The 144,179-nt window shown below is 40.7% G+C and overlaps 1 protein-coding gene and 1 long non-coding RNA gene across 3 annotated transcripts; both read right to left on the bottom strand.

The window, feature by feature from the left end:
• Positions 1-28,094: 28,094 nt before the first annotated feature.
• Positions 28,095-100,403, bottom strand: LOC126165396 (SPRY domain-containing SOCS box protein 3). 2 transcript variants are annotated; one of them, XM_049920315.1, is made up of 9 exons: positions 99,880-100,403; positions 90,429-90,619; positions 73,372-73,474; positions 73,156-73,281; positions 72,690-72,938; positions 44,674-44,748; positions 43,782-43,871; positions 41,908-41,939; positions 28,095-29,346 (listed from the first exon to the last, which is right to left on the bottom strand). In XM_049920315.1, the coding sequence occupies exons 1-8, from the start codon at positions 99,998-100,000 to the stop codon at positions 41,917-41,919; spliced, it is 978 nt and encodes a 325-aa protein (XP_049776272.1). In that variant the 5' UTR covers positions 100,001-100,403; the 3' UTR covers positions 28,095-29,346; positions 41,908-41,916. The 2 variants fall into 2 exon arrangements, with proteins under 2 accessions (XP_049776272.1, XP_049776273.1); XM_049920316.1 differs by having other exon boundaries at positions 72,699-72,938.
• A 5,174-nt stretch (positions 100,404-105,577) lies between these two features.
• LOC126165438 (uncharacterized) lies at positions 105,578-106,942 on the bottom strand. Its single transcript, XR_007535440.1, has 3 exons — positions 106,468-106,942; positions 106,222-106,359; positions 105,578-106,115 (listed from the first exon to the last, which is right to left on the bottom strand). It is a non-coding gene; the product is annotated as an uncharacterized LOC126165438 (long non-coding RNA).
• Positions 106,943-144,179: the final 37,237 nt, after the last annotated feature.

Genomic DNA, 144,179 nt, shown 5'->3' with positions numbered 1-144,179 from the left:
TAAACAAACACACAGCATGGCCATGAGCAACTATGTGGCACCCTCCTGTACTAACTTGTTTATGGGCCATCTACAAGAAGCCTATCTAGCCATTCAAAATTTGAAACCCCTTGTCTGGGTCAGGTTCACTGATGATATCTCAATGGCCTCATTCCTTCACAACACCATAATGTGATCTCCCATCCAGTTCACCTGATCCTCTTCAACCCAGCATACCTCAGGATACTGACTTTCACATTTCTTGTGGCTCCATACAAACATCTGACCATATCAAACCCAAGGCTACAGTAACTGCTTTTTGATACTTGCTATGCCTTACACACTAAAAAATATCTCCCATATGATCTTCCCATCCGTGTCTGCAAATCTGAAGTTTGAAATGTTGCGAAGTGGAATTACTCCACTTTCTACAATTCTACTCCTTAGATAACTTTTTCTTCTTTCTTATAATATAGTGGTACTTAACATATCAAATTTACAGAAAATATTGAAATCTGTGTTTAGGTAATATTTTATTAAGGCTTATCATCTAGTAATTTATTTAAGCTAAGCTGATTCAAAAGGTACATTTAGTATTACATGAATTTTTTTCTTTGAAGAGAAATCAGTACCATAATTTACTATATCCACAGGCCATGTGGCAGTAAAAATGTTGTGAGCTAATAACAGTTTGTTTATAAAAAGACATAGTTCATTCTAAATCTCTAATTTCACTCTTTACAACAAGAAATATACTTTTTCTAACTATCAAATTAGTCACAACTAATGTTTTGATTCACATAAAAATACTTTTATTATCTGAACATTTAAGCTTGTTTAATTCCCAGATTGGATGTCATACTTTTGTTGCCCAAATTTTTTTAACCCACAATGCACATTTTGATATTCAAATAAGGCGCTGACTAAGAAATTAAAATCAGGAAAATAGAGGTTCTGAGAACTAGTATCAGTCAAATAGTACATTGAACTTTGTTACTTTTACAGTTGTCTAACACACAGTTAAACAAAATTATTATTTGGTTCAGTGGAATAACATCACTAATAAATTTAATCTTTGTATAATTATTCAGTAAAATTAATTGCTGATTCCACTAATTATTCTTACATGTGTCTATATAAACACCACCACCAGACCGAAAGTCTGCAGGTAACATTTACTAAAAGGACATCTTGTAATGCTGTGACCTTTAAATTACCCATCTCTGGTTACAACCTCTCCTTCCACAATGACCTCTATCTATTCAAATTCTGCCAGTCCAACAGCCCTCACGAACCTAGTCCTGCAAAACATATAAATCACATCCATACCACCTAGCAATAACTTCTCTCCTTCCATAAAATTCTCCTGATTTGCAGTTCCAAATATCTGCATCTCATCTCTCAAACTGAAACACTTGTACTCCAGGAGCTAGAGCAGCAAGCACAACAGCATCTCACAAAACTAGCCAACTTGTTCACACCATACTCCCACCTCGGACTACCACTATCCACCACCACTACAAAAGCCTTCATCAAATCTTTCTCACATTCCCTAATGGTGCATGCATGCTGCAGCCTTGTTTCTGGCACATCACACCTCAGTGCATACTGGGAGCCTTGTTACATTTACACTGCAGTCTCCCAGTGCATCAGGAGTAATTGCCCTGCAGCTACTCACATAGCTAACAGACTCAAACATGGCACTGCTGGAAGTGACCTGGAAACAACCAATCATGGCTTGAATTTCAGGACATACAACAGTGGAATACAGCTCGGAAGACAAACCAACTGGATATCATAATGTGGTGAGAAGAATTGTGAGCAGTGATGGTGCGAGTTAAATGGGCTGATAAGACTCACTGCGCTTGTTTCATCACTGCCGGGCCCTGCTGGCAACCAGTGAGGTGGCTGCATAAATGCACCATTATATCTACGTCTACATCTGTTCCATGCAAACCATTGAGGGCTCATGGCAGAGGGTACATCACATTGTACCAGTTATTAGGGTTTTTTTCCGTTCCATTTACATATGGAGGGTGGGAAGAATGACTGTTTGACTGTCTCTGTGCATGCAGTAATTATTCTAATCTTTTTGTCATGATCCCTATAAGAGCGATACATAGGGGATTGTAGTATATTCCTAGAATCATCATCTAAAGCCAATTCTTGCAACTGTGTTAATGGACTTTCTCGGGATGGTTTACATCTATACTCAAAAGTCTTCCAGATCAGTTTCTCAGTATCTCTGTGACACTCTCCCACCAATCAAACAAACCTGTGAACATTTGTGCTGCCCTTCTCTGTAAATGTTCAATATCCCCTGTTAGTCCTATTTGGTATGGGTTCTACACACTTTAGCAATATTCTACAACAAATCACACAAGTGATTTGCAAGCAATTTCCTTTGTAGACTTTATAGCACAAACTTTAGCAAAGAAAATTTGCTAACATTTAGTGAGGGGCTAAAAGAGCAAACATGGTGTTTTGATCACTGTAACTCACGTGATGAAAACTCTGAGAAAATCCGAAATAGTTTTCCTGGTGTTTTTAATGAAACATTTCCACCTAGACTCTGCAGCAATAAAATAACAAATTAAAGTGGATTACCCAGGGGATAAAAATTTCCAGTGTAAGGAAAAGGCAACTGCACAGAGCACTAAAATATAGTAAAGATGTTTATTTCATGAAATATGTTACTACTCTATAAAACCATATTTAAAAAAGTTGTCAAGTGAACAAAACAACTGGCAAATGAGAGGCTAATTTTAAATCATAAAAATAAGACAAAGGCTGTGTGGTTAGTCATTAAATCTGAATTAGGTGTTAAGGCCTGTAACCAAGAAATTTCAAAAATTGACATTGTAGGAAATACTATTGTAAGTCCAAGTGCTTTAATGAATTCTTCATAAATGTAGAAAAGTCTGATGTAGATGTAACAGATTACCACAACAAAGTAAATCACTTTTGTAGTAACACTGTTCACGTTACGTCGCACTTCACTTAGCGTAGACCGGGACTGTGTCCTAGGCATGCCCAATGTTGACTGACTGCGCACGGCCTGTCCTGCCGGAGTTGTTGTTGTTGTTCTTGTTGTTACGCCGGCAGAGGTCGCGTCCGAATTCTCGCGTGCCCTCTGGTGAACGGGACTCTACTGGCGGCAAATACCGTCCGTGACGCGCCGTGCCAATGTGCGCCTCCCGCGATCTTTCTGGTGGCTACTACACTCCTCCTCCTTCGGGGGGTGAAGCCACTGTGATCCACTGCGTCGGAAGGTGGAGCGTCGGGCAGGAGCGATGACCTCCACATCCATTGGATGGCCGGAGTCGAGGGGATCTGCCAACCCTCGAGCTGGAACCTTCGAATACGGCTGGAAGTGACCCACACGAAGAGGCCCCCGTCGTCCCACAACCGGAGCCCGGGACAGCACGGGCGACAAGCTGTCGAAGTCTGGATCCTGTTCCACCTCAGGAGGGGCAAGACCCAGTGGCGGGGACGAAGGGGAAGGGACGACCACAGGGGAACTAGCCCCCTGCGAAACCGGGCCGGCTCTCGCTGGGGCATCTCGAATGATGGCGATGCCGGTGCTGGAGCCACTGGAGGCTGCCAAGGCTGAGAACCATCGCAGTGTGGCAGAGTCACAGCGGGGAGAGGAGGTAACGTCCCCTGTGAAACCAATACAGGTGCCGGCAATGGGGAAGCCGGTGTCCGAGAGGTCGGAGGGTGGGTGCCCGAACGTGGACGGAGCTGATTTTGGTGACGACGTACCACCCGGTCCCCCGCCTGCAAGGTATAGAGTCGGCGGCCATGGCGGTGCAGGACCACCGCCGGTATCCAATGTGGATTGCGACCAAACCCACGGGCCCAGACTGACATACCCAGTGGAAAGCCAGGTACTCCGTTTTGTGAAGACTGGCGAGGACCAGGCTGGAGGAGGTGCAGCAGAGTCCTAGGTTGACGCCCATGGAGGAGTTCTGCGGGGCTGCGGTCTCCCATTGGTGTGGTCCGGTATGCCGTCAAGAAAAACGTCAATGCTTCCTCTGCAGGAAATTCGTGCACATACTTTTTCATCTGCGTGCGCACCATGCGCTCAGCTTCCCCATTCGATTGTGGATGGAAGGGGGGAGAGCAAACGTGCCGAATACCAAAGCGCCTACAAAAATCCTGGAAGGTCTGCGAAAGAAACTGCGGTCCATTGTCCGAGACCAGGGTGATTGGCAGACCTTCCACAGAAAAGATTTTTGCTAGTGCCTGGATTGCAACTTCTGAAGTGGTTGAGGAGCAGCGAACCACATATGGGAATCGGGAATAAGCATCAATGACAATGAGCCAAAAGGCATTGAGAAACGGGCCCGCAAAATCGATGTGAACACGTTCCCACGCCTGGGTTGCCGGCGGCCATGAAGAGAACGCTGCCCTGGGAGATGCTTGTTGGCTCGCACACTGGGAACAGGCGGCCACCAAGTGCTCAATTTCTCTGTCAATACCGGGCCAGTACACATGTCTGCGAGCCAAGGTTTTAGTACGGGAAACACCCCAGTGCCCCGCATGTAATAACTTGAGGACCTCCCTTCGTAAACTTGCAGGAACAACCACGCGAGGAGCTTTATCATCGGTAGCCAGAAGGAGAACTCCTTCCAAGACCGAGAGACGGTCTCGTAGAAGAAAATAATTACGAAGAGGGTCCGAGGCCCGGACCGGAGGGCGGGACGACCACCCCTGCTGAATGAGGCGAACTACTTGCCGGAGAACCGGGTCAGCTGCCGTTGCCCTGGCGACTCGAGAACTAGTGATCGGGAAGCCATCAACCGCTTGGCGGGACGCCACATCCAAATGAAAACACATAATCTCCTCTCGATCAAATGTAGGGTCCGGGCCCACCGGAAGATGGGAAAGAGGGTCGGCGTTGGCATGCTGGCCTGTAGGGCGAAAACGAATGTCATAATGGTACTTACAGAGGAACAAGGCCCAGCGCTGTAGTCTGTGGGCTACCCTATCCAGAATCTGAGAGGCGGGGCCAAATAACGATATTAACGGCTTATGGTCAGTGATTAACTGAAACTTCGTGCCATACAAGAAAGGGTGAAACTTGGTAACAGCGTAGACAATGGCCAAAGCCTCTTTTTCCACCTGGGAGTAATGGGCCTGCGCGGGACTAAGCGTTTTCGACGCAAACGCCAGTGGTTGCTCGGAACCATCTGCGTTGCGATGGGCCAGGACCGCCCCCACCCCATACTGTGAAGCATCCGTAGCCAGGACCAACGGCTTATGGGGATCAAAAGTAGCCAAACAAGGGGCTGACATGAGGAGGCCCTTCAACGAGGTGAACGCTCGCTCGCACGCAGGCGACCAATCAAAAGGAACACCCTTGTGCAGAAGGCAGTACAGGAGGTGGGTTATAGTGGAAGCCCTGGGAATGAACCGGTGGTAATAGGCTATCTTGCCTAAAAAAGCTTGTAACTCCTTCAGCGAAGTGGGCCGAGGAAGGTTGACGATACCTTGGACCAAACTTCCTAGTGGCTAGATGCCGTGCCGAGATATGGTGTAGCCCACATACTCAATGGACGGTTGGAAGAAGGTTGACTTATGCAGGTTGCAACGCAAGCCCACAGACCTGAATTTGAGAAAGAGGGTGCGAAGGTTGCGCAAGTGGTCCGTCGTGCTGCGGCCCGTGACAATGATGTCATCCAGGTAATTAATACAATGAGGGATTGTCGACGTGACATGCTCAAGATAACGCTGGAATATCGCCGGGGCACTGGATATCCCAAAAGCCAACCGCTGGTATTGGTAAAGGCCACACGGGGTGTTGACGACTGCCAGCCGTTTGGAGTCCTCATCAAGTGGTATCTGATGATAAGCCTCTGACAGATCGATTTTCGAAAAATAGTGGCCTCCCGCCACGGCGGAGAACAATTCATCAGCACGAGGCAAAGGATAGGTGTCCACCACCAATTGGGAATTAATGGTGGCCTTAAAATCGCCACAAAGACGTAATTTTCCCGAGGGCTTCTTGACAATAACGAGGGGCGAAGCCTACTCACTGGAAGAAATGGGAAGAACGACCCCTAGGGCTGTCAGCTGGTCGAGCTCTTCCTTTACCTGAGGGCGGAGAGCCAAGGGGATCTGCCTCGCGCGTAGAAAACGCGGGCGAGCAGACGCCTTCAACGTTAAGTGAGCTTCAAAATCTGAAACACGCCCCAGGCCCTCCTCAAAAATATCTGGAAAGTCTGAGAACAAAGATTCCAATGAGTGATAGGGAACGTCTTTGGAGACCAACTGTATGGTGTCAGCGATAGAAAAACCGAAAGCTTGAAAGGCATCCAGGCCAAAAAGGTTAGCGGAGCCCTCATCACTGACAACAATAAAAGTAATAGGCAGAGTGACTGATTTGTAAGTCACGTCGGTAGTGAATTGACCCAGGAGGGGAACGAACTGTTTACCATAACCGCGTAGACGCCGGTAAACTGGCGCCAATGGGGGCGATCCAAGGTCGGAATACGTTTGTGCATTCAACAACGAAACTGCCGCGCCCGTATCTACCTGCAGTTGTAACCGGCGCGACCGAACCGACACCTCGATAAAGAGTTTGCGTGCCGATGCGTCGGGAGCCTGGCCCGATGAAACTTCCTGAATGTCAACGTCCATGTCCTCTGTACTTGCTTCCTTCGATTCCTTTGAGGCTGAGCGGCAAACTTTAGCAATGTGACCGTTTTTATGACATTTGCGACAAACGGCTCAACGCTGGGGGCACTTTGACCGATCGTGATGTATATAGCACGACGCACAGGACGGCAACAGGGGCCTGCGGCCGGAATTCTGTTTACGCGCCGCGCGGGAGCGGCCGGATTGTACCGCTCGCACGTCGTCCACCCCGGACACAGTGGACGCGGCCGCGCCGCCCTGAACCTCCGCGACGTCGCACCACGCCTCCAGCTGTTGACCTGCTGCGTGAGAGACTTCATACGATTGAGCAATGGACAGTACTTCCTCGAGGGAAGGGTCTTCTAACTGCAGGGCCCGTTGCCGGACCTCCCGATCAGGGGCCGAACGAACAATGACGTCGCGGACCATAACATGGGCATACGACTCCCGCGACTGCTCCGTGACAAAATGACATTTGCGACTAAGACCGTGCAGGGTAGCGGCCCACGCCCGGTAAGACTGATGAGGCTGTTTCTTGCATTGATAGAACTCGACCCTAGCCGCCACAACATGCGTGCGGCGGCGATAATATGAAGACAGCAATGAACACAATGCGTCAAACGACAAGGACGAGGGTTCCTGCAACGGCGCTAGCTGCCGCAAAACTTGATACAGCGAGGGAGATATCCAAGACAAGAAGAGAGCACGACATACCTCCGCATCGGCAACATGAAACGCCTGGAAATGCTGCCGAAGGCGATGTTCATATGCGTCCCAATCCTCTGCCGTCTCGTCATACGGGGGAAAGGGAGGAGGGAACTGCGCCGGAGCAGACGGCGTGGAGAGCAACGCCGGAAGCACTTGTTTCATGGTGGCCATGAGCTCCGTCTGCTGCGCAACCAAAACCCACACCAAATCCTCCACGCCGTGGAGAAACTGCGAAACCGGAACAACGACGCAACACGCGAAAGAACGACCCTACTCGTCGCCAATTGTGTAGTAACACTGTTCACGTTACGTCGCACTTCACTTAGCGTAGACCGGGACTGTGTCCTAGGCATGCCCGATGTTGACTGACTGCGCATGGCCTGTCCTGCCGGAGTTGTTGTTGTTGTTGTTACGCCGGCAGAGGTCGCGTCCGAATTCTCGCGTGCCCTCTGGTGGACGGGACTCTACTGGCGGCAACTACCGTCCGTGACGCGCCGTGCCAATGTGCGCCTCCCGCGATCTTTCTGGTGGCTACTACAACTTTGGTCTAGGTGAGAACCCTGAAAACTGTATAAAATTCTTGAAAGTTTCTGTGGAGGATGTAGAAAATGCTATTCCAACACTAAGAAACAAAAAATCTGCAGGTTGGGATGGAAGACCCACCAAAATTATTAAAGTGGTACACAAAAGAATTGCAAACCCACTAGCTCAAATAATAAATAAATGTTTTGAAGAGGGCTGTTTCCCATAGGTACTGAAATATGCTGAAGTCAAACCACTCTTCAAGAAGTGATCAAGAGAGATCATGGGTAATTATTACCGAATCTTGATCCTCCCAGATCTATCTCAAATATTTAAAAAACTTGCTGTTGAACAAATCCAAAACTTCATTGCAAAATATTCTGTTTTTCTAAACAATCAATTTGGTTTTCAGCAGGGGGAAAATGCAACAGATGCAATAAAGAGTTTCATTGAGAAAATAAGGTGGCAGGAATTTTCTGCTACCTCACAGAGGCGTTTGATTCTGTAAACCATGCATTGCTTGTTTACAAACTTGAAAAGTATGGCATTATTGGCAGTGCCCCACAATGGCTTAAATCCTACTTATCAGACAGAAAAAGCAAAGAGTTAGCATCTCTTCAAATGGCGCATATTATTTTTCTGACTGGGAAAAAAAAAAAATCTCAGACAATTCCACAAGGCTCCATATTAGGCCCAGTCCTATTTCTCTTCTTGTTAATGATTACCATCAAATATCAGCTCCCCATCAGTTCTGTTCACAGATGATACTTCTGTCTTAGTTGAAGATCAGGATTCAGAAAAAAATCCCATATCTGTGATCAGTACCCCAGTACCATAGAAACTTGGTTTGAGCCAAAGGGTTGAATCTAAACATCTAAGACTCACATGATGCAGTTCAAAACCAAACAGTCAAAATGTGACCAGATAAAGATTGTACACAACAACCAAGGTATAGACTAAGTCAAATTCTTAGGTTTAAATGTAGATAAAAATTTGAGCTGAGAGGCATACATTGAATACCTAGCAAATAAACTGAGCAGCTTTGCATTTGCAGTGCAAATATTATCAACTGCAACTGACATGGACACACGAAAAGAAACATGTACAAGCTACTTTGTACCCATTATTAGGTATGGTATTGTTTTTTGGGGTAACTCAACAAACAGTGCGGATACTAAAAATACAGAAAAAAATCATTCGAAATATGTGCAATGCAAATCACAAAGAACCATCTCGAGCATTATTTAGAAAACTTAAAATATTAACTCTCCTATCCTTATACATATATGAGATTATTATGTTTTTGTACACCAGACATGAATTATTTGAGGGAAACCATTTTGTCCATTCACATGATACTGCTTCCCACCCACCGCCTCAGACTGTAAGCCCAGGGGGAATGAAAATTTGTAATTAATAAAAAGGGAACAAGTTGATGCAGATTAATTTAGGTTCACTTAAAAGAAAGCTACATGAGATACTGACAGTGATGTGCTATTACTCAGTGAATAAATTCATGCAGGACAAACTGGAAATTTGAGCTGGATACAATGTGTTACATATTCTGAGAAATATTCTTATAGTGTTATTAATTATTGTAGTGCTATTATTTATTAATGTAAAAGTCATTGTAACTATTATAAAATTTTGACATGTCTCCCGAATGCAAACCAAATTGATTGCAAATGTACATCATGAGACGAATAAAACACATTTCACACTGATTGCACTTCCTCAGAATTCTACCAATAAACTGAAGACCACCACCTGCTTTGTCCACGACTTAGCCTATGTGACAATTCCATTTCATGTCCCTATAAAGTGTTACATCCAGATACTTGTATGAGCAGGACAATTCCAAAAGTAACTCACTGCTATCATAGTCACAGGATACTACATTTTTGTTGTTTTGTTAAGTGCACAGTCTTACATTTCTGAACATTTAAAACAAGTTTCCAATCGTTGTATGGTTTTGAAATCTTATCAAGATCTGACTGAATATTTATGTAGCTTCTTTCAGAATGTACTTCATTGTAGATAACTGAATCATCTGCAAAAAGCCTGAGGTCATTAATATACAATATGAATAACAAGAGTCCCAACACACCTCCATGGGGCACACCTGAAGTTACTTCTGCATCTGATGACGATTCCATCCAAGATAACGTGCTGTGTACTCCCTACCAAAAAGTCCTCAATCCGGAAACAACTTTCACTTGATACCTCATATGATCATACTTTTGACAATAAGCGTATGTGTGGCACTGAGTCAAATGCTTTTTGGAAATAAAAAACTACTGTATCTACTTGACTGTTTTAATCCACAGCTTTCAGTATGTCATGTGAGAAAAGTGTGAGCTGGATTTCACATGATTGATGTTTTCGGAATTCGTGCTGGTTGGCATTGAGGTTATTCTTTTCAGGATACCTCATTGTGTTTGAGAACAAGATATGTTTTAAGATTCTGCAACAAATCACTATCAAGGATATTGGATGGTAGTTTTGTGGATCACTTCTGCTACCCTTACTGTAGACAAGTGTGACCAGTGCTCGAACTGGGCACCGTTTTTTGCTCAAGAGATTATAGTTAGAAGAAGGGCTAATTATGCCACAAATTCAGTATAGAATCTGACAGTGATTCCATCAGGTCCTGGAGTTTTGTTCAATTTAACAATTAGCTGCTTCTCAACACTACTGACACTAATACTTATTTTATTCATTTTTTCAGTCGTATGAGGATTAAATTGGGGCCACTCTCCTTGGTTTTCCTTCATAAATGAACATTTCAAAAGAGATTTAAGCATTTCAGATTTTGCTTTTCTGTCCACAATTTCAGTTTCCGTCTCATTTACTAGGAACTGGACACTAGCTTTGATGCCATTAACAGTCTTTACATATGAACAGATTTTATATGGGTTTTGCGAAACATCATTTGACAATATTCTGCTACAGTAATCATTGAAAGCATCACAGTTTGCTTTCTTGACAGCCAAACACGTTTAATTCAGCATCTCTATTTACACTTTGTTTTATGTCTATGATGTAGTAATCTCTATTTTTTTAGAAGTTTCTTTACAGTGACTGTATACAGTGAAGGCTCCCTCTAACGATGAACTATTCTACTGGGTATTTATCTATCCAGTACATGGTCAACCATTCTTTTAAACTTGAGCCATAGTTCCTCTACGTGCTCCTGCCCTGTGCTGAAAGTTCATATTTCTCATGGACATATAACAAAACTGGTTTTACCTTGTTTACTCAACATATATTGTTTAGTTGTCCTTTGTTCTTTGGTAATCACTATTGCCCCAACTGTGTCATGGTCACTGATATTGTCAAAGAGGTCAGGTTTATTTTTTGTCATTAGATCCAATATATTTTCATCATGAGCAAGATTCCTAATTATCTATTCTAGGTAGTTTTCAAAGAAGGCACCTAGTAATGATTCACAGGATGTCTTGTCACACTCACCACTAGCAAAACTGTAATTTTCCGTACTAATTGTTGGATGATTAAAGTCTCCACTGATGATTATAGTTTGATTTGGGAACTTACCTACAAGTAAACAGGTTTTTCCTAATGTTTTCGGCTACATCATGAGATGAGTCTGTTGGGCAATAGAAGGATCCAATTATCATTTTATGCCCATCCCTGATACTCACTCTTGCCCAAACAATCTCACATACAGTATCAATTTCTAACTCGGTGGATTTGAGTTTTCTGTCTACTGCAACAAATACACCATCTGCATTTGCCTATCCTTTCGATATACACTCAAATTTTCTCCAAAAATCTCACTGCTGTCAATTTCAGGTTTTAACCAGTTTCTTGTACCTATTATTATGTGAACACTGCTTTTCATGAGTGCTTCAAATTCTGGCACTTTGTTGCGAATGCTTCGACAGTTAACCATTATGGTTTTAATACTCTCACTTGTGGAAGGCATTCCTTTCGATCTTACACTGGTACTTCTGGGTTTCCTGTAGCTATTATTATTTGGATCGAATGGAGAGTCACCTAATCTAAAAAGCCCTTGAGTGCACCCCACACACAGTCAGACATCTGAGTAGCAGCCACTGTACATGTGACTCATTTAGGGCCACCCTACAGTTCTCAGCCCTACTACCCAAGTCCAGGAAGTTGCAGCAGCCTAGCTCATTACAGAACCTTTGAAGTCTCTGGTTCAGTCCTTCCACTCGACACAGAACCAAGGGCCCACAATCAGTTCTGGGACTAATGCTGCAAATTGTGATCCTCACCGAAACTCCATGCAGCCTAGCCTGTCACATAACCTTCAAAGTTTCTGGCTCAGTCCTTCCGCTGTCAACACTCCGTGCACAAGGCTGATCTTCTCAACCTTCTCGGCGAGTCGCTGGAATGACTCGACTACGACATCGAGCTAAGATGAGAGACATCATTTGTTGCAACATGTGCCACAGTTTGCAGCTGGTTTCATCCTGTTCCCTCAATGGCTGCCAGAATAGTCTCTTTGACATATTGAATGAGGCCCCGAGGTATACACACTGAGTGCACCTGGTGTTCTATCCTGTCCCTTGCTGCCAATTTCCCTAAGGAGTACCCTCGTTTGACGTACATTTGAATGCCAATGATCAACAGACACTTACCCTTTTGTGTTTGCCTCCTCATGACACCAGACAAAACTGAGTCCCACTGGTTCAGTTCCAGTTTCAGTGAAAGATAACACCTCAAACTTGTTGGGTAGGGGGATCGTCACAACACCCCAAGTTCTCCCAGGTCCCCATCCACCCTGTATGGAACACCTAGATCTACCACTGAAACACCACTCACAGTCAAGTGTATGAGTAATGGCAGATCGTGTACTTTCTGCAGAGGAGATAGGATCCACAGTAGAGGAAGGTGCTTGAGGTGCCTCTGGTTCTGGTGTCGAGAGTAAATGACTGTTAGAAGCTCTTCCAACACATTGATTTGCAGCAGCTGCCAATTATTTGACAGTAGTCAGGGTGATTTCCAACTGCTTATGAATGTAAACCAACTCTTCATCTTTTGAAAACATCATTCACAGGGCAATTCTGCTCTTCGCAATGTATTACAAGGCTGTGAGAAAATAACTTTAAATTAAGCCTGCTATTTATCTCTTAATCTGTTGAGCTAAAAAGTTGCTAATTCTCTATAGGAACTGAAGCAAACAGTACACAAAATGAGACTTCTGTTAAGGCAACACAAAACTTGTGATAAAAATTACTAGTTTCCTAAAATGTTTTGAGGTTAATTATACATGTTAGCAAACTCAAAAACAGAGTTAATCTATAACAAATGCAGACAATATTTATGACTGCTCCTCTTTCAGGGAAAACTAGATATAACATAATATGTTAGGTAGAATATCTGCTACAGAAACTATATCATGAATGCTGATTTACTGCAGATCGCTAATAAATTATGCAAAGGGCAATGGTAGCTTCCAAAAATTCTCAAAAATGCGTACTTATTTGCATTGATATACACGAAATTCAGAGGCAATTTATTCTTTGGCAGAACTGTGAACCACAACACTACAACCTTGATTTGCTACAAAATGAGTTACATATTCAGAACACTCATACCAGTAACTGTTGAAAATATAGTTTTGTAAGCATCTGAAAATTCTGAAAAGTAACCTATGTCTCACATAAATGTACAGAGAAATTAGAGAATGGTTGTTCTGTATGAGAATAGGTCTACTTTTCTCAAAAATTTTAAAAGAGCATAATTACATTTAAGCCTGCAATTGACAATAACAGTATGAGTTTATTGTGGTAATGTTCGAAATTTCACAGTACAAATGGGCATTGATACAGTCAATGAAAGATTATGTAGAAAATAAAATATGTGAAGCAAGAACTTAAAATTGGCAAACTTGCACATACAGTCTCACAAAACGGAAAATAATTGTCAAAACCTGCCCTGCAGGCATACTACATTTACTAAACCCTCAGAAACTCCCACCCACCATCCTACTGAACCCAAAGCCTAAGCAGACCCACATCACGCTCATGAACCTATCCTTCAAATGACTCAGTCCCACAGAAGTACATTTTTTCCATTACCTTTTGCCCCACTCCTAAATTCAATTATACTGGACTTGCTGAAGGCCTTCTCTGCTCCACCCAATGTCCACAGTGAACGCAACTTCTTGTCAGTAATCATACTAACCAGATGTTATCCAAAACCAATATTAAACCCTGCCCTGGTCTCCACTTATTTGTCCACCTAACTGTGATCCTCCCGCACTGTGCTCAAATCCACACCTATTAAATTTACAGAATTTCTTACCCTCAAACCTTGCCTCTGCCATCATCCCCCAGATCCCACAACATGGAAATCAACATCACACCCACAGTAAGAAACACAACCCACTAAATAAAAGCTGACCCCAACCTTATAATCCTCTCTGCAGACAATGGCTCCACTGATGTCCTTATGAACTGCAGGGATTCTGCCAGCTGTCAGAGACGTCCACATACAAGCCTTGCTGTAGTGACCCCTTTCCAGAGATCCAGCAGAACCTCCAGTACCTCAAAATCAAACCACTCTGGATGGCCAATTGTGGACTGTTACAGGGCCTTACATAAGACCCATCCCCCATCGCTCCTGTTTCTTTACCACCCAGTAACCTGGGTCGATGTCACCACCCTTTTTGCTAACATCCCCAACGCTCATGGCCTTACCATTATTGAACATTACTTTTCCCAATGCCCAACTGATTCTAACCCTACAAACTCCATCCAACTGTATCTTCACCCACAATTATTTCTCCTTTGAAGGTATCATCTGCACACAAATCCCTGGTACAGAAATGGGTACCTCCAGCATGACAGCACCCTTTGCTACCTTATTCATGGACCATCTACAGGAATTCCTCTGAACCACATAAAATCGCATAGCTCTCACCTGGTTGAGATTCATTGATGACATCTTCATGATCTGGACTGAAGGTTCCTCCAGAACCTCAACACCTTCCCCATTCACTACACCAGATCCTCACCAGCTCAACAATCTACCTTTCTCGTTGTTGACCATCACCTCAAGGATAGCTATATCATTACTGCAGTGTCATCAGTCATTGTTAATGTCACATCAGCAGTCAACCATCACAAAGAAGCTGCATGTCCATGCAGCGTCACTGACGATGCCACTCCAGACGAGGCTTGAGCCACACCTTTCGGGGCTACAGAGTGTTGCCACTGCCCAACCGTTATGAAATACAGACACAAAGGACAAGCAAAGCAGTTTTGTCTTAAGTATTCTACTGTTTTGAGTTAACAATCATCACTCTGCCCATCTTATGTCGGACTTTTGTATTCAGTGTTTAGTTGCGTCTAACACACAGTGTTTGTAGTAATGGCACCTAGAACGTTTAGAATGTGAGAGTTACAGACTTGCCATATTATGCAGTTCATTGTCTTTGGCTGCTTCTTTGTGTACCTTTAAAATCAAGAGTTCTATTTGTATAAATAATTCCATGAGTGTCCCCGTCAAGTCCCAGCAATGGACAGCTGTAAAGATAAGTGTATTTAAGCATTAAATAAAAAATTGTGGTATTTGACTATATGTGTTAATTCAGTAGACGGTTATTTTTGTCCATGGAAGGAGAACACACCACCTCCCCACCCACATCAAACCTACCAAGCACCAACAATACCTCCACTTCAACAGCTGCTACCCATGCCACACTAAGAAGTGTTTTCCATATAGCCTAGCCACTTGTGGCTGTAACATACCTCTGTAGTGCCAGACATTCCCTCTCCAAATAACCAAGGTTCTCACCAAGACCTTCACACAACTTCACTTCCATCTGAAATCCCCTTTGCTCCCACTCCAGAACTACACATGCCTTTTATCCTGCAAATGCATGTATACAGTGAAAGAGAAAAATACCAATGTCACATATAATAATAATTATTAGAGATTATCTTCTTGACAAACTGAAATATGGAAAGCCTGAGTGTGAGCTGGTCATCACCAAAGTGTTTTAATATAAAAGGATCTCAGACTTAAATCAATGGTTTTGTGTCTGTTATTGAACTGTGAGGCCATAAATTTGAACAATTCAAGAGCAGGAGGCTTCAGTTCAACATGTGCCACTGAGGACTTGCAGTGACACAACCAGGTTAGCACCATCATAAGTTAAGGGTAATCCATTACCTGGAATGTTGCAGGTCTTTAAGGCCTTCACCCCATAGTCCATACACAGATTTTCCGAGTAATATCTACGGGTTCCTTTAATCCTCCAACCACCTACAAGGAACACCCTCTCAATATGCAGTATCACTCTGGAATGACAAATTATTCCAGGCATTTAACTACTTATCATAGTGCTAGGACATGAAACATCCTACCCACAATCCTTCCCAAAGTGATATTCAGCTGCCCAATCCATCTACATAATATTCTAGTCCATCCTTATGTAACAATTACTTTCAGTCCCTTGCCATGTGGATCATACTCCTGTGGAAGACCCACATGCAGGACATGTCTGATAAACCCAGCAAAGCCCATCCTGTTTGTGAGGTCACCACTGGTGCCCTCTGTTGATAGCAGAATAAATATACGTCTGCGAGTTGCAGAAACACATGGCTAAACCTCTCTGATTACAAAAACCAGATATGAAGTTGATCATTTTGGATGTGCACTGCAGCAGAAGTGGAAGTTGTCCAGTCATTAAGAGACATTGGTAAAGTGGTGCTATAGTGTGTGTTCAGCTGTATGTGTGAAGAACATTTAATCTTAGTGTGAGTATAGGGAATGTATCCTCAGAATGAATCATTTCTGAATGTAAGATGTTGTTAATATCTCGTGGCATATTTCATTATTCTGATTTCTAATGACATTGGAGTTAATACGTCAATGGTAGCTTCTTAGTCTGTTGTGCTGATTTCTAATGACATTGGAGTTAATACGTCAATGGTAGCTTCTTAGTCTGTTGTGCTTTCTTATCGTCCACCAGTAATTAAGAATTATTTATTAATCATTCACTGCCCAAAAACACTCAACTGAGACAAGCCTGTCACAGGCTTATTCTATTACAGACAGGCTAGCTGTGAAAACAGTCTTATCATGCACCATCTCTGCTAAAACTTAAGCACAGCATTATATTTTGGCATGATCACCAACCACCAAAATGAATGTCCACTGCCAGACTGTGGCCAAGAACAGAGTTGAGCACTCAGTGGTGGAACATGCTGCTTTGTAACTTGTGCCATGTGGACTCTTCCCCCTCAATATTATATTCTACGAATCACGAGATGGTAACTGTCATTGCAATACCTCCTCTGTTCCCATAATTAACTTATTCATTTGCAGTCCATATAACAATCAGTTTTCAGACAGTCACATACAACACATACAAAGCTTTAGTTCACACACACACAAACACACACTATATATATATAATAGAGGGAAACATTCTACGTGGGAAAAATATATCTAAAATGAAAGATGATGAGACTTACCAAACAAAAGTGCTGGCAGGTCGATAGACACACAAACAAACACACAAAATTCTAGCTTTGGCAACCAACGGTTGCCTCGTCAGGAAAGAGGGAAGGAGAGGGAAAGACGAAAGGATTTGGGTTTTAAGGGAGAGGGTAAGGAGTCATTCCAATCCCGGGAGCGGAAAGACTTACCTTAGGGGGGAAAAAAGGACAGGTATACACTAGCACACACACACATATCCATCCGCATATACACAGGCACTGCTTGTGTCTGTATATACACTCCTGGAAATGGAAAAAAGAACACATTGACACCGGTGTGTCAGACCCACCATACTTGCTCCGGACACTGCGAGAGGGCTGTACAAGCAATGATCACACGCACGGCACAGCGGACACACCAGGAACCGCGGTGTTGGCCGTCGAATGGCGCTAGCTGCGCAGCATTTGTGCACCGCCGCCGTCAGTGTCAGCCAGTTTGCCGTGGCATACGGAGCTCCATCGCAGTCTTTAACACTGGTAGCATGCCGCGACAGCGTGGACGTGAACCGTATGTGCAGTTGACGGATTTTGAGCGAGGGCGTATAGTGGGCATGCGGGAGGCCGGGTGGACGTACCGCCGAATTGCTCAACACGTGGGGCGTGAGGTCTCCACAGTACATCGATGTTGTCGCCAGTGGTCGGCGGAAGGTGCACGTGCCCGTCGACCTGGGACCGGACCGCAGCGACGCACGGATGCACGCCAAGACCGTAGGATCCTACGCAGTGCCGTAGGGGACCGCACCGCCACTTCCCAGCAAATTAGGGACACTGTTGCTCCTGGGGTATCGGCGAGGACCATTCGCAACCGTCTCCATGAAGCTGGGCTACGGTCCCGCACACCGTTAGGCCGTCTTCCGCTCACGCCCCAACATCGTGCAGCCCGCCTCCAGTGGTATCGCGACAGGCGTGAATGGAGGGACGAATGGAGACGTGTCGTCTTCAGCGATGAGAGTCGCTTCTGCCTTGGTGCCAATGATGGTCGTATGCGTGTTTGGCGCCGTGCAGGTGAGCGCCACAATCAGGACTGCATACGACCGAGGCACACGGGGCCAACACCCGGCATCATGGTGTGGGGAGCGATCTCCTACACTGGCCGTACACCACTGGTGATCGTCGAGGGGACACTGAATAGTGCACGGTACATCCAAACCGTCATCGAACCCATCGTTCTACCATTCCTAGACCGGCAAGGAAACTTGCTGTTCCAACAGGACAATGTACGTCCGCATGTATCCCGTGCCACCCAACGTGCTCTAGAAGGTGTAAGTCAACTACCCTGGCCAGCAAGATCTCCGGATCTGTCCCCCATTGAGCATGTTTGGGACTGGATGAAGCGTCGTCTCACGCGGTCTGCACGTCCAGCACGAACGCTGGTCCAACTGAGGCGCCAGGTGGAAATGGCATGGCAAGCCGTTCCACAGGACTACATCCAGCATCTCTACGATCGTCTCCATGGGAGAATAGCAGCCTGCATTGCTGCGAAAGGTGGACATACACTGTACTAGTGCCGACATTGTGCATGCTCTGTTGCCTGTGTCTATGTGCCTGTGGTTCTGTCAGTGTGATCATGTGATGTATCTGACCCCAGGAATGTGTCAATAAAGTTTCCCCTTCCTGGGACAATGAATTCACGGTGTTCTTATTTCAATTTCCAGGAGTATATATATATATATATATATATATATATATATATAAAAAGCGCTGGCAGGTCGATAGACACACAAACAGACACAAACACACACACAAAATTCAAGTCTGTTTGTGTGTCTATCGACCTGCCAGCGCTTTTGTTTGGTAAGTCTCATCATCTTTGTTTTTAGATATATTTTTCCCACGTGGAATGTTTCCCTCTCTCTCTCTCTCTCTCTCTCTCTCTCTCTCTCTCTCTCTCTCTATATATATATATAAAAAACAAAGATGATGTGACTTACCAAATGAAAGTGCTGGCAGGTCGACAGACACACAAACGAACACAAACATACACACAAAATTCAAGCTTTCGCAACAAACTGTTGCCTCATCAGGAAAGAGGGAAGGAGAGGGAAAGACGAAAGGATGTGGGTTTTAAGGGAGAGGGTAAGGAGTCATTCCAATCCCGGGAGCGGAAAGACTTACCTTAGGGGGAAAAAAGGACGGGTATACACTCGAAACACACACACATATCCATCCACACATATACAGACACAAGAAGACATATTTAAAGACAAAGAGTTTGGGCAGAGATGTCAGTCGAGGCAGAAGTGCAGAGGCAAAGATGTTGTTGAATGACAGGTGAGGTATGAGTGGCGGCAACTTGAAATTAGCAGAGATTGAGGCCTGGTGGATAACGGGAAGAGAGGATATATTGAAGAGCAAGTTCCCATCTCCGGAGTTCGGATAGGTTGGTGTTAGTAGGAAGTATCCAGATAACCCGGACAGTGTAACACTGCGCCAAGATGTGCTGGTCGTGCACCAAGGCATGTTTAGCCACAGGGTGATCCTCATTACCAACAAACACTGTCTGCCTGTGTCCATTCATGCGAATGGACAGTTTGTTGCTGGTCATTCCCACATAGAATGCATCACAGTGTAGGCAGGTCAGTTGGTAGATTACGTGGGTGCTTTCACACGTGGCTCTGCCTTTGATTGTGTACACCTTCCGGGTTACAGGACTGGAGTGGGTGGTGGTGGGAGGGTGTATGGGACAGGTTTTACACCGGGGGCGGTTACAAGGGTAGGAGCCAGAGGGTAGGGAAGGTGGTTTGGGGATTTCATAGGGATGAACTAAGAGGTTACGGAGGTTAGGTGGACGGCGGAAAGACACTCTTGGTGGAGTGGGGAGGATTTCATGAAGGATGGATCTCATTTCAGGGCAGGATTTGAGGAAGTCGTATCCCTGCTGGAGAGCCACATTCAGAATCTGATCCAGTCCCGGAAAGTATCTTGTCACAAGTGGGGCACTTTTATGGTTCTTCTGTGGGAGGTTCTAGGTTTGAGAGGATGAGGAAGTGGCTCTGGTTATTTGCTTCTGTACCAGGTCGGGAGGGTAGTTGCGGGATGTGAAAGCTGTTGTCAGGTTGTTGGTGTAATGCTTCAGGGATTCCGGACTGGAGCAGATTCGTTTGCCACGAAGACCTAGGCTGTAGGGAAGGAACCGTTTGATGTGGAATGGGTGGCAGCTGTCGTAACGGAGGTACTGTTGCTTGTTGGTGGGTTTGATGTGGACGGACGTGTGAAGCTGGCCATTGGACAGGTGAAGGTCAACATCAAGGAGTTGAGGTTGGAGAGGAAATTCTGGAGTTCTTCTTCACTGTGAGTCCAGATCATGAAGATGTCATCAATAAATCTGTACAAAACTTTGGGTTGGCAGGCCTGGGTAACCAAGAAGGCTTCCTCTAAGCGACCCATGAATAGGTTGGCGTACGAGGGGGCCATCCTGGTACCCATGGCTGTTCCCTTTAATTGTTGGTATGTCTGGTTTTCAAAAGTGAAGAAGTTGTGGGTCAGGATGAAGCTGGCTAAGGTAATGAGGAAAGAGGTTTTAGGTAGGGTGGCAGGTGATCGGCGTGAAAGGAAGTGCTCCATCGCAGCGAGGCCCTGGACGTGCGGGATATTTGTGTATAAGGAAGTGGCATCAATGGTTACAAGGATGGTTTCCGGGAGTAACAGACTGGGTAAGGATTCCAGGCATTCGAGAAAGTGGTTGGTGTCTTTGATAAAGGATGGGAGACTGCATGTAATGGGTTGAAGGTGTTGATCTACGTATGCAGAGATACGTTCTGTGGGGGCTTGGTAACCAGCTACAATGGGGCGGCCGGGATGATTGGGTTTGTGAATTTTAGGAAGAAGGTAGAAGGTAGGGGTGCGGGGTGTCGGTGGGGTCAGGAGGTTGATGGAGTCAGGTGAAAGGTTTTGTAGGGGGCCTAAGGTTCTGAGGATTCCTTGAAGCTCTGCCTGGACATCAGGAATGGGATTACCTTGGCAAACTTTGTATGTGGTGTTGTCTGAAAGCTGACGCAGTCCCTCAGCCACATACTCCCGACGATCAAGTACCACGGTCGTGGAATCCTTGTCCGCCGGAAGAATGACGATGGACCGGTCAGCCTTCAGATCACGGATAGCCTGGGCTTCAGCAGTGGTGATGTTGGGAGTAGGATTAAGGTTTTTTACGAAGGATTGAGAGGCAAGGCTGGAAGTCAGAAATTCCTGGAAGGTTTGGAGAGGGTGATTTTGAGGAAGAGGAGGTGGGTCCCGCTGTGACGGAGGACGGAACTGTTCCAGGCAGGGTTCAATTTGGATAGTGTCTTGGGGAGTTGGATCATTAGGGGTAGGATTAGGATCATTTTTCTTCGTGGCAAAGTGATACTTCCAGCAGAGAGTACGAGTGTAGGACAGTAAATCTTTGACGAGGGCTGTTTGGTTGAATCTGGGAGTGGGGCTGAAGGTGAGGCCTTTGGATAGGACAGAGGTTTCGGATTGGGAGAGAGGTTTGGAGGAAAGGTTAACTACTGAATTAGGGTGTTGTGGTGCCAGATTGTGTTGATCGGAATTCTGAGGATTTGGAGGGAGTGGAGCTGGAAGTGGGAGATTGAGTAGATGGGAGAGACTGGGTTTGTGTGCAATGAGAGGTGGTTGAGGTTTGCTGGAAAGGTTGTGAAGGGTGAGTGAGTTGCCTTTCCGGAGGTGGGAAACCAGGAGATTGGATAGTTTTTTGAGGTGAAGGGTGGCATGCTGTTCTAATTGGCGGTTGGCCTGTAGGAGAATGCTCTGAATAGCTGGTGTGGATGTGGGAGAGGAAAGATTGAGGACTTTAATTAAGGATAGGAGTTGACGGGTGTGTTCATTGGCTGAGTTGATGTGTAGGTGAAGGATTAGGTGGGTGAGGGCAATGGATTGTTCAGTTTGGAACTGGTATAGGGACTGATGGAAAGAAGGGTTGCAGCCATAGATGGGAACTTAAAGTGTGAGGCCTTTGGAGGTTATGCCAAATGTCAGACAAGCCTGAGAAAATAAAATATGCGAGCGTAATCTGGCTAGGGTGAAGGCATGTTTGCGGAGGGAATGTAAATAAAACTTAATGGGGTCGTTGTGGGGGTGTTGTGAGGGTGACATGGTATTAGAAGGTGGAAAGTTTAACATGAGGTTGAAATGAAAATGAAAGATAGAAATATATGGGGAGAGATAAAGGTGAACTAGAAAGCAACTGGAGATCTGGTATGAAAAAAGGCGAAAAAGTGTTGGTTAAGTTGATCCTGTGGTGAACTTGGGTTGGTAGACAGCGATGTGCATAAAGGTTAGGTGGTTGTGTTGCCGCTAAATCACGTTAAAGGACGGAGAAATTCGGGAAAATTTCGAAAAAACGTATTAAAAGGAGTGGTGTTGTGGTGAAAGATTACGAAAATGGGGCTAACAATTGTCTGACGAAGAAATAAGGACGTTAAAACCTGTGGGGAGTGGCTAAAATGATCAGTGATGTGTGAAAAACGGAAGTGGAACTAAAGTGAAAGTTATTAGAACTAGCCGAAATGGTTGTTTAAAACGTGAAAGCAGCTGTTATTGAACTAGAAACGGTGGATTTTATAGTAGCGGTAGTGTTGAAAGCGGAAAATAATTTTTTTTTTTTTTTTTGTTATGGTTTGGAAGTGGGTTACGTATTGTTGAGCATATATAGGCGAGATAAAATTGTATAGTATATTACGGTAAAAGGGGAAGGTGAATACAAAGTGAGACTACTGGTAAAAACAGAAGGTACCAGGATGGCCCCTTCGTACGCCAACCTATTCATGGGTCGCTTAGAGGAAGCCTTCTTGGTTACCTAGGCCTGCCAACCCAAAGTTTGGTACAGATTTATTGATGACATCTTCATGATCTGGACTCACAGTGAAGAAGAACTCCAGAATTTCCTCTCCAACCTCACCTCCTTTGGTTCCATCAGATTCACCTGGTCCTACTCCAAATCCCATGCCACTTTCCTTGATGTTGACCTTCACCTGTCCAATGGCCAGCTTCACACGTCCATCCACATCAAACCCACCAACAAGCAACAGTACCTCCATTACGACAGCTGCCACCCATTCCACATCAAACGATCCCTTCCCTACAGCCTAGGTCTTCGTGGCAAATGAATCTGCTCCAGTCCGGAATCCCTGAAGCATTACACCAACAACCTGACAACAGCTTTCGCATCCCGCAACTACCCTCCCGACCTGGTACAGAAGCAAATAACCAGAGCCACTTCCTCATCCTCTCAAACTCAGAACCTCCCACAGAAGAACCACAAAAGTGCCCCACTTGTGACAAGATACTTTCCGGGACTGGATCAGATTCTGAATGTGGCTCTCCAGCAGGGATACGACTTCCTCAAATCCTGCCCTGAAATGAGATCCATCCTTCATGAAATCCTCCCCACTCCACCAAGAGTGTCTTTCCGCCGTCCACCTAACCTCCGTAACCTCTTAGTTCATCCCTATGAAATCCCCAAACCACCTTCCCTACCCTCTGGCTCCTACCCTTGTAACCGACCCGGTGTAAAACCTTGTCCCATGCACCCTCCCACCACCACCTACTCCAGTCCTGTAACCCGGAAGGTGTACACAATCAAAGGCAGAGCCACGTGTGAAAGCACCCACATGATCTACCAACTGACCTGCCTACACTGTGATGCATTCTATGTGGGAATGACCAGCAACAAACTGTCCATTCGCATGAATGGGCACAGGCAGACAGTGTTTGTTGGTAATGAGGAATATCCTGTGGCTAAACATGCCTTGGTGCACGGCCAGCACATCTTGGCGCAGTGTTACACCGTCCGGGTCATCTGGATACTTCCCACCAACACCAACCTATCCGAACTCCAGAGATGGGAACTTGTTCTTCAATATATCCTCTCTTCCCGTTATCCACCAGGCCTCAATCTCCGCTAATTTCAAGTTGCCGCCACTCATACCTCACCTGTCTTTCAACATCTTTGCCTCTGCACTTCTGCCTCGACTGACATCTCTGCCCAAACTCTTTGTCTTTAAATATGTCTGCTTGTGTCTGTATATGTGTGGATGGATATGTGTGTGTGTGCGCGAGTGTATACCCGTCCCTTTTTCCCCCTAAGGTAAGTCTTTCCGCTCCCGGGACTGGAATGACTCCTTACCCTCTCCCTTAAAACCCACATCCTTTCGTCTTTCGCTCTCCTTCCCTCTTTCCTGATGAGGCATCAGTTTGTTGCGAAAGCTTGAATTTTGGGAGCGGAAAGACTTACCTTAGGGGGAAAAAGGGACGGATATACACACACACACACACACACACACACACACACACACACACACACACACACACACACACATCCATCCACACATATACAGACACAAGCAGACATATTTAAAGACAAAGAGTTTGGGCAGAGATGTCAGTCGAGGCAGAAGTGCAGAGGCAAAGATGTTGTTGAATGACAGGTGAGGTATGAGTGGCGGCAACTTGAAATTAGCGGAGATTGAGGCCTGGTGGATAACGGGAAGAGAGGATATATTGAAGAGCAAGTTCCCATCTCCGAAGTTCGGTAAGGTTGGTGTTGGTGGGAAGTATCCAGATGACCCGGACGGTGTAGCACTGCGCCAAGATGTGCTGGCCGTGCACCAACGCATGTTTAGCCACAGGGTGATCCTCATTACCAACAAACACTGTCTGCCTGTGCCCATTCATGTGAATGGACAGTTTCTTGCTGGTCATTCCCACATAGAAGGCTTCACACATCGTCCGAGTTATCTGGATACTCCCCACTAACACCAACCTGTCAGAACTCCGGAGATGGGAACTTGCCCTTCAGCATATCCTCTCTTCTCGCTATCCGCCAGGCCTCAATCTCCGCTAATTTCAATTTGCCGCCGCTCATACCTCACCTGTCTTTCAACAACATCTTTGCCTCTGTACTTCTGACTCGACTGACGTCTCTGCCCAAACTCTTTGCCTTTACAAATGTCTGCTTGTGTCTGTGTATATGCGGATGGATGTGTGTGTGTGTGTGTGTGTGTGTGTGTGTGTGTGTGCGCGCGCGCGCGAGTGTATACCTGTCCTTTTTTCCCCCCTAAGGTAAGTCTTTCCGCTCCCGGGATTGGAATGACTCCTTACCCTCTCCCTTAAAACCCACATCCTTTCATCTTTCCTTCTCCTTCCCTCTTTCCTAATGAAGCAACCTTGTGTTGCGAAAGCTTGAAATTTGTGTGTGTGTGTTTGTGTGTTTTTTATTGTGTCTATCTACCTGCACTTTCTTGTTTGGTAAGTTACAGCATCAGAGTGAGATCTTAAATTATCCGTTCTGTTGTTGCAAAACAAACTTAAGACTATGTACACTGTTTTACGAAGAGACATTACAACTTGAAATAGAATCGCATACATTGATATAAAGAATGACAATAAAAAATCATCAAATTTTTCTTGGAAACACGAACTAATGGCCATACACATGGTTTTACAAAGAGACCTTATAACTTGATATCTTCTACTGAGTAACAACTTTCCTCTATTAATAAATTCTTCAGTTTATTAAGGTGTTTAAATTAGCTGTTTTCAGTTCAGTTTTCCCTTTCCCATGTATTATAATTATGTGCATTACTGTTTGTTAAATAATGTTCTGGATTTAGTTTCACAAACATGATTGCCTGCAAGACGTGCTCACAATATATGGTAAATATTTTCTGAAAATCTCCTACAAGACTCTTGTTTACTTCGGCTACCACTCTTACTGCCTTTTTTTCTAGTCTAAAAATTCTGTCTGTATAGGCTGATGATGCCCCACTCCATATCTCAGAAGTATACTGAAGAGATGGTTGTATAAGCCTGAAATATATTTGCCTTAAGCTACCATTGCTCAAGAAGGCTGAGACCATTTCAATAAATACACATTTGTACTGATTTCCTTACAAATGTGATCTACAAGCTCTTTCCACCACAGGCTTTCATCAACAATAATGCCAAAAATTTGTGTTGTTTGTATGGCTAAGTGCAAATGGTGGTGTAAATTGAGAACATTTATGTTCTGATTATAGTTAAGCATGAACTACATTGTCACTGTCTTCTCTTTATTTCCAAGTACCGTATTTGCAGTAAGGTAAGCTGATAGAAAATTTTAATCCATTTCACTACTGTTGGCAACAGTTTTATACATGGCTGAGCTGAAAAAAGATGTCTCAGGAGCACAGCTTACAACCTTTCAGTTTTGTGGTTCAGTTAAATTGTTAACATACACAAGGAACAGAAAAGGCCCTAATACAGCTCCTGAAGGCACACCACATTGAAGTATCATGTAGGTTAATTTATTTAGCTGGTAACAACTGTTCATTTCTCTTAGAAGTTGGCTTGGCACACTGTTCCCTGTCTTTTAAATAGAAGATAAGTAGTTGTAAGGCTGTTCCTTTTCTAATTTAAACAACAGATATATATGATTGACACTATCAAAAGCTTTACTCATATCCAGGAAAGTGCCTGTTACATTGTCTCCATTATCCAGTTTTAAAATTTCATGTATACCTTTCCTAAAACAATGTTTTAGAGTGTCGAATAGATTATGTTTGATGAAATACCCCTCAAGTTGATTTAATATTACTTTCTATGGTAATTTGCCAAGTTCTGAAGTTAAAGACATTGGCCTGTAGTGTATGTTAAGTTTTTATTCCCTTCTTATACACCCGTATGAATGATTTTCAAGAAGTCGTAAAATTCTTTATGCAGAGAGAGGTATTTGTTAGGCATGGTAGAGGCTTCACTAGTTCTCGTCTGCATTCGTTTAGCAGCTTAGATGAAATGTCACCCACCTGTAAGACGTTTTAGGTTGAAGTTTTGAAATGATTGCTAGTAGGTCCCTCTCAGAAATGCCACAGACAGAAAAAGATTGGTTTGTGTTTCTAACATTACAATTTGGTTGCCCAGTCTTGTACTTCCTTTTTGCTAATTGTAGTAAACTTCTGTATGAATTTTTCACACACTTATTTTAGATAATTTATTATTTCTTCATTTTCTTTAATTTAAAGCTTTTGTGGTTACAAGACTGCTGTTTTCCACAATCTTTATATATTATTTTCCAGGTTGTTTTACCAACACAACTGAAGCTGCCTACTTGCCAGGCATAGTTCTGAGATTTAAGGTTAGTCAAGGAATCTGTAATTTTGCTGAGGAGTTTATATTTTGTTAAAAAATATTGTAATTTAGTCTGTCTAAAGAGTATATAGTAGCCTTTCATGGTCTCTCTCAGGTCACTGATCTCAGGAGGGAAAATCTCAGCTTTCTGATTTATAGCTTTGTTTACTTCTTTTACTAAAGAATGTGTTTCATTTGAAGTTTTATTGAATAGTTTGTGGAAATTTTCCGATTTATTACTGACATCAGTTGCATTGTTTCCTGGTTCCCATAATCCTTCTGGTCTCAAAGTTACACTTTCCCACATCTCACAGCCTCTTCCATGATGGATTGGGGATGGGGAACATAGGTAAGTACTTTCTGTGCAACAGAAGCATCATTCTCCTGGAATGAAACTCGAAAATTAGAGGACGATTGCTTTTATGAATTTTTGAAGTCATTGTTTCTATAGCAGAGTCAGCAAAAGGAGATTCCTGGCAGCTGGCAGCCAGTTGCTGGCAGCCAGTTGCTGGCTTTCAACGGAACTGTAAATGGCTGCAGGCAAAGCAATAGTCATCTACAGAGCTCTGAGAACACAGGCATTGTATAGAGACATACAAAACTGTGTTAAGTGATTGAGGTAGACACATGAGGCAACTACACTACACCCACTGCAAGTAGCAGGGATCATCTTTTATTGTTTCTACTACAGAACTTCACATGATCTCGAATCAGGCAAAGCAGTTTGATTTCTATACTCCCACAGACAATATGACGATGTAACAAATTGATATCAAACCAACATATAAATGTACTTTGCTATTATACAATGCACAATAAATTGATTAGCTTGAATCAACATAGAATAATTAAAAACCAATAGGTAAATTTTTTATTTGCCTGGACATGGTGTTGATTGATTCTGGTAATATATAATTACCTAAAGTATTTTAAAAATTGTTCACACAGCATATTTATTATACATAAGTATTTCCTTTCATTGGGTTAAAACATTATCAGTGGTCTGGAATCAAATATACCATATTTACAATTTTGGGTTAGTTGCTGATTTTAAAAATTTTCATAAACAATAGTAATGTAACATTTAGTCACATTTGACATCATATTTCCTGAAGTGCTGCAAGTGAATGTGAAAATAAGCAAGAGAGATTAGTATCAAAGACAGTAATATGTGAAAAATGTTTTTGCAAAGTGGTACTTCTGAATGTATACACACCACAGAAGGGGGAGGGGAGGGGAGGGATCACACTTCAGGTCTGTTTTTAGGTCTTTAAGCAAATGAAAATTATAAAGATGTCTGCACAATAATGTTACAACCTGTCAAAAATGGTGAACTGTGTGAATTTCTTTCAATGAATACATCTGCTGCATTTTCTTTTTTTGCAATATGTTTCTCACAAGATAAATTTTCTGCTACTTAAGTTCATATACAGGTACTTTCTTTTTATAAAATCGTTTACTAGCTAAAAGTGACATTGAAGTTTGAGTTCTTATACTACATCTATAGTCACGTACATTTAAAAGTATTTTACTTATAATACATAAATACATGAAAACTTCATGCTAATGCCATCTTTGCTATGACTGTTTAATGTCCGTCACAATTAACATTCTCATTATTAACCCAATTAATATTCTCATTATCATCAAATTTCCTTTCTGTTGAGGAAGCTCATACTTGGTAATTACATTCTGGATACAGGAACAGTTCAACATAACTTTTACCACGACACAGAAATAAAACAGTATGTGTAAAATCTGTCCCATGCCGTTTTGGTACTCATCATAATTTACAACAAAAGAACAATGTAACATCACTTTCACTGGTACAAAGACCGGTCCTTCAGCAAATCCCAGTAAAATTACACCTTTGTCCAAAACATGGGAAGTCTTATTTCTGAAAATAAATACATTGTTAAGCACTGCAGCAATTGCTAATATTAAAAATGAGAAAATACTAGGATACAATGGCAAACGAATACGGAAACGTTGTTACTATAAGAAATAGCAAACAAAAAACCTTCCATATTTACAAACAGCCTGTGAGCCTCCAAAAAAACAAAGAATTCTCTCAATGTAAAGGTATTTAAAGATGCTAATGACTTTCAAGAAGCTTTGTGATGATGGGAAGTAACCAAGGTATATACTCAACATACATCAAGTTGTTCAAAAATAGAATACTCAAGAAACATTTTCTGTGCTTTGTATGTTTACTTTCCAGATACACGAGTATGACAACAGCTTCATTTATCTTTGCTTAATCTTTAAATAGCACTTTCTTGCCATATTGATCAATTGTGTGTACCTACACCTCTCTCTTATCCACTTCCTCCCAACCATAATACCTGGTACTACTTCCAGTAAGAAAACTGGAACTCAAGTAAAAGCTGATGAAGAAGAACCCAAGTGCTGGATTTTAGAAAATGTAGGAAGTGAGCCTTAGGAGGAAATGCTGGTAAATGGTTTGAAAGTTGTGTGTTTTACTTAAGTAATATTCTCTTTTTACAGATCTATAGAGTTAGTTTGTGTGCTTAATTTCCTTAGTAATGTATTTTTCTTTTACCCACTGTCAAATGAATCTTATATCCTCAGTTTCCAAATTACAAATTTTTCATTACCATGTTGTTGTTATAATGAGAAGCTTTGAGTACAGTATAACAGAGATGACAGTTCACCACTTACATTTAAGATAAGATGCTGAAAGGGGTACCAGGCAAGTAAAGAAAATAGTGATAACTGTTAGGCAGCCATTCATACCATCATTTTAAATAAGATTCCTCACAAGATGTGCTAATGGTAAAAGTAACCAAAACCATTGCTTATGAATACACAGTATGAAGGTAGTCATGGATGATACAATCTATGCATATTATAAATTAAAGTCTCTGCCACATTTTTCTGTCTGTACGTAAAGGCTAATCTCATGAACAATGGTAGGGATTTTTTATAACATGGCAGCAAGTGTAAAAGTATGAAGTGGGAAAAAAATTGATGATAAAAAGAAAGCCTGTCTAAAAAGTAAGGAGAAAATTACTAAACTGGGGAGACACACATCAAATTTGCAGTTTGTAAGGATTTCGAGTCAATGCCGCAGCAAAGCACATCGAAACTAGTGCAAGAAAATGAGAATTCTGTAGACAAATGGCCTAAAGCTATGAACAAAAACAATATTCATAAAGTGGTAAATAGTGTGAAAGTTGCAGATCCAGTACAAAAAAAAAAAAAAAAAAAAAAAAATACTTTTGCATGAGAACTGTGATCATGCAGTTAAGAGCTCTGAAAGAAAAGTTGAAAGAAACAGAATGTGAAACAGAATTGGGCAGACACTATTCCTGTACCAAAAAGTACCAGATGCAGAAAGATGACAGGTTTAAACATAAACAAGGAAATCTGAATTCAAAATGGGTACAGTGTTTTGCGTAATGTGTGTGGTGATTCAGAAAACTGTGGAAAGAGACACTTGCTACACAATATTCCAAAGAAATTAACCATGAAAAATAGAAAAATATCTAACATGACAATGACACTAAAAATTAGTTTTCACAATGTGGTTTCATATACATGACAATAATTACAGAAAAGCTGCATAACACATCTACAGAGTATAGAGCATGGTAAAACCTGGTGCGAAATTTAGATATGTTGTTGAAAACAGAAAACCTGTGTGGGGACCTACAAGAAAGTGACTGCATACTAATTATGGGTGATGAGAGTGATGTGTACAGAATGAAGCACTGGAAGCAGGAAGAACACAGACATGGACAAATTAAGACATGGAAATGTGATTCTATCATTTCACACAGAAATGACTAATGGAAAAAATGTGTGTGAATGAAGAAATCATGAAAACGAATGGTTTGTTTCATAAATTTACTAAATTCTATCCAAATGTGTCACTCAAATAAATTGCTCTTTATGATATTTTTCACAACATGGACTTCATTTTAATAATGCAAGAAAAGTTAACTTTAGTGTTCAGTTTATGAAAAAAAAATAAAATAAACAAACTTCACATTAAGCATAAGCTACCTGCTTATGTCACCTGTCAGAGTTGTATCTAGATGTATCACGAGTCCCATATCACTCCAACTGCACACACCCCATAATATTACAGAACCTCCACCAGCTTGAACAGTCCCCTGCTGAGATCCAGGATCCATGGTTTCATAAGATTGTCTCCATATCTGTACACATCCATCTGCTCGATGCAATTTGAAATGAGACTCGTCCGACCAGGCATCATATTTCCAGCCATCAACAGTCCAATGTCGGATTTGACAGGCGCAAAGCTTTGTGAGGCGTAAAGTTTCGTGTGGTGCTGTCTCAAAGGTACACAAGTGGGCCTTCAAAAGCCCATATCGATGATGTTTCGTTGAATGGTTCACACAATGACACTTGCTGCTGGCCCAGCATTGAAATCTGCAGCAATCTGCAGAAGGGTTTGACTTCTGTCACACTGGACCATTCTCTTCAGTTGTTGTGGGTATCATTCTTGCAGGATCTTTTTCTGATCACAGCGATGCTGGAGATTTGATGACTTACCAGATTTGTGATATTCACAGTCCACTCGTGAAATGGTCATACAGGAAAATCCCCACTTCATCGCTACCTCTGAGATGTTGTGTCCCATCGGTCATGCGCTGACTACAACACCACGTTCAAACTCACTTAAATCTTGATAACCTGCCATTGTAGTAGCAGTAACCAATCTAACAACTGCGCCAGACACTTCTTATTTTATATAGGCACTGCAGACTACAGTTTTTTAGGCACTTCAGTGTAAAATGGAGTGTAGAAAGGAATAGCTACTGTGAATAAATGCTGAGATGGAAGGAATTAGCATAAATTAAGGCCAAGTATGTGCTGAGAAGCAAGGATATGTTGTATTGCTATTCCCCAAATGCGGAGTTATCAGAAACTAGTGCCTGGGGGAAGAATCTTTATGGTAAATGTGGTGAAACAGGCACCGAGGTCGTGACTGTCATGTTGTACAGCATGCTCTGCAGTAGGACATTGTGTGTTGCTTGTACACTCCCTCTGCCTATGCCCATACATCCTGGCAGGATGAACGGGCATAGGCAGAGGGTGTATGCGGGCAACACACAATATCCTCTTCCTTCCCCTTCAACTCTTATGCCAGAAGAACAACAGAAGAACAAGACACTGGCAGTGAAAGCTTGTAAAAGTTAAATCCTTATGTGTGTGTGTGTGTGTGTGTGTGTGTGTGTGTGTGTGTGTGTGTTTGTTTTACCTTGTCGCCACTTTGTAAGTAGATATTTAATTTATCCATTTATATTATATTATCAATAAAACAAATTTTCAGTATTATTCAATAACCTTTGATGTGCTGAAGACATAACAAAATTTTGTCTGGTACAAACTGTTGGCGTATGGACAGATGTAGACAATTTTGCAGCTTTTCATCATTCAGGTTTGCCATGTAATCTTAACTTATTTAGTTCCATAATTGAGAAAAGTCTTTCATGCATATATACTGACGGAAATATTGTTTCACATTTGCAACCTCATTATGGAGATGTGAAAACTGTTCCCAACAGAAAGAATGTAAAACTCCTGGACAGTTTTAAGATCGAGGGGGGGGGGGGGGGGGTTAGTTCCAACTGCATTTGCTCAAAAACAAAAACACAGGTGTAAGATTTGTAGTATCCTCAATATGTCTGGAAAAGTATCCTTGTAATTCTTTGAATACCACGATGAATTCTTCAAAATTTGCATTTTGCTTAATGCTGGCTCTTAGAGAAATGAATGGAATTTTTTTCCAGAATTTGTCCCTTACACAATGTAATTTTCTTTTTAAATGAATCCTGATCACATCAGAAATAAGTTGTTTCTCACCTTGAAACATGTTACTGTGGGCAGTCAAGTCCACTAAAAATGCGACGTCTGCACTCCATTCCGGACCTTCTAAATCTTCATTCCTGGTTTGCTTTTTTTGTTCATAAATTCAACAATAGCAGGATTTAAATGGAAAAATCCTTCAAGCCAAGCTCCTGGACTTAGCGAACACACTTTGCAGTAATATGCAAGACATTTTCAGAAAGAAAGTGTACTGTGATCACAACAGGCTGTGGCTTTTTGTTTTTTTGAGGGTTTCCAACACCAAGTGGTAGAGGGAGATCCCCTGACCAGAGGAAGTGTCACAGGAACACGGTAGCACATAAACTCATGTAATAGTGTCCAGTTGCATGAAAGATGTTGGTCAGAAATCCCGTGAAGTGCAAGTCATGTGGTGTGATTTGATTCCTACTCAAAGGAGGAATAACAACTACTCAGGTCTTTCATTATTTTTTTTTTTTTACGGATAAAAGTAGTTTACAGTGAAGATGTTATTAACAGACTGAGAGCATTTAAGTGGTGTAGTGAGTCTAGTGGAGGCAGAACAAATGTTCATGATGTACAGAGGAGGGGAAGACCATCCATTTTGACCGATGTGTTGGTGCAAAAAATTAAGTGAACTGTGTATGAAGACTGCCAATCAAAAGTAGATGAAATTTCTGTGATGTTTCCACAACTCTCCAAAATTCTCTTATATGAGACACTCACAGAAACACTAGGGTACTGGAGGAGTCCCAAAACAGCTGATAGTGCAGCACAAGAAAAACGGGGACAGTAGCAAAGAAAAGTTTCTTGAGCGGCTTGAATTGGAAGATGAGGATTTTCTGAAGTCTATTATGACGAGATCAAACATGGGTGGCTCATTACCAGCCTGAGACAAAAAGGTAGTAGTCACATCAATTCTCCATCTGCCAAAATAATTCAAATCCACAATTTCAGGAAAAAAAAATCATGATCTCTGTGTTCTGGGACCAAAAAGGCATAATTTTGGTTGAATTTCTGCCTCATTGGCAGACCATCAATGTACAATGATGTTGTAAGAGCCTACAAACATTGAAAAGGAGCATTAAAACAAAAGGAGGGGAATGTTGATGAGAGGAATGTGCTTTTTGCATCACAAAGCCAGTCCTCACAGCCTTAGTCGCCAAGGCGCTCTTGCACTCATTTGGTTGGGAAGTTTTGAACACCCTCCCCCCCCCCCCCCCTCCCATGCCCAGTCCACTGCAACTGTCAGGGATCTTCTGATCCCAACTCTACTATAGTTCCAATGAATCTTGCTTACTTTCCTTAGACACACGAACAACTAGGTATTACATATGGTGACTTATGTTCTGTTCCCTTTCCAGAATAGAAAAAGACTGCTTAGAGCAGTACTCTGAAATCACAAACAGAAATTAAGACATGAACATTGCTCACAATACGAAACACGAGAATGGCCTACTCACTTTACCAGATATTGTGTACACATAAGGAGGCATTTCCCAGTCAACACAGATGTGTAACAAGTAAAGGATTGCAAAGGGTGTGTACACAATTTGTCCCTTTCACTTTCATCTGGAAGGTATGAATCTCTTCTGTCAGTATCTTCTATTTGTGGCCTTGGATTTCTAAATAAAATATCCAAAATCTAGGAATCTGTCAGCTTGCTGCATGCCATTTCTATCTTTATAAACACCTATGAGCAAACTACAAGGGGTTCACGCCTTTCACTTCCATCTGCAACAAAACAAGAATACCTGCACATTACATGACAAAAGTTTTTCCGCGACACACTAAGTGACCTTCAGGCGGCAGGTACATGTTTGCCCGCTGGAAATACAGGTATCGTCATGAATGCTAGTGTGAGCAGGTGCAGATGCTTTAAGTGTTTAAGTTTACCATTCACCTGACAATGGTCCTAAGGCAATTTTGAAAATACTACGCAGTGTGTAAATCAAGATTAGGTGGCTGTGGCTGTTGTGCAGGTAGAGCATTTGACTTCAGGCCTGTAGGTCCCACGTTCAATTCTGTGTACGGATGGTGATTCATCCTCATTCTAGTCTTTCCAGGAAGGTCCCAAATCAATTCATCCTGTTACAAATGAGCATTGGGTTTCTTTCCTGGGAATAAAAGGTGGCTGGGTGATGGGGTTGCCAGCTTCTCCCTCCTAGTGCCGTAACAAAAAGAAGGGCTGCATTCTACCTGCAGTCAGGCCAACAGGCCAGTCATGGGTTTGCACCACTGACTAAGGTTAGCAGTTGCAAAATTCACAACTAATCCTACATAATTTGTATAATAGAATCAACAGCTGTACTAGAACTTTTCTAAACAGTGCTACTGCTATAGATTATATTGTCACCAATCTACAGGCAGGTAGCTACACAGTACCAGTAACTGAAAATTATTTGTGCAATCATAGAGAGCAAGTGATCTCCATGGAATAAAATTTGAAACCTAGGAAGAACTGTATTAAATTCCAATGAATTTATGATAAATAACAAGTACCTTCAACCACAATCTGGCTAACGAAGGCTAGATATAAATCCAATGTGGCAAAAGCAGTGTAACCAGTTTTTGCTTCTTCATAACCAGGTAGTGTATACACATAAGGAGGCATTCCCCGCACAACACAATGTTTTGAGTGAAAGGCTTACAGAACCAGTAAAATTAAAACTAATTGCTTACATTATAAATAGTTCTACAAATAATATAAAAATATCTTCAACAAAGGCATAAAATGCGCAAAGAAAATTGCTATCGAGCTGGTCATTATCAACCCAGTGAACAATGCATAAACATTGTGCATGATAGTAAATTCAGAAACATGACCAGCAACATTAAAAAACAATAGCCTTGAAGAAATCAATGGAACAATTTATCATAAAAGAACTCAGAAACCATAGTCAAAACACTTTATTTCCTTACAAACATATGCAAAAATCTAACGCAGGATAAGTCAACTCTAACATGTGCTATAAATATTTTATTAGAGAAAAGACGTCCACTATGAAATTTTATATTATGCCTATTTTCAACAAGTGAGGAAGAAGTGACAAGAATCATAGATAACTTGAAGAAACCAATACCCAGGACATCCATGGTATCTCAATTGGCATTATCAAGTTGTCATCTAAGTTTAGATTAATAAAGCCATCACAGAAGGACCATATAATGAGGGTTTAAAAACTACCTGGGTGCAGCTACTGTACAAAACAGGTAACTCTATAGAACAAGAAAACATCAGCCCTATCAAGTACTGTATCAGTAATATAAAAGTATCTTTGAACATATTCTGTATAATAGACTAATAAATGTCTTTACATCATAGAATGCCCAACCTGAACCCCCCCCCCCCCCCCCCCACAAAGAAAAAATAATTGGACTACTTAGGCAAAACACAAACTTGTTGACTTGTACAAACAATTGACAGGGAAGACTTAACAACTAGTGTATTCTGTGCACTATCAAATGATTTTTGATTTAGTTAACTTCTTCCATAAAAGTCAAAAAGTAGAAATATTACACGAGGAGAGTAATAAATACTCCTCAGACATGAGAAGATCCTAAATGGTGTGCTGTATGGACGTGTTCTAGGCCCATTTTACTTTTCTTAGTGCATATTAATGCCCTTCCTGATGAAAGCTATCCTATTTGCAGAGGATACCAATATTTTAATTAAGGGGCTAGATCTGAAAGAAGCTACAAAGGAAGCTGAAGAGATTAAATAATTGGTTTAAAAACAATAAACCAATATTAAATTTAGAACAAAATTAAGTTACTGCTAAAAACCAATGAGAACAAACTTCAGCAACTACCACATGTAAAATTTCTGGGTCTCTAAATTAACATGATCAGAGCACACGTCAGTAGCACAGGTAGTAAATTAAACTCAGTCTGCTATGCTTTACAGAAGTTAACCAGGAGATACTTCAATAAGAAAAAAGAAACTGTTGGAAACAGAACATTTCAACACATGACAAGTCATCATGTAGCATACAGGTGGACGTCTCTCTTTAACTGCCACTTACACAATATCAGCCATAGAAAGAACATTAATGACTGTACAGCACAAACATTGGAGAAAAAGGCACTTCACTCTGTAAATCAATTTTCTGGTCACTGGAAGGTAAAACAAAAGGTATAATAAATGCAAAACCAAGAAAACAGAAGGAACTGTTAGTGGGCTCTGATAAACAATGTGTAATCAAATACAAGAGAAACAGTTATAAACTGTAACGAAATGTTCATTCACTATGCTGTAATCTATTTTATACAAACACAGCTTACACTGTGTACATGTCAGGGTATGACCAAAATGTTAATGCCTATGTGCTGTGATGCAATAGATCAAATGGATCAACATATGGGGTGGCAGGAAAGTCATTGGACAGTTGGTTAAAAGAAAACAAAAGTAACAGCAAGACATAGTACAGTAGGAAGTTTAAACCCATTAAGTTGTTATTACCAAATGGTCATAAGTACACTTTGTCAAATTGGTATACAGTACAATGACAAACAAAACAATCAAAATAATGAATTGTTTACAACGTAATTTCTGAATTGTCATAATTTTAACAAAAGGCGAAAGGATTTTCGCTACAAACATTTTACAAAAGGGTGCCTGCAGTTTGTTAATGAATGGGGAAGACACTTGAGATCAAAACCACCACCTACACAAACAGTGTACGACAATGGAGATAGATTTGAAGAACATGGATTTGTTATGGATGCACCAAAATCTGGTCACCCAACAACTGTCATAACTGAGGAAAATGAATTGTGGGTATGTTTCGCTGTGACCCAAAGTTCGCAAAATCAACCAGACGATTAGCAACTGAGCTGGATTTATCATGAAGGTCAGTGCAAAGAATGTTACACAAACAGAAGTGTAAGGTTTACAACATGGGTTACTTGAAGATGATCCAAATCATCATCTTCAGTTTTGTGAATTGATGCTTGACCAACAGAAATATGATCTTAAACTGTTTATTAAAATTGTGTGGTCCGATGAGGACAATTTTAAGTTAAGCAAACAAGTTAACAGACATAACTGCACTCACTAGTATACTGACAATCAAAATCTTTTGTTAGAACAACCGCTAAATCAACCTGGTATGAGTGTTTGGGGGGGCAATATCATTATCTGGCATACATGGACCATATTTTTTTTGAAGGAACAGAGACAGCAGATAACTATTTGTATATGCTTCAGAATTACATAGTACCAGAATTTATGAGGTGTGCAAAAACTTTCAAGAAATTTATTTTCAACACAGTGGTGCTCCATCACATTATGCCATTGCCACCCATGATTAATTAAACGAAACTTTCCAAATAAAAGTCATTGGTTGAAGGGCAAATATTGACATGCCTCCATGTTCACCAGATACCATGCCCATGGATTTTTTCCTAGGAGGAAAGGACTCTGTGTATTCTTAAAGGCCTCAAACCATTGCTGAACTAAAAGACTACATACAGGACGCACTTCATGATTTGGACAGTGATACCACACTATGCAATAGAGTATGTAACAGTGTTTCAAAAAGACTTCAAAAATTTATCAGTAAAGATGGAAAACAGGTTGAACATAAAAAATAATTGTAAGTATTCACTGTATTTGTAATGAAACATAAATTCAATCTTTCGTTTAAGTCAGTGCCCAGTGACTTTTGCGTCAACCTGTATTAAAAAAATAAAAATATGTGAACAGTTTCTTTTCCTGCCATTTTGAACATTTTTCTTTCATATTATAGATGCAGATTATATTTGATGCATTTCAAATTGTAAAAAGTTTATTTTTTTAAACATTTGTATATTTCATTTTATACTCTCAGTTATGCACTTAAAGTAATGTAACAGCTATGGTTCTATTTTATTGTATTTAAATTGGGCAATGGCATACTGCTGGCTTTTTTTAAATGCATTTGCAATTACTAATGATCAATTATAAATGTTAACTTTCTAATATCCCATAAATGTCAGATGTCCCTCTCATCATTAATGTCCTGCTCCCTATATTTACAAATCTGGTGAAAAACACAAAAAAAATGTTTGTTTCATAAACAACTTACCTTACTTCTCAAAATAGCGTCCTTTGAGAGATGTACACTTGGTCCAGTGATTCTCCAGCTTTTTCATCCCATCACAAAAATACATTTTGAGAAACCTACAAACAGTTATCGATTGCAACTAGCACTTCCTCTTTTAATGCAAGTTTCTTTCTGGCAACCAAAACTTTCAACTCAGGGAACAAGAAAAAGTCACTTGGGGCTAAATCTGATGTACAGGCTGCATGAGGAACCAAACTCAAAGCCCAATTCATGCACTTTTGCCACTGTTATCACTTATGTGAGGGATGTTGGATTATACCCATAAAGGAGCACTTCTTTTTGTGCCAACCTTGGTCTCCCTCCAGCCACTGCAAGTTTTCAATGATCTGACAGTAAAGCATAACAGAGCCCAGTTAAGGTTCTGCCTTTTCCAAGTAATCTATGAGGATTATTTCTTGGGAATCCTAAAAAACAGGGGCCATCTCTTTACCAACTGACAACTGGTCTCTGGCTTCTTCAGTTCACTTTCGCCATCCTTTTGTCCATTGTTTTGATTGCTGTTCTAGATCTGGTGAGTAATACCAGATCCAGGTTTCATCAACAGTCACAAATCAGAACAAAAAGTCTTGCAGATTACCACTGAACATTGCACTGAAATGTTGTGCTGCATGTGCTTCTGGCCGACTGAAAGCAATTATGGCACCCACCTCGCATGCGGCTTCTTCACAGCCAATGCTCCATGAAGGATATTATGCACCCCCTCAGGTGAGATGCCTACAGTCTCAGCAATCTCACAAATTCTTGTATTAGCATATTGTGGATTTTATCAGTGGTTTCCTTTGTGGTGAAGACAACTGAACAGCTGGAGTGTGCTTTGTCTTTGGTGCTTGTACGGCCATGTTTAAACTCATCAATTCAAAAGTAAATCATGTTCAATGATGGTGCAGAGTCCATGTGAACATCTAATTCTGTTTTGATTTGTGCAGCAGTCCAATCCATCAAATGAAGATGTCTCATAACAGCACAAAACTCTGTTTCCTCCATTTTCAATTACAATCAACACGCTGACCAATTCAAACAGCTTTACATATTTACATAATCCTTTGAATAATCAAGAAGGCACAACAAAAATGTTCCATTTTTTCATGGAAATTTACCAGACTTATCAAATCACACTCTTCTTGATTTTGCTACAACACATACATTAAATATTTTGGTGGCAATTTACATACTGAGCTATTTTCAGATGTGCCTCTTTCCTATGTTCAAATTCCAGTAGCTTGTGATTGCAGTTATGGTCTTGTTGGCACAAATTTGACCCTTTTTTTAACCATCATTTGTTCATATATGGACTCTAAATTTGAATACTTAGTTTTTGATAAGTATCTGTAATATAATGATTATTCCCGATATCATAGGCATCAATTTAACACCAAATATCAATGAAATTGTTTTCCTGGCACAGTGCTGGATTGCCAGTATCAGTTGGCCAAGCAAATGACAAGATACCCAGTATAGACTTCCACAGTTATGTGCTTCCTTGTTGAAATTCAATCATTCTAAAATCCTGTATTTTATCCTACATTTCAGTGACACAGATCACAAGTGAAGTTAAATAAAATTATTTTAGCAATAGGCAAGTATTTTACCATTTAGAGCCAATAATGTATGTTGTGTTGAATATGGGGGGGGGGGGGGGGATAGTTGTCCTCCTGAATTCTATTATTTCTCCTAGTTCCTGGTGCTGTGTGAAAGACTTCCTGAATGTGTCCCTTCTTCTAGTAGCCTTTTCTTCCATATAATTCACTATCAAATTGTTTGCATGTGTGCCTTTTTGTTAAAATATGCCCAAAATGGAGATTAATTAGATGTGACAGGCATTTCAAAAACAGTCAGTCAAGTTTTACTAATCCTTCTGTGCTGAAACCTTTTAAGAAGGAAGGTGCATTCATCACTGCTGGGTATCTTGAAAGACAGTGACATGAAACACTATTTCAGTTAAGTTTTGCATATAACGCAACTGGTCCTTAAATATTTTAGAATTGTATCATCCACAGGTACTTTCGCATCATGTAAGCAATGGTTATGATTACTTTTACCATTGCATACCCAATTTGGTTGCAAATTTTCTTATAAGTTTCTTGTTTAAAGTGATAACATAACATTTATCACTATTTTATTTTTATGCCTACCGGCAATTCGACACACTATCTTAAATGTGAGTGATGATGTGTCATATATCTGAAATGTGAGTATGATCTGTCATCTCAGTTACACTGCACTCAAAACATCTCATTAGCACAAAAACTAAACATGGAAGTTAACTCCATAGACAAGTAAACAAGAAAACATTCCTTCAGTCAAACATATGACACTCATGCCAATTACCAGCACCCCGTCCTAATGCTCACTTCCCATATTCTCGACATTCCAGCACTGATGTTTCTGTTCCCCACCTTCTGCTTGAGTTCCGTTTTTAAATTAGGAGTAGATCCAATCACCTATTTAACAATATACAACCAGAGTAGATCTATGATTAAGGACGCAATAAAGTAATAGTGCGCATTGCTTACCTCTCATATTTAACTGTGTGCACTGACTAAGCCTGCAAAAGAAAAGATTATATTAATCTGTTGGCATTAACAGAGCACTTGTAGCATAATTTGGAAATATGCCCACTAATGCTTGGGTGCATATGAGAACTGGTCAGTGGTAATTTTATCTACAGTAGAAAGTATGTATTGATTTGTCCTGAAGGTGTGAAAAAGGAAGCAGCAACTCATACTCTACTATATGTTTTTATTTATTTATCTTTTTTTTTTTACAAACTAGGAGGGGCGTACAAAAAGAAACAAGTAGGAAGCATAATTACAGAAACCAGTACCTGTATGTTAGAAGTATTGACCCTGGTTGTTGAGACACTTGTCTCATTGTGACACAAGGCGGTGAATGGCTGTCTCTTAAAATTCCCGGGGCTGCGACTGTTAACCAGTTCCGCAGGTACAGTTCCACACGAGTGTAGGAAAGGTTATGCTGATGTTGTTCTTTGACCAAGATGGCCCCCTTCTGATTCACTTCCTGCAGCACGGGACAACAGTAAATGCCCAGCATTACTCACAAACCTTGACCCTTAACATTACAGCCCCGGGAATTTTATGAGACACCCATTCACTGTCTTGTGTCACAGTGGGACAAGTGACTCAACAGCCAGGCTTAATACTTCTAACATACAGGTACTGGTTTCTGTAATTATGCCTACAGCTCGTTTCTTTTTGAAAGCCCCTTATATAATTCAGACTATAGATTTATATCTAAAAACAAAGATGATGTGACTTACCAAACGAAAGCACTGGCATGTCGATAGACACACAAACAAACACAAACATAGACACAAAATTCAAGCTTTCGCAACCAGCGGTTGCTTCGTCCGGAAAGAGGGAAGGAGAGGGAAAGACAAAATGATGTGGGTTTTAAGGGAGAGGGTAAGGAGTCATTCCAATCCCGGGAGCGGAAAGACTTACCTTAGGGGGGAAAAAAGGACAGGTATACACTCGTGCGCGCGCGCACACACACACACACACACACACACACACACACACACACACACACACACACATATCCATCCGCACATACACAGACACAACTGAAAGCTTGAATTTTGTGTGTATGTTTGTGTTTGTTTTGTGTGTCTATCGACATGCCAGTGCTTTCGTTTGGTAAGTCACATCATCTTTGTTTTTAGATATATTTTTCCCTCGTGGAATGTTTCCCTCTGTTATATTCAGACTATAGATTCAGTTTTTTTACACAATCTTCTTCAGGTCTAGAAAGGTTAACAGAGAAAATTCCTGCTCATAACCTATCTTAGATATGCAGTATATATAGAACACCAAATTGAACGTAAACAACCACACTTAGTTGTAGGGGATAATGCATCATAAAAAGCACAGCGTATACACATGCTACATTACTACAACTGGTGTGTACGTCTCTGCATTATCTATAAAAGAATGCAATCTCACATCTACTTACGGGCACACAGGCTAGCAAAGTTAAATGACTGAATTAGTCATAAATTTATGCTTGTGGCAGAGGAACAAAATGATAAAAAGAGGAACAGAATGATAAAAATCAAACTGAAAGAACCACCACCTGCATAATTAAAAATTAAGGTACCAGGAAATGTGGACTGGTTACAAGACAAGCCAAATGAGCAAGCTGTGTGTACATTGATTAAAACATGTTACCTACTGTAACCACGATTTTTATGGTATGTCCAGTTTAAATTTTTCATAGCTATATTACTAAGTGACTATTCTGGTCTCTCTCTCTCTCTCTCTCTCTCTCTCTCTCTCTCTCTCTCTCTCTCTCTCTCTCTCTCTGTGTGTGTGTGTGTGTGTGTGTGTGTGTGTGTGTGTGTGTGGTGGGGGAAGTGGTAGGGGCTTACCTGCATTACTATTTTCGAGCAACGATGTCTCTAGGTCACTGTCCACATCACTGTCCAAAATCACATGTGACACACAGCCAGTTACGGCGGCTGTAATAGAATAATTGAACACTTTCGCTTAACGATTTTAATTGGAACATCAGATAAAACTGTCAGAGGTTCAAAAAGTGGTAGCAGCAATGAAGTAAGTGACAGCTGATGAAGGGAATAGCCAGTGTATTTAAGTTCTTCCAATGAAATAAGTTGGAGGGGTAGGGGGGGGGGGGGGGGCAGCAGACACAGTGTACAGCCCAAGATCAAATGCAATGGAAATGACTGTCAGAAGGCAGTAAATTATAATCCCTCTTAAATATTATAATCTTCAGGTATGCTTTGTTTTCTTTTGCCACCATGAAAGGTATTTAGAGGGCTTAAAATGTTAAGTGAAATTTTTCAGTCTTATAAATATTTATTTCTTAACTATAGTCTTTTAAAACACACTAACACTTCATGTTTATAAAGGCAATTGTAACAATTTTCTAGACATTTAAGGTCAAATGGTTTTAAATATACCACATTCTTTTTTTTTTTAAGCTGGTTTTAAGTATACACACTGCAACTTGTGAAACCACATTGAACAACTGGAAGTATTAAAAAAGCTGATGAATTTATGTTAGCATGGAGTACATGACCATGTTATTACACCATAAATGTAAGACTTATTGCTTCATTTGAAAGCAACAGAAACTATCAATTTGTGAATTCAGCTATTTCTAGAAATTGTATCCACCCTACATTTGTTCTCTTCTTTATTGAATGTTTTACCAGTATTCCACAATGCATGTGTTAACTAATGAAAATTAATTTACTAATGTATCATGTATGTTTATTCTGACAACCTATTGACACTTACTTGTATCATGTTCAGTGTCTTCCTGCTGTGTTGTACGGCTTTCTGTGCTGTCTTTAACATTCATGGTTCCAGATGCTGAAGGGGAAAAAAAAAGAGTAGCATATTCATGTAAGAAATGTCATTCAAAAAGTTTTCTGCAGTACTTAATTCACAATAATCAAATTGTTTGTAACCTGAAATCATATCAAGAGATGCAGATTGAGCATATATGATGAAACAGCTAAGCAGGCCCACAGGGGGGAGGGGGGAAGGGGGTGTTTTGGGGAAGGAGACCAGACAGCGAGGTCATCGGTCTCATCGGATTAGGGAAGGAGGGGGAAGGAAGGCGGCCGTGCCCTTTGAAAGGAACCATCCTGGCATTTGCCTGGAGCGATTTAGGGAAATCACGGAAAACCTAAATCAGGATGGCCGGACGCGGGATGGAACCGTCATCCTCCCGAACGCGAGTCCAGTGTTTAACCACTGCGCCACCTCGCTCGGTGCTAAGCAGGCCACCCAAAATATAAACAGAGCAAGTAATTATTTCTTGGTGCAGCCTTCATCAAGTTTGATGGCAAATTTTCAAATGTACCCAAGTAATTTTTGACATAAATGGACCTTTAACTTTTCTCTGTGCCATTGGAAAGAACATACAAAGAGAATTTCAACAACATAACACGGTAAAGATCACGGGACAAATGACCACTACTAGTTGGCGAGGGCCAACTCCGTGTGTGTTAAAGTGGGCTCAATACCAACTTGTGGCAGTCTGGGTTCTTTTTGGTGGTTTCAGAGATGGGTGTGATGTGGGAAGCTGCAGACAAACAATTGGTGAACATAAACAGTTCATTATTAACCCATTAATATTAAGCAGCAATTGTAATGTGTCCTTGACTCTGGTGCAGTTTGGTGTTCTGATATTTCCAATTGGCACAGTGTGTACCACAGACATAGCGTTTAGCTAGTGCGGTACAAGTGCTGCATGGGAGGTGACACCGAGTTGCCGGTGGTGGCCATCAGCAAAATGCTGCTTAGCTCTGGGCACGGGGCAGCCAGTGATGCCTTCTCATTTGTGGCAGGTTGCGACGTTGCCTAGACTCTAACCCTGGACTGAAGGCTGGAGAACTGCTGTGGGCACCTGGTGGGAGATACAATGGTTAGTGGTCTCATAAAGGTAGCGGCAGAGTGTTGGCTATCAGGGCCTGGGCAGTAAGACAGTGGTCCTCATATCGCGGCCTGGCGACAGCAGTGACATTGTTATGGCGTTAACTCCACGGATGCACCAGTAGAACTCCTGGTGACGGCTGACATGACAGGTGCCAGGTGCAGCCTGGTAGTACTAATCATAACCTACTTGACCAGGCTAGGGTTTAAATGCAGCTCTTTGACACTGAAAAAGATGGAAGGAGTATCACTGCCACATTCTTTTGTGGTGTTTAACCCCCTGGCTAGCACAGAAGCTTCCCAAAAGTCAGTCAGTATCTCAGACCCAGCTATTGCTGGATGGCAGTACTTTGAATCACAGAAATGGTTGGTGTCTTGCCAAGGGTGCAACATCAGCAGATAAATGATGGTGCTCTGGATACACCTCTGGCTCCTGCTGTGTTCTATGCTGCTACAACATGTAAAGAACTTGATTAAATTGTAACAAGATAACAATGCCACAAACCAGTACCCGCCATCAGTAGAAGAGGTCCCATAAACATGTGTCCTAATGTAACAAATGTAAGCAAAACCAAAACTAGGGTATGATTTTTGTTTTTAATATCATGATTGGCATATCAAGTGCTCATAATGTTGACATTGGGCATCACTACAGATGCTACAAAGCAATTCCATACAAATAGCACTGCACGTTGAATTTCATTAGGACCTATCACAGCACAGGACAGAGTTATATGCCATTTCGTACCTGTTGGAGTCAGCCTTTTTTTTGGATCTTATTCAATTTTCTTCATAGAGAAAAAAGGCATCAGTCAGGTGAGTGTGCAGGCCGTTTTGTATGTCTCGGACAACTGATCCAACAACCTCCAAATGTTCTGCTACGAAGGCCTGTAATTTACTGCACAAAACTGGTGGGACATCGAACACAGTGGAACCACATGGACTGCCTTATTTGCTGTGGGATACCTTCCAGTAACTGTGGCAGCATATATGTTAGGAATTGCAAATACTTGTGACTATTTCTAGTCCTCTCACTAACACAGGAACCATTGGTGCAGTTGCTAAAAAGCCCGTACCACACATTGATAGACCAAGCCACTATGGATTTTCGATTGACCAGTAGAGCATATTGTAAAGATTGATTTGCTCATGGGTCATAAACAATGTTTCATGCATAAATGTAATTTTGCATAGAAATGCCAAATCCCCCTTCAGTTTTTGTAGACACCATTCTGAGAACTGCAATCTGTTCTGAAAGCTAGTGTCACGAAGTTGCTGGCGGAGTGAAATGTGGGAAGGATAAACTAGGGTGGAATGCTGTATTCTCAGAATACTCTTTTGACAGATGCCACTCGCACTTTCAAGGTGGATTATAGTGACATGTGGATTGTACATTACTGCTGCTAAAATGCTACGTCTATTTCTCTCATTAGTTCCTGATCTTTTTGTTTGTGGATGATCTATAGTCTTCACATTTACAGTTTTTTAAATTTATTTTTATAATGTTTGCAGGACCACATACTTTTTAACATAGAATTGCACCATTGCTCTTGGCAACATTCACTATGGCCTAAAACCACATTAACTATTTTGATTGTCGTATACATAGTGGAAGTCTGAATATCTTAATGAGCAAGCTGTCTGATCAATACAATGGCAGAAAATAAACCAGTGGGCTTCAAACAAAGAAGGTAAACATACAAAAAGTACCTCAGTTCCTTGATTGTTCATATTTGTATTCATATTTGTAGGACCTCCTCCCTTGGACCAGGGCAGTCATTTGTGGCACTATTACATCACTGAAGTCCTCTTTCAAGGCTCTTTGCCAAGTCACAGGCAAAGAGTGTACAGCTAAATAAAAGGTCTGTGCCAACCACACTCAATGGTATTTAATTTTAGAAATCATTGTGTGTGAAAAGTAGTACTACACAGTAAAGTGTTGTAAACTTGGCATGGTAGCAAGAACGAAGATTGGTTCGTCGGGGGTTAAGGGGCTACACAGCAAAGTAATCAGTCCCTCAGTTCAGGGGTAGTTCTCATCTGGTGTAAATGATGTCCTCCAGAAACATGTTCTGACGACATAAGTAAGTAGGAGCGAAACCACCATTCAACAGAGTGCTAGCCCTAAAATGAAAAATAGGGTGCATCAGAAAAGGAGGCAAACCACATCTAATAGCAATTAAAACAGAATAAAAGAAGGATTAAAGTTTGAGCTGGTCAAGGAGGTAGGGGTTGAGTGTCCAGATTCAGCATGGTGCAGGAGAGGCCCCAACCCCAACCACCCTGTCCCCACCCTGGAAGTAGTTTAAAACCTTCTACATGAAAAAAAAAAAAAAAACCACTTTACCAGAAAAAAATGGAGAACCTATACAACTAGACGTGAATTGTCCACCAATGTGCAAGAAGTCAACAAAGGAATACTGTTGACCTGTATTCAAGTCTGCTTGATTTTATTGTTTCCATAAGAAAACAATTAGTTGCATAATTTCACAAAAAACAGTAATTTGAAATATTATTAATTACAAACTATCTTCCTTAATAGGATTTTTACATATACCGTTTTGCTGTCATAAGGATTCATAGCAGTATGGAAGGAACAAAACTACTGCCTTTACTCTATCCTAAACTTTATTTTGTGAGTGCTGTCACAAAAGTGTAGATCTGGCTACTTGTCTCAAACACACCTGAAATAAACTCTTTCAGTACCTGAATCCCTGTTACCTCCATAAACCACTTAGATTAACAAACACTATTTTGAAACATATTACTATCTATGTTGTTTTGGGAATAAATAAAAGCAAGGTACGTCACAGAGGCCTGAAGCTATTAAATTTATAATAAATCTATTTTACTCAGAATGATCTACAATTTCTGTCACCATACATAACTCCACACGGCAATGTTTCGCTCAAATCCTAGAGTGTTCTGAAATTGTCAGTCAGTTAGCTAAAACATTGTTTACATGATAGTGTTGTGGTGTTGTTGGAGATGAGCAATTCTGCAAGAAATGTGGCCTGAAAGTTTTCTGCACCACATGTAAATGTCGCTGAATGAGGAGAGGCAGGCTACAAATCTTCAATACACAAGGTGACTGTAGTGCTGGCTATGTAGCATATGGGTGAATTGCCAAAAACTTGGACCATAAGTACTGCGAAAAAAGAAGGTGCTATAGGAGTGCCGTTTTCACAGAATGGATTGGTAGTCGGGGCCTCATATTGTTAGCCAATCAACAGGTTGTAATAATAATTAGATAGTGTATTTTTTTTGTGCAAACACACTTTTTTAAGTGGAACACTGCCTATTGACATAAACTAAAAGTATGGTAAATTACAATGTCAACGGTGTTTGTTGCAGGATTCTAATGTGAGTTGTTTACGAGATGTCGAATTTTGAAAGTTTCCACACTGAAACTTATACAATACCTTGGACAGCACACATTAAATAACAACACTTCTATCTACGCTCGTTATACTGTATGTGAATTCTGACCAGTAACAAGATAACTGGACATCACAGGTTGTATTCAAAATGACCAGCAGCAGTGGCAATACACACTTCCAATATAGTACAGAATGGCTGCTGTACACATCCTAGCATTTTGGCACAGATGTCCGAGCATAATGCATTAATTCGTTGTTGCATATCATCAGGTGTACTTGGTATGTCCTTGTAGACAGTGTCTTTCAGCTTTCCCCAAGGAAAATGTCTACAGGTGTCGAATCTGGGGAACAAGCCAGCCAAGGTGCACATCCTCTGGGTCCAATCCAGTGACTTGGAAACAATTTGTGAAGACATGCAGTAGTACTTCATGCACTAGTGGCTGGGCAGCCATCATGTTGGTATCACATGTTCCTCTTAGTCTGAAGAGGACTGTCTTCTACCATTCATGAAAGGTGGTCTGTTAGGAGGCTGACACTTGTGCATCTACGAAACATGGGCCTACGAGCTGCTGGTTCACAATCCCCACACCACATGTTTACATTCCTTGGACACTGACATTCCACCTGAAGAGGCCAACGTGAGGATTGTCAACAGACCAATAGTGCATGTTTTGGCAGTTTACCTGTAAGTGACTGGTAAACGAGGCTTCATCACTACACAAGATATATAATACATCTGGAGAATCCTGCCTTAATGCCATGTACAGAAGTTAACACGTTTCTCATAATTGTTTCTGTGCACCTCTTGATGAAGAGAGAAGTGATAGGGATGGGCCTATGTCAATGGAGAATGCATTAGACATTTGCCTGACTCATGCCACTTCCTCCTAATATACTGTTCAGCTGCAACACCAGCAAGAACATTAATTTCCCTCTTCTTCTGTCATCACTTGTTTCCTGCTGTTATAGGTGTTGCACAGGTACTTTCACATAACTGGTTGAAGAGGTCGATAAAAAATAGCCGAGATGGTTGGCATCTATTGGGATATCTTGCCCCATATACCACAAAAGAACAAACTCCATTCTGCCTACACTCTCCAACGAGATGAGCATGTTGGCTTTTTCTGCATTGGTAAATCCCATTGACCACTCACAACCTACTGATTGGACTGTCACACACTAACTGCCTAGCAAGTCGCAGTGCACTCAAGGAGCACACAAGCACACTGCAAGTGAACATAACATCATACTTAGCAACTACTCTGGTTGAAAGGCACAAACAAGTGTCAGTGTAGAAACTTTTCAAAATACAATATCTCGTAAACGACTTGCACTAGAATCCTGCAACAAACACCACTGAAATTCTCATCTACCCTACCTTTAGGTTGTTAATGTCAATAGGCATTGTTCCATTTTGGAAAGTGTGTGTTTGCACAAAACTACACTTTCTAAGTATTATTAAAATCTGATGACTAGCTAACAATATGAGACCCTGACTACCAATACATTATGTGAAAACCGCATATCGATATCACTTTCCATATACGCAATATTTGTGGTGCAAGTTTTAGGTGGTTCATCCTGTATACGGCCAGTCTTTTTCTCTTAAGGGCAGAAATGATGAATGGTCACAAGTTTGAGCCACAGGAGATTTTTTGTGCAAATGCTGAAAAGACAAAGGCTTGAATATAGACAGCAACTACCTGTGGTAAGCCTATAATTACAAAGATTCAAGAACTGCTGATAAGTGAGAAATCTTGGGATATAATATAGCCTCCTATGTATTCCCCCATGAAGACAAGATTAGTCTAATTATAGTACACACAGACACATACACGCAGTCATTTATTACACACTCTGAATGTGAGTGGAACATGAAAAAACCTAACTGGAAGTACACTCTACCACACACTTCACAATGTAGAAATAAAGAACAAAAATAATATTTAGGACAGAAGAGGAGCACCTACTTACCAGCTACTGAAATACAAATCATCCGTTCAGCACTGGGGGGTTCCTAATTTATAAAAATTAGGAATCAGAACACACATATGCAAAACAAAAAAATTAAGGATACAATATGGAGATCTACAATGGCAGGATCCATGATCTAAACACAGAACTGAGCGATTTGCCATATCTTTTATTTATCTTTGTAAAGTGTATGGAGTGACTTTTGCCCTCCTTTAATACCCAAGTGACTCATGTTTTATTGTTTACCAGGTTTTCCCAATTGAAGACCTTGAAGAAGGTAATAAATATTATTTGAGTCAGTTCTAACTGCTTCTTCATGTTCTTCAAGGATTGAGTTTTACTGCGGCATCAGAAGAAATGATCTTTACTTATAATAGAAAAGCTATTTACATGTGAAACATGGGTGCAAAAACAACTAGGGTCATATGTGACCATGTCAAAACTGTAGAACGTGAAGACAAAGAAGAGTTAAAAATGACTACATGTCAATTTCAATCGACAGAAGACAGCTAAAATCGGGGACGTGGAAAAAGATCTATAAAATATGCCATAAAGAAACAGAGGAGCATAACTAAAAATTAAATGGCCATCGCCATATTGCTACGATGCATAAAAAGTAAAATGCAGGCAACACCCCGCGCGAAGTTTGCTAAAATAGCCGATAACTCAGATGGCAAACACAAATAAGAACGTAAGCGGTTATAAAAAGGGCATTCCGTCAGGAAATGGCAGACCATCAAAAGTTGAGTGCAATGTGCACAAAGTGATGGGGGAGCACCACTTAACAAATGGCGATGGCTAAAAAGACAATACCCCATACTCAACCTAGTTAATATGATCTCCTTGTGGTGAGAGAACTGAGAAGAGGTTGTCCAAGCTGCTGGGAGAGGCTTAATAACTTGGAGCTTGTTCCCGTGAAGGGAGGACCAGTGGTGATGCCAAAGTGACACCGCCTGCTAACAGATGGCACCACAGAGATCATTGGAAGGAAAATAAGAACTAGCAGCTTCAGTGGCCTCTTTTCCTGTCAGACTGACATGACCCGGAACTCACATGAACATCACAAGTAGCCCCATCAAGAGTGAGCAAGTGACAGCATTCCTGGACCCGTTTCACTAATGGATGGTTGGTGTACAGCACACGAAGGCTTTGACGGGCACTGAGAGAGTCTGCGCATATGACGCAATTGAAAAGCCTGTGTCGCCGGATGTACTACGTGGCCTAATACAGGGTGAAGAGCTCTACTTTAAATACTGAGCAGTGTTCCGGAAGCCGATACCAAAAAACGTCAGCAGCAATGACAAAGGCACACCTGACACCATGCTCAGCCCGAGAGCTATCAGTGTACACAAAGGTACCATCATGAAGTTCCGTGCGAACATCGTGAAACTGAAAGTGATACAGTGAGGCTGGAGTAGTGTCCTTAGGAAGCGAATGAAGGTCAAGGTGAACATGGGTTACCACACGAAACCAAGATGGCAAAGGGTTCACTTCCATTGGGAGAGTTGCAAGTAGTGTGAAGCTAAGCTGCCGGAGCAAGAGCCAAAAGTGAACTCCAGGAGGTAACACAGAAGAGGGACATGCCCCATACTGGTAATCAAAGGAGTCATCAAAGGAGGAGGCATAGGATGGGTGGCCACGCATGGCAGGCAAACGGCATGCATATCTGCTGAGTAGAAAGTCATGGTGGTAGGACAGCAGTAGTTCGGCAGCTTCTGCATACAGACTCTCAACTGGGCTAAAGTAAAAGGTGCCAGTGACCAAATGGATGCCACTATGGTGGATAGTATACGGACAGCGTAAGAGGGATAGACATGCAGATGCATAAACAAAACACCCATAGTGTAGTTTCGAACAGACAAGGCAGTGCCGCAGACAATTATTTTCAATATATATAGTGCTATTCCTTACTTATACCACATGCAATCACATATATCCTGTTGAACAGGAACTAGCATGAGGGTTTTAAAATGTTTTCGCAGAATGTCTATGGCAAGTCTACAGAAATATATTTATTGACTTTTACGCTACTACTAATACCAATCTTCTTCATAAAATTACTGAATTAACATTAAAGCATTAAGGAAATTAAGTAAAACAGTAAACTGATTCATTTGTTGAAGGCTATTCTGCAAAGAAATAATATCATTGTGTTTCAGGCAAACTACAGTTTTATATAGGGCTACTATAAATGGTTCATTCATTTGAAAGCTCTATATTTTCCAAAGTATTACATGTACGAACATGACTCATGCATTAATAGAACTGTAAACTCTCCAAGTTCGAATTTTTACTATACAAATGTTCTACGAGTACCTCTCCGGTGACACTACACATGTCCAAGTTTATTCAGTATCTTATGTAGCAATATCCGTCAGTGGTCATCACACCAGCACTGATGTGTTCTCTGAGCTGGTCAAGTGTCCTTGGCAGTGGGGGTATGTAAACATGGTCCTTAATGAACCCCCAAAGATGAAGTCACAAGGCAGTACGTCAGGTGACCTGTGGTGTCGTGGGAACATATTCACCACTGCATCCAATTTAGCAATTTGGAAGTTCACACATATAACTGATGACTTGTGGCAGTGCCTGGTACTGAAGTAATCGTTGGGCATGATAATTATTACACACAATAGCGTCACTACCTAGCCTTAAGTAGTAAGAAACCTCCATGGAGCATTGTGGTAGCTACTGCCGGCCAGTAAGTGTATTGTGCAGCATGTATGTTACAGCAATAATAGCCAGAGCGGGCAGGATGGTATCACCACACCAGGGCTTGAATCACTTTCTGTGCTGTGTGGGGCAATAGTGCAACAAATGTGCCACGGAGCAGTATAAATAACTGAGAATTTTGAGACAGATTCATTCACAGCCCAGCAATACTACCACAATGCCAGGACTACACCAGACAATGGGATGACTGGGCACCACCAGCTGCCGCCACGGGTTCGAGACTGGGTCAGGGAAACTACCTCCCGAACAAAGTCCACCCTGTAGGACTGATGCCACAATGCCAGCCGACACCAGACTCCTGCCAGGAGGCATCATGTCATGTGCTGTGCACGAGCGTCTTCCCTCATCACTGTGGAAGATTCAAGCTGTGGTTGAATCGCTTGGGCACAGGTGCTCAACAGCAGAAGGCAGAGGCAGAAGAAGAAGAAGAAGAAGAAGAAACATGCTGCTGATGTTAGGGCCTTGGCCTACTGACAGACTGCCAACTTCCTGCCTGCCCTGATGTCAGCACCGCAGGGTGCCGATGCATGTACTATCCCGTTGGGCGGAGGCCAGCCGCCGATTGACCATCGCCACTTAGTCTGCTGTGCCTGAGTAGGGCTTTTCTGCCTCACTCTGACGACGGAGAAACGAGTAATCGAAAACTTATAAAGTATTTTTCTCGACCATTAGTCTATCACTGGCTCCCACTGGCCCATCACTCACAGCCCAATCCCCGCCCTGCCCCGCCACCCCCTCCCGCCACGAGAAGCAACAGAGCAATGCCACAGGGTGCCACCCTCAACAATACCAATTACAGTGAACAGCTCAGATACCTCCCCCCCCCTCTCCCTCTGTGTGTGTGTGTTTTACTGGGTCTGTGATGACACAACAATATAAGAAAACAAGATATGATGATAAAGTGTATTCTCTACATAGTGGTAATTATTAAAATAAATTTGTAGCAGTCTTTGAAAAAGTTACAAAAATAAATAAGATAACCGACTCGCTATTAGCCCAAAAATGCATGCAAGGGTGTAACCATCTCATTGCTCTGTCCCCTGCTTTTGTTTGATGGAGCACATTTGTTCTCCCATCATGGAGATGGAATGAACAGTAACACAACCATTTCGTTTGCACTGGATATACTTTTTTGTTTTTAGTCTGAAGCATAAACTACGGCAGCAAACTTTTTCCAGGCTTCATTCTTCCTCTTGTGTAGCACATTTGCAATTGTCTACACAGCATTATTGAGTTTTTGTATTACTCTCTCCAAAGTCACACAAAACATAGCACGGTTAGAGATCATCTGATCCCAAGATTATGTCATTTTCACCACATCAGTGTTAATTTACAGCAGCAAGATCCTGCTAACAAGAAGCATAATCCCTGGTTGGGATCAATTTTTTTAAACCATCTACATGGTTTTTTTGTGTTGTTTAAGGGCACGAAAACAACTAGGGTCATATACACCCACATCAAAATCGTACAACACGAAGACAAAGAGAGGAGTTCAAAACGACTACATGTAAATCCCAATCAATGGAAGAGAAGACAGCTAAAAACAGGGACGTGGTGAAAGGTCTATAAAATATGCCATAGAGAAATGGAGGACTAGAATCAAAGATTAAATATCCTACGCCATATTGCTACGATGGATAAAACTTAAAGTGTGGTCGACAGTCTGCACATTGTTTGCTAAAATGGCTGGTGATTCAGATGACAAACACAAATGAGAACGTAGGTGGCTAAAAAAAGGGCATTGCATCAGAAAATGGTGGACAATCGCAGGTAGCGAGCAATGAGCACAAAGTGGTGGGGGAGCACCATTTAACAAATGGCGATGGCTAAAAAGACAGTGCCTGATACACAACCTAGATAAATGATCTCGTTGTGGCGAGACGGCCAAGAGCAGGTTGTCCAAGCCACTGGGAGAGGCTTCATAACCCTGAGCTTGTTCCCATGACAGGAAGACCTGTGGTGATGATAAAGTGACACGACCTGCTGACAGACAGCAACACAGAGATCATTGGAGGGAATGTAAGAACTAGCAGGCTGAGGGACGAGGACTGCAGCTTTGGCAGCAGCCTTGTTTCCTGTCACACTGATGTGACCAAGAACCCACATAATCATCACAGTGGCTCCATCCAGAGTGAGCAAGTGGCAGCTCTCTTGCACCTGTTGCACTAAGGGATGGATGCTGTATGGCACACACAAGCTTTGATGGGCACTGAGAGAGTCTGGATAGATGACACAATTGAAACGCATGTGTCACTGGAGGTACTGTGTGACCTGACACAGGGCAAAGAGCTCAGCTGTAAATGCTGAGCAACGTTCCAGAAGCTGACGCAGAAAATTGTTGGTGCCAATGATGAAGGCATACCCGACACCGTGGTCAGTCCGAGAGTCATCAGTATACACACGGGTACTATTACAAAGTTTCGTATGAAGATCGTGAAATTGAAGGCGATAGAGCAAGGATGGAGTAGTGTCCTTACAAAACAAATGAAGACCAAGGTGGACACAGGCCGCCGCATGAAGCAAATGTGGTGAAGGGTTCACAACCATCGGGAAAGTGGTAGTTAGTATCAAATTAAGCTGCCAGAGCAAGAGCCGAAAGCAAACTCCACAAGGCAGCACAGAAGAGGGACACTCCCCATACAGGTGATCAAAGCAGTCATCGAAGAAGGAGGTATAGGGCGGGTGGACAAATGGCTTGCATATCTACTGAGGAGAAATAACGGCACTAGGACAGTATAGTTCAATTCTTTTATCTTGGTGGCTCGCGCATGCCCGCCCAGACGCGGGAGATTGCTGCGTTGCCAGTTGCACACGATGCACGCGCCAATAGAAGCAGCGCCATAGTATAGCATAGTTCGCAAGCTTACGTTTACGGGGGAGCGCGCAGTTCATGAAGTTAAGCCACCACGGCCGCATTAACCCTTTCGCTGCTACAAAGACGTGCTCCCTGCATTCCGCGCTGTACGCGATTTTGTCACTGCACTGCTCGCCTGTGCAGACACATTGTGTTCCGACTGCTTTGACACTCTCATCATTCGATTCCACAAAAACTATTTGGCCCAAAAATTAGATTTTTGCATGTCTTCTTGACTGATACCTCCCCCCCATAAATGACTTAATTTTGTTTCGATGTTCAACGCAGTTATTATGCAGCATTAAATATAGTAAACCATTGCACGAAATTTTGAAGAGTTTGCAGAGGTAAAAGTCCATAGAGTATACTTTCCGAATGGTCGATTTTAGTTGCCACAATGTTGAGAATGAAATGTGGACAAGATACCTAAATTTCATATAAAATTACTACATGTAATGCTGCATAATAACTGCATTGAACATCCATTCCCTGCACCATGCGTCAATTCGCTGCAGATCCTCCTGCATTTCAGTACAATTTTCCATTGTTACAACCTCTCGATACACCACAGCATCATCTGCGAAAAGCCTCAGTGAAATTCCGATGTCATCCACCAGGTCATTTATGTATATTGTGAATAGCAACGGATCTATGACTCTCCCCTGCAGCACACCTGAAATCACTCTTACTTCGGAAGACTTCTCTCCATTGAGAATGACATGCTGCGTCCTGTTATCTAGGAACTCCTCAATCCAATCACACAATTGGTCTGACAGTCCATATGCTCTTACTTTGTTCATTAAACGACTGTCGGGAACTGTATCGAACGCCTTGCGGAAGTCAAGAAACACGGCATCTACCTGGGAACCCGTGTCTATGGCCCTCTGAGTCTCGTGGACGAATAGCGCGAGCTGCGTTTCACATGACCGTCTTTTTCGAAACCCATGCTGATTCCTACAGAGTAGATTTCTAGTCTCCAGAAAAGTCATTATACTCAAACACAATACGTATTCCCAAATTCTACAACTGATCGACGTTAGAGATATAGGTCTATAGTTCTGCACATCTGTTCGACGTCCCTTCTTGAAAACGGGGATGACCTGTGCCCTTTTCCAATCCTTTGGAACGCTACGCTCTTCTAGAGACCTACGGTACACCGCTGCAAGAAGGGGGGCAAGTTCATTCGCGTACTCTGTGTAAAATTGAACTGGTATCCCATCAAGTCCAGAGGCCTTTCCTCTTTTGAGCAATTTTAATTGTTTCTCTATCCCTCTGTCGTCTATTTCGATATCTACTATTTTGTCATCTGTGCGACAATCTAGAGAAGGAACTACAGTGCAATCTTCCTCTGTGAAACAACTTTGGAAAAAGACATTTAGTATTTCGGCCTTTAGTCTGTCATCCTCTGTTTCAGTACCATTTTGGTCACAGAGTGTCTGGACATTTTGTTTTGATCCACCTACCGCTTTGACATAAGACCAAAATTTCTTAGGATTTTCTGCCAAGTCAGTACATAGAACTTTACTTTCGAATTCATCGAACGCCTCTCGCATAGCCCTCCTCACACTACATTTCGCTTCGCGTAATTTTTGTTTGTCTGCAAGGCTTTGGCTATGTTTATGTTTGCTGTGAAGTTCCCTTTGTTTCCTCAGCAGCTTTCTAACTCTGTTGTTGTACCACGGTGGCTCTTTTCCATCTCTTACGATCTTGCTTGGCACATACTCATCTAACGCATAATGTACGATGGTTTTGAACTTTGTCCACTGATCCTCAACACTATCTGTACTTGAGACAAAACTTTTGTGTTGAGCCAACAGGTACTCTGAAATCTGCTTTTTGTCACTTTTTCTAAACAGAAATTCTTCCTACCCTTTTTAATATTCCTATTTACAGCTGAAATCATCGATGCAGTAACTGCTTTATGATTGCTGATTCCCTGTTCTGCGTTAACTTTTTCAAATAGTTCGGGTCTGTTTGTCACCAGAAGGTCTAATATGTTATCACCACGAGTTGGTTCTCTGTTTAACTGCTCAAGGTAGTTTTCAGATAAAGCACTTAAAAAATTTCACTGGATTCTTTGTCCCTGCCACCCGCTATGAACGTTTGAGTCTCCCAGTCTATATCCGGCAAATTAAAATCTCCACCCAGAACTGTAAAATGGTGGGGAAATCTACTCGAAATATTTTCCAAATTATCCTTCAGGTGCTCAGCCACAACAGCTGCTGAGCCAGGGGGCCTATAGAGACATCCAATTACCATGTCTGAGCCTGCTTTAACTGTGACCTTCACCCAAATCATTTCACATTTCGGATCTCCGTCAATTTCCTTCGATACTATTGCACTTCTTATCGCTATAAACACGCCTCCCCCTTCACTGTCCAGCCTGTCTCTGCGGTATACATTCCAATCTGAGTTTAGGATTTCATTACTGTTTACGTCTGGTTTCAGCCAACTTTCTGTCCCTAGTACTATATGGGCGTTGTGACCGTTTATTAATGAGAGCAGTTCTGGGACCTTTCTATAGACGCTCCTGCAGTTTACTATTAGCACATTAATATTGTTATTCCCTGTTGCATTTTGCCTACTCCTACCTTGCCGCGTCTCAGGAGGCGTCTTGTCGGGCCTAGGGAGGGGATTCTCTAACCTAAAAAACCCCCATGTGCACTCCACACATACTCTGCTACCCTTGTAGCCGCTTCCGGTGTGTAGTGCACGCCTGACCTATTCAGGGGGACCCTACATTTCTCCACCCGATAGCGGAGGTCGAGAAATTTGCACCCCAGATCTCCGCAGAATCGTCTGAGTCTCTGGTTTAAGCCTTCCACTCGGCTCCAAACCAGAGGACCGCAATCGGTTCTGGGAACGATACCCCCAGAAATTCATAGGAACAGTTTTGTTAGTGGAAAAATGAAAGCCACTAGCGATGCTCTGTAAGTAAAGATGATTAAGACATTGCTGAAGATTTTTTAAGGGGCGCACAACTACAGTGGTCATTAGCGTGCGCAGACTAAATTATGAATGCACTGCAAGGCACAATGTTAAAACAGCAACTAAAAGGGACAACACTATAAAAGGCACGTTAACAGGCAAGGGATTAAAAGAAAACAGCATAATCAAATGTCCTTAGACAGGTTCGTCAAGTGGATAAAACGAAGAATGCAAGCAGCTGCTCCTGAGTCATCCACTAAAATTTCATCCAGAGTACATGGCACGCCAATACCAATGCGCTGTGTATTAAAATTCAGACAGGACGTTAAAATGTGGCGTACCGTCAGCAATTGCCCACATGGGCAGAACGGTGCCAGTGCAGCCGTCAGCAGATGGCGGTGGCTGAACTGGCAGTGTCCAATCCATAACCGGCTCAAAACAACCTCATCCCATCGAGAAGGGCGTGAAGAGGTCGTCCAAGCCGTGGGGAGAGGTTTCAAGGCCCAAAGCTTGTTTTCAGTAAGTGTAGACCAATCTGCATGCCACAGCGATAAAATGCGCTGACAAATGACCCTGCTAAAATCAGATGAAGGCACACAACAAGAAGCTGTCCAAGGCTGGAGGACCACAGCCTTGGCGGTGGCATCTGCAGCTTCTTTCCCAGGGATACAGACATGACCAGGAACCCACATAAAGGTAACCGGAGAACCGTCGTCCGCCAGTTGCTGAAGAGAGCGTTGGATCCGGTGCATGAAAGGGTGAACCGGACACGGATCACTGAGGCTCTGGATGGCACTCAGGGAATCAGAGCAGATGACATAAGCAAAATGTCGGTGGCGGCGGATGTAAAGAACAGCCTGATAGAGGGCAAATATCTCAGCTGTGAAGACCGAACAATGGCCATGGAGCCAGTATTTGAAACTGTATGCCCTGACAATAAAAGAACACCCGACACCGTCATTGGTCTTAGAGCCGTCTGTATAAATGAAGATCATATTAATGAACTTCGAACAAAGTTTGACAAACCACAAGCAGTATACCGAAGCTGGGTTAACCTCCTTTGGGAGCGAGCTGAGGTCAAGGTGAAAGCGAACCTGAGCCTGGAGCCAAGGTGTCGTTTGGCTCTCACCCACTCTAAAGGTTGCAGGGAGTGGAAAATAAAGTTGCTGAAGGAGGTGACGAAAGCAAACGCCAAGGGGAATCAGGGCAGATACATACAACCCATATTGACGCTCGAGAGAGTCGTCAAAAAAGGAACAATAAGACGGGTGGCCGGGCATTGATAATAGCTGACAGGCATGCCAACAAAGCAGTATATCGCGCCGGTAGGTTAGCGGCAATTCACTGGCTTCAGCATGAAGACTCTCAACAGGACTAGTATAGAATGCTCCGATCGCAAGACGTAACCCCCGATGTTGTATAGAGTTGAGGCGGCGTAAGATGGACGGCCGTGCAGAGGAGTATACAAAGCTCCCATAATCCAATTGCTGAAGATGCTGCTCAATGAGACATGTCCATGCTGAACTGCAATAGATGGCAAAATTGTCAACAAAATGGGAGCCAGAAATGCGCAGCAGGAGACAGGCCATTATAGGGTTAATGGTGATAGCAAGGACGACGACACTCAGGACAAAACCCTGAGGCAAACTTGTTTTCCTGCATAAAGGTGTCCAACAAGGCAAAACACACACAACTTGAAAACTCTGCCTTTTAAAAATTCCTGAAGGAAACGGGTCATGTGTAAAGAGAATGGAGGATACCAGTCCTCCAGCAGGTGTTGTAGGCTTTCTCCAAATCTAAGAACACAGCCACAGTCTGTGATTTCCACAAAAAAGCACTCATGACATGGGTGGGCAAAGTGAAGAGATTTTCAACTTCAGAATGGTGCATTCAAAATCCACACTATGCAGTGGTTAGTAAATTGCTTGACTCGAGCCACCATACCAGCCAGGCATGAATCATAAGTTCCATCACCTTGCAAACACAGCTGGTGGGAGAAATGGGGCAGGATTAGGTATGGGTATGGCAGCGGCTTCATGCCAGCATGCGGGAAACATGCCCACTGCCCAGATGTGGTTGTACATATTAAGCAGAAAGTGCTTGCCTGCAAGAGAAAGGTGCTGCAACATCTGAATGTTAACAGCATCTGGCTGTAAGGCAGAGGGTCTGGATGAAGTGAGAGCATGATCTAGCTCTCTCATAGTAAAGACGGCATTTTAGCACTGATGATTCGGAGAAGAGAAGGGTATCACCCGAGCCGCCTCCACTCGTTTCTGATGAAGGAAGGCAGGGTGATAGTGGGAGGAGTTCGAAATCTCCGCAAAAGGTGGCCCAAGGTGTTGGAGATAGCAATAATGTCCACGAGAACGTTGTCAGATACTGTCAGGCCAGAAATTGGGAAATGAATTTTGGTCCCAGGAACCGTCAGAGGTTGGCCCACACAACAGAAGAGGGAATGGAACTGTTAAAAGAACGACTGAATTAAATCCAGCAAGCTTTTTTGCTATCCCAAAGAACAGGACGACACTGTGCATGCATCTGTTTATAATGAACGGAGTTTGCCATGGTAGAATGATGGTCAAAAATGTGGACAGCACATCTCTGTGTGCAAATTGCACTGCAGCATGCCTCAGTCCACCAAGGGAACGGGACACGGCATGATAAAGAGGAAGTGCGAGGAATGAAACATCCTGCTGCAGTAAGGATAACTTTTGTAAGGTATTCCATCTGGTCATCACAACTGGGGAAATGGTGTTCATTGAAGTTTGCCAGGGAGGAATGAAGCCTCCAATCGGCCATAGCAAGCTGCCATTTGGGTGTGCACAGAGGTGGAGTAGGAACCAGCAAACGGGTAGCACACTGGAAATAGTCGCTCGAGTATGTGTCAGACAGAACAGACCACTCAGGACGATTGGCAAGCTGGGCAGTGCAGAAGGATAGGTCCAAATGGGAATAGGTGTGCATGGAGTCCGAAAGGAATGTGGGTAATCCTGCGTAAGGCATAAGGGGTTAAGTTAACTAAGAAGGTCAGCCAAGAGGGCACCTCTCAGACAGGTTTGAGAGAACCCAAAGGTGATGGTGTGCATTGAAGTCACCGAGCAGCAGAAAGGGGTGAGGGAATTGCCCAATAAGCTGGAGGAGGTCCAGCCTTGTGATGGACGGATGTAAATGGTACAAAGGGAAAAGGTCAAGTGAGCAAGGAAAATGCAGACTGCAACAGCTTGGAGCTGGGTATCAGGGAGATGGGTTGACTATAATCATCATCCCGGACCAGCAGCATGACTCTCCCATGAGATGGAATGGTGTCCTCAGGAGGAAGATCAAAGCAAACCAGGAAAAAATGTGAAGGCTCAAAGCAGTCATGAGGATGCTATTTTGTTTCCTGGAGGCAGCATACAAGCAGATGCTGCAATTTTAAGAGCAGTCGTAAGTTCTCTTTGGTGGACTGTAGGCCACAAATGTTCCACTGGAGAAGAGTCATAACGAGGAAAAAATGACGGGGTGTCACCTTGGTGGCTGCCGAGTGTCAGCCTCCAAAGACTCGCTGCTACAGCGCACAGAGGCAGGACGATCCTGCTCCATGAGGTCTAGAGACGTCGGCATTCTCCTTCTGTTGGTCTGTGGAGTCCAGGGCAGAAAAACAGTTGGCGGTGCGCACCGACAATGCAAAGATCAGCCGGGAGAGGGTATTGTCTGGTGACACCATCGAAGAGGATCTCCGAGTCAGCAAAGCAGAAGACTGTTTCCATTTGTTTGACTTCTTGGAGCCTTTCCGGTTGGCAGAGGAAGACTCGGATGTTTGTTGGCTGGAGGGACATAGGAAGTCTTCATGGCAGTATTCCTTTCGTCCTTTCCAGCCTTCCAGTTGTGTAGCAGGTGATGTTGCCCCATGCAGCTAAAGCCTGGTGGCTTGTTGTGCAGCTGGAGAAGCAAACAGGCACACAACCATCTACACTGTTGTGTACATTGGGTTCCAGGTAATGCACCCTGCAGCCATTTACCCTGGTGGACCCTTATAAGAGTAATCAACGAAAAATAAATTATGCTCCCTATAGCCTCTAACTGTAACATGCATAGCGAAAGCGAAAGCATAAGTGTAGCAGTTAAGATACGTGGTTGATGTGCAAAGGTCATGCGTTCAAACCATATTAATTGCTTTATTAGTTTTATTTTTAAATCTTTATCAAAATGACTCATTTTTTGTCCATTAATTGCTTTAAATATATATTTTTTTTAAATTTCTAACCATTGATAGAGTGATTTTAATCATTGTATTAACTTTTTCACTTGCCTTCATATGAAATCTTTGTGCATTTGATGTTAGTTATTGTTATTTATCTATTATAATATTTGAACATTCGAAAATGCCAATCTGTTGATTAAAAAAAGACCAACGATGAAATAATCTATTTGCATTTGCTATGCAATGGGGTCAAAAATTTATCTTTCCTTACAAGCTGCACAGTTTTTTTGGACAATAAGCACCACACAAACATTTAAAACAAATTCTTGTTACAGTAAGCACAGGGTATCACAGATACAGATTTAAGCATCTAAGGTATTATAAAAAAACAAAATTCAAGCAAACTGAGGAACAGAAATAATGAAAAATCACGTGGATGAAAATATAAAATGATCAAATGGTAGAAATGAAACAGAAGTTAATACATAAAAATAATTAAAGTCACATGGCCAAAGACTCCAAATGAAAAAGAATGACAGCGAGAAAGAGTGAAAGCAAATGAAAAAGTTAATATGATGATTAAAATCACATAACATATTGTTTGAAATAAAAAATTACATTAAAACCTATTAATTAAATAAGAATAATAATCAAAGCCACCTAAATGAAGATTTAAAAACAAAAATTTCAAAGCACCTGATGAGGTTCCCACAATGTTTTGCACATCAATCCTGCATCTAAACCAATAAGATATGATTTCACTCTGCACAGTGCACTTAAAAAAATTAGACAGTGCAGACCATCACATGAAATTCTTTTCTGTTGATTAGTCGCGAAGTAGGGCTCACCAGGGTGAACAGTTTCAGGGTGCAATATATGGAACACTACCCTATACCACTGTACAGATATTTTCAAGAAGCTGATCCCACCACCTAGGGAGCACTCCTTGTAAGTTACAATTAGCCTCATATTCCTGCACGCTTTAGTAAGAGGGAACAAGGCAGCAAGTAGGAAGCAACTGCAGCACCACTGTTCTCAGCTTTGTCTTACTTGTAGAACTCCATCTGGAAGGATGGAAGGAAGTAAACCAGTATAACACCGATGTAAAAGTGCACTCAGATTTCCAATGTATGTACCGTATTTACTCAAATCTAAGCCGCACTTTTTTATCCGCTTTTTGTACTAAAAAAAAAAAAAAAAAAAAAGAAAAGCCTGCGGCTTAGAATCGAATGCAGAGTAAGCGGAAGTTCTGAAAAATGTTGGTAGGTGCCGCCACAACTAACTTCTGCCGTCGAATATATGTAGCGCTACACTGGCATGCTTGTGCAGACTCAAAGATAAATACTGGCGCCAAAACATCTTCGCCAATAAATAAATTAAAAGAAAAGGCAGAAGAATGTAAACATTATGCCATGTATTCTTTCATATTTGCTGCTATCTCATTTAAATCCTGTCTGCCTAATAAACTAGGAAACTAGAGTGAGACACCAGCAAGCACGGAAGAATATATGTATCATGTCATTATTATATTCGTATTATTCTTATGCTGGATAGTGATACAGTCAGAAATGAAGCACGGCAATTGACTAGATTTTTAAATCTAAGATGACTAATTTCTATGCAGAATGTTATGTACTGCGTCTGCAAGGATTTTCAAACGGAGAAAATTTTTCGCTAAACTCTCGTTCAGAACATCTTTCATATGCAGTCTATTATTTGTTTCTTGTTGATCATTATCAAAGAAAGCAGCAGTGTAAGTAATAACAAATAACAGTCTCTTGTCATTCTTTCACTTATGTGACAATTCCTCTCTTCTTTATATTGTAAGTGGCGGTAGCGTGCACAAAAGTAAGCCATGCCTCGAGCGGCGACCGGTCGTAATCACTCATTATCAGAATGCAACAAACAATGCATGACACAGTACAATAATGCATTTTCAGCTTAGAGTGACGTAAACACCCATAACAAAGAGAACAGCACTGATATGATTAAAGCAAAATAAGCCATCAATTCAAACCAGACAAAACATTTGAAAAAGGAAGGGTACCCTTATAAATACGGACTGAGCGCCTGATACATAACAATGGCTACTTGATAAAGCTTAAATGTTGAGCTTATGACTCGAACCAAACTACTGTAGCTGCATCTTCATCCATTTGACCTAAATTGTGTCTCGTGATACAATGGACCAACTTTGTTTCAACTTGCAGGTGCGGTCTAAAACTTTGCTTTCCCCCTTTAATTTCACGTCTCAAATTTCAGGTGCGGCTTAGATTTGGGAAAAGTTTTTTCCCTTGCTTTCGAGTCTCATTTTTCAGGTGCGGCTTAGATTCGAGTGCGGCTTAGATTCGAGTAAATACGGTAACTCTCAATATAAGACATGTACTCACTTATTTCTGATCTATAGTAAAAGGATGTAAATGCATCTAAACATTATGGTAGACTTTTGCTCTGAACGGTGCACTATTTCTGGTCTCTAGTAAAAACTTGTCAATGGAAACAGCAGGACAGAAGATTACGGTTTAACCCATTAGAATTGATACAAGGTGAATACAAACTGTATTTAGGAAAAAATGAGCAAGGAAATTGGCTATAGTTTTGTTGGAGTAACCATTCCTACATTTGCATGAAGTGATGTTGTTGTTGTGGTGGTATTCAGTCTGAAGACAGGTTTGACATAGTTCTCCACACTAGGCTATTCTGTGCAAGCCTATTCATGTCTGAATAACTATAGCAACCTACATTCACTTGAACCTGCTTACTGTAATGACACTTTGGTCTCCCCAATAGTTTTTACTCCCACTCGTGCCTTCAATGACAAATTAACTTTTCCTTGATGCCGCAGGAAGTTTCCTATGAACCTATACCCTCTTTTTGTCAAGTTGTGCCACAAAGATCCTTTTCTCCCCTATTTGATTTGACACTTCACTATATGTTATCTGAGCTACCCATCTACTCTTCAACATTCTTCTCTATCATTATAATTTAAAAGATTCTATTCTCTTCTAGTTGGTATTCTTTATGATCCACATCTCACTTCCTGATAACAATTCACTCCCAACAAAAATGACCATACAAGACTTCCCAACACTTAAATTTATATCTGAAGTTAAGTTGTTTATAATTTTTAAAAAATCTTTCTTTGATACTACCAGGCTGAGTTTTACATTCTCTTTAATTCAGTCATCATCAGTTATCTTGCTTCGCAAATAGCGAGTCATTTATTGCCTTTAGTGTGTAATTTTCTCATCTAATCCACCAGTATTACCCAATGTTATTCGACTACACTCCATCACCTCTCTTTCACTATTATTTATATTTACCTTGTAACTTCTTTACAGGACAATATCGATTCTATTAAAATGATCTTCCAAGTTCTTTGCCGTCTCTGTGTGACTTACAATGTCATCAACAAACCTCAATCTTCTCCTTGGTCTTTGATTGAAGAGCATACGGATAGGCTACAGCCCTGTCTCACTCCCAACTCAATTACTGCCATCCTTTCATGTCCTGCAACTCTTAAGAACTGCAGTCTGGTTTCTGCGTCAAATCTTAGATAACAGTTTGTCACTTGTACTTTATCATCTGTTAACTTCAGGACTTGAAACACTGTATTCAAGTCAGCATTGTCAAACCCTTTTTCTACATCTAAAAATAGATGCTTGCCTTTTTTCAATGTATCTTCTAAAGTAGATCACAGTGTCAGTATTTCCCCATGTGTCCCTACATTTCTCCAGAAATCAAACTGACCATCTCTACGATCATCTTCTACTCGTCCTGCCGTTGTTCTATAAATAATTTGTATAAGTATCTTGTATTTATGAGAAATTAAACTCATGGTTAAATAAATCTCACACTTGTTAGCACTTGCCCTCTTTGGTTTTGGCATTATAAATTATTCTTTCATGCTCAACCCATTTCATGTATCTATTACAGCAGGTGTTTTGGTGATACACCCTCAGATTTAATGAGACCCATGGGACAACATACCCATTCCAGGTGCCTTCTTTTTTACTTTAGTCTTTCAGTGCTCTATCAAATTCTTCTCATAGTATTGCATCATCATCATCATCATCATCATCATCATCGTCATCACCTTGCCTTCATTCATGTTGCCCTATTTTTATATTATCATCTTCATGTTACTTTAATTTATACAGCCTATCTATATATTCCTTACACCTCTCACCTTTCAATTCCTTCTTTAGTATTGCCTTCCCAACCAAAGTTCTTGGTGTTCACACAACTGCTTCTCTATGCTCAAAAGGTCTCTCTAATTTTCCAATATGCAACATTTATCTTTCTTTAAGTCATGCATTTTCTACAGCTAGGTTGTTTTCTTCTAGCCATTTCTGTTTTGTCACTTTTTACCTTCGCCAGTCTTTCTTATGTCTGCTTTTCCTTTTGCTTACTTAATTTTTTTAATAATTTCTCCTTTTATCAAACAAAGTGTATTTTAAGTGTATGTTTGTGTTTGTTTGTGTGTCTATCGACCTGCCAGCGCTTTTGTTTGGTAAGTCTCATCATCTTTCTTTTTAGATATAAAAGTTAATAATTTGTGTGTTACATAAAAATTCCTACTGGACCCCCCCCCCCCCCCCCCAGTTGTTTGCCTTCAATATTTCATTTCTTAAAACTACCAATTTGTCTTGCATTTTATTTCTTTAGCTTATTTCAGTCGTTGCCGTATGTCCCCATTCAACTCTCAGCATAAATAATGGTCTCTGACCACTTATGCTCCTGAAGAGGTTTAGCAGTGTAAAATCTGGCCTCAAAGTGGTTTACTTTTATACAACTTACGTATGCCTTTTGGTATCTCATGTCCCTTCCACATATAAAATCTATTTTCATGATTCTTAAACCAAGTGTGAGCAATGATTAAATTGTTCTCTGGGAAAAATTCTTGCTAAATATTTTGCCGAGGAGGATGCCATCGTTATTGAACCATACAGTGGAGTAGCATGTCCTTGGGAAATATAACAGCTGTGCATCCTATTGCTTCAGCTGTTGCAATCAGCATAGCAATGCCATTTCAGGTAATTTTATGAGACCACATTAGTGAGTTACACAAACTATTGCCTCTGTAACTAGTTAAAAGACTGCTGCATGTCTTCAAGAACCATGTGTTAGCCTGGCTTCCCCACACATACTGCATCCGATATGGTTGTGCCAACAGTTTGGCTCCTATACCTTTGAGGCATGCAAGCCATTCACCAAGGTTAGGTGAACTATTATCAGGAGAGGGATGAGGGCTGAAGTGATATAAAAAACAAATGTGTACACACAAATTGGGAAGTCCCACATACGAATCCTCTTACTCCACAGGGAATAGAGAACTTACGTGCAGTCATCAACTGTACCAGCACAAAAAGTAGAATCATATTTTCTCCAGAAAGTAATAAGAAGCACAGGGTGCAGCATTTTGCAGAAGTTTAAATCTCCTCAATCACTTCAAACTCTTGATACTGCAGAGACAGATGGAGCACAAAACAGTAGATTTACTTTAATCATGCAAATTCATCATAAAAATTAATCTGCTGCTTCATTGAAAGACAGGTCATTATTTTAATGAAAAGTAGCTGTAAATTTAATAATTAATATTACGATAGTCAAAATTGATAGCATCCTTTCGTATGCATTAAGAGGAAGGTAAGGAGAGGGTGAATGAACGCAAGATGCAGGAAATGGTTACCTGTGGAGCGAGTGGAGAGTATTTGTTGATACTTTCAATTACCCGCCAAGAGTTATATCATTCCGCAGTGTAAAATATCACAGAACCGTCTTTCAATTCTGAAAAAGTGAACAATATATTACATGATTACAACTTTCAGTGAACAATAGTATCGAAAAACTGATTTCTTACTCACACACGGCCTGGTCAAAGACATATGCGTATAGCAGGAAACTGACAAGTCTAGCTACAACATATCTATTGAAAACATAAGTTTGAAATTAGAGATGCTATAGTTACTACTATCAACGGAACACTTTCGTCATCAGTACTGATTTGCATACAGGACTGTCCAAAGTAAACAAAGTCGGCACATTTCAGAACCTGAATTTTTAGGACACTCCAAATAAACATTTAAGTAAACAGTATCAATTGCCCTGTCTCAAAGCGATTTCCTTCGGCCAAAACTATTTAAAGGTTGTAATTATAAATTATCTTGTAACAATTTTTGTTGTACTCATATGCGACAACATGCTCTTTCTTTTTACAAGTACTCACAGCCTAAAACAAAGTTATTTCATTGGCAAAGCATTTATTTGTGACTGCTTTTCATTCATAATTGAGACCAATGTATTTAAATATCAGAGAATGTTTCACTTTTCAAGAAATAATATTTAATTTAAGCTTTTGTAACAAAATTACAGCATTCATGGACTCAGAGAAAGAATTCAACAATGTAAAGTAAAACAAGAGGCTCACAATACTTAGATGATCAAAGCTACAGAGACAGACAAATAACCTGCAGTTTCTACAAACCTCACGTGGGAGGTCAAGAAAGACACTCAAACAAGATAGAGAAAGCAATGAAGGTATCAGAATGTGAGTTGCACAGACCAAGAATACTTCCTTCAATAAAAAAGATTTACCGATATCAGATATTGTATGGAACTGAGGGAGTTCCTGAAAGTGTACACCTGAAACGGAGGACTGTACGGAACTTATGTGGACCATCAGAAACATGGAGAACAATACACTGGAAGCTTTGAAATGTGATAATACCTAAGAATGTTAAAACTAAGTGGACAGTAAAAGGTACAAAATGAAGCACTACTAAAAGGATAGGCGAGGAAAGATGTTTGTGGAAGGATCTTACTGGTAGAAGGGACAGACTCATGTAACATCAGTTAAATCATTCAAGACTAGTTAACCTTACACTGGAAGGTGGACAAGAGAGGAAATGTACTGGGGGCAGACCAAGGCTAGAGTACATAGAACAGATCATAGATTAAGTCGAGTATAATAGTTCTGTAGAGATTAAAAGATTTCCTACCGTGTGTTTTTTATTATAAATATTGCTTTCACTAAGAAAACCAAATTAAATGTACCATTTACTTCATTTTATTGTACAGCCTACATTTTAGGCTTTAGTGAACAGGCCATCATATGCAAGACACCAGAATGACTAACACTAGAGTAATGCTTCAGCAATGAGACTGCTACGGAGGAGGCAAGAGAGCAGAAATCTAAAGAATTCAGAGATACACTGTTAGTACTGTAGGTCTGTGTAGCTCACATGGAAGTGTGGAACCTAGATTGGAAACTTTGGAAGAAAGGGAGAGTTGTTTTCACAAAACCATGTTGCACAAAATTAAAGAACCTTTATTTGAAGAAGACTCTGTGACAATTCAGGCAACATGAGAATAAGACTTGACAGATTAGAGTAAAAATAGATTCATATGGACATTTTTCCCCCAGACTCGGTATGTGAGTGCAACAGGAGTAGTGTGCCAATAATGGTACGAAGTGCCCTCCACCACACACTGCAGTGGCACATGGAGTATTCATCCCAATGTTGGTTAAAATTGATACAGAAAAATAACACATTACAGTATTCGTAACACTATAATCTTTAACAGGAATTTACATTTTGAGTAGTTCATACAATGTTTACATTGACAATATTGTTATGATTCTTTAAGGCTCTCTACGTTCAGAGCATAAAAAAGGGGGAAAAGTACAATTACAAGACAGCTAAACTATCCCACACTTGATAAAATTCTACAATGTCAGAACTCAAAGACACAAGAAAAAAACAAATAATCCATAGTCAGTGTATTACAGACGGTGAAATTTTTAAGTACTGCACATTTGAAAATAGAAAAATCAACTGGGAGGAATGAGGAATAGGTTGGGGGTGGTTAAAAAAGAGGAGCAAATCACTCAAACCCCAGGTTAAGAGGAACCCAACTGTTGGGAGACTGAAGGCACACAAAATTGTGTGGCTCCCTTTCAACATGCAGTCTGAGTGACCTGCCTGTCTTTCTAACCTAACCCCAACTACCCTCTTTCCTCCCTGTGGAAGGCACTAACAGCTACAAGAATTAGAACAGATTGCTCGATTTTCAAATTTCCTTTACAACAGTACTTAGAATTTCACCAGATACTGACCAGCCAATCTGCCTCTCTCTAATTTTGATTTTTCATCCTCTCTTTTTTCACTTTCCTTCTAATGCCAGTTTTTATCTCATTTCTCTTCCACTTAATCCACCTTTACGTCTCACTCTGTCCTATCATCTCTAGACTGAAGCTAACACAGTGCTTACCAATTTACTGTATTTGACTCCCCCTACTTATCTGTCTCTTTTATGCGTGTTTACTGGCAGTACTTGTATCTTCATCATTGGCAAAATTAGAAATTGGATAAATCATTTCATCAGAAAAATCTGTCATATTTGTGCACCTCAGAGCTCTTCAAGAACAGGACAAATAAACAACAGTTATAGGACACTTAATTTTTGATGAGATATAGTTTTCAGAGTACATGTCATAATTACAATGGCAAAATAGTGTTACATGGCATCAGAACAGAAAAACAGCAGAAAATTTGAGCCAAATTCAGACTTGCATACAGCTGAATAAAGCACCTATTTTGTAAACATAAACATTTCAAAATATTTCACTACTCAAAGTTCTTGAGGTGCTCACCAATTTATTTAATGTTTCAAAACAATGGAAACATAAATCTTTGTATTTTTTTATTTGATCTTACCATATGATTTCCCAACATGCATTTTTAACAATGAGAGTATACAAGCTATTCTCATCAAAAATAATACTATACACCTTAATATCACAAAATTGCTCGCTCACCCAGCTTACAATTATGAATATAAGGATCTGGAGCAAGCCACCAAAAAGCTCTCTGTAAACTGTTTCTAAATCCTGGTACACGCATTAAGTGTTCCATTTGTACTTTGTTGTTAGTCAGTTCTTGCATGCACAAAAGTTGCAGCGATGATTTGCAAGAGAAGGAGTAAATTACTCGCATTGATGAATGGGCTGCAGTAGAACACACCATTGGATAGAGAACTTTGCCCTTCAAATTGGTGAATGCAATACCTACAAAATATGAGGATAATTTAACTTACGAATAATTATAAACAATGTAATAAATGACTACTAAAATTACTAATAAACATACTAAAAATTACTAATAAACATACTTTGTAAACACAGTAAGCTGCAGCAACTTCACAATACCAGTATTTTTTAAGCCTTCGAAAACTCATTCACTAACCTTAGAACTCTCAATTATTGCTGGTGCAATTGAACTCACCTAGCGGGATTCTGTTTAAAAAGAACTGTAGTGTCCCATTCCACATATCTAACCGAACACCTATGACACTACCCTGGCCAAAACCAGGCCCATATGACTTTTTCTCACCATTGTGTTGTATATGCCCTTAAAACAAAACACAAGATGCTATAAACTCAACATATGAAACACACTTTTTCCCTTCAAGTTTACAAAATCTATTTATACAAAACCTACCTTTATACGAGTAACCCCAAGATTCCTGGTCACACCCTAGAAGACTGCAGAACTGGTAGCGCGATTTGGATAGCTCTGCATTAGGGGTTCCAACACCCACCATCTAAAAAAAGAAACACACAATTATGCTTTCAAATAAACTGAGTACACAAATATTTGCAATATTCCATGATTTATCCTACCCATCCAAATTTCATAAAATAATCTGTAGTTAGTCAATGGATGCACAACATAAGCTCACCAGACAAAAAACTAGTCACCCCAGAGAAATCATTTCAAGCATAATTTAATACCATATAATTCCATCTCTGGAGATAACCACCACCTGGATTTGGATAGTAAATGAGTCCACAAGGTGGTGCAGGTAGACGGCAACCAGGTTAAGCCACTTGCTGAGGATGCTGATGTCGGCATTTTACCCAATGTTCCAACATGTCCCAAAGATTTCCTGTGGCGTTCGACTGAGATGATATTGCAGATTGATTCGAGATGCAATAGAGTGTGGGAGTGCTCAGAAAACCAGTCACATATTCTTCCAGCCTTATGAATTTAGCTCTTATCGTCTATGTGCTTGTGTGAGCAATGGCCTCTTGCAAAGTGACTGACTCCAAACATTCATTGCATGCCATTCCTGTCACAATGTTCTCTTGCTAACAGGTTGGAATGGACTTTCTTTCACTGCCTGGAGCTATCCCTGTCAGGTTTGGAAACAATTTTGATTCACAAGCCATGAAATGTATCACAGGTCCCTATCAGTCAGGATCTTTCTCTGACCACAATTCTGACAACATGTTTTGTGACCATGTGTTACATTTTCTTATTTACCCATTTTTACACACAATGTCTACTTGAAACATAGATGTTTTGCTAATCACTACTACTACTACTACTACTACTACTACTACTACTATATGCTCCCAAAGAAGCAGTAAATGTGACTATCACTGTGCCATCTATAAGGCGCAACAGTTCATCTGTGCATGCGCATTGGGGTGATTAATTTTTTGTCCAGTGTGTCCATAATCTGACATTTATTGATTTTGGATATGGACTAAACTACTTGAAACTAGCAATATAGTTATTAGCAGCTTCGTTAAACTGTTAGAAGTGAATCTTGTTCGTGGCTGTGAAAGCTAAACACTAATAAATTGAAGTCTGTTAAAGTCACATTTGATACCATTCAATGACACAAAATGTTAAAACCTATTAATACAGTTTTTGTCTTAGGTGTAAGAGCCATATTTTAAGGCTTTTCTTTTCTAAAAAAAGGGTACATGTAATTTATTGTTTCTCAAAATATTTGCCTTTAAAATTAATACACTTTTGTATGCATTCTAACCACTTTAGAAACATTGCCCCCACCCTCTGATGTTGGTACCCCAAAAACATTGTATTGTATGGAGTCCATAGCTTCTCGAGGCAATGAAAATCGCTCTCCACACACATTTTGTTTGACATAAGGGGGACAAGACATAGTCATTAGGTGACAAATCTGAGGAATACAGGCAACAAGACTTTAAGTCAATACTTTTCCCTACCAAATATTCAAGTGCTTGAGGACTTTTAAGATAATTGGCATTGTCACAATGAAAAATGACAACTTTTCAGTTTTTCCCCTGATTTCATCAACAGCCTGTGGCACACAAATTGTCAAATACCATTCAGTATTAGTTGCTCTTCGGTACTCTGCTGCAACAGTCACGACATATCCAGCATAACCAGAGAAACATCCCATAATTTTCTTGGATCTGCTTCAGGAGCAAACTACTTTTGTACCTTACAGTTCATTTTCAGAACACCAAAGCAGTTGACTGCTGCTTAATTTCCAGCACCTATTAATAGATCCAAGTTTTGGCTCCTGTTATACTGTTGTATGCAGATTTTTCATTTCCTCAGTTAAATTTTTCAGACATTTCCTTACAGCAACTGACACACCAAGAAAAGGTCTTTTCCACAGGTAAATGTTCCACAAAACCACATGTACTGCAATCTTCGATACACCTCACGATGCCTCTATCGCACGGTAAGTCATGTGGTGATCTTCTTTACTCATGTTGCACACAGCAACTGTGATCTTGGATGAACAATAGATTTTGGTCAACCTTCACAAAATTAATTCCGATGGCACCATGACCATGACAAAATTCAGCAAACCAACTGTAAACAATCCTTTCTGAAGACGTCCAATTACAAAAAGTTGAACGACACACTGGAAGGCATTATTGTACAGTTAGTTGTAAAACATTAAAAATTCCCATTTTTTCACAACGCTGTTTCTTTAAAAATTTCCTGCAAGTCAACTACTTGGCCAACTTCTGGGTTGCCATCGTTTAAAACAATAACCAATCTTAAAACAATAGTAATCTCTTATCCCAATGTTGTTCTCAGTTGCCCATTTGTAAAAATGCAATCCTCTTAGTCAATTAAAACAAAAATCACAAAGCTTAAACAATACATAGGTAAAAAGTGGACTGCTGACAGAATACAAAATTACTTGATTAGCCAGCCATGGAGCGCACACTGAAATCTCCAAAAATCTTCATCTGATTTTTATATATTATGAAAGGCAGATTATGATGAGATAAAAGAAATTATTCAGATAGTGAATGGAGACGAAAATTTAATAGTCATGGGTGACTGGAATTTGATAGTAGGAAAAGGAAGAGATGGAAAAGTACTAGGTGAATATGGAATGGGGGTAAGGAATGAAAGAGGAAGCCGCCTGGTAGAATTCTGCACAGAACATAACTTAATCATAGCTAACACTTGGTTCAAGAATCATGAAAGAAGGTTGTATAAGTGGAAGAAGCCTGGAGATGCTGGAATGTTTCAGACATATTATATAATGGTAAGACAGAGTTCTAGGAACTAGGTTTTAAATTGTAAGACATTTCCAGGAGCAGATGTGGACTCTGACCACAATCTACTGGTTATGAACTGTAGATTAAAACTGAAAAAAAAGGGTAAGAATTTAAGGAGATGGGACCTGGATAAACTGAAAGAACCTGAGGTTGTATAGAGTTTCAGGGAGAGCATTAGGGAACAATTGACAAGGACGGGGGAAAGAAATACAGAAGGAGGTAGCTTGTGGGAGAGAAAATAGTGAAGCCAGCAGAGGATCAAATAGGTAAAAAGATGAGGGCTAGCAGAAATCCCTGGATAACAGAAGAAATATTTAATTTAATTGATGAAAAGAGAAAATATAAAAATGCAGTAAAGGAAGCAGGCAAAAAAGAATACAAACATCTCAAAAATGAGATCGGCAGAAGTGCAAAAGGGCTAAGCAGGGATGGTTAGAGGACAAATGTAAGGATGTAGAGGCATATCACACTAGAGGTAAGATAGATACTGCCTACCGAAAAATTAAAGAGACCTTTGGAGAAAAGAGAACTACTTGTATGAATATCAAGAGCTCAAATGGAAACCCAGTTCTAAACTAAGAGGGGAAAGCAGAAATATAGAAGGAATATATGGAGGGTCTATACAAGGGTGATGTACTTGAGGACAATATTATGGAAATGGAAGAGGACATAGATGAAGATGAAATGGGAGATATGATACTCCGTGAAGAGTTTGACAGAGCACTGAAAGACCTAAGTCAAAACAAGGCCCCGGGAGTAGACAACATTCCATTAGAACTACTGATGGCCTTGGGAGAGCCAGTCCTGACAAAACTCTACCATCTGGAGAGCAAGATGTATGAGACAGGTGAAATATGCTCAGGCTTCAAGAAGAATATAATTATTCCAATCTCAAAGACAGCAGGTGTTGACAGACATGAAAATTAGCGAACTACCAGTTTAATAAGCCATGGCTCACAGCTGCAAAACACTAACACAAATTCTTTACAGACGAATGGAAAAACTAATAGAAGCCGACCTCTGGAATGATCAGTTTCAATTCTGTAGAAATGTTGGACCACATGAGGCAATACTGACCCTACGACTTATCTTAGAAGATAGAGTAAGGAAAGGCAAACCTACATTTCTGGCATTTGTAGACTTAGAGAAAGCTTTTGACAATGTTGACTGGAATGCTCTCTTTCAAATTCTGAAGGTGGCAGGGATCAAATACAGGGAGCAAAAGGCTATTTACAATTTGTACAGAAACCAGATGGCAGTTATAAGAATCGAGGGGCATGAAAGGGAAGCAGTGGTTGGGAAGGGAGTGAGACAGGGTTGTAGCCTCTCCCCAATGTTAGTCAATCTACATACTGAGCAAAACAAAATTCGGAGTAGGTATTAAAATACATGGAGAAGAAATAAAAACTTTCAGGTCTGTCGATGACATTGTACTTCTGTCAGAGACAGCAAAGGACCTGGAAGAGCAGTTGAACGGAATGGACAGTATCTTTAAAGGATATAACATGAACATCAACAAAAGTAAAATGGGGATGATGGAATGTAGTCGAATTAAGTCGGGTGATGCTGAGGGAATTAGATTAGGAAATGAGACACTTAAAGTAGTAAATGAGTTTTGCTATCTGGGGAGAAGTAGAGAGGATATAAAATGTAGACTGGCAATGGCAAGGAAAGCGTTTCTGAAGAAGAGAAATTTGTTAACATTGAGTATAGATTTAAGTGTCAGGAAGTCATTTCTGAAAATATTTGTATGAAGTGTAGCCATGTTTGGAAGTGAAACATGGACGATAAATAGTTTAGACAAGAAGAGAATAGAAGCTTTCGAAATGTGGTGCTACAGAAGAATGCTGAAGATTAGGTGGGTAGATCACATAACTAATGAGGAAGTACTGAATAGAATTGGGGAGGGGCAAAAAAAAATTGTGGCACAATTTGACTAGGACATATTCTGAGGCATCAAGGGATCACAAATTTAGTATTGGAGGGCAGCGTGGAGGGTAAAAATCTTAGTGGGAGACCAAGTGATGAATACATTAAGCAGATTCAGAAGAACATAGGTTGCAGTAGGTACTGGGAGATGAAGATGCTTGCACAGGTTAGAGTAGCACGGAGAGCTGCACCAAACCAGTCTCTCGACTGAAGACCACAACAACAACATGGAAGGCAGATCATGTGATAGGCTGATGACTCAATCCTTGCAAAATAATGGATTTGGTACACCACACAGTGGTAGGGTCTCTCACAGAAGAACTCCAATCATTGTTGGGCAATATACCGTCAAAATGCATATTAGGATCATTTTTGGAGGATAAACACCAGCATAATTTGCAATGGTATCTGCCTGTGCTTATGTCAAAGGGCACCAACTCCAAACAGATAAGCAACTTTACTGCATAACCCATCTCATTTGCTCCACTGCCCTCAAAAGTGCAAGTATTCTTGCAACAGAGATGGTGATTTTGCTTGATAAATATTTCTTTTGAACCTTTTAGGAAGCACAATAGCGCAGCAAATTGTATCTGCTTAATTTTGCTCACTGGTGGAAGTCACTACTAAAAGACTGCAGTGCTGGATTTAAAAATATGATCGATATAATCCTTGTGTACTCCAGAGGAGGAGGAGGAGGAGGAGATTTGTGTTCTATGTCCCATCGACAACGAGATCATGAGAAACGGAGACCAAGTTTGGATTACCAAAGGATGAAGAAGGAAAGCGGCTGTGCCCTTTCAAAAGGAACCCTCCCATCATTTGCATTAAGTGAAATAGGCTTCTGAAGAATTCAGGGTGGATTATAATTACATCTTCTAATATAAGACACTTGCTGGTTTTTAATTCATAAACTTTCATTCTCTTGGCACGCTCTTATCTGCAGGGAATCCAGACTTCCTGAAGCACGATATGCCATGGACAGCAAATGGCAGCTCATCAACATTGGTGCTGATGATTGAGAATCAGAGTGGTATTGCTGCATCTGCTCTTCACTAAACACATGTTAGTCAAATATATGTATGATCTTCAGATATGAACCTCTTGCTCAGTCATAACTCATGTATCCATAACCAAACTGAGACAGTACAAAGACTATATGTGAGCACACCCCTGTTTGCTCTCCAAGATTTAAGGCAAAAGCATTTTAAAATGTTTTTAAATTGAAACATTCCCAATATTTCATTCACAGTACCCAACTTAGTTTCTGATGTGAGAGGAGACCCAGATACTTAGTTGTTAATGTGTTGTAACATCCTACAACTTAAATCAAAAGATTGTTCTGAAACTTTGCTAACTTCCCTGCATGACTCTCCTGTATTTTCAGGGTGTTATTTCCTGCACCCCTCCGGTGCCACACTATCTTGTATCTCATCCTACGAACCCCTCCCCCACCCTCTTTCTCCGTTCTATCCCAGGTTGCACCAACTAATTCCACCTCATCCAGTCACATCTGCCATCCCTCCTCATCCAGTCACATCTGCCATCCCTCTTCTTCATACTTATCCACCCTCAGACCTGCTACCCACAGTCTCTTTGGTCTCTCTGTGAATTCTCGTCAATTTTAGTGAATTTTCACCTTTCGCTATTGTCGACTTCCACAAATTTCATTTTGTTTTCCCCTTTTTCCCCAGTTTCATCCTTCTCGTGATTTTTCACGTGTATTTGGGTGTATTTTTGTTAATTTTTGGACATAATTCTACATTATTTACATAATTTTTCACATTTTTTTCCACCACCATGGATCCTTGTTGCTTCCATCTGTGTGAATACAGAAAAGTTTTCGTATCCCTAGCCAGAACCCATTCCCACATATCATCCCTGCGTTATTGCTTGGCTCATGGAATCCCCCCAAATGGCATAACCATCAAATTACTCCTCTCCGGGTGCCACCCATCCTTCTATAATGACCTCCATCTGTTCAGATTCCACCAATTCTTAGCCCTCACCAACATAGTCGTGCAAAACCATATCAACCAAGCCCAAATCTCCTTGCAGTACTTTCTCTCCATCCGCAAAATTCTCCTGTTACGCAATCCCAAATTCCTAGAACCTATAACGCACAATGAAACTCTTGCCATCCAGGAACTAGAGCAACATGCACAACGCCACGTCAAAAAGCTCTCCACTCTGCTCACTTCCTACTCCTGCCTTGGGAGTACCACTGTCCACCACACCTACAACAACCTCCAAACCTTCTCCACATCCACTCATAGCTTTCAAACCGTGTCTCGCAGACCTACTACATTTACATCACCCTCCAAAATTCACTCCCACCATCACACAGAATCCAGTATCGAAACAGACCCAAAACACAGTCACGAATCTTTCCTATAAAAGCCTTAGCCCCACAGAAATATCAGTTCTTTCCAAAGGCCTCACCTTTTGCCCCACTCTCAAATTCAATAATGCAGGACTTGTTAAAGACCTCCTCTCCTTTTCTCAGTCACTACAATGGAAACACTTTTACGCCATCAACCCTACAAATCAGTCTCAACCAAAGACCAATGTCGAACCCTGCCTAATTCAGTTCACTACTCCATCCAACCATGATCCACCCCCACCATCCCAAAATCACCCCCTGTTAACTTCCCAGAATTTCTTAACCTCAAACCTTACCTCACCATCATTCCCCAAATCCCTCAACATGCAAACTAACCTTACATCCACAGGAAGAACCGCAGTCCACCATCTAAAAACTGATCGTGACCTTATAATCCTACCTGCGGATAAAGGCTCCCCCTCTGTTGTTTTGAAGCGCAAGGTTTATCTGGCAGAAAGACTCTGCCAGCTGTCAGATACATCAACTTACGTACCTTGCCACAGTGTCCCATTCCACAAATCCAGCAGGATTTCCAGTCACTCCTCAAATCCTTAGGCCAATCCCAGAACCTCTCCCCGGAGTCCATCCCTCTGTTCATCACCACCATTCCCCACACTCCTACCTTCTACACACTTCCTAAACTCCATAAACCCTACCACCAAGGTTACTGTGCCCCCAGTGAGAGACACTCTGCTCTCATAGATCAACACCTTCAAACTATCACCCCTATCACCCGGAACCTACCCTACTATATAAAAGATAACAACCGTTTCCTCCACTGACTCTCGACAGTTTCTGTCCCTTTACTATACGGTGCCCTACTCATCATTGTTGATGCCACCTAACATACCTAATGCCCATGGCCTTACCGCTGTTGAACACTACCTTTCCCAACACCTGACAGATTCCAAACCAGCAACCTTCTTCCTAGTCCCCATGACCCAATGTATCCTCACCCACAATTACTACTCCTTTGAAGGCATTACCTACAAACAAATCCAAGGTACGGCAAGGCACCATCCTATACCAACCTATTCATGGGCCATCTACAGGTATCCTTCCGAAACACCCAGAACACTAAATCCGTCACCTGTTTCAGATTCATTGATGACATCTTTGCGATTTGGATCGATTGTGAGGACACCCTATCCACATTTCTCCAGAACCTCAACAACTTCTCCCCCATTTGCTTCACCTGGTCCTACTCAACCCAACAACCCACATTCCGAGATGTTGACCTCCACCTCAAAGCTGGCTACATCAGTACCTCTGTCCATATCAAACCTACTAACCCCCAGCAATACCTCCACTTTGACAGCTGCCATCCGTTCCATACCAAGAAGTCCCTTCCATAAAGCTAGCCACCCGTGGTTGTCGCATCTGCATAGACAAGCGGCCCCTATCGAAATATACTGAGGGTCTCACACAAGCCTTCACAGACCATAATTATCCTGCCCACCTTTTACAACAACAAATCTCTTGTGCTTTATCTTTCCAGTCTACCACCACCTCCCAAAGTCTCACCGTCCAGCCACAGAGGAGCTTTCCCCTCAGAACTCAGTACCGCCCAGGACTGGAGCAACTGAATTACATTCTCTGCCAGGGTTCTGACAACCTCTCGTCGTGTTCTGAAATGAGAAATGTCCTGCCCACTATCCTTCCCACCCCTCCAAAAGTGGTATTCCGCCATCCGCCGGACCTACATGACGTACTCATCCATCCCTACACAACCCCTGCTCTCAACCCCTTGCCTCATGGCTCATACCCCTGTAATAGTCCTAGATGCAAGGCCTGTCCTATACATCCTCCCCTCCCCCAGCACTTACTTCAGTCTGGCCACGAACATCACCTATCCCATCAAAGGCAGGGCTACCTGTGAAACCAGGCATGTGATCTACAAGCTAAGCTGCAACCATTGTGCTGCATTCTATGTGGGCATGACAACCAACAAGCTGCCTGTTCACGTGAATGGCCACTAACAAACTTTGGCCAAGAAACAAGTGGACCACCCTGTTGCTGAGCACACTACCAAACATGACATCCTTCATTTCAATGATTGTTTCACAGCCTGTGCCATATGGACCCTTCCCACAAACACTTGCTTTTCTGAATTTCAAAGGTGGTAACTCTCCTGCAATGTATCCTATATGCCCTAATCCTCCTGGCCTCAACCTTCATCACTCATTGTCGTCTCCCATCCAGTCCCTTCTCCGTTCCCATTCCAGCACTACACAGCTCTCATTCCTCCATCGAATCCAGTCTTTTTACTTCTCTCCTTTTACGCTACCTCCCCCCTTCTCTGCTGCGCTCTGTCTTATCACCCAACCACACATACACTCTTTCCACCTTGCTTCTCACACTCCCCAACAGCACTTCACTGTCCGCCACCCCTATCCTACTATCCCTCCCCCTTCCCGCCCCCATCCTCCTCCTTACCCCCACCCAGTCGCCACTCCCATCATGCACTGGAGTTGCTGCTTGCTGTGTGGCTTCAGTTGCCTGTGACTGCAATTGTGTGTGTGAGTTGCATTGTGTGTGTGTGTGTGTGTGTGTGTGTGTGTGTGTGTGTGTGTGTGTGTGTGTGTGCCATCTACTTTTGATGAAGGCCTTATTGGCCATGAACTATATTTGTGACAGTCTTTTTGTTGCACCTATCTGCGACTTAGCATCTCTGCTATATGTTGAGTAGCAACTTTACTTTTCACATTATCTTTCAATTTAGTTTTAGAGTGAAGTTCTCCACTTATTTAACCAGAAGAAAGCCATACGGTTACCTTCTATACTTATATTTGGATAAAACTATAGATCTGAAATTAAATTAATTGTAATAGAATCGTAATAAATTACATTACAGTCTAAACAAGGGTTAAGCAGGAATGGGTGGAGAGTGATGGCTAGAGTATTTGTCACTGTCTCTGATGTCCCCATTTCAAACACCAATAATACTACTCAAACAGCAATAACACTGTATTTCCTAACTGAAAAACAATTCTAGAATCACATTAGTCAAGAAGAGGGTGTGCCCCATGAGCACTTGCAATCTGCAAAATGTTGCACAGAGTACAGCCTCTGACCCGCAAACAAAAATTTGTTGTTATTTTTTGTTTTATTTGGCCTCCTGAGTTTGTAGACTATTTAACCATAGAAAAAACATGTTTACATAGAATACATAGTAGCGCAGCGAAAATGCCTATTTACAGAACTGAAAAATCATATCCTCGCACAACAGTTATTTCACAAATTGTATAACTAAACTAGACATTTTTATGTTATCAATTCATACTATTTCTTAAATTTAATAATAAGAGAAACAGATAAATGAAAATATGAATATGATTAAAATCTATAGATTTTTCCATTTACTCTTAGGGGAATGCGCAATCACTTCATAAAGGCAAGTTGTTTTTAGAAACCAAAAGAAGACACTGAAGAAACAGAGACACACACTATTCTTATACGCAAGCATGCACACCTGACTGCATACTCTGGCAAAGTCTTCAAAAATTCCAGTTGTTCATTGTCAAATTTGGAACACGAAAACAAAATGTGATTTTCATCAGCTTCTGACTCAGAATCTCACACACGTGCAGGAGAATTGTAAATATTGATTTTATACAGACATACAGGAAACAAGGAGAGTATCAACAATGTAGGAAAAGATAGATTACCATTTATCGTAAAGAATACACGTTAAGTTGCAGACGTGCACAATTAAAAGACACTTACACAAAGCTTTCAGCCTCGGTTTTCGTCAGCAAAAGGGAAACAGAGAAACACACTATTCTTATACGCAAGCATGCACACCTGACGCACACCTGACTGCCTACTCTGGCAACTATCAAGTGGAATGGCAGCAGCAATTTGGAGAGGGTGGGGAAGATGGAGGAATAGTAGTGAACAGGTGGTGGGACAGAGGAACATTGTCTGCAGAGTGTGCAGGGAGTAGAATGCCAACAGGTATGGCGTTGGGAGGTTGTGGGGCAGGGAGATGAGGAAAAAAAGGAGCAAAAAGAAGAGTGGGGAAGATAAGAAAGGTGAGGCGATGATAGGACAGAGTGGGTGAAAACTGTTGGGTGGAGGGTGTGGGGACAGACTGTTACTGTAGGTTGAGTCCAGGATAATTACAGGAGCAGAGAATGTGTTGTAAGAGCAACTGCCATCTCTGCAGTTCAGAAAATCTGGTGGTGGAAGGGAGGATCCAGATTGCTTGGGTCATGAAACAGCCATTGAAATCAAGCATTTTATGCTCAGTTGCATGTTGTGCCACAGGGTGGTCTATTTTGCTCTTGGCTGTCACAGTTTGGCAGTGGCCATTCATCCCATAAATATAAAAAGTTGTGCAATGGTTGCAGCAGAGCTGGTAAATGACATGGCTACTTTCGTTGGTGGTCTAGTCTCTGTTGGGGTAGGATAAACCTGTGACAGGACTGGAATAGGAAGTGCTGTATGGGGGCACAGGGCAGGTCTTGTACATTGGTCTTCCATAGGGATATGATCCTTGTGGCAAGAGGTTGGGATTGGGAATGGAATAGGGATGGACTAAGATGTTTTAGAGGTTGGATGGGCAATGGAATACCACTTTAGGAGGGGCAGGAAGGGTCTTGGATAGGACGTCCCCCATTTCAGAGCATGATGACAGGCAATCAAAGCCCTGGTGAAGGATGTGGATCAGTTGTTCCAGTCCGGGGTGGTGCTGGGTGACACAGGGTGCAATCCTTTGTGATTGGTTCTTGGGGATGGTGGGAGGCGTGGAGACGTGAGGGGAAATGGCACAGGCATCTGCAGACTAGGATAGTGGCTGGCTGTGAAGGCCTTGGCAAAACCCTCAGCATACTGAGCAAGAAAGTTCTTGTCACTGCAGATATGGCATCCCTGGGTTGCTAGGCTGCATGGCAAGGATTTTTTGGTGTGAAAGGGATGACAGCTGTTGAAACGCAGGTACTGTTGGTCGTTGGTGAATTTAACGTGGACAAAGGTGCAGATGGAGCCATCAGAGAGGAGGAGGTCAATGTCTAGGAAGGTGGCATGCTAGGTTGAGGAGGACCAGCTGAAGCAGATGGAAAAGAAAGTGTTGAGGTTGTAAGGAAATGAAGATACGGTGTCTTGACCCAGAGTCCAGATCATTAATATATCGTCAACGAACATGAACCAGATTAAGGGTTTGGAATTTTGGGAGGCCAGGAAGATCTCCTCTATATGGCCCACAAACAGGTTGGCATGGGAGGGTGCCACATGGGTGCCCATGGCTGTGGTGCAGATTTGTTTGTATACTTTCCCTTCAAAGGAGAATAATTGTGGATTAGGATTAAGTTAGTAAGGTGTATGAGGAAACAAGGCATGGTTAAATAGAAACCGAATGGTGGTGGAAATCCTAGACTGCTGCAAATGCATCTTCATAAACCACTGCCTTGTAAGAATTTGAGGTTGTAATGCCACATTATATCCACCTTTCGTTTGTTAGAAAACATTCCACATCTCTTGCCACGGCTGTTGTTTTCCGTGACTCTTAACTTCACAAAAGTAGTGTGTATATGGTAATTTCAAATCGAGAAGAGTTCCTGTAGATGAAACTAGCTTCTCTAAGATGTCAACTTCCTCCTTACGGTGGGTGCTAACATGGGAATGCAAACGGCAGAACGACTGTCTGTGCTCTCCATTTACAACAAACATATTCCAATGACTCATTCAAAATATAATGGTTGGTTGTTTTATTCCATCTTTGGTGTTGTATATTTTTAACAATAATCTGAGAGTCGGACACAATTAGTATCTTTAAGAAGGAAGTTGAAGATACAAACTTGGTTGCTCACAAAATTGCGACTGTCTCAGTCGTAAAAATTTAAGCACTCTTAAGCAGTCTGTAGGCTTTACTAACTTGGATCTGAGAGCATAGAAAAGCGCATCCAGTGTTCTCCTCTTGTGGAATTTTGGATCCATTGGTATATATACAGATATAACCAGACCACAGTGCTTCAAGGAGATGATTATATCTGCAATTTATGCTAATATTCACCAAGGTTGTAGTATTATTATAGCAGATTCGAATCTGGCAGCTGAGTGTGTCAAGAACGTATTCACACAATAAAGCAAATGTGAAGAACATAACAAAGAATGGATGATAGGAGACCAAGAGTCAAAGACAGTGCAGACAGCCTCCTCATATGTCCTGACACCTGTGTGGAAGTAAATTGACCTTTTTTTAAACTCAGAAACTGCTTCTTTCTCCATTTCCACTGTATCATATTCTGTCTCTGCCCATTGCATTTTGAGTTGCTGTCAGGCTCACTGCAGATGATAAACACTAGAACTGTCACAGTGTCATATGCTTTAACCAATGTACAAACTACTGCCTACACCTAAATACACTTTAGACAACCAAGTGAATGAGTGAGCATCTTGTTACTACAAATGGCAACTGGCATGTAAATTGGCTAGTAAGCATGCAGATGCAGAAGAGTCTCTATGCTAGGAAATTTACGTAACATATGTTAACCATACCTACTCACTTATTCACTCTTCTGTTCATTATATATTTTGTATTTAAGATTTCCTAAGGGCTTCAGGAAGAATACCTCTGCCTCTAAGCAAATCTTGCTGGTGATATGGTTCATCATAATGTGGACACTGTTTTTGTGTTCAGGTGTAGCAGACTGCTTTGGCACCTTCCAGTCAACATTATAATAACTGGAATCGGTCATGACCAGATGACACTGGCCCCAACCAGCTGAGGATGTCGATGGTGAGTCGTCGAAAAACCACGAAAAGACAACAACGGTGATGGATAAATAATGACAACAACATGACAGATTGCTAAGTCTTGAGAGTAAACCGAACTTAGAGACTAGACATAGCAGTATCAAGAACTAAGGAACGAGAGCACAGTTTGAACACAACTGATGTCAAGGCCCCTGCACTGCTAGCTTTACTGAGCAGCTGTGGACACCAACAGGTGGGCGCATGGGGCCTGGGTCACACCTAGTGCTTAGATGGTGGCAGCAGCACCCGCAAATATTAGGAGCGTCGCCTAGGTCCATGCATTCTGGTGGGCTTTCGAACTTGTCGGGCAGGGATACCAGAGGTCTTGCTGAGAATTGGCCTGTTCTAACTGTATACGGATACAAGCTCAGGAGTACTTACTGGAAAATAGATTATGCACTCCCAACTAAGCAAAACTATGACAAAATTACCCTGTAGTAGTGCTGAAGTATGTAACACGACCTGTGCTCTACAGAAGGGAGGTTAGAACTTGATACTGAGCTCATTAGAAAAAAGCCTGTGTAAACACAGTTTGAAAGATTTTTTGGTAGCCAACTCCTCCTATTCTATAAATGAATTCATGACAGAGACTGTCAGACCAGCTTAAGTAAAAATGTTTCTTTGATTTCAGCTTTGACACCACTTGATCGCAACAGCCATAAAAGATTAGTTAGTTTGTGGATGATAAATTTATTAAAAGTGCATAACTATGCTTCATTCTGACAGTGTATTAATTTCATAAATATCAGCAGTTCCAGTTAACTGTAATGTATTCCCATATCTTGACAATCTCCTGATAAATTATCAAGGAAGTGAGTATTATAATTAAATGTTCTATGTTTTTTTATGTTACATTTTCTGAAATGTTCCACAACCTTGAGAATCATCTCATTTCTGGGTCTGTGGAATGAAAATATACCTAATCTCTAATATAATCTATGTAAATATCTCAGTGGATAGTGATGGGAAGAATATTACTACAGGTCTGTTCAAAGGAAGCACTTGGCACACACCTCACACAGTTTCGGGAAAACAGTGGAAACGTCATTGTGGTCTGACCCCCTTCTTGTCCAAAATATGAATCCAGCATCTTAAGCCCTGCATCTGTCCACTACATAAATAAAGGGCAAGCCATAACTTCCTACATATGCTGTTACAGCCAATGAGGAATGAGTGAGAAGTGGGATTTGTCATGTTGCAACACTGCTACCCAGTCTTCGTCAACAGGAACGAGGCCTGTATTAAGCTATTAACTACCACCCAACTGGGAATTAATTACTTGTGTTGCCCCACAAGGTACCATCTTACGGCTCTCACTTTTTCCTGTATATGTGACTTCTGATCAGTAATATTATCGGATGCCAAGTTTATTTTATTTGCAGATGATAGAAACATAGCGATAATCATCAAGAAAGTAGAGTTTTACGAAGATAGATTTATGAAATTTTCATGGACATTAATAAATGATTCCTAGCAAATTCTTTATTACTAAAAAAAAAAAAAAATAAAAATATATCCAGCCCACAACTTTGAAGAGGTAGTTCCATACTGTGAAGATTTTTTCTGCTTTGAATAAATTTTCATGGCCATGTGTTGCAGAGCTGGGGAGTAGAGTTTTGATCTATGCGATTGTAACATGCTATTAGCTTTGTTTCTTGTATCACACATAGGCTGAAAAGGTTTCCTATAAATAATTCTGGATTATTATGTACGAAGATAACCATTTCATAAATGTAAATACAGGGAACAGTTAAAATATTCAGATCCCCAAATACAAGTCATCATGAATTCCCAAGCTTACCATTTACATGTTTTTACATCTATACTTTGCAAACCACTGTGAAATGCATGGGAGAGGAACAGCCCACTGTACCAGTTATTAGGGATTCCATTCATGTATGAAGTACAAGAAGAATGAGTGTTATATGCTTTGGTGCATGCTGTAATTAGTCTGATCTTGTTCTCGCAAGCCCTATGGGACAGATGTGTGAGGGGTTGTTATATAGTCCTACGGTCATCATTCAAAGCCAGTTCCTGAAACTTTGCAAGCTTACATCAGTTCACGTCAATCTTGAAGAGTCTCCCACTTTGTGACAAGTTTGCAATTACCTTGCAAATGAAAATATGTTTAACAGTTTTTTTATTTATTCTACAAAGACCGTTTCACTTAGTATCTGTGGAAGATGCAATAGCATATCTATAATTTTCTTACATATAGTGTATTACTGTTTTTTGGCATGTTCTACTTCTTTGGGTATCTTCTCACTGAGGATCTATGGAACAAAGAACATATCTAACCTACTCTATCAGCGCCATGATATTTAAGTAAATGACAGTCTCTGAGATCAGATTCCAAATGGGTTTTCTTTGTGTAAATCCAGAACGGTCTACTCAATTTCAAAATTATGTTTTTTTTTTATGTTCAGAGCACAGTTGGCCTCTGCTTCAGCACTGGAGTCATCTTAGCAGTAAGGTTTCTCTGCTTCATTTTATCCAATTGTTAATGTAGGTAGCAGGCAGTAGCACTGGGTTACAAGTCATTGTTGATTCTTTCTAGGAGACTGTCCCAACATACTGAACAGAATGGACATCAACTGAACTGTCCAAATTACAAATGGATCTTTGATTTAAGCTGGTTACGAATTTACTTATGTTTTACTTCAGTCTGTCTGTTTGCTTAAAAAAAAAACTGTATATACAAGTTTTAAAATAATTAGTACATGTATTAGTGCCAGTATTAATCATTGGAGTTCATCACTGTTATACTTCGTCATCATCATCCATATCCATTTCTGTTTCAGTTCGTTGTGTAAGGTGCATAAGCTGATAAACCTGTTACCACTACTGACGCCAGTGCAAACACTCCTTAGTTATGTTGTACATGACAATTTGGAGGGGCAGGGGAGGGGAAGGGTGATTGGAGACCACGTAATAATAGTAGCTGTCTCCTGCTTTATACTAAACTGTCCTACACAAAAGAAGCCCACTAACAGCTAAATATTTCTAAATGCTTAAAGCTAATAGCAACTGTCCCACTGCATTAATAATAAAATGCTTCTGTTCTTTGCGCACACACACACACACACACACACACACACACACACACACACACACACACACAAAAAGCTTACCACATCTGTCCCATACAAAGGTGTAAGCATTTTTATTTCCCAATAATAATCTCTTCCAGCTTCACACGGTGTGTCTCCACGAACTGCAGCAGTGCCTGAGCTATAGCCCGGGTGAAAGAGTACTCCCCGGTTATTACCAACTAAGTGTGTATCTGGCGTACAAAAGGCATCATCCCATGCCCACTCGTGACCTAAAATTGAACAGAATGTTTTCATAATTATAAAACAAACATGTGTAATATGAACTGAGAACCCTAAAGCTGACAAATAACAGGCTGGAAGACTGACTATACTCACCGAGTCACATGCAAGAGAACAGAGAGATTCAAAGATAACGCAACACTAAACTGTGCCAACCAAACAAGTTTGTAAGATAAAAATACATAATGCATTATATAAATGAAAAACAAAATTGACCGGTCAACATTACTTTATCAACATACAATAATAAGCTGAACCCTGTAACAGATGTAGTAAACCACAGTATCAGATACTGCAAGACGCAAAAGCCTAAGAGTTCAGAAAGGAAAATGAAAGGGTAGCCATGGCTACAATAGTAATTTAAAATAACAAGAAAAATTTAAGGATCTGAGCAAAGAAAGCACTAACCGACGAGAGCTTACATTGTGTCATTGCATGTTGTGTGTCTGGTTAAATTCAAAGACGAATAAACATACCATATAGCATTTTTCTAGCAGTATATATGGAACTATTTATTGACAACATAAGGTACAGTCAAAAACATAACAGACAACATGATCAGTCTTAGCAGTGTACTACAGCACTGTTTTTATGTTCCTGAGTGATATAGTCAAATGCAGGTTTCAGAAATTTGTTGTAACATGTAAACACATATCTGTGTAGTACATCTAATAATGATTGTCATTCTATGTATGCCAGAGATCCAACTAGAAGATAATCCTAGCTCAGCCATTTTCAATTCTAATGTAATTTTCACAGAATGTACCTAAGACACTTTATGAACTTCTGCCAAGTTCCAGCATCATCTGTAACCTGGTGTAGGTAGTAGCATCATTTTTACAGAAGCCACTTTCTTCAGAACTGGAAGTATGTGAAATATCCTCAAATTCGTCAAGTCGCTTAAAAATTATATGGAGACAAATTATCCCTGTATTTTACAAAGGACTTGACAGTGAGTAAAAAGCAATGGAAACATTATTAGTTGTCAGCACACATTTTCAATCTGCCTATCTCAAAACTGGTGAATTATCAACTCTCTTTTAAAAGTTTTCTTAAGCATGTAAAAAAGAAATACCAGTTCCCAAGTCTTAGTTGGGTTTCTATCAGATTCCCAAGCCATTATTCCTTCTTGTTTACTTCAATGCAGTTGATATGTGGTGCTGATTATGATCGCTACTAGCACATTATATTGTTACCCCACTAATATTGCAATGGAGCCATATTTATTTTAATTATCTGCTGTTTAAGGATCAAATAGCTCCATACAAATGCGTAAGATTAAGGCATCTTCACCTTCATTTGTAACTTTACGAATATTTCCAATCCACAAATTTTTACCATACACACAAGCAAAATACTGGAAAGGTTGGCACCAAGTGGAGTAAACCTCTCACCAATGAAGCCAGAAGAAACTGAAGCACCTATTCGCAACAGCAAACCATAACACATGGATAGATTAAAGCAGTGAAATACTGACACCAAGAATGCACGCTTATTTTCTCTGTAGCATGCAAAACATCAAATGTCTTGACATGTAATATTGTTACATCTGTTAAACCAAAGAATACAATTGTAACCACAAGTTGATGAAAGCACATAATTACTTTTCATTATGAGTCTCCAGCAACCCTGCTGCCACGATTGTTTCTGAAGGGCCCTTTTTTTTGTAGTGTACATTAAGCTTCATCAGAAAGTCATGTATCCACCAATTTTATATACCACAAATACTGCCTTATTAAAATATTTAATGGTCTACACAGAATATAACCAATTCCAAGAGCAGCAACAATGCACCAGTTACACATTTTACTGGTAACTGGAATTATATATGCTATATGTTCTAATAGCTGAACTGGGGGATGCGTCCCTGACTGAAAGAAAATGTGCTTCGCACTGAAATTCTCAACATTTTAAAACTCCTAACACTTCCAAACCTAGGAGACTCATTCCCCAATCTTACTGACTTCACTGGAGGAGACCAATGAGCCAACAATTAATTGGATAATTGCAGTTTAGTATGTTATAGGCACAATGACATCCTATAAACAATTTTAAATGCTTCCTCTGAAAATTAATTAGAACAAATGGTTTGAAAGCCAACTTATGATGTGAATACATAAGATCTAATGCCAACAAACAGACCTGACCTCTTTGAGGATGTCCACATCAAAACTGGTATCATAGCTCGAGAGGCAATTGGAGCAACAATTGCTGAAGCACAAAAGAAACTAAAACAAATAGTCATATTTACATATTCAGTAAAGTAGGTAAAAAGGGAATTAGCATCAAGAGGAATATTCAATACTAGTTGTCAGCTTTGACCAGTGACATACTGACAGTGTCTGACGTGGTGTCACTTTTTTGTGTGTGTTTTCAGTTTCATTGTTACAAGGTGAACCCAATGAATGTGCAAGCAAAAAACTTGGTTGTGGGGAGATATTGATCTGAAACTTAGCCTGTCTGAAACTTTTGCCATTAAATTCATGTTATAGTCGCCATGTTGTTTACACCATGTGTCACATGTTTCCTACATCACTGGTCAAAGCTGATGACTAGTATTCAATATCCCTATTTATCTGGAGATTAACAGAAGTGTGATACCATTTCACCAACCCACAACCAAACTGTCTTCTTTCAACCTAACCTAGACCTTGGGCTACACTACAGATTAGTATGTCACCACAGCTTAGGTCCCAGAACTTAATATAAAAACAAAAGAAATATTGCCAGTGCTCTGCTTTCTTTCTGTATGATATCATTACATTGCAGAACAAAGTCATCACCTGATATTGGTAGAGACAGTTGATCTGCACAATTTTACCAGAAGACTTTTAACAAAACCTAAAGAAATTGAGGTAAAGTGGCACCAAAGACAGTTCCCAGACATCTATGGACAAAAGGAACTGAAATTGAAGATAGAAAAGCAAGAATAAATGCTGAACTCCACTTCCAAATCTAGGAGTATGCCCATTGCCTCAGTTTAAGTCTTGCACCATTGCCAAGATAGTGATAGTGTTGTTGTTGTTGTTGTTGTGGTCTTCAGTCCTGAGACTGGTTTGATGCAGCTCTCCATGCTACTCTATCCTGTGCAAGCTTCTTCATCTCCCAGTATCCACTGCAACCTACATCCTTCTGAATCTGCTTAGTGTATTCATCTCTTGGTCTCCCTCTACGATTTTTACCCTCCACACTGCCCTCCAATGCTAGATTTGTGATCCCTTGATGCCTCAAAACATGTCCTACCAACCGATCCCTTCTTCTAGTCAAGTTGTGCCACAAACTTCTCTTCTCCCCAATCCTATTCAATATCTCCTCATTAGTTACGTGATCTACCCATCTAATCTTCAGCATTCTTCTGTAGCACCACATTTCGACAGTGTGACACTTATTAATATTTTAGAAAACCCAAAGCTGCATAGATGATGCTGAGACATGTAGTTTAATATATGGGTTCGCAAATGTCAGGAAATATCCCAAAAGTGAATGACAAATGTTGAACATGTGATGTTACCAGATGACGTATCTCACTGCACATACAGCGACTGGGCATGTCAATCACACCCTTGCCAGTACAGGCGGTGTCACACATGGCTCTGCTAGGCTGCTCTGTTTTTGAACAGCTTGTGTAAATGTGATCTGTTGTAAAGGTTGTTACAAAATTACTGTCCTCGCTCTCTCTCTCTCTCTCTCTCTCTCTCTCTCACACACACACACACACACACACACACACACACACACACAGGTCATTCTGGAAACATGTAGGTCATTTATTACCGACAGCAATGCAATTTGGAAGCTGATACATATTTACTTGTGACACAACGAGACAGGTTTTCATTCCACTGTACTTTACAATTAACCTGCAGAGACTGCAAGACTGGTAAATAAAAAACAATGAATATTACAACATAAACATAAAATTGTCTGAAGCAATGCAAAAAAATTACTGCTTGGCAGATGCAAGACTTGAACCCTGAGCACTACACACTAAACTCCCACATGTAGGCCTCGAGCAACACCAACGTGAATACTTGACTTCAGGTGGGATGGTTAGGTGTGACAGACCAATGGGCTCTGCTGCTGCACACGTGGCATAGCATGTCATCTGGCGATGTCACATGTTCAACATTTTTCCATCCACTTTTAGGATATTTCCTGACATTTACGGCCTCATGTGTCTTATATTAAATTACTTGTCTCAGTGCCAGCTATGTGAGTTAAGGGGTTTTTCAATGTTAATAAGAGTCACCCTACAGATATTAGTGTCAGTGGTGTTGAGAAACAGAACTGAATGAAACCATAAGGCCCAATGGAATCACCAGCAGATTCTATACAGAATTTGCAGCTGAATTAGCCCCTCTTAACCATAATACAAGTACACAGAAGATCCTTTGAATGACACTCTTATTCGGAGTTAGAAGAAAAGCATAGGTCACACCTGTATAAAAGAAGGATAGCAGACACGATTTAAAAGATTATCATATAATTTCACTAACTGTTTGAGAATCTTAGAACACACTGCAGGCTCACACATAATGTTGCATGTCAAACAAAATACCACATCTTTGTCAGGCAGCATGCATTTCAAAAATAATGGTGATGCAAAGAACCTACTACAGATCAATCTTGAAAAACTTTTACTCACAAGCATTTGAAGACAGAAGTTAATGATACTGTGAAAGCCTATTACGATGTTTCAAGAAACGGTAGTAATGAGGAATCTACTACAGCTTTCTATGTATCACTCCCACAGGGACTGAGAAGTATAAGATTAGACTAATTACTGTGCGCACAGGCATTTAAGCAGCCATTCCTCTAGCACTCCATACACAAATGTAAGGGACAGAAACCGAACGTGTGATATAACTGAAAGTACCCCCTACTGTTACACTGTTTTGCTGAGTATGTATATGTGAAGGTAGACATCATAATCTAAATTTTAAAATTTGCAGTGAAGTATGATTTTGAGTGCATCACATCACATTAGTCATTCATCAAGTTTCACTGATCCCATCAAAAATGAGAAGTAAGGCATAATTAGTGACCAAAGGTGTACCTTCAAAATCACAGAAATTTGGACACTGCATAAACAATATACCCTATAGGACATCGCTTACTACTAGTTGTGCTTATGGCAGCTTATTTTAATCCAGTCAATCAACATACTACCCACTGCCAAACAGCTCTGCAACAAATCCTTCAACCTCAACAGAAAACCTCCCACTCCTGACAACTTGCAGGAGGTGTGGAATGCCCTTTTGAATTTGTAGGTATCTCCAAATTCTTGTTCCATGTCAGATGGGAAGCCACTGTTCACGCTGAAATACAGATTTCCATTCTGCATCTTAGCCAAGAAGACAAAAATAAAATGAAAAACATTTGTGTGCATTGTATTGTGATTGCACAAATTCCCATTCAGCTGAAGATATTTTTTTTTTTTACATCAGAAAGAAGCAACAACAACAAGTAACTATACTGGGGAGTGAATGCAACAATTCAAAGTTACATAATGAGAGTTCTGCACACAGTACTCTCAAAGTTTGGTTCCTTATCCTCCCTAGCTTCACTACCCAAGGATGAAACACCACAAGTCAACAGGGAGTGAAAATATGCAAACTATTGAAGCAGGAACAAGAAGACACACTTCCAATTACAGAAGCAACCAATTCCAACCATCTGCTTTGATCCATTACGTCACCAATATGGCAGAAATGACCATTCTCAATGTCTCCAATATGGCGCCTATGACGTCATTACCTAAACAGTACAGCAAATACTAAAATACATATAAAACCAATAAACACACCTCCCTCCAAAAATATAATAAAACTAATGGGACCTGTGTGGGAAATTGGGGGGTTCTGGGTGGGGGCAAACTAAATATAAACACATACAGACACACACCATGATCCCAAACCACACAAAACGACGACATAAAAACACCACAAAATTCCCATATTCCGCTGCACTTACAATATCGACAGGAATTGGTCACTTCCCTTCACCTACATAGTTCAACCGCAACTGTCAATACCAGAAAATAAAAACCAACTACTCCAAAAATTATAATCACACCACAACTATCGATACTGCAAAACCAACACTTAAAACAACATAAATTGGAATTGGACACTGGACACTTCCCTTGACCTATATAGGTCAACAGCAACTCACAATAACAAAACACCCATAGCTACAACACATTGGAATTGGACGCTTCCCTTCACCTATATAGGTCAACAGCAACTCACAATAACAAAACACCCATAGCTACAACACATTGGAATTGGACGCTTCCCTTCACCTATATAGGTCAACAGCAGCACCAGATACCAAAACACACATAGCTACGACGACAAATTGGAATTGGTCACTTCCCATGCCCTATATAGTTGAAATACAACTGATGATACAAAAAAAATTGAAATCCAGTACTTCCCCTAAGATACATAAACCAACCACAAGTGCCGATACCAAAATGTCAACCACCAACACATGCAGTAAATAACACACACACACACACACACACACACACACACACACACACACACACACTTAAACAAAACAAAAAAGCCAACCAAAACTAACCCCCTACTCGCATATTCTGCTTCCATACGCCGCATTTCACTATCTTTGCCACAAGCCCAAAGAGTTACAGAAACTTAATGACGGACATGTCGTCCCCCATTTCTGCCCACAGACACGCACTAGTAAACTTATAAGTCATATCCATACCTAACAAAAGAAGCCACAAATTGAATTAAATGACTTACCGCGTGACAAACAGCAAACCAATAACATCAAACGACACCACAAGAAGATAAACACAACGGAAACTTAATTCTTAACTTAGCTACTGAAACTAATTTCCATTCTCGTGTAACACACATGAGCAATAAATGCACACTTCAAGCACCGGCTCTCAAACAAACCCAATACACCACATAACACGCGGACCATACACACAAGACACCACCAACCCCAACAAGACACTCATAATCTAAACACCGCGTCGTCATGACGTCACACACCACAACACCCTTATGTCACGGGTCAAAGCCACTGGGTGGGATCGGACACCTCCATTGACCCCCACACAGCGCTTTGTCCAGTGTATGACCATTAAAATCTATTTCTGGTGCTATCAAATGCTCTTGCCCATATGAAACTGCACAACACGAGTCTCTGTGATCTCAAAACCTCAACTGCCCACAGTGAACCACCTGAAGGTTTGCTCAGCTACCATCCAAGCTGAATTCTGCAAGGCACAATGAATTCATGAATGACCCAGTCCAGTAATGCTGGAAGCTTAACCGAACAAGGAAAAATGTACGTTCATTTCTCAACAATAAACAATTTCTCTGTGGTTACTGAACAGAATGACATGATCTGCCTGCATGTCACTCTTTATTAACTAAGACATGGTCCTTTCAATGGCAATGCGTACAGTCAATGCCATAACTTCTAAAGTCATCTGAACATGCTATTTAATAAGCAATGTTTGCAGAGTACAGTACCATCTGTCTTGTTATAACAATCTGATGTAATTTAATTATGACAATGTGTTGGTTGTAGACAAAGCTAGCACAGTGGCACTATCGGACTGGAAACAAAGTTTTTGCACAAACCCAATGGAAACATTGTCTTCAGTCACTGGCTAAATGACCTGCCCAGAAGTAAGATGCATAAAAGTCCAGTGTACTTTTGCATCTGAGAGTTTCCTGGCTTCAAGTGAGAACTGGATATTCATGCAACCAGATTGGAGACCCATAGTGCACTAATAACATAACACACCCCTTATAACAGCCGAGCCATATAAGTGGTAAGCAATTGTATGAAGAGTGTTATTCAATTACTAGTCTTCGGCTTTGACCAATGCCACTGGAAAGATGCGAGAAATGTCTAAACATGATGACTGTAAGATATCTGTAACGACTTTTCCGAAAGGGCTAAGCTACAGATCAGTCGGCTGGCACAATCACGTTTTTAACTTTCACATTTGTTGGCTTTGCCAAGTCTCGACCAAATGGATCTCAGCCACAGTTCACTCTGTCATCACAACGAGGTTTTTTGCTTTCTTGTTAGTTGGCTTCAGCAACTGACAACCAAACTGAAAATACTACCCAAAGGCGACATCACAGAAGCCATTAACATCATGTGACTGGTCAAAACTGACAACTAGTATCTATATTCCTCTTGGCCCAATAAATGGTCTACGATTCACTCCATGTATTGGCAAGTAATGAAAGGCACAACAAAACAACAGGCACTTAAGGGTTCCCATTCAACAAAAATATTTATGATGACAGAACATGGAAGGTGAAACAGACATGCTGAAATGATGGCACACGCAAAGTACATGGAGAACATTTATAATGTGAAAGAAAACTTACCCCAGCTGGGGTTCACTGAAACTTTCAATGCCACTTCACCAACTCACTAAACTACTACCTCTCATCCTATCCTAGACACCAGCCAACACTATGATCAGTTTCTCAAAACAAATTAGGTATCTTATTCACATTTGTGGCTTCAGCAACAGTTTTCAACCTAACCTAGACCTTGGGCTACATTATACTCATACTGTCGCCACAAACTAAATTGCAAAACAGATATCGACAACACAAATATTGTCACTGATAGGTTACCGTTCTGGATATCTTCACATTTTCGAGGCATATAAAATCACATGCTAAAACTTTATATAACTCGTCAAAGTTGACGGTCGGTATCCATCTGTTATCCTGACCAAACAGCTGGGTCTGAATAATAAATCGGTGCAAACTATTGTAATTCTTTTGACTGAGAGCTTTCAGTCGAGATAAAACTTAAGTGAGAGTCTGTTCTTGGCAAGCAAGGTAAGAGAGTCGGCTACTTTACCAAATATTTGTAAATCTGAGTCTACCAAAAGTATCGCCATTGCACGGCTTTACAAATTTAGAATAAGTAGTCAACAATTCTTAGAATTCTCCACTTTGAATGAAATTATCGTGAATATTGGCGAAAGCCGTGTTCTCAGTAAACACTAGTTTTTTCGTAAATAACTATGAGAAGCTAGCGCATCGTTCTTTTTCTCATCGAAATTACTCAATGGAATAATGCAGGCATCTCGTGTAATACACTTTGACAAAGCCGCCGGTATCATCACATCCTATCTAGTTCTGACAGTCCCGTGAAAGTTTAAGGAAAGGATAAATTTTACAGATACATGTTTCCCTATTTACTTCAACAGTAACTTAAATGCACTTACAGTCCGCTTCTTCGCCGCATCGACATGAGTCTTGGATAGTTTCAACACTACAGTGACAAAAGGATGATTCTCTTCCTGGACCACCGGCACCACAAATCGGCATTAGCTCGACAGCAGCCATCAATTCAAGGTTAATTTTTGTATCGACGAATGCTTGTCTGCGTTGAAATCAAACACTACTCAAAACACTCAAGGATCACTCTTTGTTATATTCTGGTCACTGATCTCTATGTCTTTCAATCTCGGAGACGAATTTGCAACCTGGTTTGAGCACTCTCAACAACATAAAACTTTTTGGTAACGTTTAAACACCAGGACAACTTCACGAAAAATAAGATAGGTAATGTGAGAGCCGTTTCGTAGATATTTTAGATTTTGTTTTTTAAATATCTTGACAATAACAAAGTGGCACCGTCGCAATTCTGCAGCACTGTGTACATGTAACTTTGAAGTTAAAGTGGCAGCGCTGCAACGACCTGCGGCTCCGATCCACACAGGCATCTAAAGCTAGCGAAATGAGGGATGCTCAACTACCAGAACTACAGATAGATGGCTCTAGCGCGTGCCGGCCAAAGTTCATATCATTGAGTGTCCGCCAGAGATCACTGGTGTGCGCCATATCTGAATTTGGCAAAAAACCAAGTGTCAAAACACGGATGAAAATGTTTTTCGTTCTGCGCCCTCATAAGTCTTTTATATTGGATGTTCTAGATATCTACACATCAACATAATGAAGTGTGTCTAATCTAGCGAGAAAAAACAGTGACAGTTCTGCTATGAAATTCCTAAATTCGAGTGTGTTTTGGAAGTTTGACAAGCTGACCTATAAATCGTTTAATATTAATTTTATGAGTGCTTTACTTATTTGCCCGTTTTAAAACACTATTTAAGATTCAATGGAGGTCAACAAATTACCTTACTTGCCAAAGCTTTTAACTACAGGTATAATTCAGAAAATCAAGTGTGGAAAACAGTGAAGACGTCTCTTGGAAAAAAAAAAAGTTGACATCGTTTGCATTTGCTTAGCGGTATCTTTACTGACAACAGAAATTACAACTGAATTGTTAAAGTATTACTTACGTATAAACGGAAAATTTTATTATTTTTCTTTATCTGAGGTGATGCATTACCGATCTGCATATATGCTGACACTGTAATTGCAACATGCACTTACGAATTTGGCTCTCTCTTTGATCATAAATTTAAATGCCATGATTTTATTAACGGCTGTACGTGCATGGCGTATTTTAACTGAGTAATAAGGTAGAAGCACCAGTTTTTGAAAGTGCTTCAGTCTTTGATACGAGACAAGAAATACATTTAAATGAGACAAACACAAAGGCCAACGTTAAGGCTCCTCTTAAATGCATGACTTGTATCATTTGGAAGTTAAGTCTAGTACTAATATTATATTGGAATGATCCATGATGATGTAGGAAGTGAAGGAACTTGCTGAAAATAACATCGATCACAGCTGTTAATTTTATGGTTGGGGTGTCTTAAAACTGTAATTTTCCAGTCTGACACCCAAACAATGACTGGTACCATGGTTTTATTTTAAAATTGAATTCAAAACATGTCAGTGTGCAAAATTAATTACACTATGAATTATAACCATGGAATTTTATTTCTGTGAATCTTGGTTCCAGTCTTTGAGATGGTGTCTGTCACTGGAATGACTGGTTGTCAGTATAGGGCCCAAGCAAAAACCAAACCTGAAACTGAAAGCTGCAGAAGCTGGCCAGACAGGCACCCCAATGGCTGCTACAATCTGTGTGAGACAAGGGTGTCATTATATTGCAAATTTAGTGTAAAAAGTTCCATATTGTCTGAATTTGTTCTATACTGACAGGACATTCTAGTCCAGCCGAGTTTCTTATCTGCAAAAGTACACTGGCCAATACCAGTGACACAAAGGTAGTGCCAAATTACAAACTATCCGGTAACAACAGAAGTATTGCTGGACAATGTACAGTAAATAATATGTAATAACCTGAGGAATTCAGAATTGGTTTGAAGAAATAGAACAGTATCTGGAAAGAGAGTAACATTCTCTCTGTCCCTCCCTCCCTCCGCCATGTTTAGAGTATTCCTGTAATAAATAGCTAATAGCATACCAAGAACATAAGGGTGTCACAGTGGAGATTTGTTTTCTGGTACAGACATCTGATACCACTATTCCACAGCAAAACTTACTTTCAATAGGTGTGGTACCAGTGCACTCCCATAGGATAACAGAATATTATGTCCTCCAGGAATCACATTGGGTACACCACTTACAGCATTAACTGTACAGCAACTACAATGTTCTGTGAGCAAGTAATACCAGTCAGTATCTTTAATTTTAACATAACTCTTTACTCCAATAATTACCTGCTTTTACGTGTGCTTGTACTACAGGTTATTGGTAAAGCAAATACTAATTGAATAGGTCTTCACACTTAATACTTACCAGAAATTCTGAAAAAGTAAATTGTTTTATTACTGTATCACCTGTATGGTGAATTAAGAGGTGCTGATTGGTTTCTTTGAACATTTAATAGAAGCCTTCTTTTTACCTGCTATTGATAAAGAGCCATTCCAAGTTCTGTACAGAACAATCTCTCCCATTTTTCATGAGGTTTGTTATTCTATACACTAATATTGCTTCTTCTAAATGGTAAATAATGCATTCAGACATTGTTGGTATTAAAGGTAATTCATGAAATAAATTATATTTAAATCAGAAAATTAAAGGTTACACATGGCACATGAAAAGTACTTTGCTACACACATGTATGTACAGATTCCAAATTGTCTGTGAATTTGAGTTACAAACTTTTTTAAATAGAAATATGAAGAGCACAATACTTTGGGCCTGCAACAACTCAAACGTAAAATACTTTAGTTCCCTATGGGTAACTTTGTTCTACACGTGACTCGTGCAACTGCTTTCACTCTTAATGGAAAACTAAATGGTTTATGTTAATGTTAACTAGCAAAAAGTGTAACCATTGTTACATAATTTCTGTGAAGTAAGATTCCTTAATGTTAATTCCTTCCTTTGTCGTCATAACTTCAGTTCCATGTGGGACATATGAACTAACAAAATGAAATGCTTTTATTACTATGAACAACAAAATATTTTTAACATTTAGTACACAGTTCAAATCAGCAAAAAGTGCAACCGTATAATTAAGGTAAATCATGAAAATTAGGCATGTAACAAGTACTGAAATTTCCTAAATTGCCAAGTGCAACTGCAATCACTGTATTCTGTACTTTGTAGTGCTAGAAAGATAATTCTATATGATTATTTGCATTCTCCCCCCCCCCCCCCCAACACAGGAAAATATAATAGAAAGACCTCCTAGCAAAATAAAGACAAAATTCAGAGAATTAGGTTTCGCCTGACTCAGGCTCCCTTATTCTAGAACGGTTCTAAAGTAAAAAGAATGCTTACGATCAATTGGAACATTGTGTTCATTCTAGGAAGTATTAAAACAAGAATTGACAGAGTAACAATTTTATTGCTCTTATGTTGCAGAGTATCCACAAACATTGCTGTTTGAAACATAGGGCCACTGCATACTCCATTAGATCAAATTCAAATTAACATAGTTATTGAGGGAAATATTTTCTCACACTGAAAGCCATCTGTCAAATAAGTCTCAGAACTATTTTTTCCATTAATTTCACACAAATCACCTGTTTTTAATGCAAGTGCATATTTTGTAACACCAAACATCTTAAAATAAGCTTATATAATAAACAATTAGAATTTTGTTCCAATATCTACACAGGATGTAAAGAGTTAGTTTTACTTCAATGTGATTCGTCCTTTGAAGTTCATCATTACACAACAACAAATCTATGGACAAAGTAGTTTTAAAAAAGCTGTCAAAATGTCACACCCATCTGCATGGAATGTTCCATTACATAATCTTTTCCAATTTGAGCACTATACATGATTAAACAATATGAGTTCATTTAACTTCTGCTTTATACTTGATTTGTTGTTTAAAATTTTCTCAGCAGACATTTTTTCCCATATGTTTTTAAGCATATGCAGGAGTACAGGGATGCAATCTTACAAACAAGTTGAGTCTGATGTAAGTCCTCAATCCCAATTTCATAATGGTAATCATGACCAAGAGCAGGAAATGGGTAATCTACAAAATTATTTTTAACAGAATGCAAAATCTTGGCCTGTATATATTTCCGTCGCATATCCCCAGCAATCACAACAGTTTATCTGAGTATTCTACAACAGAGTATACGCAGCCACTTGTTTTAACCAGTTCTCCCTGGTTAACAAAATTTACAAATGCATTTTTACTGGCCATATTGGGAAAAGCATAGAGAGCATCACATTCTAATGCAGATTTAACTATTGGTGGCTTCAGTATGTGAAGGCAGTCTTTGCATGTGATCTGCCTTGACAACAGCAATGACACATACCCTGCAGTATAATAGACTATGTTTTGCTTGTAAAATGAGAACTTAATCTTATCATCAAGAAGTGCACACCACTTCTCTATTTCATTTTCTGCAGCACTTTCATCACTTTCTACTACATGCTTTCTTGCATGAAAATCATAAACAGGTGGCAAACAACACACATTAAAATTTGAGCAATTCTCATTCATTACAGTGACACTGTTACCCAAGAGCAACTTTCTCATGGCACATTTGAACTAATATGCATTTGGATTGTTGTTCCAACCACCTCTGGGCCGAATGCAGGAAAAAAAAGCCCTAAGTGATCTTGTGACAGTTTATATGTCAGCAAATACTTCAGAGGAGATTCAACACGAAGCATACTTGACAGAGCTATGTGCCTGACTGATTGCATATCGAAAATTATCCCAAAAGCAAAAGTACTTCTTGCATGGAGCAGCAACGGAACACCAATAATTTTTAAGCTTTTGATATAATTTTTAGTGTCTGAAAATACCAAGCCAATAAGATTTGTTGTCAAGTCTCAGGGGGCTCTTATACCCTTTACCTAATGGATTTCTGGAGTTCAGAATATCAAAAATCTTATCAATATAATACAAAAATTCTACTGTTGCTTCACTTCCTTTAAAATTTGGATCACCAACCCCCCTCAAAAACTCTATACTATTTGCCACACTAGAATTCAAAGTCTGTGCAGCTAATGAAACATTCATTTTTCTATTTACATAACTTATATGTTGTCCTGATAGTTTGTTGGCAAATGTCATACCTTCTTCTTGTTGTACCTTCTTCAGTTGCTCAATGAAATGCCATCTAATAATGCCAGTTGGAGACTCGATAGATACTTCTGCTACAGCATTTATGGCTAACTTAATCATGTGACACATGTCAAAGATACAATAAACATTGTATTTTTCCACAGGATGAGGTAAGTGGCTTTTAAAAACACCCTCGGAAAAATTTAAAGTACAGCCAAGTGTTTATATTTACCTTGCAGCCATCACATGTAACACACCAAACCCTAAGGCCAGAACTATGCAGCCTCTCAAAGCAGATTTTATCAGTGTGTCCTGATTATTTGCCTGTACACTGTTGATAAAGAAATATGCAATCGGGCATTTAAATTTGTCTTTAATAGAGACAAGCATGAAAGTCAGAGCCTCAGATGCCTCTATTACTTCTTTTGACTGAGAAACTTCCCCACCATAGTAAAAAAAAAAAAAAAACCTGTGTATTGCTTAGTTCCTCGGTCCCAAACTACTTGCTTCCTAATTGCCATACTGTCTACAATTAGACATGAATCGCTGAACTGGTCCCTTACAATTGGGTTCAAATCAATGTACTTAAAAAAAATCTTTTAAGAAGCCAGGTTCACAGTCTACACTTTCCACCCATTTGGAAATCAATGATTTATGGGGCAGAGGCATTAATTTTTGCTGGTGAATAAAAGTACGTAGTCATCACAAACATTTTCACATTTTTTGTGTATCTATTACCCTTTGACGAGAGAGAGAGTTGTTCACTAAATTGCACACTAATTCCACTTGTGTTCCTTTCTGATGATAGAGGAAATTACGTAACTTCTTAGGAAGATACTTCTCCTTCAATGAACTTATGATGTCATCCATGGAAAATACTTCCTTCTCTCTTCTTCTTAGTTTTTCACAGACGCACTTCAGTTTACGTTTTAATTCGTGCAAAATGTCTGAGAAAAAATTGCAAGTTTCGGTCGCCTTGTCTTCCATTTCTACTTTCGACTGTATACCACAATCAATTACTGAAGAACCAACTGTACTCTGAAACAAAGAAATAATTTCGTTATATATGATTGAAATAACTCAAGGCCTGATGAAAAAATATTATAAGAAAACTTTGGGCGTGTGAAAACATCCTTATACTAACGTTTTTGACACAATTCGCAGCTTCTGCATTGGATAATTGGGACATGCTTTCCACGGAAGAATTCTCATTGACAACATTCTCCACGCAATCAGTAGGTTCTGCAGCGGGCAAATCGAGCACAGATTCTATGACAGAACGCTAAAAACAAAAATATGGACCTGTATTACAACATTGCTTAGACCTATGTAGCCCATTTGTGTTCGTACGAAATAAATTCACAAAAGTAAAAAGAACACACATAGCAACCTCAAATGGAGAAGCATTCGTTGTCACTCAAAATCCTAACAACATGTCATCGTGGCTGTTTATTTGGTGGCATCAAATGAGTCGGAAAGTCAAAAACTGATGGCACTGCTTCGGGTTTGAAACCGTTTCTTCCACGTTGCAGGGCTCACTATGTAATCATCTTGTCGGAAATGGTTTCCGCAAAGAGAACTGCAAGACGTAGGATTAAAACCTTTCCGCTTCACGGAAGTAATACACTTCTTTAGCAGCTCTGGGTGCTTTAGAAGAAACCTGTTCAAAAACATCGAATTAGCAAACGCACTAAGTCTGTATTTTTATCGTATTGTACCGGTAGTCCTATTACCTGTGAAATGCTAAGTCACTTTCCTTACTCCATCGCTTCGTACAATTGAAAGCGGAACAAGAAATCACCATTTCGATAATACTTAATTCCTTATACACCGTACTGACCGAGAGAAACTTCTTGCCAAATTCGAAAATGGCGGTCAATACAGACGACAGTAATCAGCTGGTAGAGCCATCTATCGGTAAGTCCGGTAGTTGAGCATCCCTCATTTCGCTAGCTTTAGACGCCTGTCCGATCCACTGTCAAAGATGTTATGGCATCCGTTAACGCATCAAACTTGTTTGTCAAATTCATCCTTGTCTAGCCTCGTATTTGTCAAACAAGCCCGTACATGCACAAGCAAAGTGTCAGTTTAACTCTACTTTGAAGCAGACGCTGTTTGTATTTCGACAGTAGAGAGAATGGCCACAAACGCAGACAAAGCAGTTCTGGCTTTGACACTGTATTCAAAGAAGAAGAACGAAACACTACGCTGATACATGGAATGGCTTAAAAAGTGATTTACCGTACTCATGGAACTCTGCAAAACGAAATATTACTCTCAGAAGCTGATGATTGCGTCAACTATCTTCGAATGGGCAATGAAACCTTTAATAATTTGTTACGGCCCTCGTGAAAGAGAAAACTTGCTTGTCAAATGAGCTCTTATGTAGCCACTGCTGTATCATGCAAGTCTGTAAAAGTACCTACACAGTTTGTTAATTTAACCTTACTTTTGAAGCAGCTGCTTTTCGTGTATGCTGTTTTTTTACTAGTGCGAATGATTAAAAATCCAGATCAAGCACTTCTAACGTTGACTCTGGCACTGTGTTTAAAGAAAAAGTAAACAAGGTGCTGGTTTATGGAACGGCTGAAAATGAGAAATATTTACTTGAAAACCTGTTCAGGGAAGTGTTACACTCAGAACCTGGGTAAATTCCAAGAAACGTAGCATAGCGAAGACGCGACCTGCCTTTGAGCGATATATTTCGGACGCACCACTCTCGAGGCGGCAAATATGGATACCGTTTTCAGCTTTGGCGAGAGCAAAGATAAGTGACGAACGTTTTGTAATAAGGCTATTTACGAAAGAAACTTCATATATTTTACTCGTCGGGCACGTCTCCTGCGTGGAGAATTACGCGAATGGTGTAGGCAGCTAGGAGCAATACTTTTTTCGATAGCCAGTATACACTCTAAATATGTCCCTCAGAAATATCGGCTGTGTCGCACACTGAACAATTTTTTAGGAAGCTGTAAAATGGGGAAATATAGATACTGGAAAATATATAGTTCATCTCGGTCTCCTGGTCTACTTTCTGTCTTAATTGAGGATTTCAAAGACTTCCGTAACCACTCTGTATTCTGGGTACGGACCTATGTATGGTACATAAATGCGAAATCGATGCCTTCTTTTTTCAAAGTATTATAAGACTTCGCGGTTTTAGTTACAGCTTTGGCGCCTGGCAAAATGGAGTGCTTTGTAAGAGGTACTGAAGTTTTCTTACTCCTAAGATGTGCTCGAAGTATAAAGCACTTGCTAGGTTCTCTTCGAACACAACCGAAAACCCACATATGCTCTATTTCATATGTTAGAAACCGTCATTTCCCTTACCTCTGAGTGTCGATATGTCAATAACCAGCTTGTACGCTGAAACTCTCACCACCCATAGGGACACTTTCATTCGTGACAATAAGCGTAGCAGTCTCAAAGAGTACTCACTGACATTTCAGTTTGCGATGCAGTGGCTTGTAACGTGTATGCTTTTACCCAGCACAATACTATAATGATGCTCTCCTCGATCGCCAATCGAGGTGTCAAATCATGGAAGACTTTTTCTTGCATTTGGTGGAGTGCGACTGAAAAGGGACCTCTGACGGTCTTAGAGTGTGTCACACACGTCTCCCCATGACAGAGGACGTAATTCCTCAGACTGCGGTTTGGCAACAACCCATAGCTCCAATAAAATTGTAAACACTTGTCTACACTACACAGTCGATGAATAATCACCATGTGAGACTATTCGGTAATGTCCAAGAATGATTGCCTATCGAAATCGCGGGGTCCAAACGATACATATCGAACGTGCGATCGGAAATCGATCATGCGGTTCTGGTGGCCGGCCATGGAGGTAAGAATAGAGGGAGACGCCGTGACGTCACAGCTGTGAAGCTATGTGAAGCCGAGGGTAGCAATCTCAATCCGACCAAAACATTGCTGCTGTAAGCTTGTGTGCATAGGCTTGTCGCTCGCTTTTGGAAGGATTTTGCGCTATTAAGGTGACTTGTGTGGTGTTCGGATGTATGAATCGTTCTGATTGTGATGTGAAATCGAAGGGAATAGCATTTCATGTGTAAGTTGTCTCGTTAAGTGTGATTTTACAACTTCATTGTGAATGAACGTGTGCTACATCGGTACTTGTACTATAGCGTGTTTTTCTTCTGTATGATTTTAGATTTCCTAAAAATGAAAGTCGGAAAGCTCTGTGGGAGAATGCCGTGAGGAGGAAGAATTGGCGTGCGTCTAAAGGGAGCACTATATGTTCTCAGCATTTCCAAGAAGAGGACATAGACCGAACTTCCCTTTCAACAGTAAGGCTCCGAGAAAATGCTGTACCATCAGGTTTCCCTACACACCCAAAACATTTGCAAAAGTTATGTTAATTCAAAGAATTAAATTCTTAGATTTCAAGTTCACGTTTCAGTATAATACGTACGTATCGTCGATAATCGAAGTGTTGAGTAACTCACTTTGTCTTCATCATGTAGTAAATTAAAAGCTAACACTAAATTAACTGGCGTAAAGTATAGGCCTAAACAGGACACTGTGTAGATTTGCCATTCTATGTACCGTATTTCAGTAAATATTGGTGGTAATGAACAGTGTTTCCCAGTAGTGTAACGTAACTGAAATGTCCCAGTATGTATTACAAACAAGATGTATTTATGGGGCTTTGGAGGGAGGGTATAGCTAACTTAGTTTTCAGTTTCTATTATTTAATTCGCGATACACGTTTATTACTGAATTAACAAAATTGTATCGTTTACATTGAAGGCTAGCTATTCGTAATATTACATTAAAAACTATTTTTAATCGGAAGAAACGCGGAATTTCGCCTTTACGAGATTTTATTTTAAACAAAAACTTTGAAACAACCAATCTGATGACGTTACATGCGTATATGGTGCAATTATCTACTGTAATACACGCAGCGCTATAGCACACTGGCAATGTTTTGGTCAGAGTGTCATGGCAGCGAGCCACGCCCCCATGGCTTCAAAACGTAGTACGGCTGGGATATGTAGTGTCATCTCCACTTATTCTTACCTCCATGTGGCCGGCGTTATGAATATGTTTACGTTGGTCACTACAGCAACAACAAAAGAAGAGCGTTACAAAAATACTTGTAATTGCAAAGGAGACGACTTACCTTACTTGGCGTCGGTGGTGTCGTAATGTGGAAGAGTCGAACCATGTACTCTTCCTGATACTCGTTCGTATTCCGCACTGTTCGCAATGAAATTGTAACGGCATTTCAGCATCGAAACTGTTCTTATGAAGTTCCACACACTTTGCTCCACCACAGTCTAAGCGTCCCTTCTTTCCTCGTGTGGTAGTACTCCATATTTACGACAAAACACTAGATAAACATGGAACTAGATTCTTCCATGTGAGAGAATCTGCCGAAGACACATCAAGAACACCAGACATCCTACTCACAAACGACATAAATCGTCTGGGTTTCCCTAGCAACTCACAAATAATTTGCGGAGGTATGTAATTTAGCAACTAAAGGAACGACGGAAGAAAGATAAAAATTACGTTCACAAATAAATGATCACAATGCTCGCCACTGGAGTCGCATGATCGATTTCCGATCGCAAGTTCGATATGTTCGTTTGGACCCAGCGACTTCGATACGAGATCATTCTTGGAAATTACCGACTATTCGAACTTGGTTCTACACCAGATGCAGTCGTCACTATAAACTACGTTATACAGCGTTCCTTACACAACGTTGAAAACGATATCCATGCTTGTCGCCTCGAGAGTCGGGCGTTCGATATATACCGCTCAGAGGCAAGCTGCGATTTCAGTATGCACGCTGCTTAAAATTACCAGAACCTGACAATTACATCAACTTTATACGGGTGAACAGGGAAATTTCAAATAACTCTTTTGGAGTCAATTCTCCCTTACACTGAAAAAAAAGACACAAGTACGCAAAAATTTATACTTTTCTACTGTGTCCTCTAATAACAGTTCCTTAAAATATCACAATGTGGAAACAAATAGCCCACATCGTTCGTGAAAGAAATCGAAAACTTCGAACTTATTTTTTTTCACTACAACTACATGTTGTATGTTATGCGTAGAATGTTGATTTTCGTCATAACCTCTTGCTGCATAATATCTGGCTGAAAAAGAAGAGACACAGCTATGGTTTTTGTAATTGCCAATGCTCTTTTGTTTTTATGTTTGATCGCCATGTCCACAGTTGTGGAAACTCACAATACAATGAGATAAATTGTAATAAAACTATTTTACCTTAAGGACATGCGGCGAAACACTGACACAAACAACGTCTGCCATCTTGCCAAACTTTCCGCCAACCCAAATTTCTCGCAACGACCATCTAAGCTTGATAAACACTTCAAACAGCACCGCACATGGTAAATTGTTTGACAAATTATTTGATTGTGGGAGAGGAGCTTTAAGCTGCGTCCACACGACAACTCTTTCCTATTCAATTTGGCACATGTCCTTAAAAATCTAACCGTGCAGCTATATGTGCGCATTTGTGCATGCTTAATTTCCTATAAATGGAGCCTTTTGGTGGGAATCTTTGTGCTTTTTAGCAGAGAAAACGCAGCTGGGGCCTACGTGTGTTTCATCTGACGAGTGTTGACTAAAAATGAAGCACACTAACATTTACGCATTATAACAGACATGAATAGTACTATGGATGGCACTTCTAAACTTTATTTGACTAAAAATTTGAGATGTCATGTCTTGAGCGTCAAGTATTAGGTAAAAGGTCTCCAATCATTTTACTGTAGAGATAAGTTTCAGAGCAGGGAAATGGAGAAGAATCAGCCAAAAATTGTCGAAAAGAGTATATGAAAACTGTGGATGAATATTCATACACAACTGAGGAGCCTAACACCAGAACAAATAATCAGGTGGGGGGGGGGGGTATGTGTACTAGAAATAGAAATGGAAGACATTGGTGATGCAAAAAATACAAAATTGGAAAACAAATCCCCCATTCTCCCATTCTAGTGGATTCTGGCGTCTATCGAATTCCCCAATTTGTTGAGTCAGAGGATGTTAATCTGTATTATAATATCTGTATTATCAAAGTTGTGTAAGCAACTTTTGTGTTAAATAAAATACAAATGACACATTAACAATTAATTAACCTTCAGATGATGACTAAGAATCTCCCTGAGGTAGTTCTCAGTTTCAGGAATAATCACTGAAAAGCTTTGTACTGAAATGTGAAATAAATAGTGTGACCAATTTATAAGTCGCCAGTTAGTAGCTAATGACCACTTTCTGATATTTGTTATCAAAACATTGTTGTTATATATATTTCTTGTACCCTTGTTATTTAGATACTTTTTTAAGTTCAGTCATTTTTGATTTTTTCTTTTTCTGACGGCTTTTCATCACAGTAAACTCAGCACAAGCTCCAAACCAAACAAGGGGAGTCATGAAAGACTGCTTGTGCACAAGAACGTACATGCGTTCTTTCCACAAATTTTTGTACACACCCTTATATTCCTGCACATCTGCAATTGTGCACAAGGAAAAAGGTATCGTGTGGGCATTAATGACAAGGTAAATACATTGTAAATTTAGCTTTACAAACCATACACACTCATGGCATGGCACTGACTGACTGTTGTACAAATTGTTGAGAGTACTCTCGACACTGTCGACACTAGCGATACAAAATATATTACATACCAACATGCATCATTACATTTATATTACAATCATTTTACACTCAACATTCCTTGAAATGTTACTAATTTAACCTGCTCAAAGGTGTGGTAAAAAATGTCTTCTAGATTGTTTTCTGAGTTTGCCTTATAAATTCCACTATTCTATATATATAACATCCATTCATAAAATGGTATCATACTGTACTTCAGAGTAATTTGAAGTGTTTGTAAATTTACGATAGTTTGCAGTATCCCCCCTCCCCCCCAGAGCGGGTAGTCTTCATTTACTTTAAACTTCCATCGGTGGTAGCACTGGCACCTTCTCACTAGTAGCTTTCCTTCTCTGAACGCTTTCTATTGTTGTGTGCTACAGTAGCAACACGATTGCTCTTGTCGAGATATTTGCTGATTGCTCAGTTTGATACACTGCGCCCTTCCCCATTACATTTCAACAGGTACTTTCTTTGATTATCAACATAACTTAGTAAGTAGTAGAAATCTAATTTAGAATGTAAAATGCACTTACATTCTTTTTGGAGCTTTTAGTCGTCTCTTACAATTGTCTGAATATCAAGTATCAATTTGATACACCACACCAGATTGCCTTTTTTTATAGGAATTTTATGATTTTAAGTGGGATATACTTCATGATGGCAGACTACAGTAAGACATATAACCTCCTACACCCAAATCATGTTGCAGAAATCCAAAATATGCTATTCCAATAGAATAATAATGAATTTCAAGACGATTTTGAAGACGAAATGGATACAGATGGTGATGACGTAGTTGAATTTCGGCCAGAAGATTCAGAAACAGAGGAAGACGACAGTGAAGACGACGAGGAAGTACTTGAGGTAAACGGCCATTACTATATTGGAAGGGAGAAAGAGACAAAATGGAATAAAGTTCCACCATCACAGAGAGTACGATTCAGGACTCTCGAAATTATCTGGAAGTTATCTAGACCTATAGGTGTGGCAAAAGCAGCGAGAACGCCTTTGGAATGCTGGAATTGCCTCACAGATGGCAAAATATTGTCTATTATCGTTTTATGTACAAATCAGTATACTGAGAATGTTAAAGCTTCTTTCCAGTGTGAGAGAGACAAATAGACATCATTGAATTAAAAGCCTTCATCGGTATCTTATTTTTAACTCGAGTAACCAAAAGTAACAGACAAAGCTTAGAGGATCTGCCGGACACTGATGGGGATGGCATTGAGAAATTTCACCTCATACTGAACGTAAAACGTTTCAAATTCATTATGTGATGTCTTAGATTTGACAATTGTGCAACTCGCAATGATAGGAGACCATCAGACAAGTTAACAGCGGTTTGGGAAATGTTTTCTATATTTGTACAGAACTGTGAGAAATCCTGTACCTCGGAGACAATGTTACAGCAGATGAGAAAATGGAAGGATTATGTGGAAGGTGCAGTCTTCGCAAATATATACTTAGCAAACCAAACAAATATTTGATTAAGATATATGTTCTTGTGGATTCCCAAGTATTTTACCTGTATCATTTGGAAATATAAGCTGGGTTGCAACCAGATGGATTAAATCACGTAAGCAATAAACCTTCTGATGTTGTTCTGCGACTATGTGAACATATTTATCAGTCTGATAGAAATGTGACTGTAGACAACTGGTTTACTAGTCTTGGCTCGATAGAAGAGTTATGGAGGAGAAATCTTCCTTTTGTTGGAACTATGAAGAAAAACAAGCGTGAGATTCCTCTGGAGTTTGCTGCAAGTAAGGGGAGGGCTGCCAACAGTTCACTTTTTGGCTTCAAGAAAGGATGTACTCTAGTTTCCTATCTTCCTGAAAAGGGGAAGTGTGTGATCCTAGCAACAAGTTTGCATGTTGATAATTCAATAGATGCTGACATTGGAGATAAACTAAAGCCATCGATAGTAAAATTTTATAATAGCACCAAAGGTGGAGTCGACACTATGGATAAGTTGAACACTTTGTGCAATGTTGCATGAAACATGCGCCATTTTCCATAGTTGTATTTTTTGCAGTCATTAATATGAGTGGAATCAATGTACAAGTAATCTATTGTGGCAACAATGAGAATTGTATCAGAAGAACAGGGTTCCTGAAACAACTGTCTCATTCATTAGTTCTATCTCACTTGATTCGAAGAAATTTGGGCACCACAGGAGTTCATTCACAGGGATCTTAAACGGAGGCTACAACATTATAGGCCAATGTGTGAAGATGAAGCAGAAGATGAAAGCAGAAAAGGAGAAAAAACAACTGCAAGCAAGAGGAAAAGGTGAAATACCTGCACAGTAAAGAAAAGACATAATGTGTCAAAAGCCAGTCTGTTTGATGCACATTTAACCTTTTTGTTCTGACTGAGGTAAAATTCCTCATATGTAACTGAAGTCCAAAAGAGGCGATGATATAACTGAATAAGTAATGTTACCATTGTTATTGTGCTATAATGTCATTTTTGGCTTTCTGTGAAGATATGTCATTTATAATATGCTAATTAATGAAATGTAATAAAGAAGCAAGTGAAAAAAGGCATTGTTATCATTTGTTACCACAATCCAACACTGATGAAAAGAAATCTGAATGAATAATATTTCTATTGCTGTTGTGCTCTTATGTCTTCTTTATCTTTCTTTAAATATTTTTTAATTTATTATGTGTTTTGTTAATGAAATTTAATAAATAACCATGTGCATAAGCGATATGATCAATTTCGTAGACAGTGCCTGATCTCATTGCGAGAAACACTGCGCCTGACAGAAGGTTAACATCCTCATCAGACTTTCGGTTAAAAATATTCAAACTGTACTGATTTAATCTCAGTCCCAGATTCTGACAATGTTACATGCTCAGCAAAAGTAGAAGAAGTTTTGACACTTTCTTGTTTCTTTCCTTCTCAAAGTGTTAAATTTGCAAATTATCTAATTACACAAACCGATTTAGACTTATGATCTACACAATCAATTATCCATAAAATACCCATACAATCACCAGCCCATTCCTCATCTACAAAATAATTTAAAAGATCAATATTTTCAGTCTTTATATATATTAATTTTGAAATCTACTCAAATAGTTCACACTATAATCTATATCTGGCCATGTTCCTGAGCTAGTGTACAGGAAAGCACATATCAAGTTCCTGTACTTAATATCACGAGTTGCATCATTTATTGGTTATAATTCCATTGGTGTATTGTACAACTCACGATGTCCAAGCTTATATTTTTTAGCTAGACTCATAATATTAATTTCCTGATTAAGAGTTATTACATTTTTTGCATAATTAAAGTCGATATTTATCCCAAGATAACTCTTTTTACATGCAATTCTTTCATACTGTATTTTTCATTCCTTGTATACTGGCTTTAGTTTTACTGCAAATTAACAAATTGTCTGTCACAAGATTTTCAGTTGTCAGTACAAAAAGGTAATAATCATATTTACTTCTTCTCAAAGCTAGATGTAAAAAAAAATTCAAACAATCATAGCTCTCTGAAATTATTTAGTGCCTCAAATAACTTACAAATATGCCTGTTTCATCCTCATATCTTCAAGATTGTATTACATGAATGTCAGAGAAAAGTTTATCATTTAGAAATGCATATGTCCACCAATTTGATCTATAAAAACTAAGAGCTTTTGACAACAGTATGACAACAAAAGTTTCAATGTTTGCATCATCACAACTAGTGAATAAACATAAACCAAAATTTATTTTTGTTAAAAGCTCCTTACAACTAATCTTGCTTTACGAATGTTATTGATTTCCTTGTAAAAACCCTCTTTCCATAAAGAACATTTACACTCTCTGGTTTAATTACTAGTTACCAAGCTTCATATTTAAGTGAGCATTCAAATTCCTTCTCTATTGTTTGTTTCCAAGTTTTTTATTCAGTGCCCCCTCAAAATTTTCTGTCAGTACCATGGAAGCTGACGCTCTCAACTCATATTCTTCTCCTTTTTTATGATTGCTTGAACCCCTTCAACACCTTTTTCTTTTATTTGCTCATTTCAGGTTCATTCTCTATGCTTTTGCACTCAGGATCAAGTTCCTTTAGATCACCATAACTGATGTCTTCTTCACAATATCAACATGTCTGGCAGTGACAACATTATTGTTAACCAATAATCTGTACCCAGTTTTACTGGAATCGATTACAATTCCCAAATATACTTTACAATCCCACATGGACAGTTTCAGGTGTTCTGGTACATGTACAATAACCCTACTTCTATACAAATTTAAATATTTAACATTAAGTTTCCAAAATAATATCTCATATGGAGTTTTTTTAATAGCATTAGCTGAAGTTCTATTTTGAAGGCATGCAGCCGTACAAACTATTTCACTCCAAAATCTCTTATCTACAGTAGCTTCAGCTAACAGATATCATGACATATCCACATTAGACCTGTTGTATCTTCCATTTAAGTCACATACATAGCAACGAGAGCTATTTAAAATGATTCCTCGTATTTATGTATTTCTTCTAATTGCCCTACCTCCATTTCTTAATACTTTTAACAGTTAAATTTTCAGTTTCATTAATTCATTCCAGAAAACAATCATAAACTTGACATTTAGATTTGGTAGTTTAGATTCAAGCTGCTTTTCTATAATCACCATTAAAACTGAGGAAGTATCTTTCCCCATGCACAACATGATTTCCGAGAGATGCATTAAAAGCAGCATGAGTAATCTCTAATGTATATCTTGCTTTATTCTACTGTTTTCAAAAGCTAAGCTGTTAATTTTATTTTCAGTACACGTCCTGTAATTCATAAAATCTGATTCTAAATTTGTTTGCAATCCTTCTGCTAACTTATGTTTACATAAAAGCTTGTCAAAGTCTAAAATGCCATTTCTGCTTTACTGACACACCATCCTTACTGCTCACACTATAAATTCTACTTGTGATGTTGGGCAGCCTACGTTCCTCCAAAGCAGTCACAAGTAAGTTATTGTCTTTATCAAAACTTTTGAGATATTACCTACAAATACAAATTTACGTTTTTCTGTTTTTTTAACGAATTTCTACCCATGTTTTTGATCCAAAACATATTTTTCATTTCAGTTGAATCATGTCATTAAAAACTGGAAAAAACTAATAATATTTTCTATTTATGTAGCTTGTGAAACTTTACCATCCACAGTTTCCACATTCACAAGCTCTTTTAAATTTATGCTTGCAGAAAAATAATTTTCGTTACTAACAACATGATCTGGTGCAACCACTATCTGATAACTAATAAGTATATATGTCGTTACCTTGCTCAACATTAATACAAGAAATTATATGTTATACCTGAGTTACAAAGCTGCCCATGCCATTTCTGTTCTTTTGGTAGCCTCCTTGTCTTCAATGCCAACTACCTTTTGAACCATACTGTTTACTTCGACACATGACCAGTTCTTATTACCCCTGTTCACTAGTCCCTTTGCTCATGTTGATAATTGCCATGACTAGCCCCTTGATAATATCTGCCACGTGTCCATGAATTTCTGCTCGTTCCTAACTGGCAACAGTCCCTCTGGAAATGACCAGGTTTGCCTCATCTGTAACATAACTTCCACTGGTAGCTCACACTAGTTTATTTTCAGTGTGAAGTGTGTTGGATTTGCACCTTCACATACATGCTTGTCTTTTAAATCCATCATTTGAATTTTGCTTGTAGTTTATTCGATTATCTGATCGTCTTCTTTCAAAACATCACTAAAGCCCCTGATACAGCTCAAATCCTGCCGACTTTCTCAACACATAGTTTAGCTTTTCCTTTCCTGTAACTTTTGCACCTGCTCTTTTTAATTCATTCGCTGTTTTTTTTACATACTGAGGTATGTTACCATGTCATTAAAGTCTTTGAACCTTAGTTTGAGTACATTTTTTTCTGAAAACAATTTGCAGTGCTACTGATTCCTTCATCGAACTTTTTTGTGATTTCAAATGCAGTTTGCTTATCACCCAAAAATTACAGTTATTTGTTCTTAATCGCTTCATATATGCACATAATGTCAGACATCTTAATTTTGGCAATAGACTTAAGACTAAATAGAATGTGGTGAAACGATAGATGGACAGCCAGCTACGTCAGTATCGAACTGAATGTAAGGGCTATGAGTGATCAGTTACATACAGCAAAAAGATTTAGTAATAATTTGTTTAATATGGTAGAAAGTACACAGACAAACCGTTCAACAGAAAACTCACAGCAGTATGCTGAAAAAGTAACTTTCATAAAATTTAACCGTATGACTGTATCACCAATTCCTCCTTGTGATGTTACGAAAATTGTACATTCTCTCATAAATAAAAGTTCATCTAGTTTTCAGGCTGTTTCCAATAGAATACTACAGATTTGTCCCCAAATAATTAGCCCGGTCTTATCTTAAATATGTAATGCATCACTAACTCGAGACATTTTCTCAGAAATACTGAAATATGCCAGTGTCAAACATCTATTAAAGAAATGTAATGGGAGAGACATCAGTAACTACCGACCTGTTACACTGATGACATCATTTTCCAAAATATTCGAGACAGTTATGTATTCAGGAATAGTATGTCCTCTCATCAACAATAATACCATCAGAAAATTACAGTTTGAGTTTCAGAAGCGTTGCACTACTGAGAATGCCATTTCCATGTTCACTCACCAATTTTTACAAACATTAAATAATAAAATAGTGCCATTTGGTATTTTGTGTGACCTATCTGCAGCTTCTGACTGTAGATCAATTGAAGCTTTGTTAGACGAACTGACGTGTTACGGGACTGATGGTATAGCTGACCAGATCTAACTAAAAGAATGCAGAAAGTTGTATTTAGTAATTCAACCAGTGTAGTCCAAGGATATTATTCTGACTGGTGTGAAATCACATGTGGGGTTCCCCGAGGCTCAGTCTCAGGCCCACTGTTGTTCCTCATGTATATAAACGATCTTCCATCTAATACACAACAAGCAGAATTAGTTCTTTTTGCAGATGACACTAGTATTGTAATCAATCCATGCATACATACAAAAACAGAAGAAATGATGAACAATGATCTTAAAAGTATTGTCGCAAAATCGGAATACCATAGTCACTGTGGTGTAGTGGTTATGATACCAGACCGTTGCATGGAGGGTTGTGAGTTCAGAACCCAACTCAACTGTAAAATTTTAATTTCTGTATTCGGATCGAGTACATTCTGGAAGTATCCACAAATGTCAAGAATCATTGTACATGAATGTTCTGTAACTGTACATATACCGCATGTGTTCTGGCCGGAGGCAGTTCACTCCGCGCTCTTGTATGTGCAAGTGCTCAATAAACCATCATTAAGTGAAGTTATTGTTCATCATTCATCTAATTACACCTTCTTGTACGTGACATTATTCTGGTGGAGGCGCTGGGTATTAGGACTTGTGAAAATGCACATTATCGACGACGCAGTGGCTCCCATCAGACCATGACAGAGCCGATGCTTATGTGGCAAGGAACCCGAGTTAGAGCCATATTCAGCAGATCGCAATCTATCGGAGAAAGAAGAAGAAGAGGACGTTATGATGACAGCAACTGTGTGCCACCTCATGAGACATCCTTCCAGGTTCTCTTATGACGATAGCCAAGTTTCAAACAAGTGGCTGATGGTATATGAGCGTATAGCCAAATTTAACAAATGGGATGACACCGTGTGTTTGGCTAACGTATTTTTCTACTTGGAGGGCACTGATAAGCAATGGTATGAGAACAACGAGGAGAAGTTCACAAGCTTTGAAGTATTCCAGGCAGAACTGTGCAAATATTTCAGCGACACACAACGACAGAAATGCAAGGCTGAAGATAAATTGCACGGCACAGCATCCAGGAGAAACCACAGCATCCTACATTCAAGATGGCTTGGAGCAGTGTAAAATAGTGTATCCTAGAATGAAGGAGGAAGATAAGGTTGCACATCTCATGAAGCACATCGCTTAGACAGCTGCTGTCGCCAAACAGTTTTAGGCGCTTCAGTCCAGAACCGCACTGCTTCTACAGTCGCAGGTTTGAATCCTGCCTCGGGCATGGATATGTGTGATGACCTTAGGTTTAAATACTTCTAAGTCTAGGGGACTGATGACCGCAGATGTTAAGTCCCATAGTGCTTAGAGCCATTTGAACCATTTTTTTAGTGTTGCTGAGGAGAAGGATCAAGCCCTACTCCTGAAGGAAGTTTTGACAGCAGACGACTTCATAAAATGGTGCCAGTTTTAAAGACACATTTTTAGCCATAGCATGTAAATCTATTTTTTTCAATCAGAGAACCCTGTTTAATAAAGCATGAAAGCCAATGCAAGTTATCTCGTGCGCGGTCGCATGTGATCGCTGGTGAGACACAGAAAGGATGTCTAGTCTTTTGTTAATTACTTCTTCTGTTATCTGTTCTGGAATGGAGTCAAGGGAGAGCCTCACGCGTTAGTCTGGCCACTCTAATTTAAACTCTTTAATTTTATAAAAAGTCACTGCGTATTTCAAGGCGCATACTCGCGCATACTAGCAATTATATAAGGAAATTTCCACTGCGCACGGATGAGATACTGACATGCGGATAATCAACATATCACTAGTGATTAATATTGTATTCCCAATGTAAGTAGCATAGTGCACTTCAGTAATTATAGTTATGATTAACGCTATTGTCATTTCATTATTTGTTTAATCCATATTCTAAAATTTCAACATTATATGTAAACTGTATTTTCAGTATTTATCTCATTTTAGCTCAGAAATGACGTGGCCCATGAGCATCCTTCTTATGGTGACGAAATTCTCAAAGTAGATGTCCGATGCCACCTTATCATGGTTTAAATATATTCACTGATTTTTAAATATTTCCATCCATCTCCTTTCAGTTCAACAAAAAGTATAAAAAAAAAACAAAATAATCATATTTACACACACACACACACACACACACACACACACACACACACATACACACACACACACACATATATATATATATATATATATATATATATATATATATAAAATTTAATTATTTACACAGTATATCAAGAGCATGCATAAAAAAAGAATTACACGCAAGAAATTTGAATGGCTAACAAACGTCGTATCGATGTCTGTGATGGAGGAAGAAACTTTTCACAAGTGTTCTTCGTCACATAGTGAGAGGCAGAAGGCACTTGGGTTGCACAGCGAGCAAAAAACCGAGGCGCTTCAAGAGGTCATAAGTGAGGAAGTGGAAGAGCCATTGAACCCAGTGTCTCGTCCTTCATTTCCCTTTAAAATGGTGAAAAAGTAAAGACCCAGGCGAAGTTACGTTCCTACAGTGCCGCATGAGGAACCTGTTTGGGCACCAAGGAAGACTGACGTCTGGAGGACACAGGATAACCAAACAGTATGTTTCCACTGCGGACGACTGGGACATGTGGTGCGCTATTGTCGAGATAGCAGGCCGATATTTGATGACGGCCACATCAGAAGACAGCAGACCTATCTTAGCCGACGCCAAATCTGGGACGACGAAAATGAACAAGATGTGAGTTTAGGACGACGTAGGTCACCACTGCCGCAAGCTAGCCGCTGGAGAGGACGCTCCCCAACTCGCCTGTCAAGGTCTCCATCGCCGTTTCGAAGCTCCAGCCGATCACCTAGCCGCCGCGAACTGGTAAACTAAAGGGTGCGACCTTCATTGGAGGTGAGGCCGCCGAAGAGAAAAATCCTCCGCCGTCGATCACTACAAAAATGATAGCAAATTACGTCGATAGCCTCATGGATGGCCGACCAACCCGAGCTCTTGTGGGCTCTGGCGCATCATATTCAGTCATTTCGGAGAAGTACCGTCGCCAGTTGCAGAAAACCGTATTCGTTGACAGCAAAACATCTCTGCTGAAAGTGGCTATTGGTAAATATGTAAAACCTACAGGAAGATGTGTCATTCGTGTGGGTATAAGTGCCCATATACGGCCCTTAGAATTCATCATCTTCTAAGAGTGTAGTCATGACTTCATTCTCGGATGGGACTTTTTGAAAGCTTGTTAGTAAATTATAGATTGTGGTCACTCGAAGATTATGCTAGACGAGATGAGACACTGTGGACAGGAAGATGCGCATCCGAGTGTGTGGAGACTATGTGTGCTGGAGGCAGTGATCATTCCAGCAGTCAGCGCTAGAAAGGTAACTGTCATGTGTCGCGCCATGCATCAACCCATGGATCTTGTAGTGGAATGTAAGAGAAGCATACCACTAAAGAATAACTTGGTCATCTCAGCCTCTGTCGTCTCGTTTAACAAGGGATTCGGTGAATTGTGGTTAGTTAAGGGGCTCCGGAACGCCCTATACTTGCAATGTTAAAATAACGCTTATAAATTACATCTTTCCTCACAAAGTATTTGAGGTAGGAAGTTGAACTTTTTACAGATTATTTATTGGAATATGGGCTACAACTTAACACAGGGATTTTACAAAATTTTAGTTCAGTTATTAAAGATGATTTTTTTTAATTGTAATGAAAATTCACAACATTTTTTTGCAATTTTTTATTTATATATTCAAAAATATACAGTTTTTTGGGAAAAGGCTGTGTTAAATTATGCAGAAGGTACTGTGTAACATTTACTGAAAGTTTGAAACAAATATGTTTGGAAGATCCTTAGAAAACATGTAATTAGTATGAGAAAATAAAAGTTTTGGGAATCGAGCGACAAAGATTGGATTAACTTTTTAGTGCATTCCAGGTCCATAGGATGGATTATCTTCATCCTCTGCGAACTCCTCCTCCAGCTTCCTCTTGTTCCTCCTCCTGTTTACTCTTGCTTGTATTTCTAGACTCTTTACAGCCCTGTCTGCAGCCCGAAGGCGTTCCTTGTCTAAAGCAAGCATCGCTCGTACCATGTTAGAACCTATCTTCATTCCCATATTTCTAAATACCTTGCACCTTACAATGTTGCCACCATTGAAAGTCGCAACAGCAACTTTACTTTTACTCATTATTATACTTCAACAAAACAGAGACTCAAGAAACAGAATTAATTACGAATATTTTCGAGATAACGACAGAGTAAATAAACATGAAACAATCGACAATCACACCAGCGATATATATTGAACCATCACAGGTTAGCCACAACACATACTTTATCTCACATCACTAAAATGTACCTGATGAACACGGACGTTAATAATAACACCATTTGACAGCAGTTTAACAGCGCCACAGTGGGTCACGCCCATGTAGAACACATTTCAAAAAAAATTTAAAAATAGTTGTAGTCTTCGGAATTGAATAAATTATATATCTATTAAAAGGTAATAGTCTGCAGATTCAGAAAACGCAAAAAAGTAAAAATTGAACTTTTCATGATTTTGAGCCTTTCCGGAGCCCCTTAACTGCCGCCGAGAACTGCAGACCCTTCCAAGACGCAAGTGCGTAGCAAACGCTGAACCGTTAATTGAAGAACAGCTGAGCGTCATAGAAACCTCCCATGCCGAGTCTGTGGGTGAAATTATCGCTACCGCCACGAGGCAATCTCTTCTAGCTCGACTATCACCAGATCTCACTACGGAACAAGAGAAGAAGCTACTTGCCATTCTTCAAGAGTTCTCGGAATGCTTCAATCCACAGGTGAAGAGCAAATTAGGCAAATCGACGGTGAAGCACCGGATTAGCACTGGAGACCATCAACCAATAAGCCAGAGAGCATACTGTGTGTCAGCAGTGGAACGTCGAATAATTCGCGACGAGGTAGAGAAAATGAAGAATGACATCATCAGGCGTCGCAGAGACCATGGTCGTCAGCAGTGATTCTCGTCAGGAAGAAGGATGGCAGTAGGCGCTTTTGTGTTAATTACAGGAAGATTAATAAGACAACTAAAAAGGACGTTTACCCTCTTCCACGAATTGACGATAAACTAGATTGTCTGAAGGGGTAAGTTTTTCTCAACCACGGACATGTGCTCGGGGTACTGGCAAATCGAAGTAGATGAGGCTGATCGTGAAAAAACTGCATACATCACCCCTCAGGGCCTGTATGAGTTTAAGGTAGTTCCGTTTGGTTTGTGTAACGTACCAGCAACTTTTGAACGGATGATGGATAATCTAAGTCACCTGAAGTGGACGATGTGTCTTTGTTAGTTAGATGACATTATAGTGTTCTCAGAGAACTTTGATGAACACGTAAAAAGACTGAGGGCCGTTCTTAAGTGTCTCCAACAAGGCGGACTGAAACTTAATCCAAGAAAGTGTCTCTTTGGAGCAAAAGAAATCAAAATAATTGAACACCTCGTGTCAAACGAAGGTGTGCAGCCAGACCCAGAAAAAGTGAGATCTATAACGGAATTTCCTCTTCCTAAAAGTATTAGAGATGTGAGAAGCTTCCTCGGATTATGTTCTTATTACCGTCGTTTTATCGGCCGGCCGGAGTGGCCGTGCGGTTCTGGGTGCTACAGTCTGGAGCCGGGCGACCGCTACGGTCGCAGGTTCGAATCCTGCCTCGGGCATGGATGTGTGTGATGTCCTTAGGTTAGTTAGGTTTAATTAGTTCTAAGTTCTAGGCGACTGATGACCTCAGAAGTTAAGTCGCATAGTGCTCAGAGCCATTTGAACCATTTGAACCGTCGTTTTATCAAAGACTTTTGCATCAAAGCCAGGCCACTCCAAGAGTTGTTAAAAGCCGATGCTAAATTTATCTGGGGGAGTGCTCAACAAGATTCTTTCGATGTGCTGCGAAAAGCTCTGACGACTGACCATGTGCTTGGTTTATATGATGAGAGAGCACCTACAGAACTACACACAGATGCCAGCGGGTATGGGATCTGAGCTGTTCTGATGCAAATTTCGGATGGAAGAGAGAAGGTTATAGCCTATGCTTCTAGGACATTTACAAAAGCCGAGAGAAACTACTCAACTACAGAAAGTGAATGTCTTGCTGTGATCTGGGCCATGTGCATACTTCGACAGTATCTCTATGTAAGACCATTCACAGTTGTTACAGACCATCATTCACTTTGTTGGTTGACAGGTCTTAAGGATCCAACAGGACGACTCGCCAGGAGGGCTCTACGTCTTCAAGAGTATGACATTACCATAGTGTACAAAAGTTGAAGAAAACACCAAGATGCCGACTGTCTCTCAAGAAACCCTGTGCAAGACCATCAAGACTTTGATGAAGATAGTGACTGTCTCGCTGCACTCCAGGACCTCTCTGCTGAGCAGAAAAAGGACGCCAAGATATCTCAAATTATGTTTGCCTTAAATCGCCCAGAGGCTGTGAACAGACTATTTCACTTAGTTAATGGATTACTTTACAAGAAAAACTTTGATCCGTTTGGAAAGAGGTGACTACCAGTGATTCCTAAACATATGCGCTTAAATGTTCTACAGAAATTCCATGACACACCTGAGGCCAGACATTTGGGCTTTATTAAGACATACGAAAGGATCCGCAAGAGATTTTTCTGGCCAGGTTTATTTACGATTGTCCGTCATTATGTGTTGCATTGTCAAGATTGCTAGAGGAGAAATATAGCTTCTCAGAAACCACCTGGCCGACCCATACCAATTCCACCAGCCGAAATTCCTTTCCAGCGTGTTGGGATTGACCTCCTTGGACGATTTCCAACGTCTGCTAGTGGTCATAGATGAATTATTGTTTGCACAGATTATCTGACACGCTATGCCATTACAAAAGCCGTGAAAACAGCTGAAGTATTCTAGGTAGCCAAATTCATCGTAGTAGACATTGTATTAAAACATGATGCCCCAAGTTCGTTAAATACGGATCGAAGGAAAATTTTTCAATCGAATTTTGTGACAGATATAAACCGTCTGTGCAACATTACTCATCACATGACGACTGCCTACCATCCGCCAACTAGCGGGCTTACTGAACGCCTTAATAAGACCTTGGCCGACATGCTACGGATATGTTCGTCAATGTTGAGCAGAGCAACTGGGATGAGGTGCTACTTTTCGTGACGTTTGCCAACAACACCGCCAAACTAGACACCACAGGATTTACGCCATCTTTCCTAGTGCATGGGCATGAGGCGACTACGACGATGGACACTGTGTTTCCTTTACATCCTGATGACATGGATGACGACTACATTGGCCAGGTGTTAACCAGAGCTGAGGAACCTTGGCAGTTAGGTCGACTCCGCACGCTGCAGGCTCAAAAAGCGAGCCACTGACCTGTTGTCCACCAGCTCGGTGACCTCGTCTGGATCTTCACTCCTGTTCGGAAGGTTGGTCTCTCTGAGAAGATCCTCAGGCGCTACTTTGGACCTTATAACGTTACTATTCAAATAGGTCTACATCTACATCTACATGGATACTCTGCAAATTACATTTAAGTGCCTGGCAGAGGGTTCATCGAACCACTTTCACAATTCTCTATTATTCCAATCTCGTATAGCGCGCGGAAAGAATGAACACCTGTATCTTTCCGTACGAGCTCTGATTTCCCTTATTTTATCGTGGTGATCGTTCCTCCCTATGTAGGTCGGTGCCAACAAAATATTTTCGCATTCAGAGGAGAAAGTTGGTTATTGGAATTTCGTGAGAAGATTCCGAAAAACGCCTTTCTTTTAACGATTTCCAGCCCAAATCCTGTACCATTTCTGTGACACTCTCTCCCATATTTCGCGATAATACGAAACGTACTGCCTTTCCTTGAACTTTTTCCCTTTGGTATTTTCATCGAAGATTCTGATTGCGTGAAGGCAATCCGGGTCAAAGGTCAGTCACCAAACCACCTTCACGTAATCAAACCTTACGTCCATTAATTTCTCTCTCTTTCCAAGTCGTACCAAAAACGGCAAAGCAGAACTGCTGTCAGTACGCAATTTAGTGTCACAGGTTGCATTCTTTCTCTTGTCAGCAAACATTGCCAGACAGTATCATCACACGCTGCAGGCTCAAAAAGCGAGCCACTGACCTGTTGTCCACCAGCTCGGTGACCTCGTCTGGATCTTCACTCCTGTTCGGAAGGTTGGTCTCTCTGAGAAGATCCTCAGGCGCTACTTTGGACCTTATAACGTTACTATTCAAATAGGTCTACATCTACATCTACATGGATACTCTGCAAATTACATTTAAGTGCCTGGCAGAGGGTTCATCGAACCACTTTCACAATTCTCTATTATTCCAATCTCGTATAGCGCGCGGAAAGAATGAACACCTGTATCTTTCCGTACGAGCTCTGATTTCCCTTATTTTATCGTGGTGATCGTTCCTCCCTATGTAGGTCGGTGCCAACAAAATATTTTCGCATTCAGAGGAGAAAGTTGGTTATTGGAATTTCGTGAGAAGATTCCGAAAAACGCCTTTCTTTTAACGATTTCCAGCCCAAATCCTGTACCATTTCTGTGACACTCTCTCCCATATTTCGCGATAATACGAAACGTGCTGCCTTTCCTTGAACTTTTTCCCTTTGGTATTTTCATCGAAGATTCTGATTGCGTGAAGGCAATCCGGGTCAAAGGTCAGTCACCAAACCACCTTCACGTAATCAAACCTTACGTCCATTAATTTCTCTCTCTTTCCAAGTCGTACCAAAAACGGCAAAGCAGAACTGCTGTCAGTACGCAATTTAGTGTCACAGGTTGCATTCTTTCTCTTGTCAGCAAACATTGCCAGACAGTATCATCACACGCTGCAGGCTCAAAAAGCGAGCCACTGACCTGTTGTCCACCAGCTCGGTGACCTCGTCTGGATCTTCACTCCTGTTCGGAAGGTTGGTCTCTCTGAGAAGATCCTCAGGCGCTACTTTGGACCTTATAACGTTACTATTCAAATAGGTCTACATCTACATCTACATGGATACTCTGCAAATTACATTTAAGTGCCTGGCAGAGGGTTCATCGAACCACTTTCACAATTCTCTATTATTCCAATCTCGTATAGCGCGCGGAAAGAATGAACACCTGTATCTTTCCGTACGAGCTCTGATTTCCCTTATTTTATCGTGGTGATCGTTCCTCCCTATGTAGGTCGGTGCCAACAAAATATTTTCGCATTCAGAGGAGAAAGTTGGTTATTGGAATTTCGTGAGAAGATTCCGAAAAACGCCTTTCTTTTAACGATTTCCAGCCCAAATCCTGTACCATTTCTGTGACACTCTCTCCCATATTTCGCGATAATACGAAACGTGCTGCCTTTCCTTGAACTTTTTCCCTTTGGTATTTTCATCGAAGATTCTGATTGCGTGAAGGCAATCCGGGTCAAAGGTCAGTCACCAAACCACCTTCACGTAATCAAACCTTACGTCCATTAATTTCTCTCTCTTTCCAAGTCGTACCAAAAACGGCAAAGCAGAACTGCTGTCAGTACGCAATTTAGTGTCACAGGTTGCATTCTTTCTCTTGTCAGCAAACATTGCCAGACAGTATCATCATTACTGCTATATTTGATTAAATGTGTGTGAACAGCAGAATCTATAACACTAGAAGGTTTGTATTCGAATGGTAGCTAGCAAATAGAATACACTCATTTTTTCTGTAACTTCAAAGTTCAAGCCATTTAATTTCTGTGAAGCAGAAATTAATGTTGACTTGTATGCTACTAATGACAAAGAACTGTGGAGTTTAGTTGTCAGCAGTGTCTTCAGTAACACTGTTTGCCAGAACACCGAACACCATGTACAATAATTATCATGTCAAGTAACTTGCACACTCAAGGGTGGCCATACAAGAGTTTGCTGATGGGGGGAGGGGGGGGGCTACAGCTGGAGTGTAGTGTATTTTTAATATTTTGGAAGATGAATGCCGAATTGTTATTAGCCAAAAAAATCCCAGTCCCAACCCTGTTAAAAACTTAGGTAATACTGATATTTAAATCTTGTCCTTGAAAGAAAAACAACTCCTTTCCCTAAGAGCTGGGAGGCAGGTGTGCGGATGGCCCATTCTTGCCCCCCTGGGCGTGGGTGGTATTGTGCACACGATAGTTAATGTTAAACATTTGAATCACTCGATTCCGACACAACTTCCTTTATAGCTTTGTAGCACGCTACTGTACTTTGAATTCCTTAATTATGGGGCATATCTGCGAATTATCCCGTCCTTGACCCGCGCTGGTGGCGCCATTGGGAGTCATAAAGGGAAGGAACACGCAGGCAGTGCGAGGTCGTATGGTGGAGATAGGTGGAGCAACACAATGATGTCCTGTATATGAGTAGTGCTGGCTGATTAAAGTAATTGTCTGGTGAATAGCATTGGTTTGGGTATTAGACTATGTCAATGCTTACCCGCATTGATGACTTAATCTGTATGTGGAGAAGTCTCACAGTTGTAAAATGAGATGGAGAAGACTGAAGATGAATAAGCTTCCTTGCAGGAGTAATATGATATTACGAGCTGCATTCAAGTTCTAAGGCCTCCGATTTTTTTTTCTAACTAACTACTCACCCGAAATCGATGAAACTGGCGTTACTTCTCGACGTAATCGCCCTGCAGACGTACACATTTTTCACAACGCTGACGCCATGATTCCATGGCAGCGGCGAAGGCTTCTTTAGGAGTCTGTTTTGACCACTGGAAAATCGCTGAGGCAATAGCAGCACTGCTGGTGAATGTGCGGCCACGGAGAGTGTCATTCATTGTTGGAAAAAGCCAAAATTCACTAGGAGCCAGGTCATGTGAGTAGGGAGCATGAGGAATCACTTCAAAGTTGTTATTACGAAGAAACTGTTGCATAACGTTAGCTCGATGTGCGGGTGCGTTGTCTTGGTGAAACAGCACACGCGCAGCCCTTACCGGACGTTTTTATTGCAGTGCAGGAAGGAATTTGTTCTTCAAAATATTTTCGTAGGATGCACCTGTTACCGTAGTGCCCTTTGGAACGCAATGGATAAGGATTACGCCCTCGCTGTCCCAGAACATGGACACCATCATTTTTTCAGCACTGGCGGTTACCCGAAATTTTTTTGGTGGCGGTGAATTTGAGTGCTACCATTGAGCTGACTGGCGCTTTGTTTCTGGATTGAAAAATGGTATCCGCGTCTCATCCATTGTCACAACCGACGAAAAGAAAGTCCCATTCGTGCTGTAGTTGTGCGTCAACATTGCTTGGCAACATGCCACACGGGCAGCCATGTGGTCGTCCGTCAGCATTCGTGGCGCCCACCTGGATGACACTTTTCGCATTTTCAGGTCGTCATGCAGGATTGTGTGCACAGAACCCACAGGAATGCCAACTCTGGAGGCGATCTGTTCATCAGTCATTCGGCGATCCCTCAAAACAATTCTCTCCACTTTCTCGATCATGTCGTCAGACCGGCTTGTGCGAGCCCGAGGTTGTTTCAGTTTGTTGTCACATGATGTTCTGCCTTCATTAAACTGTCGCACCCACGAACGCACTTTCGACACATCCATAACTCCATCACCACATGTCTCCTTCAACTGTCGATGAATTTCAATTGGTTTCACACCACGCAAATTCAGAAAACGAATGATTGCACGCTGTTCAAGTAAGGAAAACGTCGCCATTTTAAGTATTTAAAACAGTTCTCATTCTCGCCATTGGCGGTAAAATTCCATCTGCCATACGGTGCTGCCATCTCTGGGACATATTGACAATGGACGCGGCCTCATTTTAAAACAATGCGCATGTTTCTATCTCTTTCCAGTCCGGAGAAAAAAAACCTTAGGCCTTAGAACTTGAATGCACCTCGTATATTTACAGCCAGCAAAGGACTGATTTGGTACATTAACTTGAACACTCCTACATTCAGTACTTCTCCTGTGTTGATAAACATTTAGCATTGGGTGGCTTAAGTTATTTGTGTACCAGAAGTGCACATATTTTTAACTCTATGAATCTTAACGCCAATGGCTGTGGCAGTGCTAAGTAATGACTGTATGTGATATTCTGCGCCGCCTGGGCCATAGTCTTTCTGAGTTTCACACTGTTGCCTAAATTTGTTGGTCTGATTTGGTATATGCTGTTGTATGTGGGGAAAGGTACTGAGTTCGAAAACTTGTACTTCTTGTTGGCATAAAGACACAGAAATTTGTAAAATATCGCTGCTAGTACCATAGCGGTTTGATTTAATTCTGAATGTTATGTATGTATGGGCTTACCTAAAGCTACTCATATTGTGTGAGTGTTTAACTGATCATGAACGCCACCGTGTGGTTACTATGATAAGTGAAATCGAGAATGAGGAAATCCTTATTAATGATAGCATTGTAATTATCTTTAACCTGGGACTCATGGTTGCTATCAGCTGCAAGCCTTTCGCTGTTCATGTGTTAATTACACCAAAGTGACATGTCATGGGATACCTTCTAATATCATGTCAGACCACCTTTTGTCTGGTGTGAAGCAGCAACTCGCCGTGGCATGGTCTCATTACATCGTTGGAACCCCTGCAGAAATATTGAGCACTGCTGACTCTATGGCCTTGCTGTAGTGGATACACCGGTTGCCACCAGACCACCGAAGTTAGGCGCTGTCGGGCGTGGCCGGCACTTGGATGGGTGACCATCCTGGCCGCCATACGCTGTTGCCATTTTTCGGGGTGCACTCAGCCTCGACCGAATAGTAGCGGCTCCGGTCAAAGAAAACCAGTGTGCTGACTAGAGATGGGGGATGCGCTCTTGAACTAATTCATAGAGTTGAATCTTTCAAAGGAGTGAACAATCAGTGATTCAGAAAAAAAGAACGGTAGCTCCAAACGTTTCCCACGGCAGAGAGAGAGAGAGAGAGAGAGAGAGACGGAGCATATCAGCAGCGCCTCTGCTGGTCACAGCACAGTGCATGCCACACAACACAGCCAGCGCCGGCCTCTGCCCTGCTTCTACCTTGGCTGCCTGCATTGTGCAGTGCCCCATTGGATTTTGTGTTTCACATATGCTGTGCCGTCTCTGTGCGTCGTCTGCCGCGTGCAGTGTCTGGCGCAGCTTAACTTCGCATCGCACTCTGTCAGCGATCGTTTCAGTCGCACGTGCTGCCCTCTGGGCAGTTGATGCGAGCAACAGGACAGAGAGCCACCTAGCGGATAACATAGGAACTACTTGCAACAACCTGCTTGCAAGGGAACGGACGATTTGTCTCGGAGCGGGTGAGTTCACCGCTCCCCCCCACCCTCGGAAGTCGCCCGCTCAACACTCACCCCACCGTTCTCGACTCTAGCCAGAGCATTGAGCAAAGCAACTCAGGTGTCACTCTGGTCTCTGCGGTCTTAGCTCACGCAGTAATACAGGTCGCGGCTCGACCTGCTCAACTCAGTGCTTCTGCATCGGAGTTCGTCTCTACTGGATATTGTTCTTCGTAGTAATACCGCTATGTATATTACATTATTATGTTATGTATACATCATTTGTTTTTATTTTATTTTTATTTGTTTAAACTGATCAGATTAGGTTCCTGACGACTCCTCTTACTATAGGATTTTTATTATGGACACTCGAATTTACGCTTTAATTACGAGCGAACCGATAAACGTATCGCAAAATGTGATACACCAATATTTTCCTTGTTTTATTCTGCGTAAGGCTATATGCAGCACTTTTGTTTTACAGTCAAATTTATATTTTTTTTTTCTTATTCTGGTACGGATTTTGCGATTTTAGGCGTCTTCGGAAGGAAACGTTCACTTTAAAAATATATGGCTTGCGATGTATTTGTATGAGGTTAATGAAATTTTAATACATTATAGCCAAATATATTGTTAATGTAAATCTCAAGTTACAACATTTTCCGATCACCCAAAAAACCACGATAGTTCAAAATAAATCAATAATCAAAAACTTTGTCATATCGTGGAAATTTCAATAAACAATACAAAATTCTTACTCATTATCTGTGTTACTTCAAAATAGGATCAAAATACAGGTATAGTACTGGAATAAACCAAGTTTAAAGGGCAATGTGCCTTCCATTTATTTTCTATTGTAAATGAGTGGTGAGTCATGAAAAAGAGCTAATTCATTTCAGGGAGTGAACAGTTCTGATATGATCTCTGAAAAGAACAGTTTTGCCCATCTCTAGTGCTGACCACACGCCCCTCCTATCCGCGTCCTCAGCTGAGGATGATACGGCGGCCGGATGGTCCCAATGGGCCACTTGGGGCCTGAAGACTGAGTGCTGACCCTGTAGCCATCCATTACTGCGAATGTGTTGCCGCTGCAAAATTTCGTGCACGAACTGACCTCTCGATTGTGTCTCATAAATCTTTAATGGGATTCATGTTGGGCGATCTTGGTCCCCAAAGTATTCGATCGAATTGTCCATAATATTCTTCAAACGAGTCGCAAACGACTGTGGCCCAGTAACATGGCACATTGTCATCCATAAAAATTCTATCGTTGTTTGGGAACGTGAAGTTCATGCATAACTGCAAGTGGTCTCCAAGTAGTCGCACTTAACCAGTTCCAGTGAATTATCGGTTCAGTTGGAGGACCGAATCCATTCCATACGAACACCGCCCACATCATTACAGAATCACGATCAGCTTGCATGGTGCCTTGTTGACACCTTGGGTCCATGGCTTCTGGGACCACACTCAAACCATACTGTTAGCTATTACCAACTGAAATTGGGAGTCATCTGTCCAGGCCACGGTTTTCCAGTCGTCTAGGGTCCAACCGATATGGTCACGAGCCCAGGAGTGGCCCTGCAGGCGATGTCGTCCTGTTATCAAAGGCATTCGCCTCAGTCGTCTGCTGAAACAGCCCATTAGCGCCGCACTGTCTGAACCGATACGTTCGTCGTACGTACCACATTGATTTCTGCTGAGTGTTGCTTGTCTGTTAGCTCTGATAACTCTAAGCGAATGCAGGTGCTCTTGGTCGTAAAGTGAAGGCCGTTGGCCATTGCGTTTTCCGTGGTGAGAGGTAACGCCTGATATTTGGTATTCTCTGAACACCGTTGACACTGTAGATCTCGTTGTTGTTGTTGTGGTCTTCAGTCCTGAGACTGGTTTGATGCAGCTCTCCATGCTACTCTATCTTCTCCTGATAACGACATCCTCTTGAGTAGTCCCTGCCCGGAGATCCAAATGGGGGACTATTTTACCTCCGGAATATTTTACCCAAGAGGATACCATCATCATTTAATCATACAGTAAAGCTGCATGCCCTTGGGAAAAATTACGGCCGTAGTTTCCCCTTGCTTTCAGCCGTTCGCAGTACCAGCACAGCAAGGCCGTTTTGGTTATTGTTACAAGGCCAGATCAGTCAATCATCCAGACTGTTGTCCTTGCAACTACTGAAAAGGCTGCTGCCCCTCTTCAGGAACCACACGTTTGTCTGGCCTCTCAACAGATACCCCTCTGTTGTGGTTGTACCTACGGTACGGCTATCTGTATCGCTGAGGCACGCAAGCCTCCCCACCAACGGCAAGGTCCATGATTCATGGGGAGGGTGGATCTCGGAATATTAAAATCCTTAACGATTTCCGTAATGGAATGTCCCATATGTCTAGCTCCAATTACCACTCCACGTTCAAAGTCTGTTAATTCCCGTGGAGCACCCATAAGCATGTCGGAAACCATTTCACATGAATCACCTAAGTACAAATGACAACCTCGCCAATGCAGTGGCATTTTATATCTTGAGTACGCAATACTACTGCCATCGCTATTCGATAGCTTTGGTCACCGCAGTATAAATTCGCTTTTAAAATGTCTATCCCAAAATTTCACAATACATTTAAACGTGTTTTTATTTTTATTTTGATTTTATCAGGACTCGCACGTGCGTCGTGATCTGCATTTAAGCTCTGTATAATTTCGGCAGTTTTCAGTTATGACATTATACAAAGAATTACCAAGCACTACATAACGGGCGTTTCTGAATTACGGTTAACTATAGCGTCTATGATGAGTGTTTAGATTTCCCTTTCGACAGAAGTGACTGTTGTCAACTATTTTTGAATCTGTTACGTGATTTTGTTAGCGACCAAAATCTCGAGAGAGAAAGATCAGAAATGTAAGGACTATGGTATGAAGATTAGCATCTCCAAAACGAAAGTAATGTCAGTGGGAAAGAAATATAAACGGATTGAGTGCCAAATAGGAGGAACAAAGTTAGAACAGGTGGACACTTTCAAGTACTTAGGATGCATATTCTCACAGGATGGCAACATAGTGAAAGAACTGAAAGCGAGGTGTAGCAAAGCTAATGCAGTGAGCGCTCAGCTACGATCTACTCTCTTCTGCAAGAAGGAAGTCAGTACCAAGACTAAGTTACCTGTGCACCGTTCAATCTTTCGACCAACTTTGTTGTATGGGAGCGAAAGCTGGGTGGATTCAGGTTACCTTATCAACAAGGTTGAGGTTACGGATATGAAAGTAGCTAGGATGATTGCAGGTACTAGTAGATGGGAACAATGGCAGGAGGGTGTCCACAATGAGGAAATCAAAGAAAAACTGGGAATGAACTCTATAGATGTAGCAGTCAGGGCGAACAGGCTTAGATGGTGGGGTCATGTTACACGCATGAGAGAAGCAAGGTTACCCAAGAGACTCATGGATTCAGCAGTAGAGGGTAGGAGGAGTCGGGGCAGACCGAGGAGAAGGTACCTGGATTCGGTTAAGAATGATTTTGAAGTAATAGGTTTAACATCAGAAGAGGCACCAATGTTAGCACTGAATAGGGGATCATGGAGGAACTGTATAAGGGGGGCTATGCTCCAGGCTGAACGCTGAAAGGCATAATCAGTCTTAAATGATGATGATGATGAGAAAGAAGTACACAATCTTCCTAGTAGCTCCATAAATCAGTAACTTTCCGTGCAGGTTTTGCAGCAACAGAAAATTCCATGTTGGGTATTCTTGGGTATTCTTGTAGACTACAGATGCAAAAATTAAGAGAATCAGAAAGCTTTCTTTAAGACCATTTGTTCACTGCTCTGTAGCACATTTCACGATTCACAATGCAGCTTTGGCGTGAGTACCGTCCTTAGGCGCCGACTACGTTAGTTGATGTGCGACGTGAGTTTCTCATGCCGTATGCAATGTTCAAACAACTTCCGTGAACGCTACCGGGTGACATAGACAACCACCGTTATTTCGAAGGGTTGCCACACTTTCATTTTCAAGGCATGGCTGCAGCAAATAAGCACTGTGCCAGTGCTCAGAGGAATTTCGGAAAGGTAAAACACACACACACACACACACACACACACAAACCCACACACTAACGCCACCACAAAACCAAAGATAACCGACGCCAGAAGAGGTGGACAGTGAAAATGAAACAAACGGATGAGATACTGTTAATTCTGCTCCTGTTTTTTGGCTAGGGAGAGAGCAGCATTCCATGCAGCATTTAAGCAAAAACCTCCGTCTCTGTTTATAATGTTACAGGGTGTTTCAAAAATGACCGGTATATTTGAAACGGCAATAAAAACTAAACGAGCAGCGATAGAAATACACCGTTTGTTGCAATATGCTTGGGACAACAGTACATTTTCAGGCAGACAAACTTTCGAAATTACAGTAGTTACAATTGTCAACAACAGATGGCGCTGCGGTCTGGGAAACTCTATAGTACGATATTTTCCACATATCCACCATGCGTAGCAATAATATGGCGTAGTCTCTGAATGAAATTACCCGAAACCTTTGACAACGTGTCTGGCGGAATGGCTTCACATGCTGATGAGATGTACTGCTTCAGCTGTTCAATTGTTTCTGGATTCTGGCGGTACACCTGGTCTTTCAAGTGTCCCCACAGAAAGAAGTCACAGGGGTTCATGTCTGGCGAATAGGGAGGCCAATCCACGCCGCCTCCTGTATGTTTCGGATAGCACAAAGCAATCACACGATCGTCGAAATATTCATTCAGGAAATTAAAGACGTCGGCCGTGCGATGTGGCCGGGCACCATCTTGCATAAACCACGAGGTGTTCGCAGTGTCGTCTAAGGCAGTTTGTACCGCCACAAATTCACGAAGAATGTCCAGATAGCGTGATGCAGTAATCGTTTCGGATCTGAAAAATGGGCCAATGATTCCTTTGGAAGAAATGGCGGCCCAGACCAGTACTTTTTGAGGATGCAGGGACGATGGGACTGCAACATGGGGCTTTTCGGTTCCCCATATGCGCCAGTTCTGTTTATTGACGAAGCCGTCCAGGTAAAAATAAGCTTCGTCAGTAAACCAAATGCTGCCCACATGCATATCCCCGTCATCAATCCTGTGCACTATATCGTTAGCGAATGTCTCTCGTGCAGCAATGGTAGCGGCGCTGAGGGGTTGCCGCGTTTGAATTTTGTATGGATAGAGGTGTAAACTCTGGCGCACGAGACGATACGTGGACGTTGGCGTCATTTGGTCCGCAGCTGCAACACGGCGAACGGAAACCCGAGGCCGCTGTCGGATCACCTGCTGCACTAGCTGCGCGTTGCCCTCTGGGGTTGCCGTACGCGGTCGCCCTACCTTTCCAGCACGTTCATCCGTCACGTTCCCAGTCCGTTGAAATTTTTCAAACAGATCCTTTATTGTATCGCTTTTCGGTCCTTTGGTTACATTAAACCTCCGTTGAAAACTTCGTCTTGTTGCAACAACACTGTGTTCTAGGCAGTGGAATTCCAACACCAGAAAAATCCTCTGTTCTAAGGAATAAACCATGTTGTCCACAGCACACTTGCACGTTGTGAACAGCACACGCTTACAGTAGAAAGACGAAGTACAGAATGGCGCACCCACAGACTGCGTTGTCTTCTATATCGTTCACATCACTTGCAGCGCCATCTGTTGTTGAAAATTGTAACTACTGTAATTTCGAAAGTTTGTCCGCCTGAAAATGTACTGTTGTCCCAAGCATATTGCAACAAACGGTGTATTTCTATCGCTGCTCGTTTAGTTTTTATTGCCGTTTCAAATATACCGGTCATTTTTGAAACACCCTGTAGGTTACTCTAAATATGTAATAAAACTAAAAAACTAAACTTTGTCCACCCAAGTCTCGGAAGGCAGAATAGTACCGACTCATCGCTGTGTCGTCCTCAGGCGGCATGTGGTCAGCACACCGGTCTCCCGGCCGATGCCTGTTTTCGTAACCGGAACCGCTACTTCTCACAAGGAACCCATTGAGTGCGAGGTCGCTAAAGGCCAATGACGTTTACAGCATTCGACGTCCCACATATTGTCTTCCATGCATCCACAATAGTGGCTGGTAAAGGAACCAGGGAGCGTGAGGTTACGAAGCGTAGTTGAACTGCTTGGCCGACGAGTAATTCACAACTGTGCTACAGTGCTAGTGGTGTCGATACAAAGCAGAACAATGGCAACGATAAACAAAGCAAACATTGCATTATATCTACAACAAGTGATGCCAAAGTAGCTCGTTAGAAAGGAAACAAAGGGATTTCGCAGAGCGAGAAACAAGTGTCAGATGAAATAATAATGTTTCTGCAAGACGAGTCAGTGGAATGTGTTATGTATATGCTACACTGTGCGAACAGTGTACATAAGGAGTACAATGACGACGATACATACTTAAGAAGCGAAAGTGTTACTGAAACAGGTGTTTAGCCATGTAGTTCATCATCCTTCTCACTCAGGCAGCCACAAATCCCGTCTCCAGTGAAACGTAGTAAAGTACAATCGTCGTCCAAGAAGCGCGTGCTTGACATAATTACGTACATGGAAGATCATCTGCAGCATACTAAAAAAAAAAAAAAAAACGACAGATTTCGATTAAGTCTACAGCAGTATTACCATGCAGTGCATAAGCGAAACAACGAATATTCAAGGGAGGACAAATTTAAATTTGTTTAAGTAAAACATTACATTAAATAATTAAACATTACATTAAATAAAACATTACATTTCACTGTAAAAATAATATAAGTTACATTTATAAATACCTAAGAATAAAAATATTTCCTTACCATCTTCAGTGTCACACTCTAATTATAAACTGTTTAGGTACAAAAAAAATATCACCAAAATAAATATTCAAAAAATAGAAGTTTAAAAATAAATCTTAAAATCTGAGTCTATCATCTTTGAAAATAATTAATTAAATAAATAGATAATCTGTACAAACTCTGACCGCTTAATAATTCACCCAGCCGTAATCAAAAGACTTTGATGAACAATAACCCAACTTTAAAGGTATATATCTAATAAACTTTGTTGAAAGGGAGGTATAAATCATATAGAACCAGCAAATCTAACAAAAGACAGTATATTCAAAGAAAATAAATTATGAGAAAAATCAAACTTAGAAATAAGATAATCAAAATAAGCACCTAAAACAACAACAGTAATTGTTAAAAATTTCAAATAATAGGGTAAAGAGATCACTTAAGGAGTAGGAAAAAATAATCAAGACAAAAGGCTACCACCAAAAACAGCAACAATTAATAAACCATTTATACCACATGAAATATAATAACCCTTATCATCAAAAGTAAATCTTGAGTAAAAATTATCATCCACAGATATTGAATAATAAAATAAACGAAAAGAATAAGACTCAGTTAAACATGCAGAAAAAAACAAAGAAAAAATTAAACAATTAATTCATCTTAAACAAACTATCTCACGAATTAAATCCTTTGTATAAAACCCTGCCAAATAAGGTATACCACATAAAGACAAACGAGAAACATTACAGCAAACAGAAGTTAAAGGTATAAAATTAACAATAGAACCCATAAAACGAATTGTTCCAAAAACTAGTGGTCGCTCGTTTCACGGATGCTCGGTACAATGTACAGGCCGTGCATGATAGTAACCTACTACGTTATAAACATCGAACTGCGCGCGACGTAGATAACAGTGATTTCAAGGGAAGCAGTGGATGGTTACAGAACTACAAATAATGTTAGAGAACTGGAAGACGTAAGACTACGAAATTTCAAGCAAGCGTCAACTTGAAGACGCACAGCTAACTGTAGAATCGCCTCGAAAATTTGTAGGATAAAGGAACTCATCCAACGGTTCAGTAAGGAATTTGTTATGAACTCCGACCAATCGGGATTTGAAGAGGAAATGCATACAAAATGAATCTTGGAAATTAGACGTACCAAGAGAGTTGTATCAAGATCAACTAACATCAATGACTTATACAATTACACTGATTACTAATCTGGATGGTTAATTCGTTGGAAAGTTATTTAGTTGCGAGAAGTTGGAAGTGTTGTGCCCTCCTATGATTGCTTCTCGTGTTTGTGATCTTGCAAGGGCAGTAGGAAATATTTACATCTCAGCAAGCAAAAGTGGGGAAATGGGCGAAAGAGAACTACAAATACGATATGAGCACTGCTTTTGGCTAATAGCTACTCAAAATAATTTGCTTTTGGTTGAGTCCCGGTCTTCGTATAAGATCATACTCCTTTAGTACAAACAGTCCCTCTTGACATTGCAGTTCATACCACGTGGGACCACTGGACAAATTCAGCCTCTGGATGTTTCTTTCTGTACCTATAAAACATGTTATCATGCTATCTATAGCTATGCCTCGGGGATAGCCAGTTTCACGATACGCTCCACGACAGACTATTCCGCAGGTGGTTGCATGCCTTCACATCATTATGATTCTACATGATTCTTTAAGATTGGATACGTATCTGAATGTCTTGCACGTTTGTTATCACTGTGACGCGCCATTTTTCATTCGATGTTCATGGTACAAGTGTCCACCCCCAGTAGCTGAGTGGTACAGGGCATATGAAAACAAGAATAATAGTAATAATCGGGTTTCAAATACGGAGGGGGTGGGGGAGGGGGGCAAGATTAAAAAAAAACTGGACGCTAATCACTACGTCACCAATTTCGTCTGAAAATATCATGCTGTAAAAGGCATATACAGTATACTGAAAATACCTCTAGAAATTTTAAAATTGGTTTTTCAGAAACAGTCGAGCATCTATGAACAAGCCGTGGCAGGTGTTCGCTTGTTTTGTCCCCTCCTCCACTGAGCGAAGTTTCTGGGAAATCGGACTATGGCACTTGCCGTGTTCTCCTCGTTAGAGTGTTTGGTAAAAACTGGATGAAAGGGCGTTTAAGAAAAGTTGGAGTGCTATAACAAGGAAGAAAACTTATTGTTCATTATCTATCGCACGATGATCAGAAAGAATTTATCGAAATAGCTGGAGAGTTCGAGAAACTATTTTCGCAGGGTAAAACGCAATAAATACATTTCTGTTATGATAGACGCGACTCCAGATGAAGCCCAAACAGAGCAAAATGCTTTTACAGTTACATTGCTCTTGATAAAGAAAATCAATACGAAATTAGAGAGGGCTTTCTCGACAATATTGACTGTGACCAGAAGATTGGTCGGTCAATCACGACCAGCAGATACATTATGGCTTACGGCTTTCAGACAGGGTGATGACAAATGGAGCTACGTGAGTGGTATTCATCAGGGACTTCAAGCGCATGTATTAAAAGCAAATCCGTGAGTTGTTTTTTTTTTTTCCTCCTTGCGGTGCTCGGTAATTAAATCTTTGTGGCGCCCATGTTGCGGAGAGTTGCGAGAATGTAGTCACGTTTTTGCGGAATTGTTTCGAAAACGTATATTTTGTTTTCATTCCAGGCCCCAATGATGGAAAGTTATGAAAGGCAATATTGAACCGTCCTTTGACGAACTATGGGAAACGGAATGATCTGCGTGGACAGATGCCGTGCGTCCGTTTGCTAAGCTCTTAACAGGATTTCAAACGGCGGTTGAACTTGCTTTTTAAGTTTAATTTTACTGTGGCGACACGTGCGGAACAAAAATAAATTCATAAATATGTATTTGTAATCATTTACATATGTTTTGATGTTTTCAGTGTGATACAATGTATTATCTGAAATAAACGTTGTGTTTGAAGGAAGGGAAGCCACAATAGATTTTGAAGGTGCCTGTATTAAGTCTAATGGAAGAATTAATTAAACTGAGAAATAGCTGGTACATTAAAAAAAAGTGGTCAGCGCGACAGATTGTCAATCCTAAGAGCCCGGATTCGATTCCCGGCTGGGTCGGAGATTTTCTCCACTCAGAGACTGGGTGTTGTGTTGTCCTAATCATCCTCATTTCATCCCCATCGACGCGCAAGTCGTCGAAGTAGCGTCAAATCGAAAGACTTGCACCCGACGAACGGTCTACCCGACGGGAGGCCCTCGTCACACGACATGGTGCAACTTAATGATTTCTTTTGAACATTTCTTGAATGTCGACGACGTTCATTTTGTGAAGTGTAATACATACATCCCATCTCTGCACCTCCAGGACACTTTTTATATCGCCCTACTGATGCACAGTGTGAGTCATTAGTGGCAAATATTTTTCCTGTCATATGTGTTAACGCAATACTAAAGATTTAACTCGTGACCTGACACTCATTGTCAGTCAAGAAACTCCTCAGCTGGCCTCACAAGAGCTGAGTGCAGCCCACTTCCAAACAGCGCTTGTCAGACCCGGACGGTCACCAATCCAATAGAGATGGGTAAAACTGTTCTTTTCAGAGATCAGATCAGAACTGTTCACTCCCTGAAATGAATTAGCTCTTTTTCATGACTCACCACTCATTTACAATAGAAAATAAATGGAAGGCACATTGCCCTTTAAACTTGGTTTATTCCAGTACTATACCTGTATTTTGATCTTATTTGATCCTATTTTGAAGTAACACAGATAATGAGTAAGAATTTTGTATTGTTTATTGAAATTTCCACGATATGACAAAGTTTTTGATTATTGATTTATTTTGCACTATCGTGGTTTTTTGGGTGATCAGAAAATGTTGTAACTTGAGATTTACATTAACAATATATTTGGCTATAATGTATTAAAATTTCATTAACCTCATACAAATACATCGCAAGCCATATATTTTTAAAGTGAACGTTTCCTTCCGAAGACGCCTAAAATCGCAAAATCCGTACCAGAATAAGAAAAAAAATATAAATTTGACTGTAAAACGAAAGTGCTGCATATAGCCTTACGCAGAATAAAAGAAGGAAAATATTGGTGTATCACATTTTGTGATACGTTTATCGGTTCGCTCGTAATTAAAGCGTAAATTCGAGTGTCCATAATAAAAATCCTATAGTAAGAGGAGTCGTCAGGAACCTAATCTGATCAGTTTAAACAAATAAAAATAAAATAAAAACAAATGATGTATACATAACATAATAATGTAATATACATAGCGGTATTACTACGAAGAACAATATCCAGTAGAGACGAACTCCGATGCAGAAGCACTGAGTCGAGCAGGTCGAGCCGCGAGCTGTATTACTGCGTGAGCTAAGACCGCAGAGACCAGAGTGACACCTGAGTTGCTTTGCTCAACGCTCTGGCTAGAGTCGAGAACGGTGAGGTGAGCGTTGAGCGGGCGAGTTCCGAGGGTGGGGGGAGTGGTGAACTCACCCGCTCCGAGACAAATCGTCCGTTCCCTTGCGAGCAGGTTGTTGCAAGTAGTTCCTATGTTATCCGCTAGGTGGCTCTCTGTCCTGTCGCTCGTATCAACTGCCCAGAGGGCAGGACGTGC

This window comes from Schistocerca cancellata, chromosome 1, assembly GCF_023864275.1.
Source record: "Schistocerca cancellata isolate TAMUIC-IGC-003103 chromosome 1, iqSchCanc2.1, whole genome shotgun sequence".
Lineage (NCBI taxonomy): Eukaryota > Metazoa > Arthropoda > Insecta > Orthoptera > Acrididae > Schistocerca > Schistocerca cancellata.
This window is presented reverse-complemented; position numbering and strand designations above follow the sequence as displayed.

Excerpts from the sequence above, each read along its gene's own strand:
- LOC126165396 (XM_049920315.1), bottom strand. The coding sequence starts at position 100,000 with ATGGCTGCTGTCGAGCTAATGCCGATTTGTGGTGCCGGTGGTCCAGGA. Across the intron at positions 73,475-90,428 it reads CTTTGTATGGGACAGATGTG|ATGGTGGGTGTTGGAACCCC; the intron begins GTAAGCTTTTTG and ends TTCTTTTTTTAG. Across the intron at positions 43,872-44,673 it reads AGACACTGAACATGATACAA|CCGCCGTAACTGGCTGTGTG; the intron begins GTAAGTGTCAAT and ends ATTCTATTACAG.